Raw genomic sequence first — 143,313 nt, forward strand, 5'->3', positions numbered from 1 at the left:
ACCGGTCTCCAGCGCTAATGAGTGCAGATGGCCGTTTTGTTCTTCAAGGCCTCGAGGCCCAATCACATTTTTTTTTTCTCACAGTCCATTAAAAGTCACAGCCAATGTTTTGGCTAATTTGCAAACCAAACATATTGCTTTCCCTTTCAGAGGCACCTTCATAAATACCCCGCACCCCCACCCGGGAACTAACCTCCCCCTCTACTGCCATTGGCATGTGAGAGCGGCGCACGACTGAGCGCTGAATGCTCTTTAGTAGTCACACTTTTCCCAAACGCCTTGCAGCTGCTCCTATTGAGGCTCCATAGGGAGGGCTCCTTCGCCAATTCTTAGGGCCTCCTGTCGTTGGGTCGGCTCCACGCAGATTCAAACAGAGGGGAGTGTGACCCCAACAATGGAGCACACCATGACATCATGCGTCTTCTGTGGGTAGAAAAAACTAAATGATAGGATTCCATTACATGAACAAAGAGAGGCAGTTGTATGTGTGTGTGTGTGTGTGTGTGTGTATGTATATATGTATATATATGTATATATACATATATATACAATCACAGTTTTCTCCAATTAATCGTGACTAATTTTGTATTTCTATTTTCTACAAAGCTTGTAACAGCTATTTATTTACTTGAGGAAAATTTTGCAGTTCCTGTTGTTGGATTTTGGTCCACAATTTGGGAAGCGCGCTATCCGCGCCTCACGGCAAAAGCCAGAGCCAATCACCTGTTATCCAATTTACTCACCGCATGCTCGTTTTATTTCTTCAGTTTTTAGGAAAAGGCTAAGACACCGAAACAAAATTTAGACTTACACAGGTTGGTTGAGTTCAATCACAATTCTTGTTAAGAAAGCTCTGTTTTCAGGAAAGTACAATACAGCGTTGGGCCTTTCGTACGACCATGCTCAAGAGCAGAAAGTCTATATTCAGAAAAGGCAACGTTCAAGGTTCTTTGGTCAGCTTCTATTCAGTTGCACATGCCGGTGTGGGCCGAGTTTGATGGGTGATGAGTCTTTAGGGTGGGGCAAGTTCGCAGGAGAGTTTGATTCCATGGGAGTGGGTGCTGGTTCGGTGAGAGCTGGTTCCGTGGGTTTGGGTGCTGATTATGGGCGATTCGATGTGTGTGATGGGGCTGTTGTTTTCCTTCACGTCTTTCAGCCTTGACGATTATCTTTGGCCGGGTTCTTGGCTGTCTCCCTCTGGCACCTGCTGGTTTTATCTCCAAGTGACTCCACGGACTTATGTGAAGTTTTGTATGTGACATCATCAATTCATTAATGTTCCCTGACTACGCAAAGTTCTTACTCACCACTTACCATGCATTTGTTTGTTTGTCACATTCTTAGTTTATCATTAGGCAAAATACGACGTCTCATCAAGCATTAATCAAAACATAAGATATAACCAAGTACAGTACATTCTTAGACACCTTGGACCGTAAATTAGAATAACATCAGGCATGCATTAAACAGTTCCTTAAGGGTCGTTATGCTATTCAGGCAATATATCAACAAACATTTGTTATTTCAAAGTGCACAGAAATACATATCAGATCATGAAGTTATAAAAACCTATGTCATCACCATATATAAAAATGTCTAGTTATGTCTTCTTTATTGGTTTGGTGTGCAGGTATAATTATGTGCTTAAAATGTTTCTTATATTGATTTAATATGTGAATATACTTGTCTGCTTATGTACTTTAGTCAATGAGGTTTGAGCATATCTGTTTTTGTAGCTAGGCAGGACTTTTTGTATTTCGACCCCATTCCTTCACTGTAAAACCAACAAATAGAGTATGTTTTGATTCAAAGACTGTTCCAGTAGCTTTGTTTGATTCCTGAATACCATTTTTCTCCTGTAAATCTTTAACAATTGAACTAAAGGATTAAAACTGACTCAGCTTCTCGGGCATCTTGGTATGACATTCGAGCGCACCTTTGAATTGCTCGGTTTCTGTGTGTGTTGTTTTAGTCTCTTATTATGTTGTGTCTGGCATGCCTTGAATTATGCATCCATAAGGCTGATTGTGGGGGATTAAGTAGCAACAGCACAAAGGGTCATTTTTAAATGTACAAAGTCATATTTCATTTATTCAGTGGTATAAAAAACATTTATACATATGCAAAAATAGATACACTAGAGAAATATATTACTTTAGTTCAATAAATATGTCACATAGCAATCATTGCAGACTTCTTGTCCACCACAGGGTTTGCAGTACACAGTACAGAAACATGAGGTATTTAATGGTCACGTTCCCCATCACTTCAGGATCGTCACATCTAGCAAAGGAAAATTGGCATTCAAATTGGCCTCTTCTGACAAAGGGAATACATTCACTTGTTCTTCAAAGAAGCAGTAACTTGTCAGCATAGGTTAATAATTGGATCCCTTAACTAGGAAGCAAAATAGAGACACCTGGGAAGTCAACATTCCCGACCGAGACTATGTTAGCTCTCTGATTCGTCAATACATTACTTTGATTATCAAAAGCATTTGCCTTCATGTAGCAGAATCCTTTCACATACATCCAACAATACTACTTGTTGGTAGCTGCCACGTCTCCCCTTAAATTGACGCCGGGATACAAGGTTAAAGCGTCAAATGCACATTTAGTGCAGTGATACCAGCACCACTGTTTAAGAGTCAACACTTATGTTCTTGTTGTTGCTTTCATCCCATTATCAGTCAACAGCTAGGAGAGGTAGTGATGGGACTGTGGAGAAAGGAGAGCTGACTGGCAGACGAGTGCACCGGGATGGACACCGGGAAATTGAAAACAGTGCCGCCGTTGCCGATGGCCGGACTTCCGGCCTCCGACGAGCAGGTGGAGGAGGCGAGCACCTGCGACTCAAACTGGAGGAGCTGCCCCATGAAGCTGAAGTTGGGCGAGATGATGCTGCGGCGCTGCTTCACAAACTCAAAGGCCTCGTCAAGTTTGACGCGGTTGGTGCGCATGAGGTAGGCGAGGCAGATGGTGGCTGAACGGGAGATGCCCGCTTGACAGTGGACGAACACGCGACCGCCGTTGTTGCGAACTGAATCTGCACAGAGAGAAGAGGCGGCAAAAAATTAGCACATTGTGATATGGCCGTTTATGCATGAAAAACACACTCCGGCGCTCACAGTTGCTATTTGAATTCAAAAACCCAATAAGATACGGGAGCACGGTTAATGGGGCTACGGGGGTGTTGGCAAGTGGGGGTCATCCCTAAAAGGGGGTGGGCCATGTACACAAAGAAGGGGAACAAACCCCCCACTGGGCATATTGATCTGAGAGGAAGGCCGCCAGAGAGCGAGGAGAAGTCGCCTTTTGTTTAGACACAACAAAAGGACGGCGCGGAGCCAAACCGAACCCACTGTTGCCACGGCCTGGCAACTCATTTCAAAAGCAGTGTGTTTGGGTGGGGGCTTTTGTACGATTGAGGGGTGATGTAACCAAGGCTTGCTGAGCCAGCTGGTCAGTTTTTGGAGGGAACCTTTTCAAATTTAAAACCATGGCTGAAGTAGCCAGAGGAGCTGCTTTTTGTCCACTCATATTTCCAATAACAGAGCATGAAAGCACTGTCACAAAAGAAATACTCACCGATAAAGTCAATGGCCTCGTTGAACCAGGAACTGATATCCGCTTTGTGGTTGTCCTCCACAGGGATGCTCTTGTACAAAAAGGAGTCTTCAAAGTGGTTGGGGCAGTTGGCGGACACATTTATCAGGGCGGTGATCCCCAACATATCCAGCATGTCTTTTCGGGACGCATGGTAAGCGCTACCGAGATACAGGAAGGGCAAGATCTCCACTGGACCTCCCTAAGAAGAAGACATGTAAACAATCAGTCAGTGGGGTGGAAGGTAAACTCTTTGCTGCAATCGTGTTGAAGGAAAAGACACCAACCTGGTCATAAAGTGGTGTGTTGCATGGACTGCAGCTCGGGTCTGCGCTTCCTGGGTGGCTGGAGCTCAGAGGTAGACTGAGCCCTTGGGAGGGAGAAGGCTTGGTGCACATATCTGGATACTCTTTGAAAAATGCGTCAAATCCACCTGAGGACCAAAATAAAATAAAAATAAGAACGCGTTGTAATCGCATAACCAAAAAAGGGGAACAACTGCTTTGTAACAGAGAAGCGGGTGTCTATTTCTGAATTGTTTACAGCAGCACCAGCTGGGATGGTGACAGCTGAAAACCACATTTGTTGCCACGCACACCCACACACAAACACAACAAATGTAAGTGAGACAAGACTTTTATTACCTTTAAGTATGAAGACACTTGCGCCACAGGGGTCCCGGCAGAGGGCCGCCACAGCCAGCATCAAAGTCCCGTCTTTCTTGGCTTGGCTTAAGTCACAACTGTGATCGTCCAGAAGCACCACCGACTGGTACTCGCCAGACAGGAGCCGGCTCCTGGTGTCCTCGTTGGGGACAATGTGCTCGAGTCCTAGGCCTCCCCTGGCTCGTCTTCGCACGATGGTGCTGAAGCGGACGTTGGTGGAGGCCGCGATGTGGGAACCGTTGAAGGATAGAAAAGAGCGGCAGTCCAGCACCAGGCAGCCCGGAGCGTCGGCCTCCAACAGACCACGGAGGGACGCACAGTCGATGGTGGGCACCTCCATTATGACCATAGTAGGGCGACGGGAAAGAAAAGTTAAATCCAATACATATAGCTTGAAGCTTGAGAAGCGCTGCTGGTTGTAGTCTCCTTTTTGTTCCGATTTAAAAAAAATATACAACAATCTTGAGACGACAAAAAAGTAACTTTAAGTGCTGTTTGAGTCTTCTTGAGTGTATCCGAGTTCTTCTTTCCTGTACTGACTGTCACCGCAGTCGTGTCGAAGTGACTGGAAAAACAGTTGAAGCACTTTCTTTATATACGTCCACAGCTTGTGAATGCGAGGCCACTGACGTCAGGAGCCCGCCCTTACTGGCGTACAGCCAGACTGCATGACGTCAAAGGCACGCGCCCGCTGTGTGGTAAACTACACGGGCGCGCGCACGTTTTAAGAACATTTTGGTCCGAGGCACGTAGTCAGCTGTCCCCTCTCAGCGCGGGCACGTACAAAACGAATGGGGGGCAATTTTTCTCCTCAACTTTGAAGTGTTTCCCAGAGATGGAGAAAAATTGACTCCGAGCTTTTGTTTTATTTGTTTAGTTTTTTCCAAATGCTGTATTCTGGTAAAAAAAAAAAAAAAAGAAAAGATTTTACTCCTTTAGTAAAGTGAAAAAGTAGACTGAAATATACCGAAGTACAAAAAGGTGGTTTGTTTGTTTGTTTGTTTTACAGTGAATTATATAAAAAATTAAAAAGCAGTTTTGAATTAATGCACCAATGACGAGCAAGTGTTACCTCCGGCTTTTATGCTATCAAAGCAATGTTTTCCGCTTTATGCTATCAAAGCAATGTTTTCCGCTTTATGCTATCAAAGCAATGATAGATAGATATTAAGTTAATTCCCAGGTTCATTCCCACCACAGGCATTGACTCCCCTAAGCAGTTCATGTTTAGTCATTTTAATCACATATTGGTGACATCACTTCATAGAGTCATTTTTAGTGACTCTTCAAAAACAAACACTGGTGAATGAATAGATGTGTTGTGTAATGTTAGCTTAACCCAGGTATTGCTTTTACACATTCATCTGTGTATAAATATTTGTGTTGAAATGTTTTGCATTTAAGACAGTCCCTACAGTCTCCACCATGTTGATTTAAAGTAAATATTATTTTGCTCATTGAAATCATTAGTTTTGTATGAAGCATAAAACTATAAACAAAATGCTAATACTGCCACATGTATTCCTCGACTTTCAGTTAAAGCATGCTATACATGTATTGATTTTTATTTGACATTACATAGTCAACAATTTTTTCAACAATCTCTGGCTTTTTATGAACATTTTTTGTGTGACTGGATGAAATAATTATATGTCTTGCAAATACTGTAGATACTTAGACATTTTCAAACTGAAAATTGTGCTAGTGGGCCTCTTGAACTATTGGTTTTCTTTTGTTTTGTTAATCACTCATGCCATCCTGTCAGCGGTTGTACAGTGGATACAGTGTTACCATCCATACTCCAGTAAATGTGGAATTTGACGAATTTTCCATGATGTTATCGTATAACTACATTTCTGTTTTGCCTCTTGACCTGAGGGTTGACAAATAAGAAAATAATATGTAAATATCTGGCACGGGGGCCATAAACATTTATTCTCTGTTTTTAATTAGTCAGAGGTACATAATGTTCAATGCCCCGAGAGTAAAGGCAAACCATAAAAGTTAATCACTGTATAGAAATCTTAAGTCCAGTAAATTTCCACATGCTGAGTACCAAAACACGGGTCTTCCAGGAAGACAGATGGAGATCTTTTCGACCGGTCACTTGTGACTTAATTGAAACAAGAGAATGTAACATTTTTGTCCAGATTTTTTTCCCCACATTGATGACAGTCACTCGGAGATGCCCGTTTGATTTGCTGCTTTGCTGACTCATAATGTGACCTGCTGTCTAACTCATCATAAGGAAACAGGAGTGTCATTGTTGACAACAGGCGGAGGGTGTATTTGACTTGAAGCTACGCAGGGTGTTTTTTTTTGTTATTGTTGTACATTGACTTCCCCCCAGTATGCCTTTTGAGTTTCAGATCAACCTGCCTCACCAGTAGAAAATCCATAAATCTGGTGCTTTTGAACCAATTCAATCTTTTGAAAAGATAAGGGCTATGACATCATTGTCACGACAGAGAAACCAGAGCAGGGCTATCAACTTTCCAAATCCACATCCATGCCAGTTTTAAGTAGGTAAAAGAAAGGATAATGGGATGTGTGTGAGAAAGAGGGTGAGGGGTGAATGGGAAACCAAAAGGGCAGAAACGTAACTATTCACAACAGAGTGCAAAAACTCTCCAGCCGGTTTTACCTCACGCTCCTGTGAGATGAGTCAACAGTGAACCAAATGCAAGAGTGGGAGGAGGGGCTGGAGACAGTCCGTATCAAAACATTTTGTCCTAAAAGAATGAATGTCTTCCGCCAAGTCATAATGAGTTGAGTGAGCAAAAAATGAACCCTGTTACTGACCAGCAAAAGAAGTGTGAAGTGTTAAGTACATAAGAAACAGTCCAGTACTTTGACACACAGTACAACACAAATCAGAAAAGTTGAAATTGGGTTAATCTTTGCAAAATATTCCCCTACAATAACAATAAACCCATGACTTTAGACAACCTGGAAATAGAGCCAATCTTCCAATGCCAATAATTACAATCTACCGTGTTTTCTTCCAGAAAGGGAAGTGAAACAGACGACACTTGCTGTCATCTTTACTCGTTTACTGTCATTGTCACCATATACCAGCCTCTGAGCAATCATGGGAAAACACATCGCTTATGTCCAAAAACTGACACATATTCTGACAAGAATGCGTTTATTTCCGAAACAGCTAATAAAAGGGGAAAAAAGAGTGAGAGATCACACAGAATTAACCAATAAAATAATGATACATCAATGACATTACACACAAATTTACATTTATTTCTTGTAAGAATCTGTGCCTGTTTAAGGAAATGTATTTATTTATTTATTCAAGGAACAATTCATTTATTTATTTAGATATAGCCTAAAGTTTTAACAAGAATCCATGGCTAATTCTTGAGTATAAATAGCAAATGGTGGATATGCAGATTTATTACACCCTCTGCAAGACACATGATTCTTCTCATTCTTGAGGAGAATCGCAAATCAAACATTTGTACTAGTGTCTCAGTCAAAATATATTTTTTTACAGTTAGTAAATACATGAATTTATGTAATCACAAATAAAAAACAATACCAAAACATTTAAATAAAACATTTAATTTAATATGCTATTGTCAATCAGGCCTACGTGATTTGAGATATTCTTATTCTTATTTGAATCACCATTAACGTTTTGTTTTTACTGATAGTGATTTGAACCGAGACAAAATGCGATTAGAAAATCTGTCTACATATTATATGCGCACTCAAATAGACTGTATTACTTTAGATGTGTTTTTGTTGACACTTCAAATTGTTTTATCATTTAAAAAGAAAGTTTCATTCTTAATTTCGGTGATCGTTGTTACAGGAAGAGAATCACGACCAACCGGAAGCAGTTGTCCACCAATCACGTTGTGCAAAGCGTCCTAAGGTTGACGTCAGCCCCGGTACCGATGAACAACCGGTAGCTTTGAGAATCTCTGCCCTTTGTGACTTTGTCTGATAATAAACCTCTCTGTAGACAGTGGGAACATCATGCCTTTCGATGTCCGGAGGTGAGTACTCGATTTACACTTTTATTTTGTTTCGGATGTTAAGCCGTAGCGAGCATCCCTGGAGCGCCAGCAACGAGCCAGCCCAAGTTGCTGCCGTGGTCACATCTGGCATGAATAGGCTTCATTGTGACATTATTTGCTTGCTTCATAGATGCACATGCTTGCCCCCCCCATCCTCAAATAAGCTTTCCCCAATCACCCTTATAGGCGTGGAAAGAAGGATTTTTACTAGCCTCAGGGCTCACCGGCTAATACGGAAGAGGTCATCTTTCCATCACTGAGTTTAAAGTCAGAAATTGGGAATTCTGACTTTATTCTCAGAATTCTGACTTTAAAGTCGGAAACAGTTATGTCATTATTATACCTATTTTTGCAATTCTGCAAAAATGTGCTTTTCACAATCAGTGAACTGTAAAGCACATTTGAACACTCTAGTTGAGTAGTTTAGGTTGTGACAGTAGTTGTGCAACGGGGTTTATCAAGGGGTCTAATCTTATTTAGATGCTGCGTAGACTGACAGAAAACCTGCATTACAACACAGGAGCAGACCTCGGTTGACCAATTAGTTAGTGTCGGTTTCAGTAGCGTGTGTCACACCTCACCCTTAATTGCGCCATAGGTTGAAGCATACGCTTTCCCAGAACGGCGTGCCGTACAGGATGTCCGATCACGCGAGCCGCAATAAACGTGCGCTTTCTCATCACCATGTACAGAAGTTTGATGACATCATTTGATAATGTGTGAGCACGGGCAGTTCTCTTGCAGGGGTGTCAAACTCATTTCTCTCACGGGCCGCATTGTAGTCATAGCTTCTTACGGAGGGCCATTATGACTGTCAACCCAAATCAATGTATGAGCACCTCTTATTATATACAGTAAAAGCTACAAAACAAACTGACAAATAACTAATTTTCAAATCAGATTAGTAAAAACTGGTCAAATATATATAAAAAAAATATATTATTAAAAGTGAAGACAATTTGCAATTCTAGTAATGACACACGGATTTGATGCACAATTTGTCTTCGCGGGCCACATAAAATGACGTAACGGGCCGTATCTGGCCCCCGGGCCTTGAGTTTGACACCTGTGTCTTATTGTGTCAAAGCACCTGTATACTTAATGTTATAGCTTGAAATGTTTGTTACAAATGTGACCCCAAATGATCCATATTGCCAACTAGTGGCCTGGCTTGCACATCACGCAAGGAACAACTGACCTTTGTCATGCTCTCTTATCATCATGGTGTGTACCTTAACTCAAATCTTACCTAATCTAATCTGCTAATTTCTACATTGAAGAGGCCTTGTGTCATCTATGCTACTGTAGCTACGTTATTGGCTGTGTGTAAAAGTCAAAATCAATGAATCCATTCATGAATCATGACAAAAATAACATGATACAACAAAATATCATTCATAATATGCTTCTCAGTTGGATGATTGTGCTTGATGATCTCAAATATCACCCTGAGGGCAGATGTCTTTAGATGCACACACAACGACGGTTTTATCTTTTTCCTTAATTCAATGATTCATGGCATTGACTCAACTTTTCTTGATTCATCTTTGGAACTCGTCTTGTTATAATTATCTCTTCTGTGAAAAATGCTAACGTCAGTCACATGAGTCAGGCGAAATTCACAATTCGTTGTCGTAATTTGTATCTTACAATGGCGCATCATGTCTGCGTAAAGTCCAAGGCAAACCTGTTTCTTTCTTAAGCTCAAAAATCATTTTTTAGGGAGTCGTGAGCAACTGACTCATTTATAATGACTCACTCGCCTCATATGAAGCATTCGGTAAGGTTCCTTCTTTAAAAAGCAACGCTGTTTTCATTTGTTGGGATCAGCAGAGAGAGGACGGTACGCAGTGTCCTCACTAATCACCACACAACTGAGAAGAAGCGCGCAGAGAGAAGTGACGGCACAAGGCATACGTGCCGACTGCAATTCAGGAAATTACAAGCGTCAAGGATGGACGGCCTCTCTGAGTCAACATTAATATTCATGATTACATAGTGTGCTCAAGATAGGAAATGATTGAGCGCATCAAAGGTGCGATCTCCCTGAAGAGTGTACCAAACGCACACAATGTACAGCGTATCTTTATCGTCATCATGAGAGATTTAGACCCACAGATGCGTAAACACGAGAGGAAGGGGGAATCTGTGGTAGGTCGAAAATAAGTACAACAGAAAAAGAATCACTGGTGTTTAAATGTTGAAAATAGTCATTTCACTGTTGTTGAACAGCCGTAATGTTGTCAGCAGAAAAAGTATCAGGACGTATCGCTGCCGCACACGTGCAAAGCGGGATCCCTTAACTGCATTGAATTTTCTATTTTTCGGATTTTCCTTGCCATGAACCCATGACCTCATGGAATGAGTGGCATGTGACAATGTTGCCAAAAATGTGACATTACAACACTGGCGCCTGTCACGTGGCACGTGACTCATTTTAAAACCGGAGACATGACAGATATATTATGTCATGTTTTCAAGACGAATGAAAAAGACAAACGTTGACCTTCAAGACAACTATGCGTTCAAGTGGCTGTTTGACCTTCGGTTTATTCTCCTGCAGAGAATAAAGGTTGACCACTTGTGTACGTGAAACTTTTAAAATACTGGTCAGGTATGTCATGTAAATAAAGTAAAGTTGTATTTTAAAAGTGGAAAGACACGTTCGAGCCAAGCAGTACACGTTCATTGACGATTTTACAGTCCAAATATGGTAAATTCTGATCAGGCTCGTGTTATTAATGTGACGTCAGTTCATACCAGCGAGATGGTGTCTTATTAACCAATTAAAGTAACACGGCTTCCATTGTAAGAATTTTTTTTTCCATCAATGACTCAGAGAAGGCAGTCATGTCTGTCAATCAATGAACGTGACACAGTTTGTCTTAGTTTCATACTTTGGGATCTGAAAAGCATTATTTTTGAATTCTTTGAGAATATAAACAATTCAACACAAGACATTATATAAAATAAAAAGGTGAATGAAAAAGTAAACAAAAGGCAGATGATTTTGTCCTGTAGTGCAAATGGACATGTTGAACATGGCTCAGAGTAGAGAAGTTCGTCATTTATCGGTCCCACCGCTAATTCTGAGTACAGATTATGTTTTAGATTGGATATGTTGACACGTACTATGATTAAAATACTTCAAAATTGCATTCTGTACTAAAATGAATTGAACGTTTCCAACTTGGTAGAAATAATGTTCAGCAAGCAACCATTGTGAGGAAACAGGTGATATTTAAAAAAATAATAGTATCGTATCAAATACTAAGAATGGTCATATTTTATTTTCACAAAGGTTTTACACAAATACTAAGAATAGACATAAGACAAAATCTACTTGATCAACTGGGGAGAAATAAATGAATTAAATAAATGAATTAAAATAAAACATTTGCTTTTACTTTGGAAAACAATTATCTGCATTATTGCCGATTTTCTATCCTGTTACGGACCAAGCATTTATGTTTGTGCATTGTCTGCTCTGTCAAGTTGAAATAATTTTGTTAAGGGATGGAAATGAAAATGTTCTTTTTTTAATTGGATTTATCGGCTATAGTTGTTGACCTACTTCAAAGCATAATTATGCAAATTCCTCATTTGAATTCCTAATGACAGTCTAATCGATTCTCGTGCAGTCATTAAAGTTCTGAGGAGTTGTGAAATGATTCTTCGAGTTTTTGTCCCCCGTACTTTCTTGGGCGAGCCCACACAGTCCTTTCTATGTGCTCTGCTGACCCGGGTACTGGAAGTTCTCAGTGGAAGTGGCCTCAGCGAGAGGCTGAACCTGACTTGGACTCTGAAAAAGGGGAGAAAAAAAAACAAAGTGAAGTAGCAGTCGGGCTGGACAGGAAGCACCTCCCTCCCACTTCCTCCCCCACCCTGCATTGCCTCAGCCGTCATGATTTCACTGGCAGCTCTCGGTGGAAGAAATGTCAACAGATGTGACTGTTTTGGCAGATGAGGAAGGAGTACGTGAGGTTATGTGCTGTCAGCGGTGCAGTTTGCCTTAAAAAAATGTACCACAGCCCAAAAAGGACGTGTGTGAGCTCATGAACTTAAATAGTTCTGATGTTAACTTGCACATTTTCCCTCCTCGTCGCTACTCAAAAAGACTGAAATAACATTACCAGAAGAGTCACTGCATGATGATATGTTGTGCAATAAATCATTTTTTGGGGCCTTTTCATATGCTTTTGGTCCACATTACTGCAAGGGTGGATAATTACAGATGTTAGTCCTCTATGATGAGTCATTTGACGTTAAGTCGTTGCACCAGAAATAGACTTTATTCGATTAGGATTTTTAGGGCCACTGATCAGTGAGTAGAGATATACCGATCATAAGCGCTGTTATTTACTATTTAAATAGTAACTTGTTTATGTACTGCACAATGCACATCCTTGTGTACTGTTTATGGCTGAAGTGGCCGACCAGTCGATTGTGAGCTACCGGTCAATTGCGTGTGTACGTGCGTGCGTGCATTTGTGTATGTGTGCACGAGCGTGAACGGGTCGATCGTGGTAGGTTGGTTGTGAAAAGTAGACCATCGGTCAATCAAAAAGGTTGACTCGGAGCACCAACAAAAGTACTGTTGAGTATTCTTTTTTCCATCTTTTAACAATTGTTGCCATTCCTCATGTGGGGGGAAGAATGTGATTTGATTATGAAACACTTAGTCGTTAACGAATGGAGAGGACTTGATTTTCAGTTGCAAAGATGCTGCTTTCAAAACATGTAATTCAAAATTACAACTTCTCAAAATGAATTTAATTGAGAATTTATCAGAATTAGGCTATTTGGGGTACTGATGTTGTATAGTAGTCATGCTAATATTGGACATGGGATTTTATATATATATATATATATATATATATATATATAATATATATATAATATATTTATATTTATATGGGAATATTTGTTGCACCACAGTAATTTATACTATACTTTAAATTAAAACTGTATAATTATGGACAGTGTCATGGAGTTGACCGAATAATCCTGCTTACTAAAAAAAAAAAAAAAAAAAACTAGCTGTCGCTTTTGGGCAAGTCATTTCCCTTTTCCAGCTTTTCGTATATTATGTATATTTTGCAGATTAATTGTGTTTTCACTCCGTTTTATCACTGGGGCTGTATCCTGATGCTGTCATTAGTTTGGTCAAAGTATCATGATCTTATCGTGACTTTGTTTTTGTTGGTCTTGCGCTTTATTGAGTAAATGTTATGTGTCAGGGAGCTACGCTGAGGTCAGGTCAGCAGTGGCGTGCAAACAGCTAGATGTGTGTTGCAGCAGGCTGTCTGGGCCTGTATAAGTAATGGCGACATTCCAGTGCTAACATTCCAGCACTCCTTCGTAATATCGCAGAACCCGTCGGGTACATAATGTTCCTCTCTTCTCAGCACGTCACGTTTACCATTTCAATGTATTTTCCCCTTACCCCTCTTTACACCCACTTTCTCCCTTTTTCTTCTCAGGTTCGATATCTACAGGAAAGTGCCCAAAGATCTCACCCAGCCCACATACACAGGCGCTTTCAGTGAGTGCATTTTTTGAATTATGCTTTTGCTTAAATGCTCTACTGGAGATGTGTCAGCCAGTAGGTTTGTTGTTAAGGTAATTTGTATGCTTGATTATTGTATTAAAATAAATTGTGACGCACTCCTACATCTAAGGCTTGAAATAAGCGTATTCGCATTGGAGTGTGTGTGTCATAATTGATATTCTGTGCCTCAGTCAAACACATTGAAATACAAAATGCAGAACTGGAAATCAGCAAAACCAGCAAAAAATAATCATATTGGGATTGTTCCAAATACGTGCAGGACGTGGTAGACAACCAGCACAGCAGCCTCGGTGCAGCTTTCTCATAACAGATCGACGCCCTTTTATGTTGACGTTACAACATATGGGCAAAAGAAGTCTTAGTTTACCAATGGCAGAAAGGATAAAATCATAAAGATAATACTGTCACTCATCACACTCATCATTGAAAAGGCAAACGCTGTCTTTGTAGACATACAATGCCGGTTGAAGCCGGAATAGGAACATTTTTGCAAATGTGGAAGTAGTTTGAAAATGACAGTTTTGGAAAACAATGGGAAAAAAACTGACATTATTTAATAGCCAAATTAACAACAGCGTGATAGGAGTGCTGTCATAGCATTTTCTGCTGTATATGAAGTACAGCAATAACCTAAACTCAAGATAGATGTGTGGGTATAATTTGTCATCTGTTTAGCTTGCTTTTACAGAACCAGTTTAGTAATTAATCCTTTTAAACAGCTAGACGTGCTGTTGTACCTGTTTGGTTAAGTTCTCTGACAACAGTGGTAATGATGGCCGTAGGCACTTTGGATACGGAATGCTTTTACTCCCACATCATGTGTTTTGGCACCAGTAATTCGTCATCTAATCATTTTACATTTTCACCACTTCAGAAGATCCCATGACACACTTTGGGCCCCTCAGTCATCTTTTCACATCGATCATCTGATGAAAGCAGCGTTTAGAACAAAAGGCCAGTCTCTGGCGAGCCAATGACATAATGTTTAAGTGCTGCTGATTACAAACACCTTCCTGGATGACAGGGAGGAGAATGAGGCTGCTAAAGATGTCCGTTTCCCACCTAAGAGGAAAAGGATGCAAGTAGTTCCTTCGCCCCGTTAGTCACCACCCTTCCTGTCGCCATCTACTGTCTGGTCGTAAAGGCCATCGGGTCGGTGTGAATATTGGGCCGGCCGGACGCAGAGGGACCTAGAAACGCCCCCCTTCATATCACAAAAGCCCAAATATTTGAACCCTCGCACGGTAATTGGTCTGTTTTAGCGCCGCATTCCTTTAGGCTATGGTATTTGCGTTTAACAATACATCCGTTTTTAACCACGGTGTTTTTTCCGGAGCCCCCCCCCCCTCAGCTGATAGAAAACTCTCATTGTTCTCGTTTGGTGTTTAAAACGGGCCCCGGACAGCGTTACTGTAGAAAGATGCCTTTGTTTACAAAACCGCATAACATGGCATCAAACTCTGTGGGTAATGTACATTTTCACCCTCAGTTGATCCCACGCGTGAACGCTGGGAAATATGAGCTCATGCTATATTGCCCTACTTGTCATTGTTTCCGACTGTACGACTTCAGGAAGTAGGACTCTTAGAGTCTTGGATCCAATCTGAATTGCTGACTCGTATCTTGTTGCGACACTGTTTTTTGGCAGTTAAACATTACCCAAAGTAGATCCTTCAACAGCCGCAAGTTTGACTGTGACGCCCTGCCAACCGCAAGGTCATGTGACTGTCATCCTTGGAGACGGTTGCCACCTAAACACACCTCACCTGCTCTGTTCGGAGCGTTCGGGCCAAGGCTTCTCACCACAGCGGTCTCACCGCTATGGTAAAAACCCGTTGTGCAAATGCGTCACCCCTTTCCGTAATTTTTATTTATTTATTTATTTATTATTACCAGCACTAAGCTAATTCGTTTTTGTTATTAAACGAAAGGGCCTGGCTGCTTTACCTTTTAAGCACCACTTTCTGTTTTGTTTTTTCAATGGGAAATAATAAAAATACAAAAAGCATTTCGATCATCACATAACTTAACATTCAATTTAAAGTAACAATTTAGCATTCTTAACTATCATAGTATGAGAATAGAATAACCACTTAAACCCTAGTTTGAAACCCTAACCCTAATTTGAAACACTAACCCTAGTTTGAAACCCTATTTTTATTTTCAAACTTTAGTTTGAAACCCTAGTTTTTTTCAAACAAGGGTTAGGGTTTCAAACTAGGGTTTAAAACTAAGGTCAGGATTTCAAACTAGGGTTAGTGTTTCAAACTAGGGCTTTAAACTAGGGTTAGGGTTTCAAACTAGGGTTTAAAACTAAGGTAAGGGTTTCAAACTGGGTTTCAATCTTTGGTTCGGGTTTCAATCTAGTGTTTTAAACTAGGGGTTCACACTAGGGTTAGGGTTTCAAACTAGGGTTAGGCTCTCAAACCAGGGTTAGGGTTTCAAACGAGGGTATCAAACTAGGGTCACGGTTTCAAACTAGTTAATATATAAATATGTGGCTGTAGTTTTAACTAATGTTTGATGTGACTTTATTATAGACATTCCAAGGAAAACTAAAATATTTCAAGTGGATTTTGTGAGTGTTTACTTATCAGGAAATGTAAAGATGACTATATGAGCTCAACTCCTACTTGGTGCCCTGTGGTGTGATGGCATTTAATGTGTAATTTGTGTAGGAGGGTGTCTAAAAACAGTGTAATAGCAAGCCTTAGCACCACCATTAGAGCTGCTATTCAGGGAGACTATTTACAGCCTCAGTGATTTCATTAATGTCAGCACTGCAGCTCATCCTTACCTCCTTCATGGAGCAGACTGGCTCATTTGGTTTGCATCATCCTTTAAAAATAGTGATGTCATATGAGATTGATATTGGAGAAGTGCCATATGTCATGTACAGTGCGTGTGTGTGTGTGGCAAAGATATTCATTTGCACTCTGCTCCCATCTGCCTACAGTTTCCATCCTGTGCTGCGTCGTCATACTCTTCCTCTTCCTCTCGGAGCTGACGGGATTCATAGCCACTGAAATGTAGGTAACACGGCACATGTTGCCACATGAGCAGCATTGACACACTGGCCACTTTGTTGCTACACTCGTATAAAACCTTCAGTCCGCAATGCACAAGAGCGGAACGTTATCACTGGTGTCACCGACCACGTTTTGATGCTTTGTGTCGTCAGCGATGAGCGGAGTGTGTTTTGTCACAGGAAATTGGCTTCACTGTGCCTGCATCAGCTCAGGGCCGATGTGTAATTAGGCAAGCCGTGGGGAAGGGTCTGACAATCAACACGGAAATTACGCTGGCAGGGATAAGAAAATTCTCACGGTGTGACGTGATACCAACCGCAAATGAATGAATGGATGGATGGATTCCATTCTGTAATGGATTCCATTCTGTAATGGACAATCAAAGCATATAACATAATTTCAAATAACCTGCCATCTAAAAATCTTTATTTAAAAGATACAAAGATAAATAATGACGTTCAACATAATGAAACCTGTTTGAAAGTTAAATTTTAACAGGGACAATTTTTAAAATAATTTAACCACTGATCATATAAAACAAAACAAAGGCATAAGGTTGCGTCATAAAAGTATCAAAATAATTTGGGTGCTATTAATAGTCAAATCAAAGAAAACATATTTCAATGACACTAAGATAGCAAGTAAGGAGGAGTACGGTGACGCACGAGTCTTACAGCTTGGAATGCTACTCATAAATGTGTCACAGAACTTAAGGTGTATATTCTCATTTAAATCAAAGTATCGTCCTGGTTACCCCAAAGAATTGGTAATTGATTTGAAACACAGGCATTTAATAGAGAACACATTTTGGTGTAAAAGGTCTTGGACCGTTCACTCATTTTTATGAGTTTTTTATTTTTATGATTTTTATTATAGAAGTCGAGCTACAGGAGGAAAAGAAACAAAAGCTATCACCAGAATTTGACTGCAACTGTGCGTCTGTCTTCTTTCATTCTCAGTGTAAATGAACTGTATGTGGATGATCCCGATAAAGACAGTGGTGGGAAGATTGAAGTGAGTTTAAACATCAGTTTGCCAAACTTACACTGTGATTGTGAGTATATACACAATATAGATATTCACACACACACACACACACACACGCAAACACAATTTGTATACCGTCCACTTGCATGCTGTCTGTTTCACACCGTCGCGAGCCTCTTTTGCGTTCTCGAATTTGCCTTGCCCTTTTCATTGAGGCCTGTGTTTTGGCTTGCTCTCACTTAGTGGCACACAAATCACCGTCTGCCCCCGTTTGATGTGTCGCTGCCACGCGGTCAACGCAAGTGTCAGGACGAAGAGCAGTCTCTGTTTATTTTCTCTCCTCATGACTGCCTTTAGAAACTATGCCGCCTGCCACAAATCAAACAAGCAGACTCAAGCCCTCACCGACTCATGAAACAGTGACTCGATGGAAGCGAGTGTGAAAAATTGGGTCCAGATTACTATGAATGAGGTTTGTGGCATGCAGCTGTTGGCCTCGTGAGCACTTAAGATCACTCATGACACGCTGAACAAAAGCCAGGCTGAAATCCTTAATGATTATGTTGATGGTAGGTGATTTTTTTTTTTGTGTGGGGGATCCTGAGCGGTTATAATGTATACTTTCCAGGCTTCTTAAAAGGTCACCATCCATTACAGATGTAATTAAGAAGTCACGTCGTCATGGAAAGTTCCTTCACTTTTATCTGCTGACCTTTACAGCATGTTGCCCTGTCTTGGTGTATGACTCTGTGGAAAAGCAGAAACTCTCATGTAATCAACTCATCATCGTCCTCCTCCTCCCCTCCCGACCCCAGATTCAATTCTTGCAACATTTAATCCCTTAAAAAGGAGAAACAGATTCATATCGCTGTGCTGTATTTTGAGATCACCGTTAAAAGAAAGCGTAGCAAACGGGCGTCCAACATGCCTTGGGACATCAAAGGTCAGACAGACGGCATCTTTAGCAGACATCCCACCTTACGCTCGCAGTCGAAACATAGCCAGGTTCCGTAAATAGGACACTGCCTGCGGGCCAACATACAGAGAAATAGGATGCAAGGACCACTTTGACGTTGACCGACGTTATTGCACACACTAACAGCAATCAATCAAGCAACCAATTATGTATTAAAGTTATTTTTGTTCTTAGTTATATAAGACCCGTTAAAGGTGATAACACTTTTGGATTTTTCATGCGTTTGGCTTGGGCCCGAGCCCTGTATCCCATTAGAATAGATCCTCCCCTGCTCTTCACAAATCTAACCTTCGCACAGACAGCAGTAAGTGGAGGAAAATGTTTTTTCTTCTAAAACTTAAAAATCTTGATTCATTAATTAAATTACAAAGAAAAATGGTGGTAAGATTTTAGTTGTAGAAAGTTTCTTTGCATATCTAGAAAGGTTCTATATTAATTGTATATACATATCCTCGAACCCTGGCCAGACGAATGTTGATTGATATACAGGGTAACGTTATAAACTGAATTAGTTTTTAACTCCCAATAACACTGTAGGACCTTGAAAGATGTTGCTGCATGCTGATACTGCACCACCATTGTTGGTCTGTCCATTTCTAGTGGTGGGTTTGGACATCCAAGATGAGATGGGGCGCCATGAGGTCGGCCACATTGACAACTCGATGAAGGTTGCCCTCAACCACGGAGACGGTTGCCGCTTCGAAGGGGAATTCACCATCAACAAAGTAACGTCTCGCCGCACACGCATGCACACAATTACCGTGTCCTGCGAAGCGCAGCTTGTTTTCCGTCAGTCTCTCCTCAGGGTTCACAATCATTAACCCAGTAGTTGGACATTTGACACGTTCCCCTGTAGAATAATTGAAGACGTGTTAGTGGGCGCAATTGTTTCACGGTGCGTTAGGAACATCTTGTTTCCGATCCATAAAATTATCTCAACATCATTTTGTCAACGTTTTCACAACACTTGGTTCACCTACATAATGTAATGACCATCTACTACTACAGACCAAAATGATTCATGTCCTGGGCAATTTTGAGATTCTCATCGTTTCATAAATTTTAGGGAAAATAATACATCGGCTGAAATTAGTTTAAATAAAACGTTTTTGATGTACGTAGAGTGTGATAGAGCCCAATTGATATGAGCTTTTTATTTATTTTTATTTTTTATGAATTGGCACAAAAATAGCTGATTTAAATCGATTTTTTTTTTTTTTTTTACGGTAGATCATAAGATAATGACATTTAAGTCTTCCCCTCCCCCCAAAAAACTGAAAAGAAATGCAGATTTTATTCTTGTAGTAAATAAAGTTAAACAAATACCAAACAACATAATATTGGGAAACAGTCAAATTTTCTTCCTGTTGTCTCCCTGACTGTGTCAGTCAAAATAGGTTTATTGCAGACAGGTGAGCGGAGTTTTATTCAAGTGTAAACACATTGTGGTTTAGTTTAGAGGACATATTTACACTATTGACACTATTTGCATACTGCATTTGTGCATGTGTGATCAGGTGCCAGGAAACTTCCATGTGTCCACACACAGTGCCACAGCCCAGCCCCAAAGTCCTGACATGACTCACTCAATCCACAAGCTGGCATTTGGAGAGAAGCTTCAGGTTGGCAATAACACACATATGACAGACACATGAGCAACAATAAACATAAAAGAAATGTTCTCTTTTGTTTGTTCCAAAGGTGCAAAAAGTCCAAGGCGCCTTCAATGCTTTAGGAGGAGCGGACAAGCTGGCATCGAATCGTATGTAAATTGCACACTGCTTTCATTGCGTGCGATGACACTGGAACAAACACTGGCAGGTTGTACGCAAATCTGATGCAAATTTCATCAGAGATGACATGATGATTATGAAGAAGGCCAACAATTGTTGTTTATGATGATTATCACACTTTGACGCCATAGTCTATCCGCACTTGATTTCTGTCTCAACCACGGCTCCTTGCCTTTTAAACTTTTTAAAACACACAAATTCTTTAGCACAAAATTTTACTTCACTGAAGGCATTCAACTCTATCGATTTCGACTTGCCTGTACTGTATGCCGTAAAAAACGATGAAAAAAACAACAACGCAATATTGGGGATGATCCACGATATGGCAGACGTTCGCTGTAATCTCCAATCTTTTTCTCTTCTTTCAGCTCTGGCTTCACATGACTACATTCTGAAGATCGTGCCAACAGTTTATGAAGATCTATCAGGCAAACAGAGGTTCTCCTACCAGTACACGGTGGCCAACAAGGTACTTTAGTCCTACCCGTGTTTTTCAGTTCAACTTCCGCTTCTTTCATTCATTCTTAGCAATCTTAAGAAAACACAGCTAAAGTCCTTTGCAGCCATCTTGTGGCATTGGTATTCTATTTCAAACTCCTTTTTAGAGGCATTGGGAGATGTTCGCTATTTGCGGAAGGCTTTGTTCCCTATCTCTTGATAATAGCATGACTTCGCTGTTACGTACCTCTGAGAAGCGTGGTTTGAGCTCTTCAAGGAGAATGTGCAGAATGTATCAAAAATAATACTCATTCTTGTTTCACAATAGCAAAACACACACACTCCCTACATCTGATTTGAATTTAGATGAATAATTTGTGAGTGATTTGATACGGTTATGACTCAGAAAGGCCTTCCAGATAAGGATGCAATTACTCGGCATGGGCAGTGGATTCTAAAATGTATAATACTGCTTCTCCCACAGCACGCTAATACGTACCACACGCTCTTTTCGCAGGAGTACGTTGCATACAGCCACACGGGCAGGATCATACCGGCCATCTGGTTCCGATATGACCTCAGTCCAATCACAGTCAAGTACACAGAGAGGAGGCAACCCGTCTACCGCTTCATCACCAGTGTGAGTGAACCCTACTGTGACTTTAAGACCTGGAAACTTGACCAAACGTCACTTTATTCACATTTTATGTCCGTAAATGGTAATATTATCACAGGGAGACAGTAGAACATTTTGGTGGTGAAGAGTGGAACATTCTTTCCTTCTGTTGTTCAAATATTTATGTATGCTTTATTTATTATGTGCGTCAAATGTGCAGATATGAAACCAAATCTAAACATTTGCTATTTTGATTTTGGTGGTGAAGAGTGGAACATTCTTTCTGTGGTTCAAATATTTACGTATGCTTTATTTATTAAGTACGTAAAATGTGCAGATATGAAACCAAATCTAAACATTTTGTATTTCGACTTGATAGTCATGATCAGCTTATGTGCTTCTAAAAACACTAACCAGTTCGTAATGGTATACGTGTAGTGCTTACTTTGATCCGAAAAGTATTTTCTTCATGTTTTGTGTGTGCGCTCTATTTTCATTGCATCACCAGAATTTTTTCCTACTGACTGACAGTGTGGTCAAGGCTAAATTGGCCGTTTCGATGATGAGTTCCACCATAATTGGCCCTTTGTATTGCTTTGGGCGAGTGGTGACTTAAGGGATCTTAAAAGCAGGTCATGACTGTGCGCTTGAGTGTACTCGTGAATCATTCCTTTTGTTTGTGAGTCAAGTGTGAGGCTGGTTGCATTCCAGCTTACTGTTGCTTACACTTTGCACTTATCCATAACCATTTAGTTAGGGCTGAACCATAAATTAATAATAGACAGTTTATTTACTTCAATTTGAGTCATTAACTTACCAAACAAAGTGTGTCATACGTCAAAACCTATCAAAGTAAAACAAATCTGTGGCTTTTTACACTTCTCTTTTTCATGTTTCATGAAATGAGATGTGAAAATGTATACTGCATTTCTTAAGCACTGAATTAACTGGTCACAATTCAAATAAAATATACACTACCGTTCAAAAGTTTGGGGTCACAAAATTGTTTGGGTGACCCCAAACCTTTGAACGGTAGTGTATATATTTATTTAGATAATTATTTATAGATTATATATATAATCTTCTGTGTAAAAGATCTTATAATATATATGTATACTTATATTCATAGATAATATATAATCTTATACAAATATAAGATATAATTTATAATATTTAATTCATAATATTTTATTATAATAATATTTACACTACCGTTCAAAAGTTTGGGGTCACCCAAACAATTTTGTGACCCCAAACTTTTGAACGGTAGTGTATGTTCAAGATATACATAATTACAAAATAAAGCCTACCAGTACTTTTTTCTTTTTAAATCAGAAAATGGATGGAATAAATTGGAGCCTTTGTGATTTGAAAATTGCATTCTACTCCATAGCAATTTCAGTGAATTGTTGTACCTGCTTTTTCCCCTTGGGTTGGTGTCAGGAAGGGCATCCGGCTGTAAAAGGTTTTGCTCCAAAAATGTTCTCAGTATAGGACTCTCAACCACGAGATGGCCATGGACCGTCCTCAGTGGAAGAAAGCCATATTGAGAATCCAGTCCAACCCAGCGGCGCCTGGAAAACGGACTTTAAACCGATGATGATGATGATGATGATGTTGTACCTGCTTTGTGTACAGATCTGTGCCATTGTTGGAGGGACTTTTACAGTGGCGGGCATTATTGATTCCTGCATATTCACCGCATCAGAGGCCTGGAAGAAGATCCAGATTGGAAAAATTTCCTAGGACTAAACCTAACACCACCTCCACCATGACCTTGACCCTTATCCACCTTCCCCTATGTTATTATTTATAAGTGCAAAGTAGCCTGTTAGCTAAATCCAACCCTGCTTTCTTGTAGAGACATTCTCCTGGTGCCCAGTGAAGGTGCACAAAGCACAGGATCTAACTTTCAGGCTACCGGCTCTTTTCACAGTTAGCGACGTAGCCCACAGGCTCAGTGCGCTCTGGTGACGTGTGAATGCTGAGTATCACGAGTCCACCTCCTCCGGCCAACTCTATAGAGTGAGTCGGGAGCCAGCCATTCAGTTTTTTTTTTTTATTATTAACTTGAAACTATCCTGTTTAATCAAGCCGATCTCATTGGTAAAAAAAAATGTGGCGTGTGCTCTTAGAGTCGCCACAAGCATCTTCATGTTTAGTGATTGTCACAAGAAGCAGTGTGGTGTTCTGCAATCCACAAAATAATTGAAAGAAACATTTTATATTCGCCTCGAGATGTTAGTAGATATGGGCAAACAAAGAAATTCTATTGGCTAGGGCAATAGCCTGACTGATGAACCTCCTCCCTTTTCTTTACCATGGTAACAAAGCACTACTTTTACATTAGACATGGGTTTGGCTGAGCACAAAAAACTGTTTTTCAAAATTTTCAGCAAATAATGGAGAATAGGTAAACCCCGCCCCCAAATTCTGTGGATCTGTGAATTTCACAAATGGAATGTGGGGGGATGCTGTATATCTCAGTAAATGTGTATTCAATCCGCCCACACATGCACACACTCCTGCCATAGTTTCACTTTACAGACTAAAGTCCTTTTTTTTGACAATTTTACCCAGATGATGCCAATCCATTTTTTTTAACCCAGTTTTGGTGACATGTCATGACACGTCTACAATCTTATGCTGTATTTTTAAAAAAAATCATTTTTGGTTGATTAAATAGTGTTGATGATGATGGCAATGATGGTGATCAAAGCAGAAGTGTGTTTTTGTTTCACGAGGATATGGAAAACCTTCACATCAACACAGAAGTAGTTGCGCTTCAACTATTTTAGGTCATGTGAGAATTTTGACACTCTGCAGTCAATTCTGCGTGGCTACAATATTCATTTGTAGGTTAAAATGTTTTTTTTGTAAAGCAAACCAAGTATTGTTCTGCTGGTAAAAGGTCACCCATTTCCCGATTTGTATTTAATTCTCATGTTTGGTAAAGATGCCAATGAAGTTACTGTCTTACAGCCATTGACTGATCTGATATTTATTTTGAACATTTTTGTAAACTGTCTTCTTTGAGAGAACTGAATTCAAGGTCCAATTCACAATGTCGTACTTTTGTAGTCTGGAACACAGACAAGATGTTTCATTTCATAATAAAAGCTTGTTCGCTGAAGTGTTGTTTGTCCAAGTTATGTCAGGGACGTACAATTCAGGTTAAAAAGTAAAACATTGAAACACCATCGGAAACAGGTGTCGAGAGTACATCAAAATGAAAACGGGAGACTTCGACCTTTGCATCTCGTGTGCATGCACGTGCGTGAGTTGGACCTTGCTCCCAGGAACCTCATGCACTTCAGGTCGTCATGTGTGATGTCAGCTTGTAAGAGGTCGATAAGCCGTCACCAGGCGTACGTGTGGCATCTATAAGAGCCTCTTAGTGTGACTCAACTGCTTTTTATTCACCCTACATCTTTGAGTCTCACTCAGGTGGCCTCCTTCGTCACTACATACTCAAAGCATCACCGCCTCCACCAAATGACAGCTTTGGCACAAATGCGTCCGCTGTGTAAGGTGAGTCATCACCGGCCTTGTCAATCAACAACTCAAGCTAATTTAAAATGAGGTCAAGACACGGTACAAAGTACATCCAGAAAGTACTTGCGTTTTGGTCAGTTAGTTCTCATTAGGCAGATTGCCATTGCCTTCTAAACAGCTTGTCCCAAATTCCTGCAGTCCTTTATTGCTTCTGTTGGCTTCAGTTTTCAAAGGAATGTCCAGTTCCCACTGTTTTCCCAAATTGTCCTCCACTCAGGGATGACATCATTGTGTTCCATAATATATTTAACAGTAGAAATTCTTTTGTACCCTACACTTACCGTTCAAAAGTTTGGGGTCTCTTAGAAAAGTCCTTATTTTTAAAATAAAATTGCTAATTTAAACTAATCAGGAATACAATGTAGTAAATGACTATTGTAGCTGCTGTAGTCTGGTTTTTAATGCAATATCTACATGGGTGTATAAAGGCCCATTTCTAGCAACCATCCCTCCAGTTTTGTAACGGTCCATTGTGTTTCCTAATTGTGTTAGAAGCCTAATGGATGATTAGAAAAACTTTGTGCAATTATGTTAGTTTCCATGGAAAACACTAAATTGTCTGGTGTGACCCCAACCTTTTGAACAGTAGTGTACTTATGAACAAGGCAGATCCTGGAGCTATGAGAACATCAGAACTTGATTTGGGCCTGGGATGTAACCCTAACAGGCTACTGACCCGTCTAGAGTGGTCCATCCAAAATCATCCGAGAAAGGCTCCACCTCATCCGTGACCTTAAATAGAATGGATGGTGTTGATTGATTTGAAAACAGACAGAAAACAGAGGAGATAGAATTTCTTTATATCTTACTATATACGGTAACAATTGTACAAATGAAGCAATTTGAATATAAAAGGCTAAAAAATGTACAGTAAATGTGTATTGAAAATACTTTGGTATTGTTTTGTAGTCATAACGCTGCCACCCAGTGGCTGCGGTGCCTTCTGGCAGAGGAATTCAAATCCCATAGTCAACCAAGGTTAAAGACCTATCATGTGTTATTTACACTAACATACTGCAAAGTAACTCACCGAGCTGTCTGCTTTGTTTTTTAGCCTTTTGGTTTCTCTTGGGAAACGTGTGTCAAGGTCACACATTGGAGGAGGCCAAACAGGGTGTATTTGGTGAGGAGAAGAAGTCACTGGCACAGAAGCCCTCCTCAGACAAGTGTCCATACTCGTTGTTGTAGAAGGTCTGACCCGACAGCTGGTTGAAGAAATTAGCATGCGTGGAGCTGGTGGAGCCGAAGTTTCGGCCATAAGAACCGTGCGAGGCTGTGAGAGGCTCCGTGCTGCTGCTGCTGCTCATCCGTCTGAAAGCGACACACCAATATGGGCAAGAAGTAAATAAAAACATGTCAGCGTTGTCTTGGTAGCAACATATTATTATTAAAGGATTGAGGACAATGCCCCTTCTGGATGTCAACGGAAAACGGATATCACCACAATGTCTATTTAAATTAGTGTAGAAGAATGCACTTTTAGAACAACAAAAAGTCAGGTTGTTGGTAGGTTTTATTTTTTTTATATACATGTACATTTGTAATTTATTTATATTACATCAAGATAAGTTCAATGCTTACGACATGGACACATAGCGTAAGCCTAACATATAAAACCAAAAGATAATAAATAAAACAAATATGACAGATTCATTTATTGCTTGTGTTTGAAAAAAACATGGTAGGGGTACTTTGAAAAACTAATTGAATATTAAAATCGCAATTTTAATATTGATGATCACATTTCTTATTAAATCACGGTTTATTTTTCAAAACTGTTCAGCCCTAATTATAAGTAAGAATAATCAACCATCCACCAATAGTTTTTGTGCAGTATAGATAGATCACCTTTTTGCCACAGCTCCTTTGTGCCCGTGTTCAAGTCTCTCAAACTCATCCGATGCTAAAACCATCCCGCTGTCTGTCTGGTTATCCTGTAGAGACAACGTCACATGAAATCGTGTGATCTGCTGATCTCAATATATTGTGTAAACAAGTGTTGGGCAAGACTGTACTGTACAAAGTTATTTGTCATACAGTACAATATCACATTAAGGCAGCACGATGGGATTAGTGGTTAGCTGACCTGCCTTGCAGATAGGTTAGAATCCCTGTGTGGAGTTTGGGGTCACCAGTTATCTCACCATTTTTAGAACTCAAAATCAATATGCTTTCCTGCGGAGCATTAATCACTTAAAAAGTGAATAACTTTGAAGGTGAACCGAGGCCACTGTATCTATTTCTCAAATAGATTATAATAGTAATAAAGTTCTTACCAGAGTGCTCTTCTGAGGGTGAACCTCTAAAGGTAGCTCTTCAAACGTCTTCACTCTCGGATGGCACGTCTTTGAGGCTCGGGCAAGCACACAGCCGGCAAAGGGCACGAAATTATAATACCTGCTTAAAAGACAAGCGAGAGGTTAGCCCATCAAATACGTGACGGAGCGTCACAATGAGACTTCATTGTATTCAGAGTCAAATAAAACCTCAGCTAACCTTGTCTGCTCATAGAACACGTCACCAACAGCTAAATGATCTCAATTCTGTCCCCAAGGGCTTATAAATTTAATTCCCATACGCCCAATAGTTAGGTCTCCATTACATAACAAAGGAAAGAATAAAGAAAAAAAAAAAGCCTATTAAATGACAAGAAACTCAGAAGACCTTGACCTGTTAACAAAAGGGCGTGAGACTCTGTTAACATCTCAAAAGAAAAGTCAGGACAAATGGTGGCAAGCAAATTCGGAAATATGCTTCAATGAATGTTGAGAAGGTCTGTCAGCCGGGCCCACCTTTATCAATTAGACACACCCCCTACTTAAGACTTTATCGATCACACACTTCTTGTCACATTGTTTGACAGTCATCCGTGCAAAATGCAACAACACCGTATAGTGTTGTAAACTCGCTCCACTGTAGCATCTTCGTTTGCCTTTCCCTGTGGCTCTTAGCTGATTCGGCTTGACAGACAACCAAATGTGAGTTTTCCCATCAGGCTGTTTGTGATAACAGTGAAGTGTGTATTGCTGACTAGATTATTATGGAAGAGTACATAAAAATGAATTGCTTTGTAGCCAGGCTTTGAAGTGACATGTCACAGTTGATAATTAAGCAATAGTAAAATTTGTTGGACCTGATAGATAGCTATCCAAGTTATTCTATTATTCATCACGTCAGACCAAGCAGGAGGCCGACTTGCATCAGTACCTGGTTGGCAGGACGTTGCCAGCTAGTCTCAATTCCTCTTCAGATGGAGGCCGTGAAAAAGCTTGAGAAAAGCCGTCATCTTCAGAGCTCTGCGAGTGGTTCAGAGGGATGTAGTCCTTCCCATCCTGAGAGCAATATTGAGATGATCAACCACAGGAAGCACTCTCTCTGGAGCCTCCCCCCCTCCCCCTCGAACAGGTCCATCTCACAGGCAGACTGTTGTCCTGCAGCAGGTCTCCCAGGGTTTGCACCAGGATGGGGAAGGGCGGCCTCTCTTTGGGCTCTCCATGCCAGCATGCCAACATGATGCCATATCTACCAGCAGAGAGCAGCAAAGTCTGACATAAAATGCTCCATAGCCAACTATGCAGTCATCCATTCTTGCTTATCCTCCGCGCATGATGTTCAAATTCTCTCTTTAAGACTGTAGGCAGACTACGGTATGTAATTTCAATGGACTCTAAAATGTTTATCATTTGAATTCTTACTTAGGTATGTGGTGGCCAACTGTGCTGCATTACAATATGATACATACTCTGATGACACTGAAAAAAGAACTTAATTTTGTACATCATTTGCACAAGATTGGAAAGTGTTGAACTAACAATTACGTCAGTTTACCACATTTTGAATTAACTAAATCAAAACCTTTTTTTAAGTGTAGGTAGATCAACATTTACTATTCATCAACTATTTGACTTAAAATAAAACGACATGCCAGGTCATTCAAAGATGAGGTAAAAAAGATCGTTTTTTAAAGTTTATTTTAATAATTTATTTTATTATACATTTTTTAAATTCAATTCATTGATTAATTTAATAAAATTGATAACACAAATTGAATGTATTTTTTTGTGTGTAAACTCTATGTCTTTTGTTCTTGTCCTTTTGCTTGTCCCTTTAGGGGTCACCGCAGCACGTCATCCTTTTCCATACATCAAAAAGAGAAAATACATTCAATTAAAACCATTGATGCAGAGCTTACATTTCTGGGGATGCTGTTTCTGGCGATCTCATTCTGACGCCATCTCTTAATCGCTTGCAAAACTCCTCATCAATTTGCACTCCTGGATATGGGGACGCACCTAGAAAGAAAAAAAAAAAACGCGATGGAACAAAGAAACTGGTGCATGATAAATTAGCCATGACGATTTAATCTACTTCTAGAAATCCAACAAAATTCCCACAGACACAAAGATTCACACTTCAATGGGGTCCCCACGCAGCCAGATAAGATTGTCTTTGAACTTCCCTTTCTTTTCGAAATATGTGTCGACAAAAGCATTTTCGTACCAAGTGAAAAGATTTCCCAGAGGAGCACTCCAAAGGACCACACATCACTCTGGCTGGTGTACACTTTGTCAAAGATACTCTCCGGAGCCATCCACTTCAGGGGCAGTCGGGCCTATGAGGATGGCAAAGCACCAGACCAATATTACAACCGAGGCATAAAAGCAGAAATTACACCTGAACGAGATTGAATCGTAATGTTGAAAATGAAGTTGCATGCGTGACTGCCGTACGTTGCCTTTCCTAACGTAGTCGGGGTCTTTGTATATATCCCGGGCCAGGCCAAAGTCGCAGATCTTCACCACGTTGTTTTCTGACAGTAGAATGTTGCGGGCCGCCAGGTCTCTGTGGATACACTGTGGATACACACACACGCACGCACACACAGGAGACCGACCACACATGTATCAAAACGTCGCCGATACACTCGTGCGTGTGTGTGTGTGTCCGGCATGGTTTCCGACATGAAATTTAATCATCTGTTAGTTTTACTTTGTTTACATGCTCGCTGATATGTGGAACTGGACTTTGTCTGCCAGCCCCCGCTGCTGCTTTGCCTTGCATATTAAAAAACTCACTGCGAGCTCCAATCTGCTGCTTGGAAAGTTCAGTGTCAAGCTATTGTTTGATATGTAAAACTCCTCAGTTTGATGTGAGCAATTAGGATAAGATACATGCGATACTAGAAGCCAGACTTTCACAGAAAAGTCTGACGGGGTTCCAAGAAGCAGTGAAATGTCGTTTTTAATGATCTCCTCTCTTTCATAAAGACAGTAATCAATGAGGACAAAAACAACCCAAAGCTGCACGTAATTCCTGCTCGGGCTGTTGAAACTTGGTTCATTACACAAAGTTGATGCTGATTGTATTTCCTCTTGAGCACTTTTCCAATACATACCATGTCAAGCTCAAGGAACTTGGACCAGATCAGCATTCTAAGTTATTTTTTGTGCTTTTTGGGGTTTCGGCTGGACGGACAGAAATATGTAAGCCCATCCATTTAGTGCTATTCTTGCCAGAGCGCAGGCTTCTGATTGGTGGAGTGTCATTTGCCACCTCGCTTCCCTCTTGGTGTTTCTCACTCCAACAATTGCAGGGGATTGCATTCCACCGAGTGCTACTGCAAGTTGAGGTTCGCACACCAGCACCAATCACTCAACTATAGTTTAAAACAATTGTCCTGCATACAGGAATATTTATTATTTCATTATATTTTTGAATTAATACGTAAGGTACGTTTTAGTGAAAATAAAATTGACAATGGACAGCTAATGCATGAGTTTACAGTGTATGTGATTTGGAGTCCTTCTCATTCTTAATATGGAAACTGCACTTGTCTTTTTTTTATCCATTGGTTCAAAGAACAACAATTAGCGTTCTCTCGTTTTTCAACTTGGTAATAATCTGTGCCACAATCTACTTTGTGCAAACACAACCTCGGGAGACAAATCACCGCTGTTCACAGCCTAATTGCTACAGTGCTGGTAATGAACCTTTCTAGATGCCAGGAACTCCATCCCACGGGCCACTTGGAAACTGTAGCAAATTAGATCTTCTATCGTCAAAGGCGTTTTCCACAAATCCTCCACTGTGGGGAGAGAGACCAGAAAGAACAAAAATGAAAGCCGCATCTTAATGTTCACGCAATTGTTTTTGTGAGTAGGGCTCACCTTTCTCCCCGGCAGATTTCTGACTTGACGCGTTGGATGATGGCGTCTGAAAGCCGACAAGCGGGGAGGAAGATGGCGAGGGGGGGTGGTGGTGGCGAGCTCTTTGGTCCGTTTGACCGGCTTCAATCATCCGTCTAACTTGGCTCTGTGTTTTCGGAGAGCGATCCTAAAAAGAATAATGAAAGTATTATTTCACCAGTGGGAATCACGCGCCAGTGCTTTTTCATAATTGACGGGGGTTGGGGGGGGGGGGGGAGTACCCTATACGGGAGGAAAAACTCTCTCTTTGCACGGAGGAAGTTGGACAGATTGCCGTACTTGCAGTATTCCACGATCACCATCAGTGGACCTGTTCAGACAAATGCATTTTTAAATGTTTTTATTTCTGCTTTCCTAATCATTAAAAACTGCACTTTTCTGTACTCCCATGATCTGATTATATAATATTCTCCATAGACTTGTTTGTGCTTTAAGCATAAATGGCACTGGAGAGAAACAACACTAAAAGAGCCAACCAAAAAAGGAAGTTTTGCTGTGAGCTAAGCAAGGGACAATTAACCGAAAAGGATTCCCGGGAGGACAAAGCATCCGTTCCAACAAAGAGAAACAACACACGGCTCATTTAGTGCATCTGTGCACTTCAAACTGACCATTTGCTTTGGTGCAGGCTCCTAACAGGTTCACTACATTCAGATGGTTGCCAATGTGAATGAGAATCTTCAGCTCAGACATTAAAGCCTTGTGCTCGCTGGCCGTGGCTCCGTCTGAAAGCACACAACGGAAGATAAATGCTCAGGCCTGCTCGTGTAATGTGTTTGATTCAGCTTCATACTTGGTGTATGTATGTTTGACAAGCAGACATACATACTTAAGACACATTGTGCTTGTGTTTTGTTGAAATGATCCTCAAGCAGCAATGACAAAGCAACGCAATCATTTTACTTGGAGAATCTTAGGCTTAATTATCCATTTGAAAATAAAAGTAATACCCTTGTGCTGAATGGAACAAACTGCCGGATATAATTAGGGAACAATGTCTTTGAGAAGTGAAACATAAAAGGACATTATGATCAGCTTTATGATTCCTAATAAAATGGACTGGTGTTTTCTTTTCGCAAGGCTCCTGATTGAGTGAGGTTTTGTAGGTGTTCCTTTATTTTATTTTCAACCTTGCCGTGTAGAAGCTGTTTGTATTGTTTTTTTTATGTAGTTATTATTTTTTTATACAATTTCTCTATACCGCCACTGCGCCCAGCCTCAAACCTATTTACAAGCAGACAGTCAAATGACTTTGTGTTACTTTGTGGAGTGCTGCTTTTGTTTGTTTGTTTTATAACCCCTTTTTGAAACTTGGCAGAGCGAGATCAGAGCTTCTACACACCTTGCTGACTTTTCCAAAGTTGTGCAAGTAGACAAAGCAGAAAATATGCAATTGTCAAATATGTCTATGTAAGGTTAGGAAATAACATTTATGGCTGGCCTAGCCACACCGCGGTCAAGTGTAATTCCTCAATGTTAACTGAGAATGCAATAATTGATATGAAAAGATGAGTCTGACCTTTCAGCATCTTGACAGCCACAGTGTGGAGACGTGCGCTCTTGCTGATTCCGTAGATTGATGCCTCAATTACCTTGCCAAAGGCACCGTGGCCTAAAACTTTTCCTATGTCGAGAAACGTCAAATGAACAGAGAACATTTAGATGAATTGATATTTACTGGGGCAATGTCAGTATCATGAAAACAGCTTGGCAATCGCCGAGTCACAAACTATAAACGCATCTGGCAGCTATGGAGAAAAGGCAGAAAAAATTACAACCGCAATTGCAGTGCTTGGCAAACAGAATGCTTCAATGAGTTGCAACCACAGAGCAGATGCTTTTTTTCCTCAGGGTGTTTTTAAAGAGCGAGTGCAATATTAGGACTTTTCTTGGCACTCTGCCCTGTAAACTAAGCCATTAAGAATTCAGGGAAACAGAACGAATTTGATTTCATCCATATATTCTCGCCTTGGTTTTCCCTCGCGCATCCTTGCCACCTGTTCACGGCATCATGTCAGCATGCATCTGATGCGGGTCACTCACCCAGCTGTAATCGGTCCCGGGGGATTTCCCACTGGGAGGAATCATAGGGCAGGTATTCTGACTGTTCATCCAAGGGGACCTCCAAGGGGTCCATGATGATTGAGAGATAGCCTGTCTTAATATCTGCCGGGTTGATCTGAGGAAGAGAGAGATGATGCATTTGTACTGAGGTAGAAATGAAAAATGAAGACAGTCATGCCGGTGTGACCGGGTATTCCCACTCATAACATTATCTTGCTATGGAGCAGCTGTGTGGTGATGTCATTTGTGACAAAGTGAGAAAAAAGTAAATTAAAGGCTATTTGGGAGTCATAACGCTTGTCCTTGTTATGAGGGTTAATGGTTACAAATGGTGCGATTGCACTCTATGTCACGTTCGGGAATGGAGCGGGGCGACCAAATGCTGCTTGGACCAGGGTTTATTGAGGGAAAAGAGAATCGGAAGGGCGGATGAAGGGAACAAACCCACAGGAACGGGCAAATTGACATGACTTGCAGACACAGAGAGTAAACGAACTGAAACAGAGAGACAGACAAAGACAAGAACAATCCGACAGGGGAGTGACACGCAGACAGGATTTAAATACGACAGCAAACGGCAGTGATTTAGAGGTGAGTCAAAGTTTAAAGAGACTCCATCTCTTTCTGACATACAACGGCGGAAAGAAGGGGTGCCTGACCCGTTTCACATTGCAGAAAATTAGGATTAGCAAGGCCCAGATGAACACAGCAAACGCTCCTGTTCCGATGAGGATTAGGATCTCCACATTGGCCTTATCACTGGAACCTGAGAAGAAAAAAAGAGGAAGGAAAGGCATCTCAAAACAGGAATGTTTGAAATTTATCGCAAAAAAGCTATTCAATTAGCGGTCCGTGGTCCACATGCGGCACAGAACCAGTGGCCCAGCATGTAGCAGCCTGCTTGAATTGAATTGCATTCAAAGGATGCAGAGGGTATCTCGGGTTTCCAAAGTTCTTACATTGTTTGATAACGTGAATGCAGCACTCACGTAGCCTACCCACGTTGTTGACGATGTTATTTTTGAAGAACATGTACATAAACAATATGGACGTCAACCAGCGTTTTGTAAAAGAATGTTCTGGTTTGAAGTTGTGTGCTTAAGGGAGCGCACCGTCAGAGCCAATGCTTTCAAAGTCTCCTGAGTCACTCATCATTAGATTGAGCAACTCAGACTTCTTTCTTGGTTGCCTCAGCTACTTTTCGATGGAATGCCAGTTTCAAATCATTTAAGTGGGATTAGAAGGTTTGACTGGCCCAGGAGGTTTAACATATCTGGCATCATGTATATATGTATGTGGGCTACTGTACTGAAATGATTTACTGTGCTGAGGAGAGTTGTGCACGGAATGTTGGAATATGGCTGGCCATGAAGAATGTATCCTCCAATTTGAAGAAAAACATTTAGAATCCGTGGGCTGTATTCGAAGAAGCGTTTGTACAATGCCAAAGACAACATGTTACCAAATGCAAAGTGAGTGGACTTGCATCCAAAGCGGTAAGCCCTCAGGGTCATAATATGAATCATCCAAGTTAAAGTACATAGAGTGTTTGTTGTCTGTAATGTATTGGTCAATTCAGGGTCCAAACACTTGTTGTGAATTTTGCCGTTCAATTCCTTGTTCGAGAGCAGTAAGTGTTGTGCAGAAAGCACATAACAGTTAGACATGGCAATTTGAACGTTTAAGGAAGGTCATGTGAAGCTCACCTGTCTCCAAAAGGTATTTGTGCTACTTCAGAACAGTCAACTGATGATCATTCTGCATTCTGCTTCTAATATTCTGACATTAACTCTTCAAGGTGTAGCAATGAGCAAATCATCAATATGATCATATGACTCATGAAGCCCTCTAATGCAAACCTATTGAATTATTCATTTCAGGTCACAGTGGTCAGTGACTTTGGTTTTATTGCAGTGGTCTGAGCATGCCTGCGGCCGTTAAGTTTGAGAGGTGACTGATTAAAATTCAGAACCTTGCATATGCGGTGCGTCAGCAGTGAGACGCTTTCTCTAGTGCGATGTGATTGTGTGCAGGGGCGGAGCCAGCAATTTTTCAGTGGGGTGGCCAGGGTGACACAACATCTCAATGGCCGCACTGGTTCGCAAACATAAAATGCACACATATCCAGAACCTTGCTTCAAATACTCAAGATAAAATCCAAGTAAAACTTTTTAGCCATGCTGGTTTGCTATGATAAGAAAATCATGATACTCATTGAAATTTTCTATCACAGGATTCCAAATATTTCCAGTTGCGGGTCTCACCAATAACACGGATGGCAGCTGTTGAGTGCACGCAACCCCGCTGATTACAGGCAGTGCAGGTGTAAAGGCCGGCATCCTCCTCCCGAACTCGCTGGATGCTGAGCGTACGGTTTGAGTCCTGCAGCTGGATCCCTGCAATGAGTCAAGAGTGGACTTTAGATCAGTACTGAAGAGATTTCCACCTCTGCCTGCTTTTATTCTGAATGTGTGTGTCACAACTCATCCCTGGTTGCTTTATTATGTTCTTTGTTACCATGGTTTCTGTTCGTGTCGCCCCTCCCCTCCTGTGTGCCCATGATTAGTGTGATCATTCTCACATGCCGCTTGTTACCTGTCATGTATTTAAGTCCTGTCTGCCCCTCACTCCCTTTTTCGGATCGTTGATGTCTTTTTGTTTCTGGTTTCTTGGTTCCTGTCTGTCAGTTCTGTTTCGGTTGGCCAGTCTGTCGGTCGTTCTGTTAAGTTATGTTAGTTTGCCGGTTCTGTTGGTTTGTTCCCCTCATCCTCCCTTCCAACTACCTTTTCCCTTAATAAACCCTGGTCCAAGCTGCATTTGGTTGCCCTGCTCAATTCCGATCTGTGACAGTGTGGACGGTATGGATACTCAGTCATTTTAGTTATGCGCTAAGGTATGAAAGTAACCATCTTGATTAATGCTTACTAGACGCATTAAATGCCACGAAAGACTATCATTTTCTGTGGTTTGTAGTATCAACATTTACTCATGCTAGCTGTGGCCACCGTTGCCTCCAAGTAGCTCCATGTGATGATGCATGTGATGGGGAGCGCAACCATGCACTTGTGTGCTTTAACAAGTCCCCAAACGCTCACGTAATTTGCTCAATGATAGCCATTTTTTTTTTCATGGTCCGCCTCTTTAATCTATATTCATTATTCTTACATCCTACTCTGTGTTGAATTGAATCTCCCCACAGGAACCTGTCATTCATCCCCTTATCTCCTACGGTGAGACAGGCTGAGAAATATGAGTCATCACCATCGTCAACAAAGGGTTTGTGCGTGTGCGTGTGTGTATTCGTGGCCCATACACATCTGTGCAATTGTTGTTGGAAACAATCATTCATCTGTATGCATGAGATGGTGGTGGTGGGTCAAATGTAATAAAAAAAAGACTAACAAAAAGAAAAAACAAAATCTGTCACTGTCAAAAATGAGAAATGTTTTACCACTTTTAGTGGAAATGTTTAAATGAGCAATGTCCCAAAATGGACAATGTGGGCGTATCAGTGTTCAGCTTGCGAGGTGGTTGTTGAGCTGCTGTGTTGAACTATGCATTACCTACAGGAGTGTTTCATAACATTTACTGATATACCGATAGCTATATATAACTAGGCTGTCTGTCAAGCCAAGGCGAAATTGTTTGTCATTACGTTCATCCATCAGAAGGTCACCTCCTGGTTCACAATGGATGTCGAAAAGATGAACACTGCCATTACTGTGGACAGTTCCAATGCCGTAATGACACAAATGGGAAAAATTTGTTCCAGTATAAAATTGAATACCTTCTGTCATTATTGTTTCACGGAAATTGCTTTTGAATTGGTGGCAGAACCTCCAGAGTCAAACACGATTCATTTCATGACACAGGTTGACTCACAAATTGTTGTAATTCCATAAAAAGTAACCAGTTGATAATTAAGCCAATAAAACCTGGGTTGTAGTAGTTTGGGATTTTTTTTATTGATTTTTATTGCATTTTTTTATGTCTTTTTTTAAAGCGGGTTCATTAGTTTTTATCAGCTCTCTTTTTAAATAAAAACGTTCAAAATAAACTACAAAATTAACAAAAAAGTAAAACAAAGTCCATTTTCACCATAGTTTTAGAAACATAAAATGTAGCTTTAGTTAGATATTGTTCTTTGTTTTAACAAAGATATTTCCAAATTTTTTTAGTTATTTTAATTTTCATCATTAACTATAATCTTGCGCACAACTAAATCAAAGAACAGTTAATCGATGCCCATTAAAATGCATTACATACATTTTTTTCATAATCCCAAATTTTTTCAACAAAATGCAGATGAACTTCCAATGTGTTTTACATGTAAAATGGGGCTTTTTACCGTGAAAGTTTGACTTGGGAGATGCCACTTCCTTTTGTACTATTTCTGTACTATTTCTGGCAGTTTTGCAAACTGAATATAACAAAAGGGTCGGGGCCTGGTAGACGATGCCGTCGTTCACGCACCTGACATTTGATGGAGCGGCTGGTTGTCTTTGAACCATGAGAGGCGCGGCAGAGGTCTTCCCTCCACGTCGCACTCCATGTGCAGTGATTCCGTCACGTTCACCGTCTGGTTGGTGAGACTCCGCTTGTAATGAGGCCCCTCCAGGCCTGACGAAGAAAGCAGACGGATGAAAAAAATTGCATCTGTGTGAAAGTCAAAGTCAAGTCTGATAGTGCATAATAGATACAGTGAACCACCACACATAAATGAGTTTGTGCGCGAGTGATTTCCGAGCTATAATGCTATTGTGACGCTTCATGTGAAGGTAACTCATGTTGAATAATTAATTACTCAATGAAGTCATTCATCTAACATGGATTAGGAGTTACGTACATGAATGGCATTGATGGGTTATGAGCCTGTCTTTGAAGCACTTTTCTGCTATGTTGTGGCATCAATACCCATTATTATTACAAAATATTTATTTGCACAGGCTATACTCAATTTCCACACATGACAGCAGGGAACAGAGGTGAAGAAACTCCCATTACATGACATGTATCAGGCGCTCGAGTGAGGTTATAGTAGGCCAAATAGGCACGCATTGTTTTGTTCAGCCCCGCGGCACCTTTCAGCGCCGTCGACGCTTCATACTTTCTTCATTATGCGAGCGGGGACTTGCGTGGGCTGCTCGATGCGTCACTGAGTGTTGTGGTTTCATGGCACATTTCGAATTAGCCGCCTGTTTCTATGTGGATGGACGTATATATGGCACATGGATGGTCGAGTCTGCCGGCTCCATCTCTTTTGCCCCTCACCTTTGACAGACATATATCTGAACAGACAATGCCTCTCGCCGCTCCGTCTGCTCTGAGCCTCACACACATAGTGACCCTCATCCTGCAGCTGTATGGCGGGTAGGGTGAAATCCAGGACCCAGCTGTTGGAGGCCTCCTGAAAGACGAGCTGTCCATCAAGGGCGACGGCATAGAGATGCACGCTTCTGCAATCCAGCTCCTGAGGCTTGCCCTGCAGGGCATTGGGGTCCAGGCGGTACCACTGCAGCTGATCATAGGTGTAATTGTCGGCACTGCAGCACAGAGACACCTTGTCTTGCTCCAGGGGATTCTCTGATGGATGCACTTCCACACTGAACCCCTCGGGGATGGCTGTGGTGCACAACAACAAGAAAAAACTTTTTAATGTGGGCATTCCATGGTGTTGCTATGCAAATAAATGGAACCAGAGTGGAACAGCGGACCAGTTTGTTGGCTGATACAATTGGAACTTGTAGTCCATGCAGAATATCAGCATGTGCAGTGATTTTCAGTGTTGAAAGAAACTGCAAGCGCTTCACTTGCGAATGATGGAAATATATGTAGTAAATAACGGGCTTTTCCAATTGCAAGAAAGATGCTTTTTTTTTTTTTTTTTTGGCACCAGTGGCCTACTCAATAATACATGAGTGTTCTTTGGCTACAAAGGATTTTTCTGTTGAATTTTTTAAACAGTGACTTCCAAAGTTGTAAGTACAGTACAATCCAATGTTAAGAAATACTGACAATTCAAACATTTATGAACACCAAAGCAGACAGCATCTATCAGTTGCACCGGAGGGGAAAGACGAGCTTAACGTTGCCTACTCACCAGTTACGTAGAAGTAAATGAGTCGTTCATCTTTGCCGACTTTATTCTCTGCAGAGCACTTGTATAGGAGAGACACGCTGGCGTTGCGAATCTGCAGTCGGCTGACTGTCTGCGGGTGAGAAGAAGAATAAGTTGGCTGTCAAGTGCTTCTCTGAGTAGACACAAAGTTGATTGTGTTTTGACAGCTTAACACACAGCAAACGTCACTCAGCGATGACTGAACATAGCATGAGACTGCGTGTGTGCAGTACGCTACCATGTCAGTGTCTTTTTTTGTTTTCCTGCAGTGATTTCCTCTTCAGGGCAGAGAGAGATGAATACGTGCATGAGTGTGTTTGGATGGAACTCTTGCAGGAAGCCTGCAGAGGAAGCCTGTTCTAAATATTTCTACTGTGCAAATGGGTTTTGATTGACAAATTTTGTTATGGTGCTCAGGAAATTCAGGATGCTTCCACAAAAACATCCCGCGTCACGGATCACACTACTTATGTAAATCATCGGCGTCTATCTTGCACTGTAAAAAGTGTGACAAGTCAGAATTAGAGAGCCTTGTTTTCTTCACCTTCTGTCGTCCATCCACCAGTTCAACAGATGTTTCAATCGCTTCCAATTCGTTCACAGCCCCTTCCAGACAAATGTCTTGCCAGTCCTGACAGTCTGGGATCGTATCACCGTGGCCTTTCCTGTCTGGTCGCACCCTGGAGAGAAAGACATTGATGACATCTCCCCTCATTGACATTCACAGCATAGAGTGGACTGTGGGGGTGACTGAGAACTTCATCAAACCAGACATCCTGATGTGATATATGATTTTTTTTTTCTCCCCTTTCACATGATGGTTTGCTTCATATCTGACTATCACGATTACTTTTAACTGTGTCCTCATGGAAAATTGTCACTGTCAATTATACAAATTTAATGTAGCATATCAAAAGCCTGTGAAGTCTTCTTTGGTGATCTGTTTCTCAATACATTAAATATGTTTGAAGATAAGTCCCGAAAACGTGCAATGCAAAACCAATTTAGCGGCGAATCGTTGAGATACGTATATACTGTAGTTAAACTTTCTTTCACCTTCTCAGTTGTCCTGACTTTTTGGAGCACGATTAAAAACTAACCCAATGACACACGTTGGCTGAGACGTACACTGAGTTTCGTCATTTCATCGATGGCGAGCCACCATTAATGTGTGGGAATATGAAATTTAAACTGTTTTACAAGCTGTACATTGAGTGCACAGAGATATTTCCAACCTAAGGAGATATTCCGGTATTAAGATTTTACAAAAATGTGAAGAGTGGACTCACTTTTATGAGATACACATGCACGCACAGGCCAATAGTACATAAATATATATAGCTGGAATTTCATAAATTTGATCATTTATAATATTTATTATTATTCTAATGATGATGAATATTATAATGCTATTTCAGTAGTTTGATTCAAAAAGTGAAACTCATTCTTACATTACAGGTTCATTAAACCAGTTCAACATGTTCCTACCTGATTTTGATCTAAAAACTGATTTCATTAGTTTCTCCTGTAATATTCTAATTCCTTCTTGGTATCTTTTTTCATTAACTGTAATCCATAATCATTAGGAGCTTTATGCTGCTGATTCCGATATTGATCATCCACGAGTGAGATTGGCCGATACAGATTCGTATACCGATCACATAGATGAGCTGCACATTGTTCTATTTTAGAGCTACTCACAAATGGTTATTAATCATTGCTAAATCTGTCTGTTATTGTTTAGATTCATTCATAAAGTTGGGTAGTTGGACCACACAAACTCATTATTTTTAACATTATTATTATTTAACATTATTTTCAACAATCAGCTTGCAAAAGATAGAAGATTATACCTGATTCCATAGCATGTTTATGAATCACTGAGTTACGAATTCTTTCTAAACCAACTAACCTGTGCATGAATTGAATTGAACCTACACGCTGTATCACTTCCATTCGAAAAGAAGTGAAATTGAAGTGAAAAGAGAGGGTCAACAAAAAACACACCTCAGGGTCTATGAAATTCTAAAAAAATGTTTAAACTAAATAAGTGACCTATAAGGACTCACTCACCCACACAAGAGGTGAGGATAGCTGGAATTGCCTGAAGCTTGTATGAAGCGTAAATTGTGGAATACCGACGTTAATATTCGAAAAATATGGCAAGCGTAACACCTGGGGTCAAAGGAATATGAAAAAGTCTAACAATATGCTATGCGTGGTGGTGCCAAGGAACTATTCGATCATGTCAAAAAATTGAGTGCAGATGGAGAATGGGAGAAAAAGCCCAAGGCGGGGAAATATATGCCTGCTAATAAATGTGAGGATGTGTGAAAAGTTGGGTTGTGCGTGATTTATAGCAGCCAAATGTGAGCGCACACATTCTCGGGAGGTTGCCACTCTAGCGCATTAGTATACCATGGTGGTGCTGAAAGAAAAAGCGCCAAGGCTGCTGGATGGAGGATAATGTAATAGCGCAGAGAAGGATCCAAGAGACTGACTCCAGCTTTTGTCTTTATCTCCTCCTCCTCCTCGATTTGTGCAACCACCTTCATCCTCTCCTCTTTGCTCACCCTCACACATATTCACATTTTTTCAATTTTTTGTGTGTGTATGTGTGTGTGTGTGTGTGTGTGTGTGTGTGTGTGTGTGTGTGTGTGTGTGTGTGTGTGTGTGTGTGTGTGTAAAAGCTGCGCAAGTGAGGGTAATGTTTTCTCTTACGTTCTGCCGCGAGTATTGTTGAGGACACACGGGCCCCACTTCCTCCACTGCCAGCTGATGGTGGGAGTTGGGAGGCCATAGGCGGTGCACGTTAGCGTCTGGCCGCTACCGCTGGGGTAAAGACTGGATGGTTCTGCCACTTCTTTCTCATTTATCTGAGGGGCAACTGCAGTGCAGAGGAATGGGTCAGCCACAGACACATTTACAGTACTCGGATCTTTGCGTGTCACAGCAACAGACCTACTTTACTTGAGTACCTAGTTTTCTTACAATTTACCTTCATTCATTGCGTAACATTCTATTTATTTGCCTTAGTTCTCGTTTTCACAGTCAAGTCATTTCCTACTCGTAGGAACTACGTTGAGCGTTGAGTCACTCTGTATCAATTTGGGTGGTAGCAGCGAGTTTACAAATGTGATTATGCATTTATTTGCTTGCAGTTTGTGATTTAAGTGATTGAAAGTGCGCCAGCAACTATATTTAACCTTGAGCACCTGTGAGGATGTTACAATATGTCCTAACTAGCGGTGTTAAGTTTTATTGAATTAGCTAATCATGTTTCATTCATTTCATTCATAAACATGCCATGGAATCATTGATGGATGTGTGGTGTGTCAATGAGGGAGGAAAAGACCAGTGCAGAGCTGAGAAAGAAGATGGGAGTGGAGGCCATAGTGGAGGTGGTGAGGAGAGGCAGACTGCAATGGTACGGACATGTAGTGAGGAAGGACGAGAATGACTGGGTGAAGAAAGTTATGTCGTATAACGTAGAGGGAACAAGACTCAGTGGCCGACCTAAAAAGACCTGGCAGACGACCGTGGCAGCCGACATGAAGGTTTCCGTAACGATTTGGTCCTGCGGTGGCAAACTGTGAGCCAGAGGTGCTTTTTGACTGCACTGCACTGCACCATCAGACATTTGTATCAGTCTCAATAATACTGTAGACCTGAATTTTATCTTAAGGTGCCATTAACTATAAATCTGAAACAGAGCAAGCTTTTACACAGAGATACCGCACAATTAAAAGTCATAAATGTCAAGGTGCTTTGTATACAAAACCCAGCAAAGCAATTTATTGGCCATAATGAGTGCATGTCACCAGCAACACGCAAACAACGACAGTTGCTTTCATCATAAAATGATGAGAGCCCGGAGCGGTAAACTTCACAGGCCACTCACTGCACGTCATGGATTTGTTTTCTTACGGCTCTGAAACTCAGCTTGAAAGACAGAAAATTACCGGGTCAACTTTGCCCCTTATTTCCATTTCCCTCTCTTTTTTTACAAAACAGCAATATGGGGAGAAGAAAATTATCATTATTTTTGTCTTGGCTTGCATTACACCAGCCATTACAATAATTGTCTTGGAAATAGTTTGGATCCATTTTTCTGTGATCCTGGCAAAAAAACAACAATTTGTTCTCCTTCTGTGGGGTTTTGATTATGCGCAACGGATTTTCTTGGATGCTGAAATGTACCGACAACCATCCATTCAGTCATTTTCTACACTGCTTATCCAGGATTACTGGAATGATGGAGTCTAACCCAGCTGGAAAGCAAGTCACGTGAAACCTCTAACGTTGAATGCGCTTGAAGTCAAATGGTTCCGAATTCGACCAGTCGCACAATTGTTGGAAACCTTTGTAGATTTGTCGTTCATAATTCGAAACATGACTGTGATTGTGAAAATGCTATTAAAAGTTAAACACAACTGAACTGCATTTCGCCAGTAATTCTTTTGCGTGCCGCTAGAGGGAGAGTGCGTACCGAGAGAGAGGGAGAGAGAGAGAGAGAGAGAGAGAGAGAGAGAGAGAGAGAGAGAGAGAGAGAGAGAGAGGGGGGGGGGGGCACCCAGTAAAGCATTTAGATAATATTTTCACCAGTTCATCAGAGAGCTATTTGGAAGAAGAAAATCACAACTTTAGGAAAATATTGCTATTACTTTTTTGTCCCCTTTCTGATATCTTGCCTCTCTCAGAAGGATCAGGAATGTTTTCATGGCCTCTACAGCCATCCAAAACTAAACTGGAAAGAACTCTACCCAACAATTGGGACTATGCCCGTTCTGTTTCTCTAGTCACTCGTCATTTAGTCAAATACTATTTTGGATTCAAACCCATTTACTCCACAAAAGTAAATAACTTATATCACCTTTGCTTTGACACATGGGCGTATCTCTATCTGGGGAGCACTTACATACCATTGACAACAAGAGTAATGTTGCGTCTCCTCTCCAGGGCTGCTGCACTGTTCTTCAGCACCGCCGTGTAGAGGCCAGCATCCCCGGGAGCGACATCCTTGATCTCCAAGGCGTGGTTTGGGTGAATTCTCAGACGCTTCATCTTGAACTCGGGTCGCTCGTTAATCAGCTTTCCGTCTCTGTACCTTTGATACACAACACAACAGAGCACAGCTGCTCCAGTGCCTCCCATTGAGGTGCACTCCTAATTAAGTGGGTAAATCTCAAGATGGAGAGGCCTAATTATGCTTTTAGTATCTGTCTGTTAGACTTAATGGACACAACGGGGGGCCTCAACTTACCATTGTGTTTCGGGAGTGGGGAACGCCGACACGTTCACATGCAATTTGAATGACTTCTGGCCAGATGTTACCTCCACCACTGGTCCACTTCTGTAGTCCAGGTTTATAAATGGCTTTTCTGGGATTAAAGACAATATATTTTACTTGGCATATATGTAGAGAAGTGTGCAGTGAAGTTAGCCCTTTGTTGGCCATTAACTTGTAAAATGCAACCAGAGGGCAGCACATATTTAAATAATGACACCAGCAGTTGAAAGCTTCTCGGGTTGAACTTACTTTTAGTAGGACTCATTTTCTTCCACAGCTATTTTTATGTTAACATTGAAAACTTAAGTAGCTATCCTTTCATTTTTTATGTGCTCATTTGGGTTGCAGGTGAGTCAGAGCCAAGCAACCTGCTTGTGGGTATTCTCCAGTCCTAACCAAGTGCACGAACTCAAGAAGCCTTGACGACTGAGAAGCGAAACATTTCAATCGTGATAAATGTCATAGCCCCATTTCAGATCAAATGAAAAAAATTTAATGATCCATTCTGTAGCAGGCATTCAACGTGATGGTAACACTGTTTCTCTTTTACAATGCCAATTTCAGCATTGGTTAGCGCAGATGGCCTGGACCGCACTTGGGAGGTGCTGCTTTGAGTCCTGCTTCGGGTATGTCTCCAGTCCAACTTCTTTTTCGTCTTATCTATTCATTTAAATTTAATAGATGAGTGCATTTATATTTAAAATTCATTGAATTAAATTCTCACACGATTACACTTGCCGTCAAATTTTCACATTTCTGCATTCACACGCAATTTCTGCAGAAATTGCCCATTTTCTAGTTTCAATTGTTTTTCATTTTCAAAGCACTCTCATTTTTATCTTAGTTTGTTTGTGAAAATGTGTTTCGCTTTTTTATTTTAGCCATAGTTATTTTGTTAGTTTTTGTTAACAACTTGGACGGACGTATCACCTGCTTCCGTGATTCCCACTCTAATTAATCAACAATTACTTCCTCACAATTGGCTATGCAAAGTGTTTAAACATTTTAGTGTGTGGTGATTAAAGCATTTATATTTTCTGGGTGATTCAGAAAATAACTAAAATTCCAAAATCAAGAAACTGAGTCTGTGCATACCGTGAACTATGACCTGCATTGTTTTGCTCTGTGCGAAGTCCACGCTAGTGACGTTGCAGGTGTATGGGCCAGAATCCGTAGCAGAGGTGCTTTGGATGGTCAGAATGTTGACTGCTTCTGTGGTGTGAGACAGTGTGTCCCGATGGAATTTATTGTCTACCGAGTTGTTGGTCTGGTCAGAGCAAACAAGAGGGCGAGCTTTGTTTAATGTCCTGGAGCTTTGGCAATCTATCGGGTTCCTGGCACCTTCTGCTAACCTGCATGCCTGGGTAGGACCACTCGATGGTCACCGCAGTGTTGAACTCCACCTGTACAGTGCAGTTGAGGGTAAGGGCCTCCCCCGCTATCATCTCCACGGGTTCCTCGGGAAACAGCTTGACATCGTAAACTTGACTTCCTGTCCGGGAAAGACAGAGGGAGGGAGGGAGGTCACAGTGACACCGTCAGCAGATTTTCCTTCCTCACACGACCAAAGGAAATGGCTCTCTTTGGACCAGAGGAACCATCTTACTATACACAAGCTCACGTTGTTTCCATTGATGTGTCAGAATATTGACATTACCAGGATGTAGTCAAGTCTCAATTGAAGATAAAAGACATAAAATAAGGTATCGTTGGACGCTGTCCACTGTGGTTCTCGGAAATGCCTTTTGGTGTACAGTATACGTGTAGTGCTGCTCTGTGTGTGCTTGCTTCAATGACCGATAAACATTCCAGCTCAAGACCCGCTCTACGTTCCCTCTCCTGACTCCTAACTGTTGCTTTTGGCTGGCGGGGCCCGGCTACGACTTTTGGTTCCCCCTCTGTGAATATTTTCGCACGCGGCTTGCATAGAGCTAGCGTTTCTTTCAGTTACCACATAGTGCGAGTAAAAAACATAAAATTTTCCTTAATTCGGCCAAAACCAGGGGAGATTTTTAGGGCCGCTGTAACACGAAACTGAATTAAGATTATGCAGCAGAGTGCTGTACAGTCATGACTAAAACTGCGAGATAGCGCTGATGTAAAAAGGGGGAATTAACTCATGTGGACGATGTCGATGCTCAGCCACAGTCAGGGCGGAAAACATTGTGTAATAATTTGCATTAATTTCAAAATAAACACATGCCTGTAAAGCGGTCAATAATACATCTTGTTGAAATTAAACATACAAACATCCACAAGAGGCAACATCCACGAACAGTATTGTATTATTACACATTCTCATCACAAAATAAACCTTACCAGACCAGGTTAATGTAAGCTTGAGTTGATTTCAATTCATCAACTTTAATGACTACAACACAAAAAGTAGCCATTTAGAATAAATGTGATTTATTATTATTTATGGGTTGCTGAAATGTCATGTGTTCCCCTCCATTGCTGTTTCTCTATAGTTAAAATATACGCTATTGCCAAAACTGCTTCACTGTATCATTTAATGAATGCTATTTATCAACTGTATTAACTAAGTTAATGAATTCCATTGTATTTCTGAGGGCTCTCATGAAGAAAAGATTATGTACAAATATTCTTACAGCGCTGATGAATGTTATTCTTAATCAATTATCATTGACATGCAGAAGGAGATGAATCTGTGACTAGACAGTCGATGTTGCTGTATTAACATTGTATTCACCGACCAGGGACTAAGACTGCAAATGAGCTAAAGTATGTGGCAAGGTAACATTAGCTGGAAGTGGGTTGAACGTGTCGTTCTGACAAAAGCCCCTTGTGTGCAAAGCACAATTATGCCTTCATTTCATTTGTTCTTCGCCTTTCGCTCTGTGCGCAAAATGGTCCACGTAGTAACATAAAGTGGGAAATCGCTTTTGGGGAAATGACATGATGACATAAAATAAAAGAAGCAATAAGTACTAATTGGTATGCACAAGGATGGCATTTTAATTACTCAACAACGGCACTCATATTTGGTGGACAGCAGTCGAATTAGAAGTTTTGCTACAACAAAATTGGATTGGTCTGGAACTTATTTATTTCAGTAATTTAATTCGCTTTAAATTAAATAGGAATTGGCCTTCTGAAGAGTATCTTCTCATAGCTAAATATATACTACGTATTACCTGCGTTGAACTACCTGTATTTTTGATATATTTGCAGATGCTTTTAAATTCTTTCTGAGGGGGGGCACGCTTTTAATTTTAAAAGAAGGAAATTATGTTGGAATCCTGCTGTGAACAGCTAAATTAAAAACATTGTGCTTCAACAACATAACAAGCGCCCTTGCCAAGAGACCACATCATCATTTCCAGATTAGCATAACATTGATAGCTCTTGAAAACATTTGAAGGACAATTAAATCTGCAAACAAGAACTAATAAGTACTTAGTGACGATTTTTTTTGGTCACATAGGCTATTGTGCCTCATCATTTGTGACTTTCACAAAGCAGAGATAAGTTTAATGTAATATTTTATTTCCCTCGAAATCTTTTGTGTGGGATGCATGTAGCCCAGTCAAATTTTGTCAAGGTTACAACCGGATTTCATGTCAATGGAACTTTGTGCAGTTTCATTCTTGTGCTGTTTAAAAGAATATTCACAGGAAACATCATTTTTAGGTGAACCTGTTTGACAACAAACTGTCAAACTGTCTATGTGCTTCTCTGCTGCTGTTTTGGTTAGCGACAGGGCTTCCAATGGGCTCCGCAGTTGACTGTTTCAAGTCCCTATATGAACCGGGGTGATCATATATTTTTTTCCTGATGGGAAAACGGAGTCATAAAGAGTCGTTTATGTTAAGTGGACAATTGACCCGGTGACTAATCGTGGCGCCGCATCCATGCGAAGAAAACTATTTGTGGAAATAAGGGCGTTTATACGTATCCAGACAATTGCTCACATTAATTAAAAGCGATTGAGCTGAATGACCTTTGCTTTGCTTTGCTTTGTCACCAACAGTTAATCCCTGGTGGATTTTTTAGATTCTGGTAATGCAGGTACTTCCCTCTGATGAGAATGCCATTGCCTAATGCCCGTCCTGCAATCAATGCTATTAGCCAGGTAGTCACCTCAATCCATGTTATCTTAAATTGGCACAGCCAGTCATTATTTCACATGACCTCCTTCCGTGTCGGCTCCCCTCATTGATATTCCATCGTCTCTCCCAGCATGCACACAGCTGCTTCCTGCTTATTTACCTGTAGTGTGGATCAAGTAGTTAGCCGTGTACTCTTTGCCTCCGAGGACGGCCACGCACGACAAGAAGAGTATCGGCACGGTGTCGATGACGTGCCTGGGAATGACCCACCCTAGTTTGTTGTCCCAAGTCAGCTTGTTCATGTCCAGTGGGATGGGAGACTGAAATCACAGAAGCATAACAAGCTATTAAATGCTCAACTGACTTTGATTAGAGTGCAAAAAAAAGAACAGCGTCCTTCAACTAACCGCATAGAGTGTGACATTGAGGTCGGGCACTGTGACCAGACATGGCACGACAATGTCTGTGGAGTAAAGTGTGACATAAAGGTTCTCCAGGTTGTTGTTGTTGTTGGCCTCGTCCCTCCTGAGGAAAGGCTGTTCGGGGTCTGGATGCAGATGGAAAACAGCAGGTCATTAATGAGTCGCCCTCATAGCTGCTGGGATAATGGCAGCCATTACGGCAAGCCAAATACGTCGCAGGCTCTTAATGCACACCATACGGAAGCTTTATTGATATTACCATCATATGCGTAAGCATACTGTGCCCCACTCCCACATATTTTGATTCAATCTCCAACACCTTGATTCATTTCCTTTTGTGACTCGCAGCTAATGTGGCGCTAATGTTGTGTCACCCATTTTCGTCGCAGCTGTTATCGCTGCAACTGCTCGTATTGCTGCAGTGAGAGCGCACGGCAGCACGCTTATCTCTTAACACTCTCCCGCCAGCGCCGCGAGCTGTTGTATGCCGGCCACCGATGATGTATTACCGCTGACAACTACTCACTTTTTTTCCTTTCACCTTTTCTTCCAAAGCCATTTCTGTTACAGCCGTACTCAAATCTGAAGAGTCGGCGAAGGCTCCACTGAAGGCATAAACGGTACAACTTTTCAGAAGGAATCACGGCTGGTATTTATCAAATTTGAGCACGTGTGGGTGCCTATTGTCCAGGGCAGACAGGTGAAAGGGCCTGGTTAACTGTATCTACAGGGCTCACCTCATCACGCCTCTCTTCTAATTGATGACTGCAGCTTCATCTGCTTCTTATCAGCCCACCTGGTTAGATGTGTGGAAGCTGTTTTGGCACCTTGTCAGAGGGGCTATAAAGTATTTCATATGAATGGACCTTGCCGTCGGTTTCTTTGAGCTACTTTTCCAGCTTTTCAGTAAAAGCAGCAAGGCAAGCGTATGATCCAGATGTCCCCTAACATCAGTGTAATTAAAACTAATGTACGTTAAGACGTTACATCAGATGATCAGAAAAATGCCAGATGTCAACGTCCATTTGCTGTGCCACACACTGATGATTGCTCAAATTAACATGACGCTAACATGGTAGAATCCTTTCAGTGAATCGTCACACAAGAATTAATTGCCGTCCAAATTATACACATCTTGAAATTATTTGATATTGTGTGGTTACGTAAGGTTACATGTCTCCTCAATGATTCTGTCAGAATCCTCCCAAGGGAAGTTAAATTTCCGGAAAGCGGAAGCATGATTTGGTGTTATTCATAGAATACTAAATAACCTCTCCAGTTAATGCAAAAATTGAATGGAGCTGCTCACGATTACCTTTATCAACCACTTTGAATCTCTCATTACCAAACGACTAATCGAGCACCTCTCTGGGGTCGATTTGACTGATGAAAAGTCAACAACGGCGTTTTGAAGCCGCTTCGCTATTGAAATGATTTTCCAATGGGTGGGTTTGAGAGATGTGTTTTGGAACCCGAAACTCCCAACAAATAGAGAAAATAAACACCAAGCCCAAATAGTTTGGCCAAAGACTTGGTGATCATCTCTGGCAGGAGGAGAAATGAGAGAACAAATTTAGGTGAAACAGATAAAGCGCTGACTCACTGCAGCAGCAGTACAAACAAAATAATTATTCAAATGCGGGGAAGAGGATCTTTTCCCCAAAGTCATCCTGTTTTCAAAAGCGTATGCTGCATGTAATCCTTTTCCCCCTCTATTCTCTTTTTGCTGTTTTTGATGAGCATTCTCTAATTTTATGTTTTAGCTTGTGGCTAATGGACGCCTTTCCATTCTATCCCTGCTAGATCGGGCTGCCTCCCACCCCTTTCCATATGTACACTGTAAAAACGCGATGAATCATTTTTGCTAAGCCTCAATTTACATTGCGTGTAGAGTGCTAATTTCATTAGGTGACTGGGGGCATCAACAAATGCCTTCCAATATATTGTGTCCAAAATCGTGCTTTTAATACAACAGTGTTTTCATGATCATTTGTCCGTTTAATAACACTTACCCTTGCATGACTGGTTGCCACTCAGTCACAGGGTGATTGCAAATGGGAACTGAAGGCAATGCAGAACTCAAGTGGTTTTCATAACACCTTAACTCCTCTCTCAACTCATCAGAACAGCACTAATATCGCAGAGGATGGATACATAGTCGGATATAAAATGTGGCATAAATGGTAAATGTGTGCAAATCAAAGCTAGAATTGGCCAATCGACGGCTCGTATCTCAAAAAACTCTTGTAAGCCAATTCACTAGAAGGGCTAGAATAGAATTGAGTATTGTGTTGATTATTCCAATGATTCATCAAACAATTGGATACAATTGTGCATTACAATACCATTAAAGTGCATTACAATACCATTTTTGTCTAGAATACAGTTTTTCTACCAACTCATTTAGTATTGTTTAATGATTAATAAAGACGCTAAACAGCATTTAAGCAATATCACAGGAGAGTGGTTGATGTTGCACTCACCAACCTTTTTCAAATAGATCCAATAGTGGTTTGCTCACTGTTTTCCAAAGTCAAAGCAGACCTTTGCAAATGTCTAATTTTGATTAAACACCCAAAGATTGGTCCACTTGGAAACGCTCCTGAACGACTAAAAATAGCATCAATTGTCAAAGCAGACTTTTGCAAATGTCTAATTTTGATTAAACACCAAAAGATTGGTCCACTTGGAAACGCTCCTGAACTACTAAAAATAGTATCAATTGTGAGTGGAGGCTAATGAAGTGGAAAACGGGAATAATTGGTTGGTGGTCAACTATTTTTTGCATGTGAAGGACGATGACTCACCCCTGACAAAGACATAAGTGCTAACAGCCGTGATGCTGTCAATGATGGCCTTCACATCCTTATAGTGGCAGCGGTAGTAGCCAGTGTCCCGTGCCTGCGTGTCGTTAAGGATCAACTTCTTGCAATATGGACTCCCAGGTTGGCCTGGACACTCGCTGACCAGGACTGCCCTGTTCCTCAAGAGTCGCCTGGCAAGAGGCGCCTGGCCCTGACGCCCGCTGAGCTTCTGTTCCACCAGAGATCGGTCAGGCCAGGCCCAAGTTAGAGTGTGCTGTCCCCTGAGGAGAAAGAATGTTGATTTCAACAACACCGAAGTGTCACTTGTGAAATGTCCAGGCTTTAGACCTACAAAAGTGGAAATTCCGTGTGTGTGTGTGTGTGTTTGTGTTTGTGTGCGTGCGTGCGTGCGTGTGTGTGCCTGTCAGGTGAAGCCTGTAATTTCCTCTGTGCATCGATCCACACATCCTTGTTTATTTTATGGCTTAAATTGAGTTACAAGAGAACATTTAAACCTGCAGGCACTCTGAGTACTCTCGCCACCTACGCATGTCCGCATCTGCGGACAGTTCCAAATGATGATGACTGGAAATAAATCTGGAAATGGAGAAAATAGTTCTCTTTGGGCTATTTTCCAGTCATTGTGAGCGGTCACTTTTGGGATCATTTTTCTCTGTAAAAATGTGATTGACAATAAAAGACTTTCCCAAAAGATACTGACACTTTGCACAAGAAAGACCATAAAAGAGCCTTGTTGGGAAAAGCTCAAGTGTGAAAAATGATTATTAAGAGGTCAATTTTCAAGACAGTGAAAGAAAACTTGTGAATGATTGACAACATGGCAGATGAATGCATAGATCATATCAAATGATGATAATACTGTCTTGCTTTCAGAATCAATTCACATTGGATAATTATTATGTGGAAAAAGCATTTCAGTGTTGACAATATATTTGATTGTTTTGCAGGTTTTACTTTGAATTCATGCAATTTTCTTCCTCTTATACGTGGCTATTCCTGTGGACAATGGATGTGCTATGTCCTTGTCTGCACATTTCGTGCGTATGATCATTGTCACAGAGAGATATACGTATTACGTAAGCACTTCCAATTACAATTCTTTCAAGGCTAGATTCTAGATATGTGGCACGGGAAAAAAATTGTGAACGCCGTTTGCCTCGAATATTTGATTATATCCCTGCTAGGCATTGTTGTGGAGTCAAGGCCTGATTTAATCGTCCTAGAACAAAATGAAATATATGAATATTGTTGCTGCTTAAGCACAGCACACACATACCTGCATGTGATAGTGAGTGTTTCGTTAACCGGAATCACAAGTTCGTCTCTGGAGTTCTCCAGAACAGGCGGCGTCATAGAGAAGCCCATCACTAGACCTGTATAGGCAACAAGCAACCTGTGTTGGATTAATGTGTCACAGGGGATCAAACGTTTTAATGGCGCTGCTGCAATGCTGTCAAACGTCAGACACACTTTAGTAACCTTTGAGCTGACTTACGGCAGCTTGGACGCCAACTTGTTGATTATATTTACAAGGACATCTAGGGGTAATGGCTTCTCGTCTTTTGAGCTGAGAAACAACTAGACAGACAAACTGTGGGTCATTCAAGAGATCATGCAACTCTTCCGACTTATTCTCTTTGAAAAGATTTGGTTTCTTTGTGGTTAAAATAAGTTGGTAAAAAGTTGGACTTTGGGACTGAAGGGTCATTAGGTCGAGATCAGACTTGAGACAAACTGATTAATAGACGCCATTTAATTCCCTGAAAAGTCCACAGGTCAGGTTTCCCTTTGCAATGATAAATGATACCACAGATGTGAATCAAACAGAATACACCCAATTAAAAATCTTGCAGAACTTTTCATCATTTAGCAAGGAAACAAAGCCAGTGGGTGAAATTAGACAACCTTTTGTTTGGATTTTCATGTGTGCTCATGAAAGAAATATTGCGGTTATACGCCATAAGTTATCATAATTCTCTTGTAAGTAACATTATGCAAAAAAAATGAATATAAATATGAATAATACTATTGAATAAATAAAAATACAAAGAAGACGATTGGCTAATCCAGTGTTTCCCAACCTTTTTTCATTCACGGCACACCTTTTCATTGGAAAAAATCTCGAGGCACACCACCAACAAAAATCTGTTAAGTGTTACACCAGCTTCTATATTAAAATCAGTTATATTACAACAAAAGACGTAAAATTCTATTCCTATATATGTATGGAGAGTCGACTAATTGAAGAAAAATAAATACTAAATATTCTTTAAATTGTATTTCTTTTGTAAATAAAAGTGACAGTTTTTGAAAAAAGGTTTTAGACAGCATAAGGAATAAATTATTGAAAGTGATTGTGATCAAAATCCAAAAGAATCAATATGACTTTGTTTACTGTTTTAAACTAGCTCTATAAATATTGCGACATTAAGAACAAAGTCACTTTTAAAGACGCTCTGCTGTTCTGACAGCGGCTGAGTGGCTATCACAGTCGAGGTGTCTCGACTTGACTGTGTATTTTATGTTGGTGAAAAATGAACAATCCAGGTTCTCCCATTGAACTACCTGCTCTGATTTCCATCGGACTGAAAACGCACCACAGCCGTCATAGTGTCACTGTTAGTAAAAGCACACAGCAACACACACATAAACTGAGTATGTGCCGATGCCACAACATGAAACCTCAAGATTCTCCGATTTGCCCCGCATGCACAATTAGCAAGTGGCTGACCAGGCCTTGTGCTAACTGACCAGTGGTTTGGCCAACCTGTTTACAATGCGCTCCGTAATTAATGTTGGACAATTTCCCACGGCACAGCTGAACATCTCTCACGGCACACCAGTGTGCCGCGGCACACTGGTTGGGAAACACTGGGCTAATCAAAATTACGTAAATATTAATACTGTCCCTCTCCAACAAACAAATGTGCAGTGATCCACTCACGTTGTGTGATGCATCAAATAATCAAGAATTAAAAAACACTTTTTCTTTTTTGGGGGAGTTCTGTCTATTGCAAATGAGATAAAGATTTCATTACCATGACGATGACACAGCAGAACAAAAGCAAATGCCAACTGCAAAATGCACAGGAGCCCCGAAAGTAAGCATGGAATTGAATTTTCCTTTGTGGATTCAGCATTTCCTCACCAAGCCACTTGAAAGTAGTGCAGCATGCGACGGACACATTACCATTCATGAGAAAGACCCCCACAACAAAGACTTCATTGTGCATCTAAAAAAATCAAAGTAACTCTTACCACCTTTTGGCTTTGCTTTCGACAATGTAGTCATCTATTGTGTGAAAGTGGCAGATTTTCATCAAGCCTAGCTTACAAGTCAAAGGCTGAAAAACTCTGTGTTAAGATGATTAGTATATACATTTAAATTCAAAATGGCTTAATCAAAAACTCATTTTTGAGACTAGCCTGCTAAGAAAGAAAACCTGTATTTTTCTCATTTCAAACTTGTTCCACAATATATTGGCTTCAGCATTTAAAAGCACACAAACAACCCCATAACAAGATAACCTTGACTCCTCTTAACCTTGAGTGTTGTCTCTCATGGGACCAGAAGTGTGCGATAAAGTGTTCTGGTACCATTTATCACTAGCAGCATAAATTTAAATAATGTTGAAATGAAAAAGTACAAAAGTCAAACTGCATGCAAATCATTAATTTGCAAAAACAATATGAGTCACACGCCGATACAAATGCATTAATTCAATGGAATCGCTACACAAATAAGAAGGGACTAACAGTCTGAGTAGAGATCTTAGTGTGTTCCAGCATTTATTGTGTAAAAAGGTTGGAGACTCATATTGAAGACCAAAAATGATTTGTGGCCAAAAATCTTGAATGTCCTTCTGAAAATAAAGGGCTCCACTACCACACAGAGTAAAGATCAAACAGGAACATGCAAGTCATTCAGTCAGTATCTGCTGCAACATCAAATTCTGTTTAATTCCTATTGAGACTATCTATGTGCATTGTAATTATTGCCATTCCCTTTTTTTAATACCAATGGCAAAATTGTAAAACCATATCTCCATGAAACTTTGCGGAAGGGAGGAACGCATTAAAATCTGTTGCCAGCCTGGAACAAAAACACATGGATTTAGATTATTTTTCATCAATTTCAATCAGAACAGATCTGGAATAATGAAGAGAAAGACAGAGAACCTAGAGAAAACCACACACTTGCAGGGGAAATCTGCAAACTCCACAAAGGACTGGGCGAGAACCATGAAGCTCAGAATTCCAAGGCGATGTGTAAACCGTGACTCCACCGATATGAACTGCTGTGACATTTTCATATATTTGCTAACCTCGGCAATTGCCATTGTCATTATTCAAGTTTGAGTTTGTTGTCTTTTGTTCACAGTTGGGACCAGCGAGCACCTTGGCAAACAAACGCATTACGACTTCAAGTGGCAAATGGTGTTAGGCCATAAATTCTTCACAGCTTGACTCTCAGCAGGCAATTCCTGCTGCTCCTTCACCGATCACAAGCTCTACCCCCAGACACTATGTAAAGCCGCTCTAGTTCATTGTCTCGAAGCCGATGTGAACTTGCTACCAACTGGCGTCACATCAGCACCCTTCCAACACACCAGAAGCTTTGTGTGCTGTTCCTTACACCAGAGATGCTGAGAGCCAAACAGCAGACTTGCACCTTGGGAAAAACAATAACCCTGTGACACCCTCTCCCACACACACAGAAACTACAACTACAAAAACAAACTCTTATATAACTTGTATAAAATAATCAAAAAGAATAGTTTTGTAAGGGTTATGCGTGAGGACCCAAATTCAGAGAGGCAAGGCGGGATTGCACTCAAAAATGGGAATTGAATCTCAAAAGAACATAAAGGAACCTAAACAAGACAGAGGGCGTGAAAAAACAAATCAACGAAGTTGGGAAACAACATTCAATTTAACAAACCAACAGTGCGATCAAGACTTAACTCGACTTGACTTGGGAACTTGACAGCTGTCAGCAACCAGAAAACAATGAAGCAAATGTGGACAATGAGCATCACTTGGACAAGGCACGAGTGGTTAAGGGAAATAATTGGAAAACATATGGAGCCGAGCACAGGTGGCCGGCCACAACGACCTCCTCAAATTGTAATGGAAAATACACATTGCACAGGGAACTCACCATTCGACTTGACACAACTAAGTGCCGCGAGATGCCGGGGAATTCATGTACAATCCTGCCACCAACTTTTTATATGCTTGTAACCTACTGTCAGGTTTTGTTGTGTTCACATTGTTTTACCACAGCCAAACTCAGTTTCTCATCTTGTAATTGCCCTGGCAAGTTTTTGGACCGTTTAAAATTTTTGCAAGGCACTAACAAGCCTGTCGTGTTTGTCCATTCCATTTCTCACGATGAACCTAGTTTTTGGTACGCAATGGGGCTGCCATGACTGCTGGAAACATAGTGTAACCTTTAATTACAATTGTTTCCCAGTGAGAACATCATTTTGATGTATGGTGCCAAGCGGACACTATTTTTAGACACAACCTATTTTGTTTGAGGATTTTCTGCTTTAACGCAACAAACGGCTTAGCTCAACATTTTCCTAACAATTTCCACACCACACTCTAGTACCCTTAAGCCTTACAGACTTCTTCAAAGTACTTCCAATTTACACGGTGCAAAAAGAATAAGTGGGATGTAATGAATGCCATTTTTCCTAATGCCCAATAGTCAAGAATCTATTTTTAAAATTTTATAATCTAGGAAAAAAAAAGAAAACAGATATATTACAACAAAAACAGGCATGAAAAAGACAAACTATTTGATCCTAAAGAAAAACAAAAAATGATCAGTGACTAATGAATTTATGAAGTAACAAACAGTACTACAGGTAACACAGTGACCGAAAATCAGGCTGTGACAAAGGAACACTGTCAGCCCATGCTAAATCAACAATATCAAGAAACTGTGGAGTAAAATGCGTTAGCCGCTGTCGGAAAAAAAAAAAAAAAACCAGACCCAAATCACAAGTAAAACTGCCCAAAACCCATCAAATAATGACTAAGAACAAAATATTAGACTACTCTGAAGATAAATCCTACTGGGCATAAGTGGGAGGAGTTGCGAGAAGGCACCCTTCAAACCTGAGACAAGCTGGAGCAATTTGCTCTGGAGGATTGGGCCAAAATATGACTTGTCTCATTGAGTTACAGAAATAATTTGATTCCAGTAATAGCAGCCAAAGGTTATTCGGCAGAAAATGAATCAATAAACAATTAACATGAGGGTACCGTCATTTTTTGTTCAGTCTGGTTTCAGAAGTCAAAATAATTATGCTGGACCAGAAAGAAAAAAAAAACAATACCTGAATTCCACTAATTAAATTTTTTGTAGAATCTTATTTCTTATGACTTTAGTCAGTTTCCAGTTATTTCGGCAATCATCAGAATTTTCCATGTCCATGGGCGCATATTAAGCCAGCAACTCAGCAAACGGCTTTGCTTGATATTTCTGAGTAAATTCCAAGGTACAAAGAAAAGTATTGACATTATTATTCCTTGTGGAAGACATGTACCGAGTGATAAGGCTCTTGGTGACAGTTTTCGTGATGAATGCTTGCCTCCCCAATCCAATCAGTTGTGAGATCGTCCGCTGACAGACAGGATGCAAATTGTGAGTCTATTTAAAATGCCACGACCGACTCGTATGCTCTCAAATATACAACATGGCTTCATGAATACAAAAGCAAACACATTCTTGTTCAGCCCTCGGCTTCTACTGTTCGAAATTTATAGCAGTCACAGCAGAAGGAAAAGACAGCGTCACCAATGTTGTAAACTCCCAGTGGGATGTGCTCGGAACATCTCACCAGGGAGGCGTCTAGGGGGCATCCTGATAAGATGTCCCCAGCCACCTCAACTGGCATCGCTCCACTCTGAAAAAGTTTGCTCCAGATTCAGTAGTTGACTTGTGGATGCAAATATTTTGAAGATGAAGCATGAAGAAAGGGCAAGTCCTTACCAATACATCTGCTCTTTGGTATTTAAAAAATAAATACTGGAACGGTCACGATGATGGATGGCAGTTAATGATATTCAGTTTTTGAATAGAACATCGATGTCAATGCTTGAAATGCCATTTTTGATTATTTTTCTAATCTTGAAAGGGCAGTCTTTGGCTTACTCATTTTTTAGGATGTTAAGGAGCAGTCATTTTCTTGTAATGATGGGCCATTGTTTAGTCACCCCGAATGCTGGAATTTAAGAATGTGTTTCTCTATTCTCTATTGAGATTAAATATGTATTAGGGAAACAGATGAGGTCACCAAGCCCAGGTTGTTCTCTGACATGCTGACCAAAATGAATATGCACAGCCATGACTCCTCCACTTCACACTCTGTGTCAGTGGTCACTTTTTCCACAGGTTTATTTTTTCCGGGTTTGCTCTGACCAGTCTCACTCATACATACACTTAGACGATGAAGTCTTCAATAAACCTAAAATGCACCTCAAAAAAAAAAAAAGAAACACCAGCAAGAGAGTCAATATTTCAATCCTCCTCTCAACTTTGAAGCAGACTTAAATCACTGCGCAAATATGCTTTGGCAGTATTTAAATAGTTTAAAGTTCAATCAATACATTTGTGATTATCTTTAAGACCTGCTTAATTTTCAACTTCTATTTAGGTTGACATTCATCTTTATTTTATTGTTTTATTTTAACGCTTAAATTTTTGTTGACAATTTTGAAGTGCTAAATTTTTAGATTCTTTAGACTATTTTTTTCTCTGCGTATTCCAACGTTATTCCTGTGAACCTCTGGGTGAGTTTTTCCTATAATATCAAAACTTATATATAATTTAAAACATAATTTGTTTTTACCCTGTAAGATGAAGCCTGTATTTGAGTATGGTTTGAATTTCTTCACATAAAATGTGGTATTTTTTTCTTGTAATATTACAATTGTAGTGATACAAGTGCTGACTGTTTTTTGATCAATATTTCAGTGTTTTTTAAGTGTTGCCACTGGCTTAGTGGCAAATGACAGTTGAATACATGAAATGTAACTTCATGTCCACAGTGGTTTTACAGTAAATTACACAACATTGGAAGTGATTATTTCTTACTTTAGCAAAGCTTTAAAAGGAGATCATCCCAAGGGCTGGAGCTGAGCTTGCCAGTTTGGTGAAGCATGCAGAGGAGAAGATGAGATTGGTGTTTGCATGTGATATTAGGAAGGCCTTTTTTTTTAAATCATGAAACGCATTGCGCAAATCCGTACAAATAGGTTGAGCACGAACGAGGGTGTGTCGGGATATTTTTGTGCCAAAAACAATTCCAGCTGACCCTTGATTGAATCGGCATTTGCAAAGGGATTTCACAGCCGAGCATTCTCCAGGGGGATTACCTAAAACTGTAAGGTGGTTGGCTTGTTGACAACCACGTTACAAATTAAACACATGGCAGGGGGCCGGAAAATAGTGAAGCTTCATTCTTTCGTTTCGCATGCATTCTTGCAGCTGGTACAGAGATAAGAATGGAATCTTTCAAAAATTAGGATCACTTCACTTTCTAAAGAATGATTAGATTTCTGCAGGACAGAAGAAATAAAAGTACATGTAAAAGCTCCCTGAACATTTCTTTGAGAAAGCCAGACATTTCCCTTGAGTTATGCAGTCTCTTGGGAAAAGTCATTCTCACTTTGGAAGATGACTTCATAAGCATTTGGCCTTCACCAGCTCGTCCAAGAAAATATCTTTATTTGGAGAAGAAAATGAGTGGCCTACAAAACTTTCGAGGCTGAACTAAAAGTTAAAAGAACATTATTATAATGTATCTCTATGGCTGGATACAAGAATAAGTTTGTACCATACGGATCGATCAGTCCTCAAAACTTAATATATGGTGCATTTTAAACATTAATGAAAGACATACTAAAGCGAAGATATGTTTATAAATATACATATTTAAAGATAACGTTGCTCAACAAATGTTTTCTACTTTATTTAATCAGATTTTGCGCTATATTCTGACTGTCTGCTGTGTGCACACTTGCTCCATTTTTGCTCCTCTTATTTATTGTGTTATTTGTTTATTTATTGTTTATTCATCACTCTTATTTATTCATTGTTTGTGCCTTCTTGTTTTTATTTTTTTGTGTTGTTTACTTGTATGTATATTGTGTACTGTGTCTTGTCACCGTGGGATAGTGGGAACGTTATTTCGATTTCTTTGTGTGTCTTGGCATGTGAAGAAATTGACAATAAAGCAGACTTTGACTTTGACTTTGATATGCAACAAAATGTCTACCTGATTTTTTGTGCGTATTCTGAATCAGCCTTTTTTCTGCAGCACATCAGGTTTTTAAAATAATAATAATAATAATAATAACAGTAAAATGAATCCCAGTGGGCAAATAGCATCAGTCGCCCCTCGCCTACTATTAAAGAACTTAACTGCTTTCTTTCCCATGCTAGTGTGCTACCTAACTTTACACATTAGCTATCAACATTAACTTTCACTATACCACTGAAAATGTGACAAAGCTTATTGTTACAGCTTGAGTTTCAGCAAAGAATGATATGCAATTTGGATGGTGTCAAAACAGAAAATAGCAGCAGGATAAACACTTGATAATTTGGTTTAAAGGAAAATTAAACTAATTGGTTAAGGGTGTATATGTACAACAGCCTGCAAAATATGCTGATGTGCTTTTGTGCATATTTGCCTCAAGCTCAGATCCTGCGTTAAAACTGCAAATATCATTCATGGTTGCTTAATTGTCTTTGCATAACTTCTGCCTGTAATTTCTACCCCGCTGTGGTGTGGTATCATCTCTTTTCGGCTTTACAGTTCTGTGTAATTGTAAGACTGAAAAAAGATGTACACACACACAAAACAGGGATGAATTTCAAATATTGCCCCTATTACGTAGAACCCTTCTGATGAAACAGAAAGTCAATGAATTTTTAAAAACAACACCACGAGAGCAGAGGCACCAAACGAAAAGAGGCTTATGAAAATGAACATTTCCATGTATAATCACCGCAGAAATTAATGCAACCTTTTTTTTTTATTTCCATTTCCCACCAGTTGAAGTAATTTACCAGATTTTCTTGAGACAAAACAGAATGGAAGGAGAGCAGAAACTGAATAAACTGAAACAAGAGCTCATCTTTATCCAATTTTACATCCTTAACACTCGTCATTAAACTGTTACATTTTAATCTAATTTATTTTATGTTAATGTCACTCTATTTCTAAAAGCTTCTTGAAGATAGTCCGCTTCAACTAACATCCCGTATTTTCTTCTTGGATAAAAGTTTTTCTTATTACACAAAAAGTGTACATTTGTATTTTTCATATTTATTGAGCGTATTCCCCCACAACTCTATTCCGACTTGTTTTTTTATTATTAATATTTCAAAGTTCTTTACCCCTGTAAAGAATCAAATACTTTGTATGAGTGTATGAATAAAATACAAGCACAAATATTCTGTGAAAATTAAAATATATATAGATACAAATATATGTGTACACTGCATTCGGCACTACGCAAGACTGCGGATTTATCTTCTATATTGCCGAGCTGCCCTCCTGGCTCCTATTTGTGGTGTGGTCTCCGTCAAGGAACACTGACCTCTGGCTTCAAACCACTGCGGGGCAACACACCTGCTGACTATAGATAAATCACATGTGCATGTGCAAAGAAAAGCCGCCACACGCGGCACTCTAAGCCAGTTAAAAATGTAAAGCTCCTTTTGACAGGCAGACAAATGCGAGGCGAGCGTCATCAAAGGTGCGCATGAAGCGAATCCTTCTCTTCATGGGAACGGTGGAAGGCACATGAAAGCTTGTGTGAAAAGCAGCGCCGTGTTTTTCATGGCGAGCAAATTTCCTGTTTTCTTTATTATAGCCTCTCGTCTCCCACTTCCCTTTTTCATGGACGGCGAAGGAGATATTGCCCATCGCGTTTCCTTGCTTCGCCGTAGTTTGCTCCCTGAGCAGTCGTATGGCAGGAACAGGAAAAGAGTAACATTGCGTAAACAAACAAGAATAAAAGATGCATCATGGGATGGAGCCATGAAGGGATTTTTTTCTAATATATTGATGTTGTTGCAGGCAGCTGTACTATTTATTCCAAGACTGACAGGTTTTGCTTCCGCTCATGTTCCCGATTGAAGGCGTACGACTGAATGAGAAAGCACGGAATGGATTTGATAACAGCTTTCCCACAAAAGCTGCAACACAGTCATGTAATTGATGAGAAATCTGGCCGAGGGCCAAAACTGGGGCACCGTGCATGTCCGGTGAAGGGCGGGAGGCCATGTAGGCCACAGAGCAGACCCGCTCTCTGGATGTGGAGTCACCCAGGCTGGGCCCATAACATACTCCCTCTGACTCCCCTAAAAGAAAGGGTCCGCTTCCTCCGTCATCTGGACACAAGGCCGGGCGGAGCAGGGAGACGGCGTGACTGGCAGCTCGGCTTTGATTTCATTGTTCCCGTGAAGGGGGATGACATCCACTATGTCCCTGTCCTCTCCACTATTGGGGCAGTTTGGTCTTTCCAACATCCTGCAAGAGGAATGGTGCCAAATTAAGGATGTGGCGACAAGCCATCTGGTTCAGCTTCCTCTGTCCCAGCCTTTTTTCTTCCTGTACCTGCCACACAGGAAGACTGCTGCTCTGTCGTGGTCCATTTTTGCATGCCATCATTTTTAGCACTGTCCCCCTACTGAGAACACATCCATCATGAGTGAGGACATTTTGATGACATAGCAATTAAAAATGTCCCTTTGAGCACAGAAAGTCCTAAAGTTGAAGACTTCCAAAATGGTTCGAAATGTCCTCAAATTGTCAAACTGCACCAACTCCCTAAAGGTTAAAGTTTCAAGTGTACTTGTTATCCGATTCCCAGGGACTGTGCTCACAATTAAAAGTTGACACTGCTGAGAGGTGAATCACTGCAGCAGGTGGCACCGAAGTGCGGCAGAGAGCCAAAGTGAAGTACGCTGGGTCAACACTACAGCATGCGTAATGCCTAAAGGGAGGGAAGCCGTTCTCCCAGGGAACTCTGACCTATTAATAATGAGCGCGGTTACATGACGAGACAAGAGGCGAGATAGGTTAAGTGTGAATGCAATCAAATCACAATCATTCTGCTGCCTGCAACTGGGAAGCATTTGGAACAAAATAATAAAGGTGGCTCTCATTAACTTTCTGAGTGTTTTAATGATGCTTGTTGCTAAGCAACATTGCACTTTGGAGCATTATAATGTTCACGGAACAGTCCCCATGTTTAGGATCCAGTTTTTATTCCAACGTGTGTGGAATGTTCAAGCAACAGTAGATCAAGACAGCAAAAAAATACTGCTCGCCGTCTGACGGTGTGACTTGAATATTTTCTTCGGCTGCTGCACAGTATGTTTTCAAAGTTTATTATTGGCATCAACGCAATGTGGGAGAAGTTGTGAACTTGTGAAAATGGTGAGCAATGCAGACAATGTCAACTTTATGGTAATTTGCCATAGTGGAAGCTTGTGTGTCTATTTGTGTGCAGTTCTAATGAAAGGTTCATTCTTGCTAAATAAGTTATAATGACAAGGTTATTTTGTCATTGTTGAGTGTAAAATTGGATGGAAAGATAAGATGCATTTGAAACAGAAAATCAACACGGAAATGAATAATTTCCCCAGAGTATTTTTTTTTCAAAAGCGATAAAGACGAAGGAAAAGGGATACATGATGGATGGATGGATGGATGGATGGATGGATGGAGAGAGGGAGGGATGGATGGATGGATGGATGGATGGATGGATGGATGGATGGATGGAGAGAGTGATGGATGGATGGATGGATGGATGGATGGATGGATGGATGGATGGATGGATGGATGGATGGATGGATGGATGGATGGATGGATGGATGGAAAGGGGCTACTGTACTGGATTGAAGGAAAGAAGGTTGAATAAATGAAAGGACAGGAGGGAAGAAGTGAGAACAGACAGAAGAATGGACAGAGGAAAAATGGCACTATGGATGGTTGGATGCAGTGAAGGAAGGAATGTAGGTAGAGTGATTTGATCTTTGGTCCATTCATGTGGTGTTTACAGTTTGTCCAGAAGATAAGCACTAACGAGACCCCGCATGAGATGCTGCCGCTGCGTATGTTTTTTTTCTTTAAACTGACAGTGTGACAAGAACGTCAGCGCAGCAAGCGATCTCACTTGTTCCATGGCCGTTGTGGAACCAAAGTATCACAAATAAAATGGTTTATTGCAAAGATGATACTGCCTTTTCTATATATTGATGCGCACAAATACAGAGGTCAGAAAAATGAAGAAAAAAAAACTCCACAGATGGTTTTCATCAGCGTTCTTCAACCAACAAGGACACATGTTTGGCCCTGTCTGTGAATTCCTGCAGTTGAAAGAGCTTATCTTTCAGCTTTGGTCATGTTTGGGCTGTTGGTGCTCTAACCTGATGTGAAAGCGACTGACTAGACACGGATATGCCCGGAGAGGCCTCGCTGCTCAGCACTCGTGATGAATGAAGTCCTGGTCTCCGTTTATTTGGACTGCGGCAAACTTCCCAAATGGGGCAGCAGAATTTCTCCATCCAATTTTTTACTCTCGGGCTGATAGAAGAAAATATTTGAGGACATGCCCTCAAGCATGCTGTTGGTTCCAATGAGTCAACCATAAAAGTGGGCCACTGCAATAATACCAGAACTGAGTGTCACATTTCGGGTATGAGTCAAGTGAAAGTACAGTACGCATACTTAAAACATCTTAAGGCAACACTGACATCACCAAAAGAAAATCTCTGCTCATGTGCTCATTTCATCAGCACGTCTTTCAATGGCTAATTACGTTCCAACAAACATAAGGAAGTCGAGCAGAGATCAATCTGTCATTTACTGCAGACTCAATGCAATTTAATCTTTTACAACAGCCAAGTTGCACTTTTTACGAGGCAAGAAATTCCACCGCTTTTATGATAGTAGCACCGTCTTTCATACTCAAGGCAGGGAGGCATGAAAGAGCGAAATTAGAAAATTGGCTTGAAGTTTAATGCTTGAAGCAACAGAAGTGTGTCAATCCGTCTCACAAAGATGATAAGTTCATGGAGGCTACAAACGACCAACCACCACTCTCGCTCTCTCATCATAATGATGCAAGGTCAGCGGCTACACTTGTGTCACGCCCACACATGAACTGTTCTTTTCATGTCATGCATGTGCATGGAGAAAATAACATGGGAGTGTTAAGTGGGTTGGAAAAGCATGTGTTCTAAGCCCTTTGCTGTTGGTATTAAGTATGACTGCGATTGGCTGGAAACCAGCCTACTGTGCATCCTGCTTCTTGCATAAAGTCGGCTTGCATAAACTCCGGCTCACCCAGGACGGTTGACAGACGCTATCAAAAATGGATGGATACGTTTCATAAACACAACAGCATTTTAGACATGGTCCCCCCCCCCCCACACACACACACACACAGAAAGACAAATTGATGCCCCCCTCAACTCATTCCTTTCAGCCATCTTCAGACCCTCCTTTAGCCTAACATTTGAAAAGATTTAAAAAATAATAGAAATAAATCTAAATTGGTACCTGGACTGTCTGGACTGTTGAAAGACATGTCTTTGGGATTTGAAAATATGATTTTTAATATCAACATAATGTGCACACAAGACAAATGCCAACGTAAACACATCTGGGGGGCAATCACAGAAGACTACAGCTTAGTTTTTACACAACAGATTGTAAAACACTAAGCGGCATCTTAACTGGGAAAAATGCCCACTAGTGGTCCCCTACAGCACAAGTAATTTTAATCGATACAAATTTTCTTTCTTTCGCAGCGCAGTTTCCAACTCACTGTTCGCATTTTACGGCTCCTTAAAACACATTGGATAGCAAAACTGAGAATCGCTGATAATGAAATTTTTCAGAATCACAAAGACTTTCCCAAAATACCTTGCTGGGCTATACATACACTACACCTGACCAGTATCGTTGTCACGAATGGATTATGAGATATCATTTGAAGTCAGGATTGCCTGCACATACACCACCAATTCGTGACACAAGACACGTATGGGAGTTGGGATTTTAGAAAATAGTCCTTAAAAAAAATGTGACTTCCTGAACAGCTGTTGAGCCGTCATGATTATGATGAACGACTCCAACGTGCACGTGAAGGCTTTCCTGAGTGAGACTGCAAATAACCGCAGACATAACAGTTAGAGTGACAAGGCTTTTTGAAACAAATTTTTCAGCGACACAGCCAAATCAACAAAACCATCAGTTGACATCCTCTTTCCTTTCACCAATACAAGGCAGACCTGTGCCTCCTCCACATCAATCCAATCTGCACCACTCTGACACTGTATTCACAGTATGACCTACATGTACACGATGTGTAGGCCTGTGGTGTAAGCGCACTCAACGCAATTGGAAAGACATTAAAAACAACTACACATGACAACATCATGCCTCCTCCTGGTGCCTCACAGAATGTTTAGACATAGCAGAATTGCTTATCCAGTTGGAAAACGCAGTTATAATCATATGTAGAGGCAACGTAAAATTGTTTTCGTCACGGGACAAGCAATCATGGTTTTCCTCAGGGGGTCGTTTTTAACAGTGAAAACACATGAATATATAATCACTAGAGATATAACGGATTGCCAAAAATGATGGCTTAGTAAGGTTATGGGTTTGAGGTTTTATATATATACTATATTTACCCCACAAGGATCGTGGCTGCGATGGAGCCAAACCGAAACTGAATTCGGGCAGTGGGCGATAAACACACTGAACTGGTCGCCAACCAATCACAGGGCGCACGTAAAGCCAAACAACCATTCACTCTCACATTTATACCTACGGACAATTTGGAGTGGTCCATCGGCCTACTATGCATGTTTTTGGAATGTGGAGTAAACCGCAGTACCCAGAGGAAAGCCATGCAGGCACAGGGAGAACATGCAAACTCCACACAGAAAGGCTGGAATCAAACCCTGAACTGTGAGGTGAACATGCTAACCAGAGCATCACTTTGGCGCCCATGTGAAAATAACTGATTATATCTTCGTCATTTTATATTCACAGTCAATCCGCCCGTTCGTCCGACCATCCATCCATCCATCCATCCATCCATCCATCCATCCATCCATCCATCCATCCATCCATCCATCCATCCATCCATCCATCCATCCATCCATCCATCCATTCATCCATCTATCCATCCAATATGGAAAGCTCAAACTTTGCGCCCTTCATTTCAACTTTATGCACACTAAATTTAATTCTTGCGATCTTCTCACCTGCTGCGTAAGCAACTCCAATCCACGTGCGATAGAAAAACTTCACATGCGTCTTCATCTCCAATGACTCCGCTCCACAAGTGCAACAGGTTGGACTGAATTCCACTAAATTGCGTGCGTGTAAATAATTGGAGTTAAAAAAAGAAAAGGTGGGGGCTACTGTGTGGGCTGATGGTATTGTGCGTCCACAGAGCAGTAGACTCAGGTCAAACTCGGCCACACGACGCGTATAATGCGTGCTTGTGTTCTGGACATGGGGCAGATCCCGAATGTTGCGCGCGTGTGTGTGTGTGCGTTTCTAAGTGGGGGTGGTGGGCGCTGGTTTGTGGAAAGGATGCATAGGAAGTGAATGAGTTCCCTTTCCTTTGCTCATGACTGGAGCAATCATTCAAGCGTGTGTGTATAATAATGGTGACATGCCGTAATATAAAGCCTAATGTTATCCTAAAGATCTTGACGATGGTGTACAGAAGTAGAAAAAGTACTCATACTAAAGTATATGTTCAGGTAATGTAGCTGCTATAAAAGTAAAAGTATTAAAGTTTTTCAATTTACTTAAAGTACAGACTCTGTAATGTACGACTACGAATGAAAAAGTACTATCCATTAAAGATGATACCCATTATCAACTTGCAAAGTGCCCATCCGAATAAAAAGAAATACACATTAAACAAACATTGTGAACAGTCTAACAAAAATGCAAATTAGCTAGTAATAAATAAATAAATAAAATAGACTGTCACCTTATCTGGATGTCTTCTCCTAATTAGATGGAAAATTGAACCAGGCTGTTTTAGGCTGTCTCAAGACAAAACGCAAAATAAATGAAATAAGGTCATTGAAAGGGAATTATTATTATTAATATCCTGCTAATTAATGTATATTTTGTCATCTAATCTGTTTGTATACTTTGCTTTTAAATGTGATGAAAAATTATTTTAGGTGTTTGTTTTGTTGTGTGATGCAAATTGAGCTGCCCTGTATAAGAACTGTGGTATAGTACTATATAAATAAAGCTGCCGTGCCTTGCCTTGCAAAAATGAAATCCAGATCGCTTCATAACTTCATAACTCAGAGAGCAAAATATAACTGTACCAGACAATGGCCAGATGTGCTGCAAAATTTGGCACAAATTTGTAAACTGATCCAGTCCGGTGTCTTTTTGAATAATGAGCCTAATATGGACGGATTTCCTAGCTCTGCAAAAAAACTTGGGCTAGAACTTATTTAGAGGAACAAAAGACAAGTTGATTCATTCATTCGTCTTCTGAACCGCGTTTCCACACAAGGGTTGTGGGCGTGATGGAGCCTATCTCAGCAGTCTAAAGACGGTAGGTGATAAATAATCTGAACTGGTCGCTGGCCAACCACAGGGCACACAGACAAACCGTTCACGCTTACAATCACACCAATGGGAAATTTTGGAGTGGTCAATCGGCTTACCGTGGATATCTTCAGAATGTGGAAGGAAACCGCAGTACACAGAGAAAACCCACACAGACACAGGGAGAGCATTCAAAGTCCACACAAAAAGGCCAGAGCCGGAATCGAACCCTCACCTTTGAACTGTGAGGCGGACGTGCTAACCAGAGTACCGTACAGACAAGCTGATATTCAGCACAAATAAGGCACACGTCTTTCCCAAAAATGACATCCCGATCAGTTCTGGACCAAATGTGGTTTTGATTTGTACCCTTTCGATGTATAAATGAGGACACTGTAGCAGAAAGTGTTGTTTTAACAATCTTACTTGTCACAAGTGTAGAAAGGCATTGGCAGTTGTGTAAATAGCAAAAGGTAATGCTGCCATTCAATGAGTGGAAATGCCAAAATACTGTGCGCCAAAAAAAGGGAACCATCACCTCTGCAAACAACATTGAAATGATATTATCACACACCTCCTCACAAAAAGGTTGGTAAGGTTGTTTTCGTAGAAACGTATTTTCTGGCAAAGAAATAACAGCCCGTCCTTGGCTGATGTAACTATACCGTACGTCCTTGCGCTTGTGCCAGAAATGTTTTGAAGGCAATTTTTAATTGCTCAGCATTCCTAATGTCAACATACATTTGTACAGAGTTACCACAGGCATTTAGAAGATGCAAATAAATGCAAGATGAATCGCATTCTACACCCATATTATAGAAGGTCAGCTGTTATTTCTACACAGGGTAATAAATCTCTTCATTATCCCGAAGGTTTTATCTGGGTAGGTCGAAACGTCTGCTATTCATTTTTTGAAAGCACACTAACTTTTGTACTGTACACATTGTTCAATACGATATAAATTCCAGACGATAGAAGGTAATTTAAGACTCTCCTCCACCCACTACACACTGTCCTGAATGTAAATGAGTTTAGTTTGAAACTATATCGAAGAAAAGTGCCAGCCAGTCACTCCCTGCTCTGTCATGACTTTGAGTATGTTAAATGTGACTGTGTAAACAAAGAGAGGCTGTCATAACAAGGGACGCTGAAGATAAGGTTGATGCACGCTGAACACACACCGTGCCCAGCCTTTCACGTAGGTGTTGTCATTTATTAAGTAATTTATGCCGCTGAGCGAAACACGAGTATGATAAATGTTTAATTCCCAGCACGGTAAGTGAGGAAATCGAGGCCCCCTCCCTCACCCCCAAAATTGAAATCCTTTTGTCTTATTAGTATAGCTGTATGACTCCACGCTCAGGCGTGCTTAACAGAATCCCGGGACATGCCTGATTGTCTTTCTCAATTTTATTATCTTTGGTGACAGCGAGTAAACCACAGGCACAAAGAAACTAAGGAGAGTGTGGAATAACAAACGGTCGTGAGATCATTGTGCGTGGTTTTTCTCCGGCTCCCTCACGGCAAGCCACCCCTGTGACCTTATAGCATAATGTTGAGATTGAATGGTTGTAATTAAAATGTTCCCCAGCTCTCCACCCCCCGGGCTCTGTAGCTTCAGAGCAAGATAAACACACTAAATCACGTTGATAGTTTAGCAAAACGTTATGCTGGGAGTTACCAAATCTCATCCCAAATATAAAACCAATAATGTCATAAAGTTGAGAAAACACTCAAGTGTCCAATAGAATATTGCAGTGTGCTCATCAGCATTTAGACGAGCCATCCGTGCAAAAAAGTGATAACAAACAACAGCCGGCGGTCATGCGGGGCTGCTCCGCGGTGGTCCCTGCTGTGTCATTTCCAAAAAGTTTATAATGCAGCAGGCTCCTAAGAGATAACTTAAAGAGTCAAGGACCCGTCCTTGAGGTGCCAACAGTCCATCCGGCTCATCTGCGGGCCAGGAAACACATTCGGGATCCATAGCCAGCGGCAAAGGAAGGATGTCGCTCATGCTCGCAAGTGGTTAACTCCGAGGTGCGTGCCAGTGGGTCTGTCCGGCACCGTGCAGCATGCCAGCCTCCTCCCAGCACGCTTATATACATTGAACATTTTTCTCTGCTTATTGTGGCAGTAAACATCTTTCATCTGACAACTGCAGCACCTTTGGCAAGAGAATTTTGGGAGTGAAAACCTTTTGTTTTATTACCTCTACAGAGCTCAGCACAACCTGGTACTGCTAATGTTTTCGATGTGTCAAAAGATTCCTTTTTTTTTTTTTTAAACCTCTATCAAAGTATAATTTTGCAAGACCTTTCGACTTTACGCTAGCAACAAACTGCCTTCTTACAAACTAACCGAGGCCAACAGAAAATTGAAGAAAAAATGACCGACTTGCAGTGAGGCACACAAAACGACAGTGCTCTCTGGAATGATTTCTATTGGACATTTTCCAATTAACCCCACAAGCAAGTCTTGGTCATGTTTGTTAACGACCCTTTCCAAGAACTACAAAGAGCAATTGTGCTAAAATGAACATTTTCCAAGCAGTTGCTTCTCAGTACAATAAAGTGGCTTGCAATTTAAAATCTGGTGCGCTTTATCTTCTCACCAAAGATATACACTTGCCATTATTTGAAGGCAGCCTTAGCTGTTAGTGAATCACACATCTTTGGTATTTAATTTTCAGCTGATGCACTGTGGCCATGAGGGTAAATCCATGTACGTAGGTGCAAGATTCACAAATCCAGGCATGAAAAAAGAAAAAAACTGAGCTGCCTCAGGGCATCAAGACTGCCAGAGAATACATAGAATTTAAAAGCATAGTGGTTCTAGGAAGTAATATACAGAAGCTTGGCAATTTTTAGCTTTTTAGGCCGCTGGGTTGTGGTTCTTCAGTTTGATTGTGACACATTAGGAGATACATTATTAAAACACTCCATACAAGTAACAATGCGATCTACAGGTCAATTCCTAATCAGTGAACTCGCTGTTCAACACACATAATGATCGTAGACATCGAACGGTCTTACAATTTACAAAACGCAGCCCCACCGTTTTCCCAGCAAATTGGGGAAGAAAAATCCTTCTAACGGCACAGGGTAAATCGCCCAAGGTAATCTTTTATAGCCAGACGGTAATCTGGCCTCGGCTCAATTTTTCCCTCTCAGCCTCCTGCTGTGCTATTTAAAGAGGTGCAGTATATGGACACTGGTCATATTTTTTTTAAATCCTAATTTTAGAGTACAATAGGCATCTTTGGGGGCAAAAAAATCTTTGAATTACCTTTGCAATGGCACCACTTAGCTGCAGGCAAGTAATGCACAATTAAGCCTTTCAAATTCAGCATGACTGGTCACAGTAACGGTCATTTATTACATTGGTTTTGGTCCCATGAAGTTATTACCAGATTTGCACAAATCTTATTCTACATTAAGGTAGCATTTGGAGGCAACACAACACTGATACGTGGGCAATTATGTTATCCCAGTTTTCTTGCAAACATCAGCATTAATGTAGTAATAGAGGTCAGTCAAATATTCACATACTTCTACAGAACAGTTCCTGAGGGAAACATTTGGCTCTTTGCTGGATTTCAAAATAGATGTGGTGTGCGCGCGTGTGTGTGTGTGTGTGTGTGTGTGTGTGTGTGTGTGTGTGTGTGTGTGTGTGTGTGTGTGTGTGTGTGTGTGGTTGACTGGGTTATCTGAGTGGTGTAATCTAAATGGACAGGCCTTGTGCCTCGCTATACTTAATACTGGACTTTAAGCATCATGATTGAGGAAAGCGATACGACAGAATGGACACGTGTATTCACTAAATCCAGCCAAAGAAGCAATCTTAGTCATAATTTAACCAGACACGAGTGATTAATGGTGAAAACAGAGCAACGCTTTTGTGCCTTTGAACAATGCTGAGTCAGGACAGACGTTTGCCATATTTTGTGTTGCTAAACTGAATTCATATCCAGCCAGTGGAATTATAGCAATGTAGATGGGGTAAATTTGGATTTTCACTTGGCCATCTGCTCTAAAAGTACACTATGAAAAGGTTTCTCTATTTTACCTAGTGACAGTTAAAAGAAATGGCTCAGATAATGAATGGATGGAGAAATGACACAAGAATGTAACTAAGTTGGATAATTAAAGTTCCTGTGAAATGAAGGTTAACACATCAAACGAGCTGGCAGGTAAACAAGCTCCCAGGAGCTTGCTTGTTTACCTGCCGGTTGATTAGAAGGTGGCTAATGCCAAAGTGTGGCTGAGTTTCTACTTTCTTGACATGCATTTGACCCCTCTGCGTACACCCGAGTGGATTACTGCGTTCCGTTTTTACCACACCAAGTATAGTGTGAAAATGAAAATCCATTTAATGCTATAGTGTATGCCCGCAAATCAGTAATACATCTCAGTTTTGTATGTTTTAAGAAATGATCTTCAAAGATCCATCCAACCATTCATTTTCTGTACATTAAAAATGTATTTAGAAATCTTTGAATTGATTTTCCAGTCTTTTAAGAGATGCCAACTTAGCTTTCAAAGGAATGATCACGTACAACAGTTACAACACAGCAGCACAATCTGATGAGATCCAGAGAGCGATAATGCAAGCTTGTGATGAGAGCTTTTGAGCAAATTACCGTATACTAAGCCCTAATGTCCCACTCCAGTCTTGTGGTGGCAGTAATGCAGATTACAAAGCGATTGACAACTTTCAAAGACCTTCCTACAGAAGACTTAGACATTGATTGGTGTCTGATTGCGCTAGACCAGTGGATTTCAAATTGTTGCACGAGGCCTTGTGGTGGGCTCGGCGGGAGAATTGTCCATCCACCTTTGTCAGTATTAATCAATGTCCCACAAAACATCCTTTAATGTAGTGTCAGAAAAACATCAACCGTTGCCAGGTCTTGCATCATAACAATAATAAGGGAAGCCCTTTAGATGGAGGCTATTGTTGTGAGTTGCCTCTGGATGAAGGGAAAGTTGAGCACAAGGCGACAGACAACTCGTGGTTGGCATTTCGATCTGATACCCTGGGGCGTACTTTTGCAGAAACCATAATGGATGACTGCTGGTTTTCTGCCGTGCCATTTATCCACAACTGTAATGGTGCCTGTCTTGCCCTCAAAGCTCTGCCCTGAAGTAAGAAAAATGAGGCTAAAGGCATACTGAGCACTAATAAACCAAATCTCAACACTAAAAGGGATGCAGGGAAAAGTCAGCGAGTGATTGCTGATTTTTCAGGCATGAGTTAAGTAGCTCATTTTGTAGAGACTTGGGAAACAGAGACTGAATCCAACTGCAAAGAAAATCAAACCACAAATACATGTTGGTCTGCTTACTGACTGCTGTCGAGGTGCCTTTGAGCAAGGCACTGAGTTAAGGTGGGTGAGTTCTAATCTATCTCAGCAGACTTTGGGTGGCAGGAGTGTATTACCTTGGACTGATCACTGATCAACTTAAGTTTTCAATACACCCACCATGCAAGGTTTTGGAATGTGGGAGCAAGCTGGATTATCCAGAGTTTATGGAAAAGGAAGGATGGAGAATTGTGGGTATTCATACACTGCCAATGACCAAGAAGTTGAACTCAAAAGCTAATGCGCATTTTCTGCAAAGGTTTGTCTCCAGTATGAGAAAAGGTTTGTCTTCAGTATGAGAAGTTTGTTTTGGGGGGGGGGATCAAAATGGATGAATAATGATCCATTATGGGCCATTTTGATTTCCCAGCAATCCTGATGTCGCCTTGAGTAAGGCATCGAACCCCTACAGAATACAGTAGTGAAGCCACCAAGGCCATTAACAACGTTTTCAATTTTGTTCAACAGAAACTAAAGCAACTGTGACTGTCAGAGATTTATTTACATGATGTAATAATACAATTAAGTGATGCAAAAGTTATGCATGTGGAAGCACAGTTCCCTTGCTAGATCTGAGTGTTGTTTCTCTTGCCACCCATCTATTCGCTTTCTAAAGCACCTCATTAGGATCGCGGGCGTGCTGGAGCCTACCCAAGCGGTCTTTGGGCACTAGGAGGGGTCCGCCCTAAACTGGCTGCCAGTCAATCGCAAGGCACATATAGACAAACAGCCATACTTAAAGACAATATAGCACGCTCAGTTCAAATTCAAAATGAGATTCTCAGAATAAATTGTAATTAAACTCATAGGTCAGTACAGTACTAAATATAAGAGAAGCTGCTAAATGTCTAATTTTATGTGAGTGCTCACCATATCTGCTACAGGTACCATCTCCAGAACAATCAAGGGGAGAGCAACCAGTCTTGGAATTATTGACTATAAAATCCTAGTAAACCATGGTGTACCTAATAAAAGCTCAGGTCTCACCCCGTTGCAGGTCAACACAGCAGATATGTCAGAGACATCCTGCTGCAGCTTGGCGACGACCTGCAGAGTGGCCCGGAGTCATCCCCACTGTCACTCTGTTTATCTGACCTTTCACACGGTGGGAGGAAACAGGACACGGGTGCCCCGGTGTGTTTGTGCAGATAACGACAAAGAGCGCACTTCTGCCTGTAGTTTGGAGCGTCAAGCGATTAGCCTGTGTATCCCAAAGTTCAGGTGCTCGATGGCCGGACAACTCGCTTTACTGCCCATTCATGGATTTGAGCTTTGATGGTGCTTAAATGATTAGTTCAAGTTAGTGTGCACTGTCGCAGCTGCAGCAACTAAATCACTACTCCGGGGGTTTTCCCCATTACCAAGGTACAATAACAGAGAATAGCACTTTCAGTTAGCTAGAAAAAAAAACATATTTCACATATAGTAGGTAGTCAAATCAAACCTGTGATGAATAATTTCCCCAAATAAATACTTTTTGATTAATACAGTGTATAATGTGCATGGCCCAAAGATTCTCAATATTTATAATTCACATTGTCAAACAAATCTTTAGATACGTCAGCTCGTCCCAACTGCACAAATTAGGAAAACTTTAATTCAATGTATGCATAACTGTTTATGCATACACAGTGTCACTTGAGAGCACTTGCAGAGGAATGACTCAAGAATGCAATTATTTCCTCTGCCGCTCGAGCACAAGGCAGAGATGTCTTTTAATTACATTTCATTTGGCTTGTTTATTAGTTTGCATGATTATGCAAGAATTTCACAAAAATGACACTTTGTGTAGAGGTGACAACAAATTACAGAAATCTATTTTTCACCTTTTGCTGTTACAGTCCACTTGCACTGGGGGTCAAGCAAGGGATCATTGGCAACTGTACAGAGCTGCACCTGCAATGGTCAGGATTGTTAGGCCTTGGCGCAGTTGGATAAAACAAAGCATGAAGCCTATCATGAATACAAAACAAATACGTATATCAGCAAGGATTTAGCCTGTAACATAATTTTGATGAATTGGCTCGAAAGATCACTTACAGTAGCTTAGATATGCAGAACTTTATTGCAAAATGACAAACTCACTTTACTGTATAGGGCACTATGTAGTACAGTGGTCCCCAACCTTTTTTGCGCCACGGACCGGTTACATGTCAGAAATATTTTCGCGGACCGGCATTTATATAAATAAATAATACATTTATATAAATAAATAAATAAATAATACATTTATAATAAATATATAAATACGATGAAATAAAATGATACGACTGACATAAAAACAAGTACAAATGACAAAAATAAAACTCACCATTACGTTGAATTAGTGGGAGCACTGAGTTTGTTTCTCAGAAACGAGCAAGCCGGTCCCATCTAGACGTAATCGGAGACAATGACACCCGAAGTGATTAAGGTTTGTCTTTTATTGCAGGATGCTTGGTCTCCATGTGTTGAAGCAGTTTTGAATGCTTCATTGCCTGGTTAGTTAGCCTGTCGCCACATATTAGCTTTGCGGGCTCGACTGGGGAAACATGTCACGTGACTGGGACGAGTGTCTTGACCTGAATTAATTGATCGTCGATAAAAAAAAAAAAAATCTGTGCGGCTCGGCGGCCCGGTACCAAGTGACCCACGGACCGGTACCGGTCCGCGGCCCGGTGGTTGGGGACCACTGATGTAGTAGATTGGGAGTGATTCCAAACACTGTCAGTAAAGATGGCCGTACACCGACTGACGCAGCTGAAATGGACTTAACTGTTCCCAAGTGGGCAAGTTCGGCAACTTGTTTTAATGAGTCGCCCACTAATTATCCTACGTTCGAAAATTTCAATTGGCAGTGTTGCATAGTCATGGACATTTTCTTGCTGCACTCAGTCTCCTCTCAAATACATTGTATTCCTAACCGTGTGGGAGTAGCGGCGATAAGAGCCTTTGATTGATAAAAGAAGGACTAGCTTTATATTGAGTACAACTTCATTATTGCGGGAGGGCAACAGGTGAATAATGGACGAGATTGATGGGCCAAGCCCTCTAGCCGCTGCCATTGATCTCCGAGCTGAAGAAGGGCAATGATTTGCCTCCTAGCCCTTTCAAAAAAAAAGTGATGTCATCAGCATTGAAGAAAAACGTTTGAGAAAACGCAGCTCTTCTTAGGTGAGGAGCTGAGCTGCCGTCAAACAGGCTTATTATAACACAAAGTGTTTCATAAGTCACTTTAGGTTACCTTATATATCACTTTTCAGGAAATCCTAACTTCCTGAAGGCTATTGATCTTCATAGCAAAATCATGAACATAAAAATCATAGAAATGGTTTTATTCACTTTTTCATAAATGTTCCAGCCCTTGGGTTACGTGGCATACATCAAGACAGTATTCCATTTCTTGCCAAATGCCTTTAAAATTCTATCCGAAATCTTGTTAAACACGTGTCGACGACTCGTTGTTATCCAACTTTAAGACCCAAAATGCCTTGTCCTTTCCAATGAATGGCGCTTTACATGCAGAAGGAAGCGCTTATGACTCCATTCCATTCCAGCGCCAGTGTTTTGTCTTTGAAGATGACGGAGCTCATTTGCACTGCACATTGTCTCCACATTGCAAGTTAATGATGAGAGACCTTTCAGGTGAAAGAATCCATTAACTTGCAGCACTGATAATATTTGATATAATGGATCTCTAAATTGAAAACATCACCAGCCGGTGGAACAAAAACTTCATTAGTGTCGTCCATCTAGCCTTTTAGGTTTGACACTGTAGCTTTGCGGCAATTAACTCTGTTTGTGCACGCTGAAAATTTGCGGTCCAATTTGCATCTAATGAAGCAGACCAAAAAATGATCACCTGATTACTGCGACTTGAGCGTCTTTTTCCGTGTGATGTAACTGAGCCACATATTTGCGGCTGTAGGCATCACGTCAAACAGCAGCGTCCTCCCATTTTCACTTTTCCATAAAATACATACACAACTTTATAGCTTCAGCAAACATGGCACTGTTGTGGTATGCAATGAGATTGAAATTAAACAAGCGTGACAGAAAGCAAGTGTGCCAAAAGCAACCCATTAGTCATCACAACAAAAGGAAAACATATCTGAGATGCAGGAGCAAGAAGGGAAACAGAGAAAAAAAAATCCCATCAGTGAGTGACAGCACAAATAATGACATAAAGTAGACAGTAGTGTGATTAATATAAATGTGAAATGACGAAAATGACTCGTGAAATGTGAAAGTTTTCCTCCGCATACTGTAGTAAATCATAACTAAAAAGTTATTCCCCCACAAAGCACTCCACTGTCTCCGAGGTAGGCACATATTTCTTTCTGGCCTTCTTTGAGACCGGAGCATGCTCTCTCAGAATTTGTATGCAGGAGCGCTTTGAAATGTGCATTTGCCATGATGGTACGGCAGAATTCACAGAGTTCGGGTAAGCCGGACAGAAATAGATGGATGGGTGGATGGAATATTTTCTCTAATGACATGCGACGGTGTGTTGGTCCCGAAAAGCAATCGCTTGCAGGGAGGAAAATTGCCTCTGGAAATGCACTGGTTGGAAAAAACATGATTTGAATAGGGCAGAACATGCCAGTTACTTTGCACCATCCACAAGTATGTTGGAAAAAGGCCGCTGGACAAATTGCACACGTTCCAGAAGAACTCAGAAATATTAACGAGAATAAATTGGAGATTTCTGTCACAAAATGTTTGCAATTACATTCAATTGCTCGTCCGGAGCTAAATGAAGGTTAATGCTTTTCTTCACATATTTTTGGCATTGCTCTTCATTCAGTTGCCTTCCATTCGTATTCATTATTTTAATGTTATGATGTACAATTCATACTGGTCGGCATGACACAAATGTTCCCAAATAAGATGCGAATAAACTTTGCACGATGCCTTTCCCAAAGACAAACCAGCATTTGTGTTTGACAAAATCACTTTACTTGAAGCAAAGGTAAGAATGTTCAAACATCACTGATCTTTCCCATACTTTGAGTCTTTATTTTTCTGATGACACGACGTCAACTCCACAGATTTGAACACAGATATCTGCACTTTCTCTTCTTTACTTCACCAAAAAAAATACTGTGGCTAATTTGGTATTTTTTGGTGATCAGCTCACCCAATGAGCATTTTTTGTTTTGATATTTTGATAGCATGAAAGTCAGGCCAACGTGAGGTTGCTCTTAGACAACATGCAATGTAACATTTTTTAAAATCCTTTTAGTATGCGCACTAAAGAGGAGATAAAAATTCTATGCCAAGTTATAAAAATAGGTTCTGTGCCGTATAACATAATGTAAAAAATATTTTCACTTTTGCACTAGAGAACATTTCACTTTACTCAAGTAGAGAAATTGAATCAAGTGTACTTTCTTTTCAATATAAGGAGATGGGTAAATATTCTTGAATGTTCTGAACACCTGTTTCCATACTAGCGTCATATTGAGCCCAATAATCTCATTCAATTCCATAATTTATACAAATCAGTTGAAAGTGACTCAACGGCACCTCAGCTGGTAGATGAAAGTAGCACACTCCAGTTTCCAGACTTCAGTAGCGCGATATGATATATCATGTTTTACCACAACTACCTTAAGCATCTTGTTTTGAGCGTTACCGTTTTTTTTTCACAGTTTTGATTGGGTCAGATTATCGCCTATTTGAAATCAATAAAGCTCTTGCTTGGACGTAAGAATGTAATCCGTATAAGACTATACTCAAATAGAAGGGTGATTACAACACATCCTGTGGAATATTGTCGGAGAGTGATTGACTTGATTTGAGCACCATTTTGTCGTAAGCGTCTCACCTCAACCATGGCTAAAGCCTTTATGGTGGAGCTCGCTCTCTGAAGCACCCTTCAATTTTTCTCCAGCTTCTACTGCGTGTTCCATACACTCCACATGACTTTCTCCATCTCCTCTTCCCACTCCGTCTGTGAGTGCTCCAGCAGAGAGGCCTCATCATCATGCAGGTCATAATTCCCGGCTGATATCGGCCAGAGGGAATCATTGAAGCAGCTCTTGGCGAAGCAGCTTTGGATGCTTTATTTATTTTTTTATTGCGCAGCGAGAAAACAAAGTCTATGAATACTATGATGTTATTCAACAAGCGCTTCAAACACTTGGGCAAAAGTACACATGTGAAGAAGGTGGAGTAAATTCATTCTTCGACTCGCAGGTCTGCTTGTCAAACAACTAGAGAATGTTTACACAGGCTTGGACATTTCCTGGTCCTCGTCTTGACCGTGCATACTTATTGTCTATCTGGATCGCACACGATGTTTTCATTTCCAGCTACGCTTTTTGCGTCCCTGACAGACGTTGATTGACTTTATTTTACATTTGACCACAAATCCATAATATTTGATATCTAAGCTGTAAAACACAGCTATCGTTGTACACATCAAAGCACGCATCACTTCCATCTGCAAACATCATTACGTATGTACAACGGCATACTGTCAACAGCCATTATGGAGGGGCACATGCATTCTTATCTGCTAAGTGTTCTGCAAAGCGCACCTTTATGTGGTATCCATCTTGTCTTTGAGTCTGTGAATCCCACAGATGAAGTAATCTTTCTTCAGGCGCCGCACTGCCTCTTTCAACTGTTTCTGCAGAACAAATAATGAAGCGTCACAACAAAGAATCCATGCCTCGTTCACTCAAGTCAAGTGAAAGCGCAAAACTGATGCTGAAAATGTTTATTGCTTTGTTTGATGTGTTCATCTCGATTGAGCCAAGGTTTACACAAATCATAAGCACAAAAAGTTTTTTCAAATGGTTATTTTTAGCCCTCTCCTTGTGCCTACTATGTGTGTCAGTCATGCAAAGGGATGTTTTGGTGAGCTTGCCTTGAGCAAATGGGATATGTGTAGCTGGGAAATATTTGCTAACGCAACAGCACGAGGGAAATGTCAAACAGAATATTTTCAATGCAGCTTAATGACTTTCAAGTTGTTTCTAATTGCAAAACTTCAAATTGGTGCTGATGCAAATGTGGGGAAAAAACATATCCCAAAACTCTACAGCCAATTTGAAATATAACACATGTTGAAAAACCAAGTATATCATCATTTGAAAATCCCTGACACAGAATCATGGCAAAAGTGTTTGTTGACAAGATTCTCTACTCATTTTCATAAGCCATTATGCTTTAAGCTACATGCTATTTATGCATCTGCTTGATAAACGTTGTTATAATTTGTGTGTGTTCCTGATATTTAACTCTTTGACAGCTGTGGATGTTTGTATTCGCGTTGGATTTGAGAAGCTCGGGGGTGAAATCTCGGCTTGTCACGTCCATTTTGAGGGAGAGAAATGCCAACAAGTTGGAAGTCGGACAAGTTTTGCCACCTTACATTTCAACTGAGTGTGTATATGTATGATATAAATGGATTATGCGTCACGTAGGTAAAACGGCAGGATGATTTAATTGGTCGGTACGAGATGTAATTATCAACAAAAATATTGGCTGATTATTTTGCCCTTTTATGATACATTAACCTTGGACCAAGCTTCAAAATATTCAAACAATTCCCCACCCTCACACAAAAATCTTGCGGGAGGCTGGGATTTGATGCCTGGCCATACGACAACCTACTGATCCTGCTTTGACCCTGTTTACTGAAGAGGACACAGTGAAAACATGACTTTTTAACACAAGTTATAAATTTCACACCCAAGTGTTGCTGCAAGAACCAACCGTATTTCCCGCACTATAAGGTGCACCGGATTATAAGGCGCACCTTCAATGAATGGCCCATTTTAAAACTTTGTCCATAAATAAGATGTATACTTTTGGCCCGCGGGCCGGACTTTGGACACGCCTGCTGTAGTGGCTCAATATTGGTCCATATATAAGGCGCACCTGATTATAAGGCGCACTGTTGGCTTTTGAGAAAATTTGAGGTTTTTAAGTGCGCCTTATAGTGCGGAAGATACGGTAATCAACAAGTGACTAAAGGTTTAGATAGCCATTTTATGCAGAGAAGAATGTTAACTCACATAGGGTTAAACGTTCATGGGCGATTGCGCAAGCCTAGAAGCTCTTGAATCGCTCGCCCGAGGAGTGTTATGTAAGCATTGGTGGTTCAGTGGTAGAATTCTCGCCTGCCACGCGGGAGGCCCGGGTTCGATTCCCGGCCAATGCACAGTTGCTTTTTCACTGGAATGGAAATCTTTCCCATTACTTTTAGTATATGATAAGACGACTGGATGAAAATATGTTCCACATTTTAGCACCCATTCAATTGAAAGGTTCAGTGACCTAACTTGCACATTTTTGCAACATAGAACATTGGAACAGGAGCCGGAACACATGGAATACTAGCCGACTGCTTAGCACATCCCCTTCACTGTTCTGAGGCCATGGATTTGAAACCGAAATCTAGTAAAAGTAGAAAATGTGCTGAGTAGAGTACAGATGTCTGTTAAGTATTTACTGTGACCATATCCAATGTGCTCTCTCCTCTTGCTTGAGGAGCTTAATAGTAAGCTTTGCAGACAGGCTTTGTCGTGTCTTTCGGCTTGCCCTGGCTGTTGACAGCGGAGCCAAAATGATTCCAGATTTCACTGCATGCTTCTTGTTTCTCCAGGAGCAGCACGCTTTGGGAGTGAGACAGGCACAACCCACTGTAGCCGCAGAGGAAATAGAACGCTGTTCTTAAAGTGACAGAACTAAAAATGGCACGATTTTATTTTGAACGGAAAGGTATCACAATACTTTTCTAGTACCACTATACTGCGCAACTTCACAAAAGGAAGCTGGTGGCCATATTTTCCTAACTGCAGGGGGGGGGGGGTCTTGGAAGTAGTCTCGCCCAGGGAGTAATTCAGTGTAGAACCGCCACTGCATACAACAGAATAAATAATAGCTTTTGGAGATAATATATCTGTCACGACTCGTCCCCGATCATGTCTGTGTGCTCGCCCCTCCCCTCCTGTGTGCCCATGATTAGTGTGATCATTCTCACCTGCCTCTTGTTACCTGTCTTGTATTTAAGTCTGTGTGTCACTCCCTGGCGGATCATTGTTGCTTGTCTGTTGTTGCGTGCGTGTGTGTCACGATGTCACGATGTCTTTTTGGTTCCTGTTGCTGTTGTCATGTCCTGCTGTATTCTTGTTTCACGTCCCGGTCAGTCACTCAAGTTATTGTTTTGTTTAGTCATGTCAGTTTTCCTTTTGAGTTCGCCAATAAACCCTGGTCCAAGCTGCATCTGGTCGCCCTGCTCCATTTCCACCATCCGAACCATGACAATATCAGCTTTGTGGTCAACAGGCCTATGTCTTACACTTTGTGAGCCAATTTTGCAAAAGAGGACACAGTGAAAACCTGACTTTTTAACACAAGTTTTAAATGTGCAAAATTTAATGCAAAATTTGTGTCCAATTTTGCATTATTTGAGTAATGACATTTTTGGGGACATTTTTGTTTTTCTGATGTGATTAAAAAAAAAGCAACAGTTGCCTGGTTAAAATGATCACTGTGATGCTGTGGATTTACCTTAACGTTTCTAATCCAAGTTTTTCTTTGCAGGCCTGACTTGGTACTTTATGTTAATTTACCATGGTAGTTGGTTTGTTGTTCGACTCCTTAAAGGCAATGCATACATACATAAATACATTTCTGTCGTAATAAACCGTACATGTTTGAAAACATCTGTCTGACACAGGAATACCGACAAACAATTTTTATTTTTTATGTACTTTTAAAAATCCTTCAAGGGGGCATTCGCGTGTGTTGGTGTGGTGGCGTATTTAGACTCCGTTATCTAAAAAAACTATATAAAATGTCCCTACACTAATTAAATGACTCGGAAACGTAACACAAATGACAAACAAAAATGTTTATCCGGCCGTCGTGGCGCTTACCTTTCCCGTGGACATCAGCAGAAATACGGGAAACGCAAAAGCGCTGATTTTATAGGGAAAGTGTCACACAATTCAAGTAGGGAAGACACAAAAAACAAAATGCATATTCCACCTTTTCATATTAAAGAACGCATTTAAAAAAATACGCCAGATAATCATCATTTGTCAATTTTTTGTTATTGTAGTCCAAAATAATTGAATCAAATAAAATTGTAATTAATTTAATACCAAGGTTTTTTTTTCAAATGTTTACCATGCCCATTTGTGTTTCACACATACACACACAGAACTACATCACACAACAGAGACAAAAATCAGTGGATATGTGAATCTGCATGCAGGGACCGCGAGTTTGCAGAGGGCGACTGTAGTTTTAGGTTGTGATACTATTGGTCACCGTTAGACGGCAGTATTTATACCGGTTCTTATACTACACGACACTACAACATGAGTAGTATTTTTCAATTTTCTAAGCCATGGAAGGAAATGTTGGACAAACATAGTGCTTAACAAGTACCAAAAAAAAAAAGTTGAGTTGAAAAAATGCACAAACTGAATTCTTACACTTAATGCTGGCTTGCCGTTTAGCAGTTTTGAATGTATGATTACTGAATGATAATTTTTAGGTAACAGAGCCCTTTACTCTGGGAAAAAAAATCACAGTCGTTATTTTGTCTTTAAACCCTTTGTTGTTGAGTTAAGTTATGTATTCATTCATGTCGTGCGGAATGCATTGTAAAAAAATGAATTGTATTAAGAGTGTGTATTTTGCACATATGCAGGAATTATTTATTTATAGTTAAAATTGTATCCTGGTCATACATGTGGTTATTAAGTGCATGGTTCAATGAGGCCCCCGAGCTAACATTAAATAACCTCACCACAACATGCCTGCAACAGTAGTCTGTCATGTATAAACCAGCATACTGAAAGGTTCATCCGTGTTAGCTTTACTGCTCCATTGTTTTTTTTAGTTTATTTTTATTTTTACATAGTTCAAAATAAAAATGGGAAAAAAATAACGCCATACACCAGAGACAGCAAGATAATGCCGCTGAACAGAAGCAAGTCGAGAGCGCCAGAGAGAGTGTTGGTTTTCAGAAAGAGGACACAGCTAGAGCAAGAACAACAATGAAGATTCTGAGAGTGATGAGGCTTGGAATGACATCCAAGCGGAATCTGAGACACAGACAGAGAATTGTTGGAAAAATGCATTTGCCTGCCCGCGTGCGTGCGTGCGTGTGTGCGCGCGCGCGTACGTGCGTGCGTGTGCGTGTGTATGCGTGCATCTAATCTCCTGTATTGATCTACTTGATAAACATAGTCACTTTATTCCACATCATAATACGTGCGTGCATTCTCGCTGTATGTAATTATGTTCATTTCAATGTAACAGTGGTCATCAATAACAATCACACACGGCATTGACTTTAACTCCTTACTAGTAGTATAAAGTCTGTAAAACACTATTATTTAATTGTTATAGAAACAATATTTTGTTTAAAAGACTTGGGAGTACAGTATATAACAATTGTCTGGAAGTGGTGTTACATTTTTTTAGGTTATGCTTTGATTTAAAAGCACTTTTTGTTGAAAGTGAAGGGAAGAAAATATTTGGATTAGGACTTGCAGTCTGCCAGTTGTGTTGTAAAATCCAAATAACAAAGTACACGTCTATCCTATTCTATGCTGTGTCCAAGCTGATGTCCATGAATGTGTTTTGCTTGAACTACAACACAAGGACAAGAGCCCAGTTTTGCTGAATTTATATGTTGAGTCTCTTCATTGGACATTTAATTATCGGACTACTTGTGTTTTATTATAATTGTGTTTTTCTTCAGCCAGAGTTTGACAGTTTGGTTATTTAGGTCTTTGGCCACTATGGTGAGGAGCAGTTGAATGATCTTTTGCTCATAAAAGTTGACTTACTCCAGAACAAATGTCCCTATGCCCCATTTCTGAAATGATGACTATGCTACTGCATGTAAGGATAATGAGATTATTTCTTCAACAGTATGTATTTTGCCACTGCGCAAACATAAAAGTTATTAGAAAAGTCATTGTGATTCATTGTAAGACCAGCAATTCTCACGGGAGTCTTTTGAGGGCAACTATAACAATGCAAACAGCATGAGGGCTTTATTGACTTTTACTTGCGAAATTTACCCTTGCAAATCACTGAGGATAAAAACGATAAAAACAATAATGAATTTTCTAGGAGATTTTCTTTCAAGCAATACATTTAATAATAGCAGACATTTGCAGCTTTTTACTGACTTGGAGTCACTGCTTTAATCAATAAGAGGAGCTCATCATCATCGCAGTGTATGTAAAGTCAGTCACTCCTCCAGGATATGGAGAAAGAAGGAGAAACAGGAGGAGCACTTCCAGACGTTGTTTGGAGATTTCCAGTCAACACCTGAGTTGTCTGATGCACCACTGACAGCTTCACACCGCGCTAATGTGGTACACCTGTGCTATGGAGAATATTCTACTGGCAGCATCATCTAAGCTGACTGGATGGCCTGATTCTTTCAAGTCCAGATGGAGACCCCTCAAGAGACCATTTTGCTTCTCGTTAAAACATGTACACGCAAATAGAAATCATACAACCGCATTCCGTAATCTTGAGGCAATTCACAGAGGTTGGATGAAATTTGGTCCGACTATGATTCGGAATTCAATCCAGCCTTTCCATTGATCGTTTTGTTCTCGACCAATTACTGAAGGTCTTGGCCAATGACAAATTAAAAGACAGCATTGATATAGTCTGAAAGATGGCTTGCTTTTTATCGGCCCAGCCTTAGAATGAAAGGAAAAACAGTGGGGGAATGGAATCAAAGCATCCCACGCAATTGTTTACCCAGCATCCAATTAGAAAACTTCACACACAGTCGGTCCCTTTAATCAATTCTTTGTAATGAGTAAAGAACTAACGGCCCTCATCTGTCTTGGAAGTCGAGGCTGCACTGAGGTCAAACACCCCCCACCCCCGCATTGACAGTTGCATAAGAAGCCTGATTGACATTTCTACATTTCCATTTCCTCAGTCATTATCCACAAGGCCTACACTTCACACAGAAACGGAGAGAGAATCACAGAACTAGCCAAGCTGCGCTTGTGTCGGGTTTTGCGGCTGTGTGACGAAAAGACGTCACAGGAGATTACCGTAGCGCACTCCAATCAGTTTTACCAAGCCCCGGACAGTGAGAAAGCAAGATTAGATTGGATGTTAAGTATATACGTATGCAGCATCCGTGCTCTCGCTTTGGCTTTACACCGATTTTCTAACGGCCGTGGTGTAAAGTAAGAGGCAGCAAAAAGATTTAAAATCATCTTTGTAGAGTGGATTGTTCTGCACCAGCACTCTTTAAAAGCATAACTCAGAAGAATGACATAGATCACAAAGTTTGCAGACAGGTCAAGCCAGGATATCTGTCAGCTTTGACTGCACATAGACTCAGTACACAGAGAGAGAGGTCAGCATGGCTCTTATAATTGAAAGAATAAATTGAGGTGGAGAGCCAGGGTGCCCCAATCAATATTAGGCCAGCTCATGTTGCTGAGGCAATCATTAATGTATCATCAAATACCACTTGCACGACACAAAGATCACCTGGAGTGATCAGTCTGCGAAGAAAAAGGCAACAGCTCAATGCTCTCGGTGATCTGGCATTCCGCTATTAAACTCTCAAGACGTGATTTCAGTTGGTGAAATGGCTCTCAAGCCGGTCAAAGTCTTCTTTTTTTATGTCCAACTTTAATCGGTGGCATTGCCTTCTCTGAATTATCATTCGTTAACGATCTACAGATTTTAGGACTCATAAAAAGCACTGGGGTTAAATGACTTCCTTTCCTTGTATGCATGCTGAGAATGTTTGCTCATGGGTTTCATTTCATTTTGTTTCATCCGTTTAATAAAATCCGTACTAATAAAAGCGGGTCAGCGATGTGAATATCAAAATGACCCATCAAACAGTCATTCCTCAATCATGCTGCTCTCAATGGCTATTAAATGCCTTCAGGCATAAAATGCATCATTGTTTCCCTCAATTCTTTGGTTTTGTTTTTCCCCATATTTTAATCTTAAAATGTTAAAGTAGCCTCATGTTTGTGACCGTAAACAAAAGAGCACTATGAAAATTTTGAAACAGTCTCCCATATGTGTCTGCCTAGTGCCGGGACTAAAAATAGCAATACATGTATTTATGCAGAACTATTTTCGGTAGCTATGGGATTTAACTGCGATGGCTTTTAAGTATGTCCGTCTCTTGATGTACAGTACAAACAGTGACACAGCTTAAAAAGTCAGTGGTTCTTACTCACACGGCTAAAAATGGATTCACATTTGGGTGGTGACCTCTTTGTAGCAAGTTAGTCATGTTTTGGGCAGCCAAAAAGCAAATGATTTTGAAAGAATGAGAATATTACATCAGTCTGCATGCATCTTTCCACTGAACCACAGCTTGCATTTCCACTTAGTCAGTCACGCTTTCCTTCATGGGCCAACTGTGGAAACTCATCTCATCACTTTAGACTGGTCTTATGTGACATCACATTTATGCACGGTAACTTGGGTTGTTTATTGTGTTTGTTTGAAGGCCAAGCTCGAAAGGATTACGATTGTTTTCCGAAAAGTAATTATTGGTTAGCCCATGGCACAGTGCCCTTTCATTTTGCCAGCAAAACAAATGTCGTCCCGGAGGCAGGTATTTTACCTTTGAGATATCCCTAGTAACATTTTGGCGATGACCTCAATACTTAGTTGAGATCAAGTCAAATTAAAATGTATGATAAATATATTAATAATTTGGACTGAATATTGCCTCTAAAGGGAGAATATTGTATTACAAAAACCATTCAGGCAATTTGTGTTTTCTTCGTTGCCCCTTATCCAATTTTGTTTATTTTTGACCCTTCAAACTAAAAAAGTAGCACAAAGTGCTAATGTAACGAACATCATATCTGAGTATAAGTATAAGTAAGTATAAGCTTAACACAAGTTAGGATGAATCTGTTCCAAAGATTAGGGCTGCTTCGTCGTAAGCGTTCTGGCTTTGGATACTGAGTGATAAATTCCGCACAAATTTTAAATTATAATTATATTTTCTAGGAAAGCTGGAGAGTTGAGTTTTGCAGTAATAATCAATGGGGCTCGGGATACAAGCATGCATCAGAGATCCCATTTTCCTTTCTCAGAGAGAGAGAGAGAGAGAGAGAGAGAGAGAGAGAGAGAGAGAGAGAGAGAGAGAGAGAGAGAAATGGGCAGACTCTGGCAATGTTCTTAAGGTAAAAAACACTTCATTTAGTTGTTTGAAATTTGGGATGAAATATAAAATTTACCTCTAATGTAACGCCCAGATCTTTAGCTTTGTCTGATGTATAGTCAGAAAGAAACTTGGCACCAGGAGCTATAACTAAAACTCTGCATAGTGTTCCATGTAGTATGTAAGTCTGTTTTGCTGGCAGGCTATTCATCAAAACATTTTCACTTCATAAACCAGGTAATATTTCCAGGCATTGAATACAATTACAAAGGCCCACTTGGCATCAAAATAATATTATATGGTGCATGAAATTTGGGCTGCTTAAAATTTTGGAAATAACATACTTGGATTTAATGTTCCTTCGTAGCTGGAGGTGAAAAGGACAAATGATGTGTAACGCTCTCGCTGGTGACAAATTGTTTACTCTTCAGATAAGGTCGATGGCGAAAGGTTTGTAAAAGCTTTGGGCCCAAGCGTCAACTCTCAGTAACCATTAAGAGAACTGTGTCAGGGGTAGGGTTGAAAGCATGACCGGCATACTAAACTTTCAGCTATGGAAAAGCCCTTATGAATGACTTACAAATGTCTCAATAATTGACACGTCATTTATAACAGATGAGGATCCGACCTTAAGCGAAATAAATTAACATATCATTTTGTCTAAAGTTTGAAGTCAATGTGACTGAAATGAGGACTGGCCACCTGTTGTAAAGTGTTTGAGATGTTTACAGTTGTTCCAAAGTTCCTGAAGGTTTTTTGCTTGTGAGTCGCACAGAACTAGTTGTCCTGCCTGGAATTAAACTTCAAGATAAATGGCTTTTAAGATGATCTGGTCTTTTCATTTATTTCCTGTACAATGATGAGCAGAAAAACTCATCACAAATGTGCAACGCTGCGCAAATCTCCAATTGCTGGTTTGTGGGATGATGGAGAGTGTAGTCCAGGCTCGTACAGCACTTGATGCGATGGATCTCATACATGTAATTTATGGTGTGAACTGCAAGAGCCTCATACATGGCCGTGTCTCATACTTGATTATAGAGCTTATGGCTGCACTTAATACACCACTTCATATAAATTCTGATGAGGACATTTCATACTTGATTATTTGTCTCGCATATCCAGTATGAATACCCAAAGCGAATAAGAGCAAATAAGTCTTAAGTGGACGAAGGGAGCGCAACAACCATCAAGTACAAACAGACGTAAAAAATGACAGAAATGTTGAAGGGAAAAAAAAACAATCAGTCGTATCTTGTAAAAAAACTAAAGTAAAATCTTCAAGCTTTGAACCCTTGATAATAAGGACTTGCCTGGTACTATATTATATATCATGGTCCCATCTGAAGCCTGATTGATCAGCCTCATTATTGCTGTATTGCTGTCTCGTGCCGATACTTGCTGGTACCAACCTGCCTCAAGCTTGATGGACCTTCCTCATTCAAGGAGGAATTGTCTCTTACACAATCTACTTGGCTCCTACTCGACACTAAGGACTTGGCTCAAATGTGATGGAACCGTCTCATAAACTTGATCATGAGGAGCTGTCATATAACTAATTGGCCTGCCTCGTACCCGAGGTTGAAAACAGTCTCACATACATGCGTCGGACTTGTCGGATACTTGATGCTGCATCATCAATCAATTTAACGTTTAATTTAGAGTTTAATTCATTATTGTCATCCTCGTCCCTTGAGGGGAAATTTAACTCACACTCTAACGTATACTGTGTGTCGCACACCACACAGAACCAGATCACATACATGCAGTCATGCAAAGAAAGATTCAGATTAAAAGGGGCAAGCAAAGAGTGCTGTTCCACTTGAGCTAGGGTAAGGACGCCTTTTCCCGTACATCTTCATGACAGTGTTTAACGGTGTGGAAAACTGAATATGAGGGCCTGCCGCCTACTTGATTAGGAGGACCAACCTAATCCTGCACTGCTGCAGTACAGCCAAACTTGTGAGTGATGGAGCTACCTCCGTTCTTGCTGTTGTTGACCTCCTGCCAGCACTAGATAGTATGGATCAGAATCATACTTAATGGTGCATAGTGGTCCCATACTTGAGTATTTTTTCTAATGTACTATATTGTGGACCAACCTGATGTTGGATATTATGCAACTTGTGTAGGTATTGTGAAATTAAAAATGTCTTGTAAATTTGGCGCAACAAGGCTGAGGATGTTCACACCCCAATTTTCTTTGTAATAATGTGCTCTGTGCAGCCCAACTAGTAAAAAGACAGTGTTCTGATGAATGTTTTGTTTGTGGAATATGAAATCCATCTCAGCGGGCGGCCATTTTGCCACTTGCTGTCGACTGAAGATGACATCATGGTTAACAGGTGTCGGGTCTCACCAGTTTTCCGAAGCTGAGCCGTGATTTGTTGTGACCTGTGACCAATCGCAACTGTAATGTCATTTTCAGTCAGCAGCAAGTGGTAAGATGGCCGCCCCCTGAGATGGATCGAAACGGGTGAATTTTGCTGCTTAACTCATATTCCATAAACGCAATATTAATCAGAAAACCATCTTTAGACTATCCATCCATGCATTATCCGCACCGCTTGTCCCCACGGGCGTCGCCTGCGTGCTGGAGCCTATCCGAGCACCCATCGGGCAGCAGGCGGGGGACACCATGAACTGGCTGCCAGCCAATCGCAGATGTTTAGACTAATGGAGGAATATACAACAAATTATTGTCTAGATTTCTTTTGGGTTGACTTCTGCTTTTACAAGCCTGTAAAATTTGAATGAATAAACAAATTGCCAAGTATATATTGTAGAATAAGGCTCCAAAATTATGAAAAATAGAGCCCTATGCCCAGTTTTTGGACATTGGGGGTCTGCTGAATATGTTGAATATATATATATATATATATACTATATATATATATGCAATAGGTTGAATATATTGTAATTGTGTCTACCGGATGTGAGTGAACGCTGGCGGGACTTGTTGCCGCGGCTCTCCGGTCATTTCTTATGCTATTTTATGTCTGTACAGCGACCTTGAGTGCCTTGAAAGGCACCTTATAAATAAAATGTATTATTATTATTATTATTATTATTATTGCTGAATGCACTGAAAACAAGTCCCGCTCAACTCCAACTTTTCACTCAAATGTGTTAATATGCTCAAATATGCATCAGAGTGAGGCACAGGCTGAATAACATGCGGCTGTGTTTAATAAACAGTTACTAACTTTTCCCTGAAGTGTCTGAAGTGTTACATGGACTCACACATTACACAGAATCAAGTGAGGCAGTGATGTTTTGGCCGAGCCCGTCATCGGTTATTAGCTTCTATGAGTTCATTGTGGCCTAGCTAATGTAATACAGTGGTTAACTTTCGCTTAAGTGCCTCTGTTGTGTGGACCCACGTGCTTGGAACGTGGTCAGTCTCACTATCTTGCAAGCTGGCGTGTGTGGCGTAGGCCGTCAAATTCAATATTGTTTCGCTCTGTATGCAGCTTGTTGGTCCACACATTAGAGACATTGTAGGCTTGTAGCCCAAATAACACAAAACACGTACAGATTCCGGGATGACACTTATAGGGCAGTTTGCGAGCAAAGTGTATTCTGTAGTGGTTGCAGATCAATAGGTTGTTGGTACTTGCAATTACTTGCAATTACGGTGCATAGCCACCAATGGAATGACGCCGCTCAGGATGGGGCGGGTCAACTACGACTGAGAGCCCGAGTGGACTTGTGTACAACCACAGCTAAACGTGGATAACTTAGAAGCTGTTTAATGTTGATAGCTCAGCAGTTCACTACATACAGTAACTATTCAGTCTTTGCACGTTTTTAGCACTTAAAACAAATTAGTGGTTGTTGTTGTAGTAACAATAAGGGGGCGAGGGATTTCATAAGAAAAATGGGGAAAAAGCAAAATATGAAAATATATTGGGGGGAAAAGGGAAATATATTCACAAATCAGTGGGTAGCAAAGAGCACATACGCAAGGGTCGACTGTAGTTTTAAATATCATCATCAGTCACTTCTGAATGGCAAACATATTTTAGTTGTGCTTACACTGGTTCTTGCACCAACCTATACTACAATGTGAGTAGGGCTAATATTCTTAAACGGATTTGGAATAATATGCAGGACAAATGCAGTATCTCCATCCATTCATCCATCCATCCATCCATCCATCCATCCATCCATCCATCCATCGTCTATGACATTTTTAAGTGAGTGCAAGTGAGCTTTTGCACTTGGGCAAAAAATAGTGTGAGGTTATTTTGTTTTTTTGCTTCAAATCCTTTGTTGTTGAGTTTGGATATTTAATCTGTTATACCCGGCTTGAAATTAAAACATTATGAGCACATATTTTGCACGCATTTACCTCATTCAATAGCGTTTTTGTCAGTTCAGAAGTGCTGGTGCTGTGTGGCCCCTCAGTCACACTGATGAAAAATAGTGCCCCCTATAGTTACCCTATATTAGGCCACAGGCACTTATAACAAGTAAATTATAATAAAGTCTGCTCTTATTATATTTGTATAGAACTTGTAAAATGATTATGAGTCCACGCCCCAAACGTTCTCGTCATAGATTCGGTTTAACTATTTGATGATAAGGACCTGCATGATACTTAAGATGTCTTGTTCAGACTTGCTTCCCATTCGATGGCGCATGCTTGACGATTCACATTTAGTTCCGACCAGCCCAATACTTGATGTCGCGGTCCCGCCTTGTGGACGCAGCGCTGAGGCACCAAGATGCGCACCAGGCGTTCACAGTTTGGGAGGAGCTTGCCATATTCCGGCTTGTTTCTTACCACTGTCGGATGCAGACGCGCTTTGGAGAGGCGATATAAAGCGAAAGGTGAGTCTACGCACTTCGTGTGCTTTTAAACTTTTGACTGACGGCCGGTGGCACGAATCAATCCGGTAAAAGCGGCATTAGAAACTCTTTTGCATTGCTTGGTCAGCGTAACCTTAAATCAATTGTTTGTGGAAGGTGTAAATAATAATATTTTATTAAAAAAAAAAAAAAAAGTCCAGATGAGATTTCTGTCGCATTTTATTTGTGAATTAATTTGCACCTGTCGAACATGCGTAAAAGGACGTATTTGAAAACGTATTTGGATGGAGAGAAATTACGCATAGAATCTGATATGGGGGCATTTTAATAACATGAAATAACTGATAGCTGTATGCAGGGGCTTCGCTCCAGCAGGTGCATTGGACAGATCAGCACATTGTTTGGACATCAAGGTTGATGAGAGCAGATCAGAGAAGGATGTGTTAACACGCTGTCGCTGTTTGGAAAAGTGTTCGTGTCGCCTGCAGCTTGCCCGTTTTGATACAAACATAAGAGAGGACACACACAAGTTATTGGATGCTACATTTCCTCTTACGATTACATCATGAGTTTTAATATAAACAAGCAAATGTAGCGCACATGTGATAACCCAAATGGAAATAGCGATACAGTTTACCTTGCGTAATACAGCCTTATCAAAATGTCAACCAAGCTGCATGTTTCTCTGAAACAAACCAGAAATTATAAAGTGCTCCATAAAAGTAAACCAATCAGTAACATTGTTTTTTTGTGCTGTTCATTTTTATAATGATAAATGCTATTTCAATGCCCAAAATCTTTTTTTTTTTATTGCTGATCTAATGGTGCATTAGAATGACTGACATCATCATTGTTTCCTGTAGCCTATAAACTGGCGAGGCTGGTGTCAAAACATTAACAAGGCAGACAGTAGTGTAAAAAAATAACAAAGGTAACACTATACAGTGGCAGGTTTGTGCATACAAAACATCTCATTTTCACCTGATTATGTCGCGCTAAAGAGCTTATTTCATTTGGAGTGAAGGCAGCTGAAATTAAATGCAATTGCAGCAAGAGGCATGAGCGGTTTTATCATGCAGTTTTTTCAAACGAAAAAGAAAACTATATACTACATACAGTATATGTTGGATTAAGTGGTTATGCAATAGGGTTAGGGGGTGGGGGATTCAGAAAATATCCACCTTATTTACTTCATCATATCTGGATTGGAATGCTTGAGATTGTTTCATTTGAGAGCATTTTGCGTTGTGAGGGAAACAGCAATGGGATTCAGTTGGAAACAAACAGCATGAGAGATGTTTAGGTGACCCACATTCAAATCAACGAGGATTAGGTTCACTTACAGTTTGCGGAGTTTGAATCTGGAAGGCCACTGAGGGATTAGGACTAAAAATTGTCATTGTTTGTTCAGGATAAACACCCTGATGATTTGGATTGTGTCCTGAACATGAAGTCTTGAGTCATGCTGCAAGATTTCAGTGCAGTAAAAATGACAGTAATTGGTATGGAGGAACAAATATCCTTGCAGTGACTTCCCTTGTTGTCTTCTGTCCTTACCAGAAGCAAGGCGGGCCTGATTCCCTCTCAGGTGTTTGCATAACCTAAAGAAGGAATGAGCCCCCCAGGTACATCCAACAGCACAGGAGAATGGGAGCCTGATGAAACGGACATGTGGATTATTTCCAACGGAAGCATGGATTTAAACCATCATGGTTTCCACACGGACATAACCAAACACATCTGGGTGCAGATCACCCTCATCACAGCTTATTCCCTCATCATCCTGCTGGGGCTTCTCGGGAACGCGCTGGTCATCTACATAATCATCCGCTACAGGAATATGCGAACAGTCACCAACTTCTTCATTGCCAACTTGGCCCTTGCAGACTTGCTGGTGGACACTCTGTGCCTTCCCTTCACGCTGGTATACACCCTGCTGGATGAGTGGAAGTTCGGTGCCGTGCTGTGCCACATGGTGCCCTTCGCTCAGGCCTTGAGCGTGCACGTGTCCATCCTGACCCTGACCATCATCGCCTTGGAGCGTTACCGCTGCATCGTCTTCTACCTGGGCCAACGCCTCACGTGGCACTCCAGCTTCCTCATCATGGCTTTCACTTGGACTATCTCGGCGGTCCTGGCGGCACCCTTGGCCATCTTCAGAGAGTACCGCTACGAAGAGATCCCCTCCATTAATCTGCACTTTCCCGTATGCTCCGAGAAGTGGCCTCACGGGACCAGCAGGGACGGCGTCATCTATAGCCTCTCCATGCTGCTCCTACAGTACATTATCCCTCTAGCAATCATCAGCTATGCTTATATTTGCATCTGGGTCAAGCTGAAGAATCACATCAGCCCGTGTACTCGCAATGATGCCATCGCGCGCCGCCAAAAGACTACCAAGATGTTAGCTCTGGTGGTGGTGGTGTTTGCCATCTGCTGGCTGCCCTACCATGTCTTTCAGCTGGCCAGCGATCTGGACCTGGTTCTCATGTTCAAGGAGTATAAACTGATATACACCGTGTTCCATATTGTGGCTATGTGTTCCACCTTTGCTAACCCGCTCCTCTACGGCTGGATGAATAAAAACTACCGGAATGGATTCTTAATGGTCTTCCGCTGTGAGGATAAGCCGGATTCTTTCCACCCCGAGGGCTCCTTCAGGACTCGCTCTACGAGGCGGCTGACGCTCAACGGCCGTAACGGCGGACACCCGCCGACTGCTGTGTGAGATGCCGGAAGACATTTCCACATGTTGCAATTTTGCGGCACTCGCGGTACAAAGTAGGCATGGGCATTTCACCGACTTTACTTGATATTTTTTCAATAGGACTGGAGGATCAATCTCTCTCTGTGAATGTTCTGAACTCCTCTTTCCATGTCATCATTGTATCAAGCCGCCTGCAGGGGCATATTTGGGGTTCTGAGAGCCCGCCACATCAGTGCACTGCAAATAAATGTGAATATTAAAGTTGATCATAACTAAAGTATAAATCTGACAAAATTCTCCGATTTCCTCGAGTGGACATAATGCAAAATGCTCACATCTTTGTGGTAAAACCCGTTGCTTGTTCCTCTCCACTTCATCTCTGCTCTATCCTGACAGCGGCGCTGCCGCTACTGACAAGAGCGTCTAGTTCTCACGCTTGTCGGTTGTGCACATTTCGGTAGTCCTGATAAAAAACTGTTTTCCTTTGACTTCTTCTACGCTCCACTTGGATAATAATGCCATTTCATTTTGCCTCACTGCAGGCAAAATAGTTTGTTGTCCTGAATCAAATGTGTATGATAATAGTCCATTGCATGAGGGGGGCGGGTATTTGCTTTAAATCACAGAAAACATTCTGAGATGATGGGGGGAGGAATCTTTGGATCCATAATGGTAAATCCAGCCGTGGCTCACATTTTTCATAAGACTACAAACTAATTGCTATTGAATCAACAATGCCTTTACTTTTTTTTCTAGCGCATCAGTTTTTGAGATAGTTTCATTTTTTGGTTTTTAAGCTTAACTTGTAAAAGCCTGCACAATACCAATTTTACCACGTATAGCTGAATCTAACCCTTAGTTTGAATGTCACTGTTTAAACATTATTTATAGTTATTATTTCTGTTATTATATTATAAAAACCTGATGTGCTACAAAAAAAAACTGAAAAAAACACGGACATCAGCCCAAAAAATAATCTTGACATTCTTACGTCTATTGCTGATTTAAAAAGAAGAACATTTTGTAAAAATTTAGAGACCAGTATAAACGATTGCAAAACAATAGTCAGAATTCCTCACAATCAATTAATTGATGACTCGGTCGTTATGCCCATCCCTGGTACAAAGTCAGCCTTTTGACCTCAACGATCCAGCCGTGAATTTGTGTCTTGCTTTGTGTAAAGCAATTATTCCATTTGTGAATGTTCATAGTGAACCCAATGTATTCAAATGATGCTCATTCGTGTGTTCACTATTTGTGTAACCTGTACGTGTTTGTTATTAATGCAAATGACTTGTTGGTAAATAATGTCCACTTAATTATGAAGTCAGCTGCGTTTGTTGAATAATGCGTTCCTACTTCCTGTCTCGGAAGAAGCCGTGTTCTTGTGATTACAAGGCTAATTTTATTTTTCTAAAGACAATTTTTTTTTTATTTGCAGAATTTATTGCGGTGGCGTTTAGCGTGAACTGAGCGCCATTTGAAAACATCCACTAACAGTTGTTGCTGCATCTCTGCTTTTGGAAATTAATGAGGTTGACCTGAAGGCCCTCCAGCTCAGATGCATCAGCGTGGTTCCTTTTAACGAAAGTGAAAAACGGGATCATGTGAACGAAGTGCAACGAGGTGTCGAAGAGAATGTACCAGAGGGCTCTTAAAAGGGGTTTCGATTAAGAACCTCTATTCTTTTTTGACTATTAGCTGCTAAACTGCATGTGCTTTGCTGGTTGTGTTTTATCAACAACACACCTTCCAACTAAAAGCCAAACTGGCACTTTGAAAATGTGACACCTTGTCAAACATAAAGCTCTGCTGTGTCAAGGAAGTGTGTCGGTAAATAGAATGATGACAACACCTTGTGGACTTGGGCCTATGACCCCCATTCAAACAGGCAGTCAGAAAAGATGACTGTTTGCTGAGCTTAACAACTCCACCCATAAACTGCTTTTTGAACAATGCAAATAAAACATCTGAAAAACAAACAGAACAATTGTGGCTTAAAGTAAGTGTGTTTATATTTTCTTGTAAATAAAATGCCTCTCGCCTGAGTAGGGATGGCTATACACCCACATGATTCTTACTGTTATGTCACATTTGTGTCGCACAGTTCACTCTAAACAATCCTTGTTGTTATTTAAGAACCAGAGAGCTATTTTATTAGCTTAGTAGGCACAAACACACAAAAATTCTGATTACCATACTATCCGTCCATCCATTTTCTGTAACGCACATTTTATTTAGGCTAGGCAAGTCAGCTTTATATATTTTATACGAGGCACGCCCCCCCCCCCCCCCCCACACACACACACACACAAGCAAAGCCACAGCACTTAAAAACATTTACAAACACAACAGTTAATGAGATTCAGAGGGAAAATGGTGTAGTCTTAAGGGTGACAACAATCCACAATAATATACTGCAGCATTTTCTTTGATATTCTAAAAAATATTTATAAATTATTTTTATTATTATATCGTGGAGTTGTTTTTGAGTTGAGTTGTCCGATTCAAAACAATATGATGTTTCACCTTCACAACTTATTATACAGCTATTAAGGTGCAGAAAGAAAAGCTGCAACTTTGGGAGAATGCGCGCTCCTCCAGATTTGACAGGGAAGGCTCTCATTTCAGGGTGCGCTCAACCATAGTGCGTGCGTTTCATATGATAGAGCATAGTGCAGGCTTAAGTGGATGGGAGGATCTTATGAAGGTAAGTGAGCAGCTGTGAGACTTTAGGGCCTAAAGTTTAGGCAAATGTGAGAATGTGCCCCCTATGAGGAAAATCCATTTAGAAAATGGATGGATGAAATGCCAGTAAAGTTTGCAACCCTTAAATTGGCAAAACTTTTGCCCTTTAAAAAGGACAGCTAGGCAAAGTCATGCCTACAGCATGTGTAAAAGAAAAAATGAAATATGTGAAATGTGTTAACGGTTTATTCGATTTTTCTATTTCATAAAATATATAATTATTATATTGATTTAGTTAGTGCAGTCATACAAATAGTTATTTTAATCAATTGTTCAGTGTATAATTATTTTTGGGTGATACATTTCAATTAACCAATTCCAGGGAATAAACAACTCTTGATAATGTGACTGGTCATGGGCTAAAGTTTTTTTTTTTTTTTTAATAAAAATTCACAGATGACTTGCAATTTAAGTCATGCAGATGAAATACAGTCGCAACATTTTACCAGAAAAAACACTAATCAATTAAATCCAAATAAATGAACATAAAATAAAACATACTCTAAATTTGCCCATTGTTAAGTTGCAACGCCTAACTTCCTGTTAGTAAATGACCAAGTAGATGAATGTAAAGTTGTTGGATCACTATAAAATAGTGCAATCCTTTGCTACCCTCAAGTGGTCTAATGAAGATATCGCAGGTTCACGTTGACCAGAAATGACGTCACGGTGTGACCTTCCATTTCGTCCGTGTGGCTTTTTAGCGTTGGTCACACGGATAACTACAACCTGATGAGAGTTAGAAGAAACAAAATGAAAATACTTGTCCTATGAATATCTTTTCCATACAGGTGAGTACTTATACTTCTGTGATTATACGCTTGGTATGAGACCGCACGTCGTTCTCGAACAGTTCATTCATAATTTTCTGTATGCTAGGCTAGCGTGTGCTAACAACGCTAGGGTGCGTACGTGACACATGACAGCTACGATGTTCGAGAGAGAGAGAGCGAATGTATCTTATTCTTATTATTTTCTATGATGACATTCCTATGTAGGTGTTTTAACGCTGATCTTAAATGCTGTCATAATGTTTTGGGGGGAAGGCGAGTGGGCGAGGTGTAGTATAGCCATTTAATTATTCTCAAATGAGCCATAATTTCTTTTAGATGCTGGAACAGTTTTTAATTTCTTTCAATTCATTTCACGTTCTGTCTCCGCAGGTTGTTTCCATACCTAATAGGGGGAACAATGGTCAAGTATTTCTGCTGCGCAGGCTTGCTGAAAAGCTCCTGGGACCAAGTTTGCGTTGCTTTCTGGCAACGGTATCCAAACCCCTATAGGTGAGGTCAAAGTCTTGAGCAATTTCTTAAATTCACATTTTACATAGCAGAAAGCTGTATTTTTATTTATTTTTTTGTCTTGAAACATTTTCAGTTATTACTCTAAAAGATGTTGTATTTGTGAAGCTTATGGTGTGCTCAAGAAACGTTTTTGCTCTTGTTTTTGTTTCTCTTTTAAAAATGTATTAGTCATGAATTATCAAGTATCATCAATTTTGCTCATTTAAAATTAGAATTTAATTAAAATTAAAAACGCCTAACACTTTATTTTTATTAAAAAATAAAATGTAATTTATTTATTCCTGGTTATCTTGAATATTTAATGCAAATAGTCCTATCAGTGTGGTTTTTGTTTGCCTTTCAGTACCCACGTTCTGACTGAAGATATCATTTTCCGAGAGGTGACTCCAAGCAACTGCCTCATTTCCAGACGTCTTCTGACTAAAACAAGCCGCTCTCCACGCTGGATGGAGCGCTATCTTCCAAAACACATGGCCAGCTGCGCGTATATCGTGGAGGACTCAATTGTGGATCCTCAGAAAAGAACAATGACCACGCTGACCTGGAACATCAGCCACGCTCGTCTCATGGTATGACAACCAAAGAATTGGCACACTATCAATTAAGGTCACGGTTGGGTATACAGTACTATATTTATGGATTTAATCGGCCAGCGGATTCATCCTCTCATATGAGTTATTTTCAAAAATGCAAAGAATTTGCTTATTTTAAAAAAAAAAGCAACTGATTACTGTTTTTGTTGCTTTTATTTCATGTGGACACATGACAAAATAGAGTACAACTTCGACATTTGGAAATTCACCTCCCTAATAAAAAGTTAATTTTTGCTGATATGTTTCTCTTTTGTAAAGTTAAATCTTATAACTCGTCTCTTTGTTCGTGTAAATACAAAGGGACTCAAAAAGCTTTTTTTGATTCATTACATTTTTCTAATTAATTGGCCTATTAATTGGTTATCAGAATCTTACTCTGCCAAATAACAAAATCATCCCAAAAAAATCCTTATCAGTCAGGCACTATTTGTTTGTGAAGTTACCGGAAGCCTCTTGGTGCAGCCTCTCTGACCAGTTTTCTTCATCAGCCTTGTTTACATCCAACTGGAAACGACCTCACTTTGCCTATGCTCTTTTCTCTTTGTCCCCAGTCTGTGAAAGAGCGATGTGAATATCGAATAAACCTTGAGAATGGCAGCTGGACGGAGATAAATAGAGAGGCTTGGATCTCTTCCAATGTGTATGGGCTCTCGAGAGCTGTTCAGGTAAGTAAAGCAAACCGTACCAACTAACACAGAGAACAAGTTGTATCGCTCATATTCGCTTGCAGAATATTTGGCACTGATATACATAGTATGCCAAGATTTGAATGGCTAAAATGAAGCTGTCCGCGCTCTTAAATATTTGCTTGTCTCTATGCAGGAATTCGGCCTTTCCAGGTTTAAGAAGAGTGTTACTAAGACCATGAAGGGTTTTGAATACGTGCTGGCCAGAATGCAAGGTATGAAGCACATTTATTGGGCTGGTCTTACTTTTGGTACTATATTGTTAGTCATTGAGGAAAGATGGAAAAAAAGCAGTAAAGTTGCTGTACTGCTGAAGTCAAAATGTATTCTCAGAAGTACTTTTGTTTGCCGACTTGTCAGTCTTCTTTTTATCTAGCAGTGCATGGAAAACATTCGCACAAAGCACGAGTTGTGTAACGGTGTTCTAAAATGGGACAGTTTGATAAGAGGGGATCAAAATAGTCTCTGCTGAATACAAGTTGACAACCTTTTTACTAGTGTATTTCAGTAAACTGAAGTTGATTTATTTCAATAGTTCAATTCCAAAAGTGAAACTCATTGAACAGATTCATGAAACATAAACGATAATACTCTTTAGAAGGCTCAACAGAAAAATACAATAGTGATTAACATGTACTAGTCGAGAAGCCCTCCCCCCCATCACCCCCACACCTGATTCCCACTGTGTACCAAAACTCCCTGAAACTGATGACACGGTTCATTCTCATCTGAATTGTTTGTTGTGCAGGTGAAACACCATCAAAGAGTTTGGCAGAAGCGGCGACAGAGCGTGCAAGAGAGACAGCACTAGCAGCTAAAGAGAAAGCCAAAGACTTGGCCTCACAGGCGCATAAGAAACAATACGTGTGATGATTCCTTCAACTCGGATTTCGGGGACACTTTTGTCTTTAAACCCTCCTCAGTGCATTGATGCATTTTGTGGAGTTGATAAGATGCCTCTGTGAGGAAGCAACCCACCAATGCGGCAGGTGAACCACGTAAAAGTCTGAGCGTAACCTCCTCCAGCCCACCCGTACCTGCATCAGTCATCCTGATCATGTTCCTCTCCACATCAGGTCGCACACACACACACAAGTGCTTTAATGTGACAGAAAAGTGTTCCTGTCACCTTAATGCAACCTCCACATTCATGTTTGCATTTACTCTTGCTTTGTAATATACAGCTTGCTTTGGTCAACATTTCACAATTAAATGTATGATGCAGCTTTATCAAGTCCGATTTTTACCTCGTTTAATTTTTTTAAATGATTACATTAGCTAACAGATTCCACCTGCAAAAATCGATTATAATAAAGTCTTAGTAATACAGCAATCAAAGTATTAAGCATTGAAAGTGAGATTGTGAAAAGAAAACGAAGACAATGTGCGCAGAAAAAAAAAAGATGGTCTTGTAACAATAAATGAGCACCATATTTTTTCCTGTGTTCTTTTGTGTTGAGAAAATAAAGCCAAACTCTTTAAATATAGAAAATATTTATTCATAAAAAGCTTACAAAAATTGCTACATAATATTACTGGGCGGAGAGAGTCTGAATACATAAAACAGCATTAAAAAGGTAATAAGGCATTTTGCATATTCGTAAAGGTGAGGGCAAAATGTGCCTTCGGTTATTAAATATAGAGCAATATACTCGTACAGCAAAAATTATTACCTATAGAATTTGTTAATCGTGATCAAGAACCATGGCTGTGCAAGAATTGATGCTTTCCATCCACCAGGTATCAAAACTCTCACACTTCATAACAGACTAGATTGTGCAAATACACCAAATGAATCTCAGGCACAGTCACATAATTGTGCAATAATGGCCACCAAATTAGTCCTGTTACCTGTGTTTTCACTTCTGATATACTCACAACTCAAAAGGAGACGAAACAAGTGCAATGCAAGGTTGTTCATGTGCAATAAAAGAAAACAAGAAATGACACCGTGTATATTAAACCATAGCAGAGGTTAATGTTTAAGTGCAGGCCACATGTGGCCTTACTGTAATGCTTAAGAGAAACTTAACAAATAACTAGAGTAAATTTAGTTTAACGTTGAAGTCAGTGTAGGCATATTGAAGTCAAGAAAAGTCTTACTTTTGGGGGGATTTTTTTTCTTCTTCTTACAAATCCCTTAAAGAATTGTGTCTTCATGGCTTTGAATTTGCTTGGTACAGCCATCCGAGCCCAGTGATGTGAACTGCTCTTCAGTGCAAATAGACACAGCTCAGTCATAACCAAAATCATGATTATGCTTGTGGTGTAACATTCAAACAATGTTGTAAAACTGCCTTTGGGAAAAAAAAAGGGGGTTGTTCATTTGTGCAGTATCGTTGTCCGCACCCTGCTCATATTTGGAATGTTCTTTCTTCCTCCCCTCCGCCATGATGATGATGATGAGAATGATAATAGCTGCTGTCATAGCCAGGCTTTGTCCATAGTGGAGTAACAGTGATCAGCGGTGCTGCATCCAATGTGCGGCTCTTCAGAGTCCATGCAGTCAAAAACGATGCTTTCCACGTCCACCTCGACGTCCTCTGAAAGCAACAAACAATCGACATTTGAAGTTTAACCATACCTGCTGGTCAGATAGGCATATGCTGCAAGGGAGTTTTCCTCAGTACGATAAAACCGCAGAGGCAGAAATTTACACTTGGATAACCATTTTCGAGGCCACGGGAAAATATATGCACGCCAAATCTTAATGGTTATTGCCGCAAGATAAAACTAACCTCTGTCCGAGTCCGACCTCTCTGACGACATGGTGGAGCCTTGGCTGTCATTCCTCATCCGTTCGGCCCCTCGCTGCAGCTGCTCCAGACGCACCTGCAGTTCCCTCTGCTCCCAGCGCAAACGGCCCTTCAGCTGCACGGCGCGCTCATCCTGCTCCTGCAGCTTCTGTGATAAAATACGCACAAGGGCAGTGGAGATGTCAGCTGAAGTTCGGGGTCATCCGTCTCTGACAACTGAAATGAGCTGTCATTATGTGCACGAGCCTAGTCTGCCTTTACAAAAATGATTTCTTTTTTTTTTTTTTTTTTTAAACATTATCAGAGGTATTCCTTTAATGTATGTTGGACTTTGCAGAGGTGGAAGAATTCAATGTGTCACACAGAGTGACTTCCAATATTTCTTTTTAACTCTCACACTGTTAAAAAGAAAAGCAACGTATTACAAACATCTGCCAGTAGGCATTACAGAAATTTTATCATTAGATGAGAATTTATCATTTCTATTTTGCTACCTTGATGTGCAGTTGGGCCCGCCTGAGCAGGTTTAGTGTGGTGTTCCTCATTGAATCCGACGATAGAGGAACTTGCTTCTTGAGCTGCTCCAGGCACTGCCTTAGCTGTGCTCGTCTGCAAAGCACAGCGACAATTTGAATGACTGCAACTCATTCAAATGTGGATCATTATTCTCCCAAAACACAACCATATTAGTCACCTGATTTTCTCCAGCTCGTTGTGCACAGACCTGCATTTACAGCACGAGAAAGGTGTGTTAATGAAAACAAATTATTTTAATAAGTGCCACACTAAAAAGCACCACACCCTACTGTCAGCTGTGTGTTGTGGAATGCATTCACCTATTGCCACCAGCAGACATCTTCTTGCTCTTTTGTTTGCCTCTCTTATCAGGCAGAGTCGGACTGGGAGGCAGAAGTGAAGCGTAGCCATGTTCCGCTTCTGGAAAACACATTACAAATATGTCAAATTCACTCCATCCTTATGCAGCCCGAGGCCTAAACTGCTGACAGGCTTAGTTTACACATAGCCTCTCAGTATGATACCACCGCTGAACAATCTGCTGAAATTCCATAATGCAATGCACAATCTAATTTTGCATGAGTTGTACCGTTAGCGTGTGGGGTTACGACCACGTTGATTTATTTCACTTTCAAACTTGATTGAAAACAAACAATCGCTCACATTGAGACAATAATAGCTTCTACATTTTAGACATTCAATTTAGAAAGGATTGGGAGTCAACCAAAGAATATGCAAACCCAGCCAAGAGCAGCAAGTAGCAGAGGCAGAACAACCCACCACACTCTAAGGCAGGTAAGCTGTTTGATATTACACTTTAAATTGCTGCATTTGGTTATTCTTACAGACCGTGAAAAATTACATTACTTGTTTTTATTCCACATAAGCAAACAACCCAATTATTGATCCCCCCCACACACACACAATACTGCCCCCAGGTGTCCACAACAAGAACGGTTGAAAATAAACCAAAATAATCAAGGCCTGCTATTAAATAAAGCAATTAACTAAACAAATAACAATTAACTGCCATTTTTACTAATTAGCGCAATACAATTGCAGCGTATAAGTGTGATTTTGAGGTAAATGTGCGAAGGACATACAAAAAGGTTGATTCGATGGTCAAAATTTACAGGATTTCTGTCAGACACAGGTGGCAACCCTAGATAACGCGGAGCAGTACTTGTATTAAAACGAACGTATACGATTGTCTAAAATGGACAAAAAGACATACCCGTCGAGTCTGTCATCGGCATCAGCTGTATTTGATTTTGGCGCCATCACCCGCCTCAAAATGTCCACTGTTGCAAAGGCTAACATCGGAAATCTCTCACGTATTGCTTTAAAATCTGAAAATTGTAGTGCCGATTAATTAAACAGCGCAAAGTATTTACGTGGACTTGCACATCCGCCGTCATAATCGCGGAAAAGCGCTGAGCTTCATTTTGAAACTGGAGCAGATTGGCGCCTTTGAGTACAATGATGTGAGCAATATGTAGGTCACTGAGTCAAATGGAGAGCTCGTCCAAAATAGCTGAACATGCATAACCAATCAATTTGCATGTACAGTTGCCATGTCTCTTCCTTTCACCTTTATATTCTGTTTGCAGACCATAGTTGCACAAACTTCTCAATGCGTTTTATTGTTTTGACGATAAGCAACTTCGCCTGACGTTTGTGGTGAATAGACACTGACCTCGCTCTCTCCTCTCCAGGAACTCGGCAGCGCGAAGAAGCACCTGGATGTTGCAAATGGACCCGTCCATTCTGTTATTTCTTTATTTTGTTCAAAAGAACAAGCTAAGGGAGTCGGTCGCCGAAAGTGGGTGAAGCAGTTTCAGTCTGACTGACTGCAAGTAAGCTACGTCCTCAATTCAGTCACTGAGCCCCAACACTGGAGCTGCCTTCACGCTTCAGACTAAACTCGGACTTCTGAGTACTCAAACAAAAACAATGTCCGTATTAGTTCAGTATTGTCACAAAGAACTACATGAATGTTACGTATCGGATTTTCTAGACTTAATTTGGGCACACAAATACCAGTTTCTTAAATGTGTTCCTTAAAAAGACGCATTTTTCCTCTTTGGTAAAAATGAAATTGTGTATTTTATCAGCCGATAGTTAACCACAATCAGTTCTACTTTGGGGAACCATATCTTCAAACACACGCCTCGAGATAAGACTCTACAGAAAATCACATTTTATGGTGTGCCTTTTATTCAAAAAGTCTGCGATTGCACGATTTCCCAATGCCTTGAATGCATTCGGGGACGACGTAAAATTACAACGTCGCGCCCTCTCCACCGCCCTCCCCTTTTAAACAATAAGGCGTTACGTTTTGGTTTTGTTTTGTATCTATGTGTCAGACTGAGAAACAAACAAACAATGTGCTGTCACTGACAATATATTGTTCACTCCCTCGTGCATACTATAGTATAAATGTGTGTACACTATCAAACTCATAAGTAAAACAATGGTTCTGTGGCGGACATTATAGTTCCATATACAGGACCTCTTACGTAAACATTATTTTACGATGTGTATTTTTTTAAATAAACATTTTGAACGTTATGTTGTTGAATAAAGGAGACACTCGTCCTTAGACTAAAATATATGTATATTCAATATATTTGCCCAAGGTCCGATTTTGTGAATTTGAATATTGGAAATAACCTCTTGAATTTGGTTAAATGGCTAAATAAAACGGTTTGATGTAAAACCAAAACTTAGAACAAAATTCAATTTGATTGTGTAATACTAATATCTCATTTACTCTATTTTTTTTTTTAGTCATGACATGAGCCGATTGCCCTTACTAAATATGGCAGCGCTAGCTTCAATGCACTCGTAGACTTCAGTTGTATTTTCCTTATGAAGGCGAAGCCGCCAAGCCAGCAGTATCTGTAACCTATGAACTCCCAAGTGTGCTCGACCAGTCCTCCGCCATATTGACTGTTGTCTTGACTGGAGGAGAGAGAGAACATTTTGTGGACCGAGAATAAACGAAAGTGTGCTCTTGGAATTACCGAAACTGGTGCAAACTTGGCCAAAGCGTTTTGCGAACCCCATCGCAATGGCAAGGAAGAAAAGCAAGCAGCAAGGCGTCGCTCAGAAGGAGCTCGTACCCGCGCAGCAGACCGTACCGAAGAATCCCGTCTCTCCCGGCGATGCAACTGGCGGCGGCGGCGGAGGAGGTGCTGGAGTGGAGAGGCTGACCAGCACCAGCACCACCACCAAAGCGAACCAGGCAAGCTACTAACCCATTTCACAATGGGCTAATTCGACCACGTTTAACGCCTCCTCGCTCAGCCCACCATACTGTATGATTAATGAAAACAGTTCCTCCCGGATCGCCAAATCGACCATTACTGGGTTAAACGCTATAGCATAGATGAACACAATAATAGTGGATGGAACGTTAGGGGTCCAACATTTCAAGTAGCTGCACTCCACTGCCTGTCTGCTTGGCATGGTGGCCGTGCAAAGCCCATCGTGTGTGCCAGACAGGTGACATTGTGCTTCAGACAGGTCGTCCCGTTTGCAACATTTAGCACACAACAGCCCGACCGCCCCCTCTCATTTTAGCCACAAGGCTCGCCGTGCTATACCAAACGTGCTTTACCACCTTCACTTTGCGCACACTACAGGAAACGGTGGCTAACTATGCTACGAGCTAATCGGGCTAGCTAGCGCCGATGCATAACGGCTTTGTAACAATGTTGCAAACGCTCGACATTTCTGTCGAGTCCGGAGCACCCTCAACTCATGTTTTTAACCCTCCCTCAGGCGCTGGAATGCATGGTGCCAAAATGTAATGCAAAGCTGATGGGAAACTAGTAACCCCATGATAGAAATTCATGATGGCATGCTTTAGGCGAGACATCTGTCAACCCACTCACCTTATCTGGGTCCTCTGAACTTGACTGCTTGCTAGTAATGAGTAATTCCATTTAAAGCCACACATGGAAGCTGAAATAAGATTATACCCAGGTGCCACTAGAATAACCTTTTAACTATGTGGTACATGTGTATGCTATGTATCGTTATAGTCTCTAGATGAGTTCAGTGTTGAAGTGCAGTCCACGTTTTCATATTGTTTTCATATTCATATTGTATTCCTAATTTTTGTAAAAACCCTCACTTATAATAAATATTGATGAGGGAGTTGTAAGTACCGATACCAGTATCGGTATCAGGCCGATACCTGCTTTGTTTTAGGTGTCGCGTTCCCATGGTGGATACCAGCCGTGACTACTTAAGGCAAAGAAAATCCTGCACCGAATAACTCCTCCTGAGCAGTAGTTGGCTATGTACTCTGGCGTTCTGAAAAAATTGCCGATTTATCATCTGCGTCATTGTCTAAAGAAAATTTTACACATCAAAATTACGAGCGGTATCAGTACTCTATCAGTGAGTACTTAGAGTGAGGACTGGTATTGGTCTGAAGAAAAGTGGTAAATCAAACATCCTTGACAATGAATCTGATGTCGTTTATTGTAATTTAGATTAATCTATTGCTCATGTTTGTTGAAAAATACAGAGGACCTTGAAAAAATAATCGCATATTAAATCACAATCGCAATATTAAAGCGGGGAAATATTGTAATCTGATATTAGCCATAATTTCTCTTTAAGGTATTCATAACGCTCCAAATCAGTGATCGCACATTTGGTTGTAATTTCGGTTTGGGTCTTTCTGTGTAGAATTTACAATGTTCTGTCGATGCTCTCATGGGAGCGACAGACAGACAGGTAGACAGAGAGCGCATATAAAAGGCTCAGAGTAAAGGCTGCCACTCACAACGGCGCAGAAAAAAGGAAACCGATAAGTGCGACAAGATACAAGTCATCAAATAAAAAGCAACAAAGACGGTACGCTGTATCAAAGGAAAAATATATACACACTATGTAATATAATACACACACTTTTTTTTACTGGATTAAAAAAATGACCTTTGATTTCTAGTTGTAGTTAAATGTGCAGTCTTACTGGTTTCCAACGTCAGGCAGCACACCCTGTTATTTTAAGTTACGTCTTGCTAATCACCCAATAAACTGCGTTGCTGTCTAATTATGTGCTATTAATTCACTTTGGTATCCTTTTGCATCTGCAGCCAATGCATACCTGCTGCCTCCTGTGCCACCGTGAATTTAAGGACTGGGGAGCGAACTCTGTGAACGGGCTCCCAGGGGGACATGGCACCAAACTGGCCGACGCCGTGCCTGCACTCTCCCAAGCCTTATTGCGGGAGGCGCCGGGGCATAAACTGGCCGATTCGGTGCCCTCGCTGTCCCAGTCCCTGCTGGGAGAGGTGCCTCTGTGGATATGTCAGAGCTGCTGCAAGAGTGTGGAGGAGGAGGAGAGACGGAGCGCGCAGGAGCAGCCAACTGGGGTAAATAGAAGTGCAAGGAACTAGCTTGTATGTTTGGATCCTTTTTTTCTTACATTTTAATAGAGTGATAATGTGTTTACCAAGGTTATCTAGTCTCTATAGCTCTTATGTGTTTGTCACTTTTTTTTAATTCCTACAAGATTTGCTAAAGTCATCATTAATGACTGTTCAACCTCCAACCACAACCCCCCCCCCCCCCCCCAAAAATGTTCAGTGGTTGAATTCCAAATGATACTAATTTTCAGGTTCTGCAGTGAATCTCGTCTTGTCTGACTACTAAATTGTCTCGGTATACTGCAACTTTTGAACATTTTTGGAAGTGTCTGAAGTTTTTTTTGGTCGCATTTCCTTGGCAGTTACAACTGCTAAAAATAGTTGAATGGGATGACTGTTGCAGAGATCTCCTTTCATGATTCAGAAACATTATTGTTTGTGCGAATAATGACATGTTGAACTCGTATAGTTCCTTCCATATGCACTGATCGAGTTAATAACAATTTGATTTAGTTTCAACACCTACTTATGAAATACAAGGCCTGTGATTCAATCATTCTGTGTGTGTTTTCTTATTGCAGGTACCATTGTCACACTCTTCCTCATGTAATTTCCAGGGCTGCGGGAATGGTTACCCGGAGCAAAGTACTGTGGACTGTGACCCGAGTACCTACATGTCAGCCTACAAAATCTGGAGTCTGTGGAACTCAGTCGACCCCAACGAAGGGGAGCACTGCAGCCACAACGCTTCCTTACACCTACAGCAAGGTCTGTCGTCCTCACGCTTTCATATCTCAGGCCTCAGGTCCGTTCTGTGAAGTTCATTCAGCGACTGCGTACAAACTCTTACTTGCGTACAAATTCTTACTTGCATAATCGTTTCAAGCTACAAATATTCTGCCTCTGTTGTGGCTCTCTTGCTCACTGTTAACTGCTCGATGACATATAGACAGCAATTATCTGTGCTAATTAGCCCTCTACGGAGCTAGTAACTGTTTCCAATCAATGTAGAGGTGAAAGCAAGGGGAACATCGAAAAACTTGGAACGCTGCCATGGAAACAGAAGTTCAGAATATAAACAGAGTGATTCTCCCATCCAATTAACAAATAACATTTACAGTTTCAATTTAGTTTCGCAATTTAGCAGCTCAGTGGCCTTGTGGTATGAGTGTCCGCCCTGAGACTGGGAGGTCGTGGGTTCGATCCCCGGCCAAGTCATACCAAAAGACTATAAAATGGAATCCGATGCCTCCCTGCTTGACACTCAGCATTAAGGGTTGGATTGGGGATGCTGTGAGGAGCTGCGCCCCACAGTCATTATTAATGCGCAATGTATAGCTTCTACTATGGAAGCTCGTCTGAGGACGACCGAGAAAGAATTTTCAAAATACTCTCATCTTTACACGTGCCAACATTTGCAATTGTCATTGAGTGTTCCCTGAGAAAATTAAGCAAATGTCAATGTGCTGTCAAATCTTGTAATCATCATTAAAATGTAAAGAAAAGAAAGTCTTTCGCCACACGTACGATATACATCAGCCCACACGTGAAGTCGGGTTTTTTTCTTTTTTTGCTCCGGGCAACGTATCCTTAGCAGAGGGAAGAACATTTATATAATAGTTGCATATGACAAAAGAGCAGCGCTGTAAAAATAAATATCAAGTAGGGAAAAAAGTACACCATCTCTTAAGTCCTCTCCGTTTATCCTTATTGTGAGTTTGCTATATATATATTTTTTTTGTCCTTCCAACATGCAGGTTTAACTATGGGATCGGCCTGTCATGAGAAACGAGGACTCCACAAAGCACCTGGGAAATCTGCTAAAACGTCGGTAGCCAAAGTGTGCCCCTACAGTCACCCGATGGCCCAGAACACCAGTGGTTCCACGCCCGGGACCCCCCTCTCTACCTCAACTGACCTTTGCAAGACCACCCCTAAGCATTTCAAGAACGTGTGCCGTCGACCAACACCACAAGGTGTGTGGAGTGCTTCTTATTGCACTTGGGAGTCGCTCTTCACTGAATTTTACTCCCAAGTCGAAAGGATGATCACAGAAGTCAGATTTGTTTCATGATTAGGTGGCTTTTTCATTCAAATCATTAAAACTATAGCGTCACAGTACACTTTCCAATCAAGATTAAGTGTAAGTTTTGTTTACACTGGCTTTGTGTTTTTACATATCTGTGCCAAGATTGTCACAGATGGGTATCATTACATGTTCATCATTTGTCATAACGTTTTTTATTTTTTGTTCATACATCTTAAATACTAAGCGTTCTTTTCAAAGTTGTGTGACATTTGGGCATGTTAAAAGGGAATTACGACAGAGTCAGACCCTCAAACCGCCCTGCAGTATTTACACCATGTTTGTATTTGACAATGTTGTTTATGAAGATGGCACACACAACCATGCCAATTAATCTGGTTAACGTTTTTTTAATCAGACGCAAGTAAGCTTTTCTAAGATATATATCTTTTTTTGTGGGTGATCCTGAATCGGCACTTGTTTACATCATAAGAATAATGTAGTTACAATAATATATATATAATATACCTATATCTGATTTCTAGTGTTTGTGCTGTGATTGTGACATGATACCTGATTCTTCCAGGTGAAGCCTTCCCCACAAGCGATCATCCTCAACACACAGACTTGTCGGTCCCCCCCAATAGTCCCACGGGCCTGTCTTCCCAGCATTCCTCCCTCCTGCCCCCAAAGCCAAATTCGGGACAGCACAACCACGTAACGTCTTCATCTACGGCTGGTGTCGCAGGCCACACCCCTTTCTGCCCTTTGGTACCAAACCTCCATGGATCCACAACTAAAAAGGCTTCTCCCAGTCCAGAGAGCCCAACATTAGTTCACAAGCCCAGTCCGTGCAAAAACTCCCACATTCCTGCTGTGAACACACAACATGGCAAAACGGGCTCGTCAGCGGCAGGCTGTAACCACCCTTGCAACGGACACAGTACGGGAACGACCGCCTCTTCAAATGTGGGAAGCTTGTCAACTGGGGCCTGCAGGTCAGTCCCTAAGAAGTAACCATCAAAGTTGATTAACATGATTGATTGATGACTGAGTTTGTTGTCTTTCTTTTTTTTTTCCCCTTCAGGGACCAGGGATGTAAGGGCCACAAAATGACTAATGGGACTGTGTGTGAGCCGTCGCTAGAGTTAGAGGAAGTGGAGGATGAAGACAGCAGCTCTGAGAGGAGTTCCTGTGCCTCCTCTTCCACTAACCAGAAGGACGGAAAGTACTGCGACTGCTGTTACTGCGAGTTCTTTGGACACAATGCGGTACAATTCATTTTTTGCCACCCTCTGTTTAGTAGGGCCAAGATGATTAAATCAGCCAAATTACCTATTTTAAAATAAGCAAGATTCAAAAGTGATGCCAATTCTTTTTAACACACTAACATATTACAACATAGGACAAAGATGATTATATTCACCCCCCCTCCCCAAATTGGACGACTTCTTCAACTTTTTCTCTCTGTTGTTCAACAAATCCCAAAGGGAGAAACTATTGAGAAACAGTCAAATGTTATTTTCGTATTTGGCTTAATATTTTATTTATTCGTATAGTCTAGATAAGTTCGGTGATTAAAAAGCGCCATCCGCATTCATTAGTCAAACAATCCATGTCATCCGCTCCCTATTGTTTTGCGCAGGGGTTTTAGATTCTTTGTTTAAATTCTCACAAAGAGTGAAAAGCACATTATGGAATCTCTCTTTGGTCACAGCCTCCAGCCGCTCCAACCAGTCGAAACTACGCCGAGATCCGAGAGAAGCTCCGGTCGCGACTCACTCGACGCAAGGAGGAGCTGCCTCAGCGCCAGGACTCAGAACTGACAATGTCTGGTGCCATCGACAACAGGGATGTGGATGAATTGCTGGACTTCATCAACAGCTCTGAGCCCAAACCTGTAAACAGTGCCAAAGCAGCCAAAAGAGCTCGGCACAAACAAAAAAAGAAGGTATGCCGGCCATCAAACTTATTTTTAGTTGCTTTCCTGATACTGAATGGAATGTATTCACATGAAATTTGGTCAGGTTCACAAAAGGTAAAAAAAAAAAAAACAACAACCTCAAACGCTCAGTGTTGTGTTTTCATTTCAGTAAAAATGTCCCATTGGTTTGCAGGCTTCTTTGGTCATTTACTCGTCAAGTATTTGCCACAATGCTTTTGGTGACTTGGAATATACATCAGCATTTGCTAGTTAGTTTTTTTAATTTATGAGGCATAGATTTTTTTCAGTAAATTTTGGTCTTATTCCAAATTACACCCTTTTGGCGGAGTAATTTTATTTGTATTTAACGGTTTTACAAACAAAGGCCGATGCACCAAATGCTAGACGTCATTTAAAATGCGTGCCGATAACAATAAGCATCTGACTTATTTTCAATTGGACACAAAATAAACAAGATCATGAATTTGATCAACGTAATACTTTCAGGACTTGAGTTCAGCGTTATAGATGATTTACCATCACGCCACGTGCGTTTCAGGAGAAAGCTCTGCAGGGCAACGCGGGTGCTGCAGGCAGCGAACCCGCTTCCAATCCATCCGAGTGCATGGACGAGCCCCTGCCCGACACCGCCGAGACGTCACGCTTATTGGATTGGCCCCAGCTGGAACTCGAGCGGGTCAACAGTTTTCTCACCAGTCGGCTGGAAGAGATCAAAAACACCATCAAAGACTCGATTCGAGCCTCGTTTAGCATGTACGACCTCAATCTGGATGTCAACGACTTCCCGAAAAAGGCGGCCACACTGGAGAGCAACCATTTACTGTCCCATCTGAACGGCTCCTCTGACATGCAGCAGATAGAAATCGACCTGGTCCCTCTTTCCCTGGGAAACTATAAGAACCCTCTGGAGCTGGTGAATGGTTGGGAGGACACAAACACGGCGCCAAATACGACCTCCGCACCCACCGCAGCCACAGGGACCACGAGCGGGTCCAAGGATATCCAGGGCTCGAACACTGCACCCGGTCTCTCCAAGCTCATCCGAGTCAACTCCCCTGGAAAAATGCTCTTCCTCCAGGTCTTGCCAGAGGAACCGACTCAAGTGACACCGAAATCGAAGGAGGACAGCTCAGATCCTAAGAACAGCACAGCTGGGAATGGCGGTACAAAGTCAAAGAAGAGTAAAAAACAGCAGCAACAGCAAAAACAGGAGCCAACGTTTTCAGAGCACAATTCCAAAGTCACTGAGTCAAGGGTGGCGGAAATCATTTGTAATGGCTCAAAAGCTGCTCTCAAACAGCTTCAGCAAGCAGCCGACAGCCAGCGAAACGGCCTGAAGAAAGCCGAGGAGAGCAGGTCATCCAAAAACGCAGCAGCCAATGGAGCGAGCATTGCCCCCCCGAACGCACACAAGGGTAAAGGTGACAGCGAGGTGCGAGCGGGCCGATGTGAGCAGGATACCGAACGCAAGGCTCATCCCGGCATTCCGGCAAACGGGCATCATCAGACGCAATCCAAGGGGAAGAATAAGAAGAACAAGAGCAAGGGTGAAAAATCCGCTAGTGCTATTGGTGCGGGCGAATCTTGATATTTATGTCAATGTCAAATTATGTATTTGTGTGCATGCCTTCAAGCCATAAATTCTAATTCTCTTTATTTAATCTTTAGATGACGTCTTTCTTCCGAAAGATGTGGATCCTACGTCAATGGATGAAATTGATCGGGAAGTAGAATACTTTAAGAGGTAAATAGAGCACATCAGCAAACACCAATACATCAGAACCTACAAAGCCGACTGAAAATCAACCGGTGCTTGACTTCATCCCTTTCCATCAATTGCAAATTGATCAAGTAATATTTTAAATGGATGGTATAAGGACCGTACGAAGCTAAATGACTAGTGCGTAAATCTTAGCCTTCACACAGTCATCCACAAGTTAAACAAGAGTGTGGCCAGACACAGTAGGAGAATAAATGGATGCTTTATTCTTATCCATCCAATTTGCATTGCATCAAAATGACTTACTCAAGCCACCTAATATCGTCATCTGCGTATCGCTTCTTTTTTAATAAAATGTCAACAGACTTTGATGTGTGTGGAGCAAACGAACCCCTTCAACTGTCCAACAATATTCCTGACCTAAATTAATGTAACAAAGGACCCCTTCAGCTGTCTAAAAACACTTTCTATACAACACTCTTTCAGGGTTGACGCTATTCCATAATTCTGGACTCCAATGTCAGCGTGAAATCGAGATTTAGGGGTAATCTATTCCAGGGTCTTACTGCTAACTAGTATCCTACAGTACTTGTGCTAACTACATACAAAAAGATTTGCAATTTGTCACTCATACACTACATAAAGATAATCTTTTCAGGATATGAGAGGATTGGCCCAAGGCTGAGTTTGATGGGAAGGGGGTTGCTCAAATTTTGTTTATTTGTGTGTACCGTGCTTAAACAGAAGTCTCATGAGATTTGATCACGTCAAAGGCATGCCATGCATGCTGACGATGATGTTGGTTCCACATTCAAGTTTTTCCAGAAATGTTGGCTGAACTCCAGATTGCACAATTTAGGAAGCATTCAATTTGGGAGGTTTCCCTGGATTAAGAGTTATTTGAAAATGTCCACTTTGTTTCCCTCTGCCATTCTCCCCATATCTAAATGCCTGTCGTCTTTCTAGGTTCTGTCTTGATTCGGCAAAACAAACGCGCCGGAAGGTAGCGGTGAACTGGTCCAACTTCAGCCTCAAAAAAGTTCCCTCCAATGCAGCTCAATAACTGACGAGAGCCGGAAGCTAAAATGCCACACCACAAACTCTTTCAATAGAGCTGTGTTTGGCCCCATTTTCTTCTTGTTGACTAGAGGGACCTTATTCACAACTCATTCAAAACACTGACGTTCAACCTGTGGCTCGTCAGCCAGGGATCAATACAAGGCCAGCTCTACCCTTTTTTGCTGTCATGGCAAACTTCACTCCAACATGGAAATATGAGTGTGTATGTCCACTGCATTCATGTGCTGACGTATGGAGTATGTTAACATTTACCCTACAGGAAATAAATGTTTTTTTTTTATCAGAATCCCGACATTTTAACTGTGTTAAACTTCTGAGCTTTAATTCTGGTGCTCCCCCCTGATGTTGTCACATTCAGCATGTTTGACAAATGTCTTCAATGTTTACTTACAAGCAAAACACATCGAAAAAGTTGCACCTTGTGTAACCTATACTGTTATCTGAGTATGAATTGAGGGTAAGCAAAATGTGTTCATATACACAAGCACTTTTAGTTAACCTTTGTCTCACAAAGTCCATCCCAACACCAGGGCGACCAATGATGCATGACGTGTTTGAGGAAATGTGGTCGCTCACTCAAAAAGTATTGCCTCAACGTCACTCCTTCCTTGGTGTTCACTCTTGTTTATAGCATTAGCCGGTATAGTTCTTGAAGCCAAACGATCAGCATTCATTCCAGAATGAATGTTCAGTTTAAGGCAGTGGTTCTTAACCTTTTTCCTTGTTCGCACCCCATTCAATTCGCCAACCAGTTCTCGCACCCCTAACCCTAACCCTAAATAATTATTATAATAATAATTGGTTTACTTTACAGCTATAAGGCTTAATTAGCATTATCCCTAATGCCAATTAACACAATGACTTTTTGATTTCCAGAATTTTTCACTTTTTTCGGTTACCCGACCATTATCCCCGAAAAATTGTAAAGGGTATCCTCGCACCCCCTAGGAAGCATTCTCGCACCCCCGGTTAAGAACCACTGGTTTAAGGTCTGAACCCACACTCAACTCATTTAGATTTTTGTACATATTAACTGGTTATTTGGGGCCCTTTTGAGCCTTGGCATGGGTTACAAGGGGTAAGTGAGTGAGTGAAACATTTTCAACCATTTCTGTTTCCCTATCAGAATTCCAAGGCTTAACAAAAATAATCTTCACACCTCTTGAACAGCAGCATCAATAACCAAGTTTTAGCTCATGGTTATCATTGTGATAGATAAAGTTTGTCTTTATTCTGTCACCCCCCCTACAGAGATATCCGATGCTCTCGGTTTTATTCAATTAGAGAAATGAGGATCTTAATGTGTTGAATGTAGATTTATACTATACCAATAATAGCCAAGTGTATGTTGGCTGGTTTCGTTTGTTTGAAAAAGAAACTCACTTTTGATACTGTGAACAATCTTTCGTTCCGGAAGATTAAATTGATGCAGTTTTGACAAAAATAAATTAATTGTGGCGTTTGTTTTTCTATGGCTTCATGCAGTCATCAGTAAGTATCAGTGACGTCACTGAGACGAAACCGGTTTTGAGCCTTTTGACTTTCCGTACTGAGATTCGGCTGAAAGCAATTGTATGATTCATACAAATTTAATCTCATTATTTGAACAAAGTGTGCTGTTATAGTCACATCTGCCGACGTAGCACACCGTTTTGAACAAGATGGAAGACGATAATCGACTTAAAAAGGTGCGTGTCAAACAAAGATAGTTGTTACAGCGGGAAACAGCCAACATTAGCATTAGCGGAGAGCTAACTCGCTAGCTACTATCGCTGCTTTAGCGATGAAATCTATATAAAAACGTTTCACGTAAATTGGGTTCTTCCGAATTAACCATTTGCCGTGTATTTGAAGTTAACGAATTTCAAGGTAACATTGCCCGTGTCTGCGACAACGCGTAAGACGTAACCTCGACGTTGCAATATGAAGTATGGAGTCATTTGCACGAACTAAACACTTCTACTGTCACATTTTTATGTCATTTATCATCTTGATAGAGGTCTCATGGAGAAGATCAAGGCTCTGGGGCTGAGGAGTCAGAGGATGAAGATTATGTTCCTTACGTTCCTGTCAAAATCCGAAAGCAACAGATGGTATGTTATCTCATTCAGTGGGAGCTAAATTAATTTCACGCTTGTCGTAGCAGATGAAATGAAGTTATCCTGTAAATCACACAGAGTTTGTACTCAACTCACAGGTTCAGAAGATGCTGCGATTGCGTGGTAAAGCAGTGGATGAAGAGCATAGAGACAGTGGGGAGGAACAGAGGGATGAAGACGAAGGGCTCGGTCCACGTTCCAACGTCAGTCTCCTTGACCAGCACCAACATCTCAAGGAAAAAGCAGAAGGTTTCTTTTTCAGCAGATTAGTAATTTCATGTTTCACCGTTTTATTTTCTACTCATTAACTCAGTTTTGTTTTGAAAAAAAAAAAAAACAGCACGCAAAGAGTCAGCCAAGGAGAAGCAACTGAAAGAGGAAGAGAAGATTTTAGAAAGTGTTGCAGAAGGCAGAGGTAAGAAAAAAAAGAAGATAATTTTGTACTCTAGTGTGGTAAAGTCAAACCCTTCACAAGGTTGACAACTGTCCCATTGTTTGACAGCATTGATGTCCGTGAAGGAAATGGCCAAGGGTATCATTTATGATGATCCAATCAAAACAAGGTGCAATCAATTTACTATACTATTAGTAAACATTTCTGGCCCTCATGAGCTAACTTAGTAGTTCTTTGTAGCTGGAAGGCTCCACGGTATGTCCTCCATATGCCGGAGACCAGAAATGAACGTGTGAGGAAGAAGTTTCACATCTTGGTTGATGGAGACGGCATCCCTCCCCCAATCAAAAGCTTCAGGGAGATGAAGCTTCCGTCAGGTTCGGGCTATATGTTTAACCTTCACAACCATCCCACGCGCACACACACATTCATACTGTAAATGTCATACCTTTTTTTCTAACAATCATGTCGTGTTTACAGCAATTCTAAAAGGTTTGAAGAAGAAAGGAATTGTACATCCAACGCCAATTCAAATTCAAGGAATCCCAACAGTGTAAGTGAGCTATGCACAGTTGCACACACATACGATGTTGGGTAAGCAGATGTTTTATTTTATCGAAAATTAGACTGCTCAGCTTTAAATATAAGATTGCCGTACAGGTGTAGCTAATGTGGGTTCATACATATTTGTTGTAAGATATGATATTGCTTATTTGCGAGTGGAAAAAAAATGTAGAAGTGTAAATGATTTAATATTTTAAGATCGTAATTGCGATAATTGTATTCCTTCTATTCATGAGCGATAAAATGTTCACACAATTTAACCTCTACTTGTAGTTTATCAGGTCGCGATATGATCGGCATCGCCTTTACTGGATCGGGAAAAACCTTGGTCTTCACTTTGCCCATCATCATGTTCGCCCTGGAGCAGGAGAAGCGCCTGCCCTTTTTTAAAAGAGAGGGACCATATGGACTCATTATCTGTCCTTCAGTAAGTCATAACGTATTTTTGTCAGGCATTTTTTTATAACATTATGTGCAAGGCCCTGACTATGCACATGATACGCGAGGCTTGAATCAGCATGTTGTTCTTCAACAATCTGTGATTTGACTTGGCGACAGAGAGAGCTGGCCCGACAGACACACGGCATCATTGAATATTACAGCAAATTGCTGGAGGAGGAGGGAGCCCCTCAGATGCGGACAGCCCTCTGCATTGGAGGGATGTCCGTCAAGGAGCAAATGGAAGTTGTGAAACAGTAAGTTAAGATCAAAGTTAGAATACAGAGGCAGCAGCTCATTTTTTTGAAAACTAAGTTTTTCAGTTAATTCCGACTTTGGATGTTTTATTATGCAACATTTGTAATGCAATTTGTCTTGTTTTATTTTATTTTTTTCCATCATATGAAATTATCCGTTTAAAGTGGATGAATGCACGGACGGCGGATGTGTTGAGTTTTGTGAAATTTCTTTTTCGTGTACCACTAGAGGGAGCGCGCGTACCACACTTAGAGGATCACTGTTCCAATGTATTGGGATGCACATCAATTGAGTGACTTCCTGTCTATCAAGTGTGACATTACAAAACCAAGTAAAGATAAAGATGAAATGTTTTGCGCTTGCAGTGGTGTGCACATGATGGTCGCCACTCCCGGGCGTCTCATGGACTTGTTACAGAAGAAGATGGTGAGTCTGGACATATGTCGCTACCTGGCCTTGGATGAGGCAGATAGGATGATTGACATGGGCTTTGAGGAGGACATCAGGACCATTTTTTCTTATTTTAAGGTAAAGATTAGGGCTTAATCATTTTTAAATATGATGTAACTGATTTTTTTAAATTCTTTTTTTCTGTAGGGACAAAGGCAAACCCTGCTTTTTAGCGCCACCATGCCCAAGAAAATCCAGAATTTTGCCAAAAGCGCTTTGGTCAAACCCATCACAATTAACGTAGGCAGAGCGGGTGCTGCCAGCTTGGATGTCATCCAGGTACTTTCAACAGCTCGCTTTCAATCGCCACAGACTTCCTGATGTGGGTGACTGACTGTTTTGTGTGCGTATGAACAGGAAGTGGAATACGTCAAAGAGGAGGCTAAGACGGTGTATCTGCTCGAGTGTCTCCAGAAAACAACACCTCCCGTCAGTTCACATTTCGTCATCAGAATCTCGCACGCATGCACAAAATGCATATGCTGATTTTTTGTTTTTTTAATTCCCCAAAGGTGTTGATATTTGCTGAGAAAAAGGCTGACGTTGATGCCATCCATGAGTATTTGCTGCTGAAAGGTGTGGAAGCTGTGGCCATTCATGGAGGAAAAGGTATATCAATCCACTTTCTATGGCGCACGTCCTCATTCGTGTCACACTACCAGCCAGTCGCAAATTGCATGCACATACATACACACGCAGACATTTACACTTCGAAATTATAGACACAGTTAGCTTCGTTTGGTCCTTATACTTGATCATGAATTTATGACAAAAAAAAAGGGTCCATGACCAGACCACGTTAGACAAAAAGTCGCGTAGGATCCAAGCGAGTAAAATCGAGATTTAAGTGTATTTCCAGAAATAGCCAGAGTGCAAATAGTTGCTGTTGTTGTAATTTGCACTTGATGGTGGGGAAGCTTTATTCATCTTTTAAAAAGTAAACTTTCCACACAATAATAACCTGTCATCTTGTTCCAGATCAGGAGGAAAGAACAAAAGCCATAGAAGCATTTAAGGAAGGAAAGAAGGACGTCCTCGTCGCCACAGATGTGGCCTCCAAGGGTCTCGATTTCCCGGCGATCCAGCACGTCGTCAACTACGACATGCCCGAGGAGATTGAAAACTATGGTGAGACAATACTGGGTGTCATGAGTCTCTTGTCTAGCTTTTGCTGTCCTGACCTTTAAAATCAGCAGGGGGGGGATCCTCTTCTGTAGAAGGACTGTAAGAGTTGAAGCTGTTTGTCTGCAAAAGATAGATTGACACAGCATCCATTTTCCACTTTACTCTAGGCTGTAAATACAATCAAATAAAAATTAATGGACCTGAGGACTGGTGTTTGGTAAGTTTTGGCATTGTATGACAACAAACGGTGACTAATGGGCTAAATATAGACATTTCATTAATTAACCTACTGGAGAAATCACAGAACCAAGAAGCATTAAAATATTCAGTAAACATGAAAAATGTATAAAAAGTCCCTCATTATCCATTATAGCAGAGCCATTCTGACTCCTGCACGTCAGCAATGTATCAGCTGCTGCCTAGCTTATACATAACATGAAAGGACTCTAAAATGGCCATTTCAAAATTGCTTGAATGTATATCTATATGTATTTTATGTATATCTCTATATTATTATACTATATTTCACTCATTGCTTTTTCCCCCATTTCTGTTTGGACTTTATCTGTGTTCTAAAAAATGTTGCATTGATTGTGAATGTGTCCTCAATATGTAATTTTTTTTCTTTATTTCAGTCCATAGAATTGGAAGAACAGGGCGATCTGGTCAGACTGGTATTGCCACAACATTCATCAATAAAGGCTGTGGTAAGGAATGGAGGAAAAAAAACAGCACACATTTCAAGTACCGTATCATCTACATGCCCAGCCCTCAGTTGGTCACACCCTTGTCAAATTGTTGTTTGTTAAATGAGTTTTGTTTAGCTGGAAATGAGACATAATTATTGAAACACTGACTGTTTTGCATATTCTGACAGAGTTTCACGTTCAAAATGATTTGTACTTTTTCATAATGGAGGCCTTTATGTGTATTGATCTAAATTAGTTGATTAGAATATGCTCGAAGTTAGCATCAATATTTCCTTATCAAAGTCAGGAATATGGATAAATTTTAAAATGTACAAAAGCAAACATATGTCATTAATGTCTTTAACACAACTTCTTACATTCCACTTAATTCAGATGAGTCCGTGTTGATGGATCTGAAGGCCCTGCTCATTGAAGCCAAGCAAAAAGTTCCACCGGTTCTCCAGGTGCTCCAGTCAGGAGACGAAACCATGCTGGATATCGGAGGTGGGTCATTCACCAAATATCCAGTGAAAATCTTTTTTGTCATTGACTTTGTCCTAACAATTATTTGTTGTGGTCTTTCATAGGGGAGAGGGGCTGTACATTTTGTGGTGGTCTTGGTCATCGTATTACAGACTGTCCCAAGTTGGAGGCAATGCAGACCAAGCAGGTTACCAACATCGGGAGGAAGGACTATCTGGCTCACAGCTCAATGGACTTCTAAGTGTCTTTGGAAATTGGAACATGCTCCGTTGCTTGCTGAGGAACGATTACCCCTTCACTCATTCAAACCAGGAGGTAGAGCTGTGTAGACCAATTATGAACCTCACCAGAACACTGATGAGGTTTGTATTGTAATATCTTGATACAAATTGTAAATAAATGTCACTGTTTTTGAGAAAAGAATGGCCTTCTACTATTGTATAAGTCTCTTCTAGAACTGTTGGCTTACTGATCAACCAAGAACGCTTGCATATGACAATCGCGTCTAAAATCTCATTTTAACTCTTTGGCTGTCATTGAGCAATGAAGTCAAAGATGACAACCACTGACCTAATCTGCAAGGAAGGAATGATGTCACTTTAAGGAGTTACAAATACACGATGTGTAGTGAAAATTTACATTTCAAATCCAGGGATGCTTGTTTAAACTGCATGTGTCCTTAGTTTTAAATAGAATAAAAGAAGGGTGTTTACACTTAAAATATATAGGTATTTTAATTCTTCATTATAGTTCTCATGTTTTATGTTTAATCAAAATAAATCAACCAATCGTTTAATAAAACAACAATACAAAAAATGTTAAATGAATGTGTATTTTTGTGACTTTGCAATGATCAACTTTTAATGTGCCGAATAAAATAATATATAATCAAATAACCTATTTGAGGAAAAAAATGTCTAAAATGATAAAATTGTTTATTTAAAAACCATACAAGCTAAACTTGTTTTATAAGTAACTTCACTGACGAATTTAAAATGTACTAATTTCTATTTAAAATCTGTTAATTATACAAATGTATTTCATGAGAAAGGAATACAAAATGATTAATGCATTTTAATTTTTTAAAGTCCCAATGATCGTCACACACACATCTGGGTGTGGTGAAATTTGTCCTCTGCATTTAACCCATCCCCGTGTGATCTTAATCCATCCCCTGGGGGAGAGGGGAGCAGTGAGCAGCAGCGGTGCCGCGCTCGGGAATCATTTTTGGTGATAAACCAATCTGTGAAATGTATTCAACAAGTATTATGTGACTTGCATGACTCACTGACTTATTTCTTGGACCATATTTAATGACGGGCCTTTTAAAATTTGTTAAACGGGCAATTTTTTAGTCAGTGGAGGTGAATTATGCAAAATGGTGATTGATATACAAACTGAAATAGATGCCTCTATGAGTTCAAAATTCCAATTTCATTGCCTCAAAGTTAACTGTTGCAGCATGATTTACATCAAGATACGTATACTAAACATTTCTATTGTAATTTCTGCATTATATTACGCACCCGAATACAAGGTGCAGCAGCTAAAATTCGTGAAAACTCCTATTTTGTTCATATACAAGCTGCACAGGACTACAAGCCACAGGTGTTTTAAGGTTTCATTTCCATACATAAGAGAATATGCACAAATCATACAAAATCATGAAACAATCATAGATAAACCGCAGGGTTCAAAGCTTGTGCAAAATGTAGTGGCTTATAGTCCGGAAAATATGGTACATATTTAGAGCGATCGGGGTGAGGATTAGCAGTAACTGGCAACTGGATTAAATACTACGTATTGACTTTCCTATGCAGCACAGCAGTACTTTGTTTTATTAACTAAATATGTGGTAATATGTCTAAATACCTTAATGAAATGAAAGGTTTCAAAACCTTGTGAAAATGCCAGCCAGTAAGGTAAGCAACTGTTTTGACACATTTGGAATGAGATATTTGGACTTTATTACAATATTCTTCTCGTGTGATTACAGTACAAGGAACTCATTTTAGAACACACATATTGTGTTTGTAGTTAATATAGATAAGAGCTAAACCAGTACAAGCATCCCTCGGTATGGTGGGGACGATAGAGCAGATAGCACATTGCGGAAGCTCTAACCCCCGATATGTAACTTCTCCAATTCTTCTGCTTGCACAAGCACTACACTTTCTTGCATCTTCTTTCAAAGCCATAAAGCGGTGATAAGAAGGTGGAGTGCCCATAGTTATATTTACCATGCCGCCATGTTTGCAGAAAGGATCCTGGTGAATCACACGAAGGGGGTTTTGAGGGAGGAAACGGATTGGAAAACCGGTAAGAGCTCATCAGTATAAACATCATGAGTGGTATTGTGGCTATCAACTCAACGAGGAGGTGAATGATGATCAAATTATTAGTTGAGGATAAAATTCCAAATCCTTACTGAATATCCGTATGTGTCATCATAACAGTGTTCCATCGGGAGTGTCAAACCTAAATTCCCCTCCACTTTATTAAATCATGCCACAATCTTCCCACACAGAATAAGTGTATTACTTGACGCCATGTCTTTGGGTGTAGACACATTTTAAAAGAAATTGTCATTTAAAAAGCTGCATACCTACATACATTACGTATGGGATGCCAATTACTTCTCCAGAACTTGCTTTTGGGCCAGATGAAAGCCCTTTAATGGATTGTGACATCACATATTATACTTGAAAGAGAGTCAGTAACTGCAGTAATAGTTTATCACAGGGGATAAAGAATCTATGCCGTTGAGTATTGTTTATGGACAGTTGACACTATTTATGATCAAATATCTGTTGCGTAACACTGGATCAAATTGCACCTGTTTACAACTGCGTGCTGTGACTGGAGAATGAATCGCTTCTGAAAGCAACATCCAGAAGCAAAACTTTTTGCTTTCAGTGCATTATAAATTCGTGCAATCAGCAGAAACAAAATTCCAGTAGCAGCTACATCCAGTAATTTATTCTGAGCTGGTTGGGACACATCTATTTATTTTCTTTCCTAATGGATTACACGTCAGCTAGAAAATACCGACACATGAGGTAATTTGTAGAAAGCAAGCAACTTTCACTGGTCCTTGCCTCAAAATGTGTTTATTCCATTTTGCTGATGTGTTTTTCCTTTGACCTCAGAGAATGTCCCACTTCGTAGAAATTACTGGAGAATTAGACTAAAAACTGAAACATGCTGTACACAAATATTCCAGAGACATTACCTATCAGTATACAGTAGAACCTGTAACTCGACGACCTCGGTACTCTACATATTCTGAGTTTGACGTAAAATGTCGGGAAATCTTTGCTTCTGAACTCAAACCCTCGGAATCCGACCCGACTCACGCGACTCTTGTAAACAAAATATATGTACTGTACAGTTTGTGCTTTGGTCACATGTCGCTTGTTGGCTTTGTTGTTTAGCGGGTTTTGAACCATTGTGATACCTGACTGCGGTCGTCTGCAGTGCACGTCCGGAAAGCTCCACAAGATCACGGGGGCTCACCCTGGAGAGTTGAATTCACAACTGCATCGCTTTGCGACGCTCCTTCTGGAACAAATTAGCGTGGAGTTCAGAGGATCTACTTTATTGCATTTGGTCAGGTAATAACCATCATGTGGATTGAAGCAAGCCACCGCTGTTATCCAAGGGTTCATCTTCATAGCTCAGTATATATTCCGCCACGCTTATGTGGAAAACAATCCCCATATCCTGCAGCCAGCTCCCACAGAAGGTCATTACCTGAACATATTCCATTTCTTCTACTGATCACACCCAGCCAACCTGTTGATGATGCACACTGAGGCTCCGGCAGGTCCGATTTAATGACGCCTCTGTAGTATTTTTCAAAGTGGCTTTCTCTTGTTAAGCCAAACAGCTCTGGAGGTGAGGATTAGATGACACATTCCTCAGAAGCCGTAGAATGTCACGGATGACAAGCTTTATTACGACCATCTAAAAAAAAAACGTCAGCAGCCGGAAATAGAAGAGAACCTGTGGGCGTCGTTGAGTCCCCCTTGGATCTTGGCATGTCAGCAAGTTTGCTGCCGTACAGAACGACATCCAGACTGACATCAAGGAGATGGAGCGGGAAGACGAGGAGGTCATCAGCTCCTCCGCTGATGTCGCCCCCCCCTCCCTGCAGAGGTCTCGGCCAATTTGACACACAGGCTGGCAGAAAGCACTTCTAAGGGACTGGAAAAGTTCCAAGTACCTCTCTCCTTCAGAGAAGCCCTTTCCATTTGTTCTCCCGATAGGCTATTAGTGGAGTAGGAAGAGCCACTTTAACTGTGACAGATAACCAGGCAGCATCATTAGCTTTATTAGAGTGTCATTCTTTATTGGCTTTCTTTTACTTGGAGAGTGAGCTTCTTCTGGCTTGTATACGTGCGTGCGTGTGTGTGTGTGTGTGTGTGTGTGTGTGTGTGTGTGTGTGTGTGTGTGTGTGTGTGTGTGTGTGTGTGTGTGTGTGTGTGTGTGTGTGTGTGTGTGTGTGTGTGTGTGTGTGTGTGTGTGTGTGTGTGTGTGTGTGTGTGTGTGTGCGTGTGTGTGTGCGTGTGTGTGTGTGCCCATCTGTGTGTGCATGTGTGTGTGTGTGTGTGTGTAAGTGATGTAAAAAAAAAAAAAAAGTTATCTTGGTACTCAAACTGTATTAATATAGCCCCCTCCAAAAGTACTGGGACGTTATGTTGTGTACTGAAAGACAGAAAAAAATATGAATATTAGACAAAAGTTCAGAGTTCCAGCTTTTATTTCATGGTATTTACATCTAGATGTGTTCAAAAACTCAAGACAGTGAAGACACCCACTGTTCAAGTGAGCGGATTGGAACGGACATTATTAAATTAAAGTGAAAAACATATATTATTTTGAGGCATAACGTTAATTGTAATGACTGCATCAAGTCCAAGGCCCACGGACTTCACCAGATTGTTTTATTCTTCATTTTAAATGATTTTCCAGGCCTTTTTGTGCAGTTCTTGTTTATTTCTGGGGGTTTCTCCCTTCAGTCTCCTCTTCAAGTTATAAAATGCATGCTCTATTGGGTTAAAGTCCAGTGAAGACCTTCCACATTTGCCTCCTATAGAAGTCTTTTAAGTGAAGGAAAGGCATTTGTATGTGTAAATCAAAAATGATTATTATGACTTTTATAGGGAGGAAAGGCCATAGTATACGTATGTCTAAATCTAAATGATTATGATGAATTTTATAATTTTTATATGAATATATATGAATATTACTTTTATGAAGCAATGCAAAACAGTTCCTTATACCTACAAACTCTAATCACTTGGGTGATTTACACAAAATCTGTGCAACTCCCCTCAATCCACTTTTATGACCTAAATACAATTTGTCACCAGCAAATCAACACAATAGGACATTTTTATTCCGGACTTAAAGGTGCGTGCACATTATCGCCCCGTATTATCGTTATTGTAGCAAAAAACGTTATAAATCTTGTAGATACATAAATACCAAAAGCAACGCTTTACCAAAATGTAGGGGAGGGAAAAAAAAATCACATTATTGATGGTTAAGCTCATGTAAAGTGCAAAAAATAACCTCTGAGAGTTCATTGTGACCATAAGATTTTCTAAACATTCCAGCACATTCTATTAATTTCTAATTCTTCTATCAATCTCTCACTTAACCCTTTCACTACCCGCTAGACCAAAAGCAGCTGAACATTGGATAGATGGCATGATTTTAAAGGAATGATTTAACATTTACAATACACTTTGTTATTGTAGACCTCAAATATGGGTATCCTGACGCACCCTAGATGAGATGAAGATATAAGTAGTCTCTATGAAAATGATAATCTTTTCAGCAAAAGTTGTATGTATCCAAAATAATAGCAGTTAAATATAATACAAAAATCGGTGAATGCACTGTCCCAAACAAACAGTGCTTCTTTTTTTTGTTTTGTTTTAAAGGGAGGTATGGGGTAACTTTTCTTCCTATATTACACAAAAATGTCATTTTACCAAGACACTTCAACCTTCCAGGGTGCCAATTTAATGTCCCCCACTTTGACTCTCCTCTACGTCACTGAGATGAGAAGATTCTCCATCACTGCAGTGGCAGGAGGTGCTTTTAGTGAGCTCACTTTTAGGTCCGAGTATGATGAGGTGTGAAGAGGAAGAGCCCCGCCGCTCTCCCCGCGGGCTTTGCTCTGGCATGTGAGTGTGGCTCATGTTCCTCCTGCAGGAGGCTCTTTCCGCGGAGCCCGGATGATGCTGGACCACCCCGGCCAGGAGCTCCGACAGCTCAGTGATGTAAATCTGCGCCATTTGAAGGGTGTCGTATTTGGACAGCTTCTTCTCGTTTTCCAGCGAGGGAATGACGCTCCTCAACTCGTCGAAGGCTTTGTTAAGGCCGTGCATCCTCCTCCTCTCCCGGGCGTTGGCCGCCACCCGCCGGTGTCTGTGCGGGCCGCAATGTGGTGGTGTGTCACCCGACTCCACGGTGGAGACGAGGCTCAGCATCTCCGGCGCAAGGTGCTCCGGCACATCTGTCCTCGTGGAAAAGACGTGCAGGGAGTTGGGACAAATCCAGTTTTTGTGCTCCTCCGCTTGCTGAGTCCAGATTGGAAGCTCTGCTTTAGTACTCATGGTGAAATGCTCACAAGTTGTCTGCACTGCAACATGCATGCAACAATTTATACAACTGTCCCCCTCCCAAGTTGCCCCCACCCCCACCCTACCAGTGTCACTGACTCTTGACAGGTCAGCAGTAGCCAACCCCCTCTGAGCCTGTCAAGCAATTAAACAAAGCGTCGCCTTTTGGGGACCTATTGTGCATTGTAACTCAATCACTACCTTATTATTAAATCTATGCAGAAGGTAGGCTAGTGTAGAAATAATTTAAAAGAGAAAGACTCCCAAGTGCAATTGTCAATAAACTGCCTGGCTTTAAATCAGTCGGCAAATGCAACAGAAGTGACGTTGTTGCACATTTTTATGCCTCAAATATATGTTGGGAGAACAGAAACTTTGAGCAGTTGGACATGTGTATTTCAAAGTTTAGAGAAGGCAAGTTTACTCTAAGATTAAAGTGCAATTTGGGTTTATCCTGGGATTTCACCTGAAAGCTCAATATCACTTTTTTTTCTGGATAATTAAACAAATGTAGGGAGAAAGTAGTAGACAAAAAGATTGCCCTTGGCGGATCATTTGGAGAATGTTCATCTTAAATGCTAACCCTTGAGGAAAAAGATTGTCATTTGAAGTGTCTGTCACGGCAGTTTGTGGAAAATGGTTTCGGATGTATTTCACATGCCTGTTAATTGGCCCTCGAGGCGGGTTTGTTCTCAAACAAATTGTAAACACTATTTACAGAAGACTAATAAAAGGAACAGGTGGAAGGCAAAGGGCCCAAACACACCTGTCTGTGGCAAAGCCAAGGTGACTGATAAGTAAAGCCATTTATGGATCATTAAATACATTATACATACCCATGGCACACTGTACAGATAAAGCAACAACAAAAAAACAGACCCATTACGTTGGAATATATATGTACATATTTCTAGTTTCCATACCAGCAGTACCTTTACCAATCTTGACATATGTATTTTAATTGCAGTTTGCATGTCACACAAGCAGCTCATTTCTAAAAGTTTGCTGTTGGTCAAGACCCACTGACCTTTTCTCAATGAACATAGTTTTGTAGTATGACAGTTGTTGTATTTAACCTGTTCAGACCAACAATACTGTTATTGTACAACTATGGCAACTTTAGAAAATGTCGCTGCGACATGTATGCCACATGGGGCTCTAAAAAATGCTTTGTATGTTACAATAATAAAAAAAAAAAATTGGTTAGTAAATACAATGTGTTTTTCAAATACGTATCCAGTTGTTTAACGTGAAACATAATTTAAACATGTAAACAATAATAATGGATAAATAAACTGACCCTCATACCATTCACGGTTCGTTTGCTTTTATTTCAGACCAATCTTAACCTATAAATCTGTTTTAGCAAGCAGCTACAAATAGAAAATGACAAATAAATACATTATTCCCCATTTGCTTTTAGCTTTTGCAAACATATTAGGCTTGGCAGGGGTCTGAACTCTGCACTACACTGAGTCTTCAGCTTATTTATGAATGTATACAAATCAAAGAGGAACTCAAAGACAAATTCCGTTCTGAGGCCAGCGTGCCTATCATCTGTTGTCCCCTGGCACCTCAACACAAGACGAGTCGCCCACGTCTCCCATATGCCGCTCACCGCGGCGACTCGGCTTTCACGCCGACGCGTCGCGCTCTGACACAAGAGCTAATGCCTCATTAGGTCATCAATTACAAGTGAGGAACCTCCTCAGCACCGGCGCACAACATCAGATGTGTTTGCGAGCACTCGCACTCGAACAAATTAAGCGGCTCTTTTTCTCGTCTGCTGTTTGTGTGGCAAGCATGACTGAGCACCAGTAGAGAAAATCACCGTGACCTGCCTGGCTGCCAGCAGTGTAATGAGGCCTGCTTTTAGTTGAATAAATTGGCACACTCCGTCCCGGGGTGTCCATTCAATTCGGGTGCTGCATGAATATTTTATTCCTTCAGCCCCACTGGCAGAGCAACAGCCTGCAGCCCTACGCGCTGCCTTTGAAAAAACGCAGTCACACTTCCCATCTGGTGCGGGGCCGGGCAGGGAGGTGTGAGGAACATTTTGAAGGTCAACGCCTCGTGACCTCCTGCAGGGGAGACACTGATGCCTCCCAGCAGGTACCAGCCAGGGAGGGGACACATACTGACACTGTTGCAACTCTCAGTGTAGCAGGATGGCGGGTAGACTGCATCCAGCCATTAAGTTTATCCTAAAAAAAACTTCTTGTTAACACTTTTAATCACCAACTGAAGTTGTTTTCTTGAATAAATTGAAAAGACCAACTCAACACCTTCAGGGTGAACTGGATTGCGACAATTTGAGGACTGTCAAGGATATTGTCATGAAATGCAGATTGAATGTTTTGTCACTGAAATGATCATCAGTAAATGTTTTTAAAAAAGAAAAAAAAAACATTGACTTGAGATTTTGGCTTCTGTTGATCTATAAAAAGTTGTAATTAAAGAAAAATTATTTCTGTGTGGAACAGCATGTTGCGTTTGGAAATTCGTGACGTAGTAAAAGTAACCGTAATGCACCATGAAGATGTAGCGTATTGTTTTTTGCCATTCCTCAGCATGCTTGAAGATGTTCAACAACACCCTAGTTGGAGTTTACTGAAAAAAAAAAAAACACACACACTAACAATAACAACACGTGTTGCATACTTAAATACAAGACATGCTTTATTTTTAAAACATCACTAATGCTTAAGTTATTGTAAAATCTCACTGACATACTCACAGCAAATTAGCATTGACTTATCATTGAATGATATGCCTTGAAATAACATATATTCACACACAAATACTGTCGAAACACATCCACACAGGTAAGATAATACTCGAAAGAACATTATTGACGAGAGAAAAAGATAGACTGTAAGGCTATATCCAAGCTTAGTTTTTTACGTATCATTTCTTATCAGATCCAAGTTACTTCTGTGTCCACTATGGGGGTTTCTTTACTTTACAAAGGAGTACCAACAATTTTGTCTACATGTGTCGGTTCATGGAGGAATTTTAATGCTCACTTGTTAATACCAAAAACAATCGCTATTTTTTTTCAAGTGGAAATGTGCGGATCAAGTTGTGTAAATACCAGCGCAACCTTCGCCTGACCAATGCCTTTTTATGTTATTGAAAGACAACGTGCGTTTTCTTGTGACTAAAAACGTTCCACCATTGATAGCCAATAACTATTATAGAAAAAATTATTCAAAAATCACAAATTGTTATCATCATGCAAACAAAGACAAATATAAAAACAATGCAATAACAGGTCACATGTAAATGAGTTTGTGTTATTCAAAAATCACAAATTGTTCTCATGCAAACAAAGGCAAATATTAAAAAAATGCAATAACAGGTCACATGTAAATGAGTTTGTGTTAGAAAGTTTGTGAAAATTAAAACAGCAGGACTTTCATTCTCACGGCAAGCTATTTCTTTTGCTTTTGCGTTAACAAAGTCATTTAATAGAGGAATTGTTCATGCATTGCTGTTTTACAAAACCACAGACATAGAAAAACAGAGAAACCATGCAAATGTGAATTTATTTTCCACCTCCATTACACTTTTAATCTCAAGAACCCTCGGGGGTTGCAAGCACAGAACCAGCACAGGTTCTGCCTTATTTAAATTTAGCCCAAGCTGTTAACCGGCAGATTTGGTCCACAATAGTTTTTACATTCACAGTACATACGAACAAAAAGCCACGAGATACTTGTGATGCTCCAGGGATGATCGAAGCAGATGTAGATGCCAAATCACTTAGGAGGATGGCCACAAAAACATTTCAAATGAGTACAGTTTAAAGCTAAAGGTTTTGCGATGAAACATCAACTTGGCGAGACAAAGGTTGCTGGCAACTGGCCGGATAGTTCATTCCAACCTTGGTGTATTTACATGACGCCAACACGCACACGTTGAGGGTGTGCAGTTCACACGTGTTTGCAAATGGATCGCAGCCAGGTGAGCTGTTTCATATGACAGCTCATCTCTCTGCTTGTGGGCATTCAATGAAGAGAGATCACACAATTATTGGTGATAATGACAATGGATAAAGGGTGAGGCGAGGCCCTGCTCAGTGCAAGTGAGGCAGTCCTCAGTTCTGCCTGACTTCACTGCCAAGCCACTTGCTGCTAGGGAAAGAGCTACTGGTACCTGCATGAGTGCTCCTCAAGCTCAACTACTACTACGAATTTAAGAGTTCCAAAAATGCATGAAAAATAAATTTCTTCTTCTTGTTATTATCTTGAAAACTTTCAAACTTTCTTGCAAGTGGAGGAGCGAATGTTGACAAAGGCAAACTGTTAAGCAGGCGTGATTTTATTAAAGACTCGGTCATATTCTTTCAATGGATGAAGAACGGTGAGGTCAGCCATGTAGTCAGTAATTAGCCTCACACACAAACGCATTCATACACCCCCCGAAGCAGCGGAGGTGCTTCCTTTTTTCTTTCCTGGCACATACATTACCCATTTTAATGCAGTAGATTCATTCCGCACGCAAATTAGCACAATTAGCGGCCTCATTAATTGGGTCCAAGGGAAGTCATATTTTAGACGCAGTGATGCCTCATTAAGTCACTTAAGCTAATTGACTGATGGTGTAAAAGAACCATGTGGATCAGGGAAACCCATTTAATGTAAGTAACTTTTTTAATGTAACTTTTTTAATGTAACTTTTTTAATGTAAATAACTTTCATAGGCAGTGACGTATCGTCGTTTTTTATTCTGGCCCACAGAGCATTTATGTGTTCACTGATGATGTATTTCTTGATGAATATAGCCTGACTATATCTAAAATTTATTAATTTGAATGTTTTTTATTCATTTATCTAATTATATACTGGTACTGTAATTGGTCATATATATATATATATAGTGTTATGTTATGTTAGCTGCTCGTGCGTGAAGCTGAACCCAGGTTGTTGATATTTTTGGTTCCCACATATTCGCATCAAAACAATGTAGATGTCACAAGAAACAATAGGCTGAGCATCCATTACGCATTGTCAAATACTAATCCACCACTGACAGCTCTCAGCGTGGCTGCATGGTGCTGAAGTGTCTCAAGCCTTTCTTCTTCTTTTGATGGACTGCGTCCTTAGAGTCTACTCGGCCTCCCCTATCTGCCATATGGTGCGCTACCGCAAGAAAGGAGTTAAGTCCAACATGTCGAGAGGCTGTCATATGCGGCGCTAATTAAACGTTTTGAATGATGAAGCCACTAATGAGCAGGGAGTAGATTTAATGCAAAATAGAGGAAATACTGTAAGAGGGGCTTTAGGGATCCTCAGTATATGCAGGTGGATTTTAGGTCTTATTCAATACAAATTTAAATAATACTGTCAACACTGTGCACAATCCAATACAAGGGCTGTATGAAAATTTGCTTTTAGAAAACTCTGTGTTTTTCAAATCCGTAGAGAATCAACTGAATCTAAAAAGTCTACACACCCCTGTTCAGAAATAAGTACTTACATTCAAACAAATGATAATGGTGTGAGCAGTAGCACATACATGGTTCCATTTAAAGCGCCTCTGATGAACATTTGGGCTTTTCTAGTGGGCTTTTCTTGATATTTTTACCCCACTTTCCACCCAAAGCCTGAAGGTTATATACTGACAGCAACTGTTATCCCGAACTATTCATGATTTCTTCCACTCTCTCTAAGCCCCCCAGTTCCAGCTAAAAAATAACAGCCCCGAAGCATGCTGCTGCTACCATGCTTCACTATAGGAATGGAGTTCTTTCAGTGATGTGCAGAGTTGTGTTGCAGCAAAAAACATCTTTTGGATTTTGACCAAAAAGTTCAACCTAGGTTACAATTTCCCCTCATGTGTTGGGGAAATTTTGTTATGGTCCAATGTTGAACTTTTTAACCATTGATATTCTTTCATGGGAATTTTCAGAATTTCTTTAGGGATGGCGCAATGTGAAAATAGTTAGCACGACCATCTCTGGTTTTAGATTTGAATATTCTCTCAGGCCCTCCTGTGTGGAGTTTGCAAAATCTAGAAGAATCTCATCATAAATGTGTCAAGTTTTTTCTTTATTTTATCAAAATAGTTGTTCAATATTTTTCTGTATGTATCAGGAACATGTAAAAAAAAATACTGAAACAACAGTGAGAAAAGCACAAACTCAGTGTCACTATCAAACCTCGCACTATTGGCTGTGACTGCAGCTACCACTAGATGGCGACAGCACAACACCCCTGCGCCAGAATTCCCTGCAGTCTCTGACAACAAACATGCGCTGCATTCACATAAAAAACAAAATTAAAAAAACTCATATTGACGTTTTAAAAAACGCAGCTGCACGCCAGATACTGTGAAATTATATAAATACTGTTAATTTGCTTCCCCGTTTCCAGATATGAATCCAGCATTCATTAGGGAGGACTGACACCTCCAAGGGGCTCAGCGGTGGTCAGTAATCAGACACCCATTAACCGAAACGCTAAAGATCTTATCATAACACGGCTCAGTTGACATCCCAAGGGGATTACATCCCGCAAGATCCATGCCGAGGCAACCTGTGATGATCCGATCCCAATCCATGCCTCCTGCTCTTATACGTGGAAATGTTCTCACTCATTTTCAAGACACATTCAGTGGTCAGTAGGGAGCAGCAGCACTCTGCTCTTTACGCCTTGCAACACTTTGCCCATTGACATCTTTGACCTTGTGAATTAAAGGTGCAATACAAAGTGAGGACTCTTAAGAAATCATGTCAACGCACATGAGACTTTTTGTTCCTTTAAAAAGTGCATGACCTTCGTGTCTTAAATACGCACCCAGTCAGTAAAATGACTTAAAAAGGGAAACGCGTTGGCTTTCTTTCCTTGTCATCTATTGCAACGTCTTTGTCACATTTGACTGGCACGCCACACTGAGCTTATTCAGTGGGGACAAAAATCAAATCGTCTGATAATTCAGTCTGTCACAATGGCGGTCAGAAGGTTATTCCGACAAGATTATGTCATTTGACACATAGTGACAACCACAACCAACTTTAATTATAATCATCCAATCCCTGAAATTTCCTGCGAAGGATTGTTCATTAAGTTTCCGTATGGATTTTCTATGGTTGATTAATGTAATTGGATTGGAAATCAGCAATGTCTCAGTCTGAGCTTTTACTGATGGGATATTTTTATTTCTGCGTCTCCAAGTCCAAGTTATACATTTGTTTTTCAGAGAGCATAGAGAAAACAAACCAGTCGACACGAATGAATAATCGGAATTATGAAAAGTTTTTTTTTAGCGCCTGACTGCTACGCTAACACTTCACATTGGTGTGATCGCTCCTTTTAAAGTAGCTTTGATGAGAGAAAGAAGGTGCGACAATGGGATGGAATAAAGTTGACGTTTTGGGTGAGGCTTCTGCTTGGGTATGGAATCGTGCGTATGCATGTGCATGTGCGTGCGTGTGTGTGTGTGTGTGTGTGTGTGTGTGTGTGTGTGTGTGTGTGAGAAGCTAAAACAACAAACCATGACATCAGTTTCAAAACAGAAGCGTTTCTTTAAAAAAAAAAAAAGGACATATTCAAAGCTGAATATTCTTTTTTTCTATCTCTAATGATGTGCCCGTCAGGGATGGGATTAGTTTTAGTTTGTACTATTCTAAAGTAATTTACCCCCTTTTGTACTTTCTGGCAATAAGGTACGTCACGTACGCTCACCTGTCGAATTATTGTTTGCGCCCAGAACGAATTAGAGTGACGTTATTTACTTTAGGATTTTTTTTAAACTTGGAAGTCTACCAAATTTAGTTGGATTCTTGTTTAATAATCCTTATAGTGAGATAAAAGAATGACTAAAGGATTAGTAAAGGCAGCCATTATGATACTTCCTATCCACCCCAGCAGCCCTCACCTTCGTCTCCTGGCCCCCACTTAAGTGGAGGTTAACTTGTTGATTTATCCGAGACATATATTCCCAAGCCCTTGGTTAAACTGTATGACAATCATTAGCACCTTGTCCTTCATTGTGATCCTCATTTTGCAAAGTGCAAGTGGGAGAGCCGGGGAGAGGCAAAGTAGTGATGTGGGAGCGAGCCTCTTGGCCGTAGAAGGGTTGAGCAGAGATGGATGAGATGGGTGAGGCATAGGTCAAGGTTGAGAAAGAAGAGGAAACTGGAGGAAGTGGATAAGAGGTTTGATGAGTGTGCTATTAACAACATTTAGAAAGAAAGAGGATCAACTAGCATGCACGTAAATCCACATTATTGCTTTTCCATGCCACGCATTTGCTTTGTTGATAGTCATAGTTTACAGAGCTGCCAGTGGATGTTGATAAACTTGACAAGAATAACACTACAGTACGCCCCCACGCACCCACTCGAACACCCCAAAAGATAATTGCCTGTCTATGCCACAAAATAGCAGCAAAGCATTTTTTTTTTTATTAGAGATGACTTTGGATATATGTAAAAAAAATTAGTGATGACTTTGGATATATGTAAAAAAATAAAATAATATATACTATATATATATATATATATATATATATATATATTTATACTTTTGTATATGACATATTACTTTTATATATATGTATGTATATATATATATATACATATACTTTTGTATATGACATATTACTTTTTTTGCATATGGTATATTATTCCACGAAAGGGTGTCCTTTTTTTTAACGATGGTCTTGACCTGCAACACTTCACAATTAAACCTCTTCCAGAGTAAGTACACCCTACCCTGTGGAGAAAATGTAAGGAATTTTTTTTTTCAAACTGTTTTTATTTTTCACCTGCATATTTTGAAATGTTTCTCATCCAAATATTTAAGTCAGTAGGATTTCTGATTAGATAGAAATGTTAAATATGAATTAAAATACAGTCACATAACTCCTGAGTGTACATTACACAAGCATATGTCCATGAGTTGGCCCGCTTCACATCCTGTATCTGATGGAAGGATTTCATTAAAGTTGTTTATCTCATGCTTTATGCACCTCACAAATTCATATGCACAAACTGAGCACCTAACAAGCTGCAGAGGAAGGTTATCCATTTCCACTTGAGGCAATTTTAAGGTAGTTAGCCAACATGGACACAGTTCAGCTACCTCCAGAGATCATGCATGACACTGTAAAGGGGGTCCCACAAGTGAAATCATGCTATTTTTTCTTCAATGACATATATTTATGTAAATGAAGTAAAATAGTAATGTAGAAATTATGTATAATGTATTTTCTCCACGCAATAATAGATGAACACCTCAAACTCTGCTGTGGTGGTGAATAACAAACTTTCACCATATTTACTCGACCTTTTTTTCATACAAATTAAATGAAATATGGCAAATTATTCTTTTGTCCTCATATGGAGTATTGTAGCTTTCTTATTATGCAGCTTGTCTCGTCTCAGCCTTACTTGCCTTGGGCGGAACGGGAGTGGTAGGAGGTTGGGTTTGTCACTTGAAATAGTACTGTGGGAAACTGCGGAAAAACATGCCACTTTGAACGGAGCAGAGACACGCTCATTACCTACAACAGGAGACAACGACGATCTCCTGTAGTTACTTCTCATTATATGGCAGGCAAGAGATGAATTTCTTTGGCGAGGTGACTGGGGGCAACAAGAAAAAGATACAATGGTTAAGTGGAGAATGTGGAGTAGATTATAGCAGCATTTTAGGCTGAGCAACCTGACTGGATTGATACGCAACCCGCTTATTGTGGTCAACATGCATAATTTTGAATGATAGGAATACATGAAAAAGTTATTATCCAGAAATTTACTTTAATACAAACTAACAACATTCAAAATAAATAGCTCTCAAACAGAAACCTTTTCCTGATAACTTCAAACTGTATAAATGAATATAAAAGAATAAATAAGCAGAACATTTATTCTGTAACTTATGAACAACTCAACAGCACATTATGTGGAGACAGTCAGCCAACATTTTACATTTTATTTTATATATATATACCGTATTTTCCGCACTATAAGGCGCACCTAAAAACCTCAAATTTTCTCAAAAGCTGACAGTGCGCATTATAATCAGGTGCGCCTTATATATGGACCAATATTGAGGCACTACAGCAGGCGTGTCTAAAGTCCGGCCCGCGGGCCAAATGTATATATCTTATATATATGGACAAAGTTTTAAAATGGGCCATTCATTGAAGGTGCGCCTTATAATCCGGTGCGCCTTATAGTGCGGAAAATACGGTATATATATATATAAATGCAAGAAATGTCATTGTTGAGCTCACCTTTAATCAGTTTAGCAGAGCATTTGTTACGCACATATGTCCACTCACTCTCCATAAAAGAGAAAATCCTCTCCACAAACTCAGTGGAAGAGGGATACTGAGGACAAAGGATATTGCTGCTTTGATGTTGGGAAGTTCAGCTGTCTGTCGGATGTACTTGAACTTGTTTATTTCACCCAAGAAATATATTTTTAAAAAAACAGTTTGTCCATACAATGCTGACATTTACGTATTGCACATTCTTGATCAACCTTGATCCTGTACGCTTGATAATTATTTTCTTGCACTTTTCCAACACGTTTTCTGCTTCTCAGTCCTCACAGTATTTTTGCAACCATTTCTGCTTTATTTTCTGAGGAGTACTTTGGCTGCTCGAAGGTATGTTACTCATTCTTCTGCTTTGTCTTCTGCGCTCTACTTGCACAAGCAACAACACTTTGACCAATAAGATGAGCAAATTCTATATGGTCAGTTTATTAGTCACAGAGCAGGGAATATTTTCAGTTTTGTCCCCCAGGGAAGAAAATATTTCACGCCCAGCCAACTCTCCTCAGTCACTATAAATATGATCAATTGTAATATCACACCTCTCCATAACATTGTAGGCCCGCCCAACTATTTGAGAAGGACTGCCGTAAGGTGTCATACAAAGGCCACCGTTGTTCATTAATCCCATCGACATTTTACACACTAATGATTTTGACTCTCACGGTATTACGGGACCAAAGCGCGTCCCTTTACCACTCAATACGGGACATGTACCCTAAATTATTCTGTTTCCAAACGATTCTGTTTTTCAAGGGATGGTTGGCAACCCCAAGTGTGCCTGAGGCAATCAAGACACAGCAAAAGAGTAAGCTGTTAATTTTGGTCATTTTTTGCAGTTAATCTTCAAATGATACAGCGGTAAATCTTAAGGACTGGGCAATTATCAGTTGCAGTGACTTCTCTGGTCTGTTATGTGGTCATTTAGAAGTTAGAACGGACCCAGTGGGAGTCTGAACAAAGGCCCGCCATCACATTTAATACACCCCGTCTCATACATATATGAAAAGAGGCATTTGGAAAACCACAGGGAGCTATGATAATGACGAATATAAAGATTTTTAACCCTCACTTCTTTACCTCCACTCGTTGTCTGTTACTTCTGCTCTATTCCTCACTGTCGGCTCTCTCGTTAATGGCTGTCCCCGACACCTCTGTTCAGTCAGCCAAATGTCACATTGCAGAAACTGG

General features: G+C 40.7%; 9 protein-coding genes and 1 non-coding gene across 17 annotated transcripts; 6 read left to right on the plus strand and 4 right to left on the minus strand.

The window, feature by feature from the left end:
• Positions 1–2,058: 2,058 nt before the first annotated feature.
• dusp1 (dual specificity phosphatase 1) lies at positions 2,059–4,848 on the minus strand. Its single transcript, XM_037262157.1, has 4 exons — positions 4,250–4,848; positions 3,893–4,038; positions 3,588–3,807; positions 2,059–3,045 (listed from the first exon to the last, which is right to left on the minus strand). The coding sequence occupies exons 1-4, from the start codon at positions 4,617–4,619 to the stop codon at positions 2,690–2,692; spliced, it is 1,092 nt and encodes a 363-aa protein (XP_037118052.1). The 5' UTR covers positions 4,620–4,848; the 3' UTR covers positions 2,059–2,689.
• Positions 4,849–8,130: 3,282 nt separating this feature from the next.
• ergic1 (endoplasmic reticulum-golgi intermediate compartment 1) lies at positions 8,131–24,851 on the plus strand. Of its 3 annotated transcripts, XM_037261628.1 has the most exons (11): positions 8,131–8,286; positions 13,791–13,852; positions 15,560–15,703; positions 16,836–16,908; positions 17,868–17,962; positions 19,472–19,596; positions 20,389–20,493; positions 20,573–20,633; positions 21,033–21,133; positions 21,620–21,742; positions 23,357–24,851. In XM_037261628.1, the coding sequence occupies exons 1-11, from the start codon at positions 8,267–8,269 to the stop codon at positions 23,462–23,464; spliced, it is 1,017 nt and encodes a 338-aa protein (XP_037117523.1). In that variant the 5' UTR covers positions 8,131–8,266; the 3' UTR covers positions 23,465–24,851. The 3 variants fall into 3 exon arrangements, with proteins under 3 accessions (XP_037117523.1, XP_037117524.1, XP_037117525.1); XM_037261629.1 differs by lacking the exon at positions 15,560–15,703 and having other exon boundaries at positions 8,132–8,286; XM_037261630.1 differs by lacking the exons at positions 13,791–13,852; positions 15,560–15,703 and having other exon boundaries at positions 8,134–8,286.
• Positions 24,852–26,055: 1,204 nt separating this feature from the next.
• Positions 26,056–85,216, minus strand: flt4 (fms related receptor tyrosine kinase 4). Of its 3 annotated transcripts, XM_037261633.1 has the most exons (32): positions 85,148–85,216; positions 81,797–81,888; positions 81,082–81,260; positions 53,548–53,644; positions 52,254–52,531; positions 49,432–49,571; positions 49,185–49,344; positions 46,304–46,443; positions 46,047–46,218; positions 44,925–45,042; positions 44,584–44,768; positions 42,383–42,548; positions 40,206–40,341; positions 39,644–39,752; positions 38,815–39,165; positions 38,017–38,163; positions 35,808–35,939; positions 34,203–34,309; positions 33,523–33,658; positions 32,999–33,103; positions 32,091–32,204; positions 31,701–31,789; positions 31,441–31,606; positions 31,264–31,358; positions 30,004–30,126; positions 29,774–29,885; positions 29,466–29,565; positions 28,690–28,795; positions 28,481–28,605; positions 27,550–27,673; positions 27,122–27,207; positions 26,056–26,584 (listed from the first exon to the last, which is right to left on the minus strand). In XM_037261633.1, the coding sequence occupies exons 4-32, from the start codon at positions 53,634–53,636 to the stop codon at positions 26,362–26,364; spliced, it is 4,134 nt and encodes a 1,377-aa protein (XP_037117528.1). In that variant the 5' UTR covers positions 53,637–53,644; positions 81,082–81,260; positions 81,797–81,888; positions 85,148–85,216; the 3' UTR covers positions 26,056–26,361. The 3 variants fall into 3 exon arrangements, with proteins under 3 accessions (XP_037117528.1, XP_037117527.1, XP_037117526.1); XM_037261632.1 differs by lacking the exons at positions 81,082–81,260; positions 81,797–81,888; positions 85,148–85,216 and adding an exon at positions 68,587–68,923 and having other exon boundaries at positions 27,550–27,670; XM_037261631.1 differs by lacking the exons at positions 81,082–81,260; positions 81,797–81,888; positions 85,148–85,216 and adding an exon at positions 68,587–68,922.
• trnag-gcc lies at positions 83,357–83,427 on the plus strand. The gene has a single exon. It is a non-coding gene; the product is annotated as a tRNA-Gly (tRNA).
• Positions 85,217–95,104: 9,888 nt separating the features above from the next.
• Positions 95,105–98,217, plus strand: npy7r (neuropeptide Y receptor Y7). The gene is made up of 2 exons (XM_037262468.1): positions 95,105–95,250; positions 96,790–98,217. Exon 2 carries the CDS (start codon positions 96,842–96,844, stop codon positions 97,955–97,957), a length of 1,116 nt encoding a protein of 371 aa, XP_037118363.1. The 5' UTR covers positions 95,105–95,250; positions 96,790–96,841; the 3' UTR covers positions 97,958–98,217.
• A 3,103-nt stretch (positions 98,218–101,320) lies between these two features.
• On the plus strand, positions 101,321–104,507 carry prelid1a (PRELI domain containing 1a). Its single transcript, XM_037262102.1, has 6 exons — positions 101,321–101,475; positions 101,848–101,967; positions 102,332–102,557; positions 103,133–103,246; positions 103,404–103,482; positions 104,016–104,507. Exons 2-6 carry the CDS (start codon positions 101,876–101,878, stop codon positions 104,135–104,137), a joined length of 633 nt encoding a protein of 210 aa, XP_037117997.1. The 5' UTR covers positions 101,321–101,475; positions 101,848–101,875; the 3' UTR covers positions 104,138–104,507.
• A 235-nt stretch (positions 104,508–104,742) lies between these two features.
• mxd3 (MAX dimerization protein 3) lies at positions 104,743–108,439 on the minus strand. Of its 2 annotated transcripts, XM_037262104.1 has the most exons (7): positions 108,236–108,399; positions 107,774–107,888; positions 106,860–106,959; positions 106,718–106,747; positions 106,518–106,632; positions 106,006–106,171; positions 104,743–105,810 (listed from the first exon to the last, which is right to left on the minus strand). In XM_037262104.1, the coding sequence occupies exons 2-7, from the start codon at positions 107,793–107,795 to the stop codon at positions 105,692–105,694; spliced, it is 552 nt and encodes a 183-aa protein (XP_037117999.1). In that variant the 5' UTR covers positions 107,796–107,888; positions 108,236–108,399; the 3' UTR covers positions 104,743–105,691. The 2 variants fall into 2 exon arrangements, with proteins under 2 accessions (XP_037117999.1, XP_037117998.1); XM_037262103.1 differs by lacking the exon at positions 107,774–107,888 and having other exon boundaries at positions 108,236–108,439.
• A 1,021-nt stretch (positions 108,440–109,460) lies between these two features.
• fam193b (family with sequence similarity 193 member B) lies at positions 109,461–118,994 on the plus strand. 3 transcript variants are annotated; one of them, XM_037261689.1, is made up of 10 exons: positions 109,461–109,786; positions 111,654–111,932; positions 112,508–112,694; positions 113,684–113,902; positions 114,539–114,950; positions 115,040–115,223; positions 115,670–115,903; positions 116,436–117,468; positions 117,566–117,641; positions 118,584–118,994. In XM_037261689.1, exons 1-10 carry the CDS (start codon positions 109,613–109,615, stop codon positions 118,678–118,680), a joined length of 2,895 nt encoding a protein of 964 aa, XP_037117584.1. In that variant the 5' UTR covers positions 109,461–109,612; the 3' UTR covers positions 118,681–118,994. The 3 variants fall into 3 exon arrangements, with proteins under 3 accessions (XP_037117584.1, XP_037117585.1, XP_037117586.1); XM_037261690.1 differs by having other exon boundaries at positions 116,436–117,444; XM_037261691.1 differs by having other exon boundaries at positions 112,544–112,694.
• A 1,210-nt stretch (positions 118,995–120,204) lies between these two features.
• On the plus strand, positions 120,205–125,620 carry ddx41 (DEAD (Asp-Glu-Ala-Asp) box polypeptide 41). The gene is made up of 17 exons (XM_037261693.1): positions 120,205–120,385; positions 120,695–120,790; positions 120,895–121,045; positions 121,137–121,211; positions 121,299–121,359; positions 121,431–121,567; positions 121,671–121,743; positions 122,028–122,181; positions 122,313–122,449; positions 122,816–122,978; positions 123,048–123,179; positions 123,258–123,329; positions 123,413–123,509; positions 123,879–124,028; positions 124,661–124,732; positions 125,108–125,218; positions 125,302–125,620. Exons 1-17 carry the CDS (start codon positions 120,359–120,361, stop codon positions 125,436–125,438), a joined length of 1,845 nt encoding a protein of 614 aa, XP_037117588.1. The 5' UTR covers positions 120,205–120,358; the 3' UTR covers positions 125,439–125,620.
• Positions 125,621–131,198: 5,578 nt separating this feature from the next.
• atoh1b (atonal bHLH transcription factor 1b) lies at positions 131,199–132,691 on the minus strand. Its single transcript, XM_037261792.1, has one exon. The coding sequence runs from the start codon at positions 131,863–131,865 to the stop codon at positions 131,230–131,232; it is 636 nt and encodes a 211-aa protein (XP_037117687.1). The 5' UTR covers positions 131,866–132,691; the 3' UTR covers positions 131,199–131,229.
• Between the last annotated feature and the right edge of the window lie 10,622 nt (positions 132,692–143,313).

This window comes from Syngnathus acus, chromosome 10 (assembly GCF_901709675.1).
Source record: "Syngnathus acus chromosome 10, fSynAcu1.2, whole genome shotgun sequence".
Lineage (NCBI taxonomy): Eukaryota > Metazoa > Chordata > Actinopteri > Syngnathiformes > Syngnathidae > Syngnathus > Syngnathus acus.

Coding starts and splice junctions, on each gene's coding strand:
- dusp1 (XM_037262157.1), bottom strand. CDS start 4,619: ATGGTCATAATGGAGGTGCCCACCATCGACTGTGCGTCCCTCCGTGGT. Junction 4,039..4,249: donor AAGTGTCTTCATACTTAAAG/GTAATAAAAGTC, acceptor TTTGGTCCTCAG/GTGGATTTGACGCATTTTTC. Junction 3,046..3,587: donor CGAGGCCATTGACTTTATCG/GTGAGTATTTCT, acceptor CTCTCTGTGCAG/ATTCAGTTCGCAACAACGGC.
- ergic1 (XM_037261628.1), top strand. CDS start 8,267: ATGCCTTTCGATGTCCGGAG. Junction 8,287..13,790: donor ATGCCTTTCGATGTCCGGAG/GTGAGTACTCGA, acceptor TTTTCTTCTCAG/GTTCGATATCTACAGGAAAG. Junction 21,134..21,619: donor AGTACACGGTGGCCAACAAG/GTACTTTAGTCC, acceptor CTCTTTTCGCAG/GAGTACGTTGCATACAGCCA.
- flt4 (XM_037261631.1), bottom strand. CDS start 68,644: ATGAAGACGCATGTGAAGTTTTTCTATCGCACGTGGATTGGAGTTGCT. Junction 45,043..46,046: donor AATGCAGGTCATAGTTCACG/GTATGCACAGAC, acceptor CTTTAATCCCAG/AAAAGCCATTTATAAACCTG. Junction 29,886..30,003: donor ACTACGTTAGGAAAGGCAAC/GTACGGCAGTCA, acceptor CCATCCTCATAG/GCCCGACTGCCCCTGAAGTG.
- npy7r (XM_037262468.1), top strand. CDS start 96,842: ATGAGCCCCCCAGGTACATCCAACAGCACAGGAGAATGGGAGCCTGAT.
- prelid1a (XM_037262102.1), top strand. CDS start 101,876: ATGGTCAAGTATTTCTGCTGCGCAGGCTTGCTGAAAAGCTCCTGGGAC. Junction 101,968..102,331: donor CGGTATCCAAACCCCTATAG/GTGAGGTCAAAG, acceptor TTTGCCTTTCAG/TACCCACGTTCTGACTGAAG. Junction 103,483..104,015: donor CGTGCTGGCCAGAATGCAAG/GTATGAAGCACA, acceptor TTTGTTGTGCAG/GTGAAACACCATCAAAGAGT.
- mxd3 (XM_037262103.1), bottom strand. CDS start 108,305: ATGGACGGGTCCATTTGCAACATCCAGGTGCTTCTTCGCGCTGCCGAG. Junction 106,960..108,235: donor CCTGGAGAGGAGAGAGCGAG/GTCAGTGTCTAT, acceptor TGTGTTTTCCAG/AAGCGGAACATGGCTACGCT. Junction 106,172..106,517: donor GGGCCCAACTGCACATCAAG/GTAGCAAAATAG, acceptor ATTTTATCACAG/AAGCTGCAGGAGCAGGATGA.
- fam193b (XM_037261689.1), top strand. CDS start 109,613: ATGGCAAGGAAGAAAAGCAAGCAGCAAGGCGTCGCTCAGAAGGAGCTC. Junction 113,903..114,538: donor CCGTCGACCAACACCACAAG/GTGTGTGGAGTG, acceptor TGATTCTTCCAG/GTGAAGCCTTCCCCACAAGC. Junction 117,642..118,583: donor GAAGTAGAATACTTTAAGAG/GTAAATAGAGCA, acceptor TCGTCTTTCTAG/GTTCTGTCTTGATTCGGCAA.
- ddx41 (XM_037261693.1), top strand. CDS start 120,359: ATGGAAGACGATAATCGACTTAAAAAG. Junction 123,180..123,257: donor CCAGCTTGGATGTCATCCAG/GTACTTTCAACA, acceptor GCGTATGAACAG/GAAGTGGAATACGTCAAAGA. Junction 123,330..123,412: donor TCCAGAAAACAACACCTCCC/GTCAGTTCACAT, acceptor AATTCCCCAAAG/GTGTTGATATTTGCTGAGAA.
- atoh1b (XM_037261792.1), bottom strand. CDS start 131,865: ATGCATGTTGCAGTGCAGACAACTTGTGAGCATTTCACCATGAGTACT.